Here is a 124,488-nt window from a genome sequence, read left to right on the forward strand (position 1 = left end):
CAAGACGATTTACTCCAGGAAAGCAAGGTTGTTTTCACACTTGAAAATCAGTTAGCATAATTCACCACATTAACCAAATGAAGAAGAAAAAGCATGGGATTTCAGCAGATGCAGAAAAAAAAGGTGTCATAAAATTTGACATCCATTTATAATAATTAAAAAGCACTCAGCAAACTAGGAGTTTATTTAATATGATTTATAAATAAAAATAATTTACAAGATATTAAATAAATTTATCTAGGTTAATGAGTACGAAAAATTCAAAAAAGCCATTTTTTCAGAATACCAGCAACAATAATTTAGAAAATAACCTTTATAAAATAGTACTACTCAAAATAGCATCAACAAATATCAAATAAGCATGTTTGTTCCAATTTGCTGGGTGAGGGAAAGCCTAAGGCGCCCCAGGAGAAATGAGGAGGAGGATATGGAAGTGGAGTACGGATGGCATTTAAGGCAAAGACGTGCGAGGGAGGTAAGAGCTATTTAAGGAGAAAATTCTACAGACTGACTAACCAAACAGGAGAGCAGGTGCTGCAAATATGGCAGCAGCTGTGACAGTGTCTATACTGACATTTTATGTTATATTTCAAGTACTTGAAATAAAAATGAATGCAAGTTTAGGAATCAATTTGCAAGATTAGAACACAACTGCATGTTCTACAAGATCTCCCAGATCAAAAGATTACACCAAGAAAAATTTTTTTAAATAAATTCAGGTTTATTTAGCTACAACATAAATGCAATAAAATTGACTCCCTTTGTACATGCATCTTGACAAACACATTCGGTCATGTAACCACCACCACAATTGGGATGGAGAATATTGGCATCATCCTCAAAAGCTCTGTGCCTATTTGTAGTCAGTCCTGTCCCCTCCACTCTAGCCTGTGGCAAAGATTTATGTATTTTATGTTCGTAGAGTTTTGTCTTTTATGGAATGTCATATACCTCTTTGTTTCCAGAAATATATTTTAAAAGAGTCTAGTATTTCTAAAACACTTCAAAGTTTACTCACTACAATAGCATTTTATCATAGGAATCTCTAACAACTTCATATTCTAACCACAATTCTAAGTAAAAATTCCATGCACAGTATAGTCACGTGTATTAAAGCAGACAAAATTTACACAGATGAAAAAATATAAAAATAATTTTTTTTAAAGGAATTCCTTTTTTTAAATTTATTTATTTATTTATTTATTTATGGCTGTGTTGGGTCTTCGTTTCTGTGCGAGGGCTTTCTCTAGTTGCGGCGAGCGGGGGCCACTCTTCATCGCGGTGCGCGGGCCTCTCACTACCGCGGCCTCTCTTGTTGCGAAGCACAGGCTCCAGACGCGCAGGCTCAGTAGTTGTGGCTCACGGGCCCAGTTGCCCCGCAGCGTGTGGGATCTTCCCAGACCAGGGCTCGAACCCGTGTCCCCTGCACTGGCAGGCAGACTCTCAACCACTGCGCCACCAGGGAAGCCTATAAATAATTTTAATAACACTTATATAGTCTCTTCTATGTGCCAGTTACCTTTCTAAATACTTTCACATATATTAAATCATTTCATCCCCTACTATTATAAATAATTTTACATGTAATAACTCATTTAATTCAACAAAACTATAAGGAAATTACTATGATCCTAATTTTATGGATGAAGAAATTGGGGATCAAGCAAAGTAATTTGCCCAAGGCAAAAAGCTAGTAAATGGCATAACCAGAATTAAATGCAAGCAAGTTTGTTATGTATTCATTCTTTTAAGAAAAACAGGAGAAAACAGAATATAATATTCAACCATAATAGATTGGATCATAGCAACCTGGAGATTGAGGCTGACCTAGTCATGCATCTATGTATGTACACTAATGAATTAAATTCACCAAATCATAGCACACTGCATACAGAAAGGAACTTGCAGCTCATCTTGTCAAATTCCTTTACTTTATCACTGAAGAAAATGAGTCCCAGAGAAAAACAAAAAATTTGTCCTGTATTATTAGGCTAATTTATGGCTGACTTGGCAGTAAAATACAGGTAATTTCTCCCACACTATTTCAAAATATCCCTAATCACCTTGAAGCAGATAATCTATACAAGTTATCTATCATGTACAGAGCCCTCTTCTGAAAATCCTCAAGTGCCTTCATTCTCGCAGACCCCTTCTGAACAAAAATAGACAGAATACCTTATACACAGGCTATTATGCTTTATTTCACATGACTTTGCTAGTCCAGGATCTTTGCATGACCAAAGGTGCATGTAATGTGTCTAATATAAGAGCTGTGCCCTACAGAGGTACTCTCTACTGAAGAGTGACTGGAATATCCAATCAAACCATTAACTCCCAGGCACAGTTGGCAGGTACAAACGCAGAGGGTCACAGAGAGAAAAAACAAAAGCAGAAGTCATGAAGCACTAGATTCAATATGAGTCCGTGGCTTCAAGGACTTGAGATAAAAATGAGAACTGCTATCAGAATAAGATCAAACAGGAATATGGAAGCAGAGTCGAAGGGACCAAATCACTAGCCCTAGAATGTCCTGAGGTCAACACAGTGGCTTTTATACCACTAGGTCAGGGTGCAGTAGAATCACTTGGGAACGGGTTAGAAGTGCAAATTTTCAGGCCCCACGCAGACTTACTAAGGGTAGGGCCCAGAAAACTATGTTTTTAATAAGCACCCCAGATGACTCTGATGTACCATAAAGTTCAAGAACCATGAAACTAGGCCAGCGACTGTACCCTGAACGTTGGTCAGAATGACATTCCAATTCCTTGCTTCCTTACTTAACTTTACCTAAATCCTTTAAGATAAAAGCCTAGGAGTTATCTAGGAGTAACCCTGCAGTTTCTGTTCCTTGCAGCAATCTAATTAACAATCAGCTTTAAGTGTTGGAGAACTGCATATAATCAACTTTAATGAATTGTTTGAACTTTATTCAAATTATGCTGCTCTTTTGCATATTAATTTCTTCATTCATTCAATAAATACTTATTATTCACTGTTTACCATGTGCCAGACAGTACATAGCAATGAAAATACAAAAATCCCTGCATTTGTACAACTTAGATTGTGGCGAGAGGAAAGAGACAATGAACAGTTAAATAAATAAGGTAGGATATATGTCAGATGGTGATAAGTGCTATGGGAAAAAAAATAAAGAGGCAGGGAAGGTGATAGGGAGTATAGAGGGGGCTTTGTGATTTTAAATAAGGTGGACAGAAAGGCAACTCTACTAACGTGCCATTTGAGCAAACACCTGACTGCTCTATGGGAGCAAGCCTTGTGGATACCTGGGGGAAGGGAGATCTTAGAGGATTATAGGAATGGCAAGGAGGCCAGTGTGACTAGAGCTGAAAGAATGATGGGAAGAGCCGAGCCATAGGCATAAAGTCAGAGAGACTAACAGGAAGCTAGATGGTTTAAGACTTTACAAGTGATTGTGAAGACTTGGGGGTTTATTCATTAGTTTTGTAAGTTGTGGATAATTTATTTCTCCAATCACATAAACTTTGAGATTCTTTATTTGATAGGAATAAATGGCCTAGCCTTTTAACCAACATATGAAGTACAATTGTACCATTTGATAAGGCAGCTTTATGATCATAATTCCAGGCTGGCCCTGGAGAGAGGGATACCAAGAGAGTAGTCTATACGATCTTAACCACTGTAACAGGGAGAATCAAAAAATAAATCTCTCTTCTGGTTTTCTGGAGATAGACAAATTCTTTGCAGCATTTTGAGTAAAGTGACTTTATCTGAGGTTAAAATGATTCCACAGAGAAAGCAATTCTCTTTAGAATAGAATTTATCATTGGGTTGGGAGGATGCATGAATTTCTTCTGAAACCTTTTGTTACCAAGTACGTGGAAAGTTATAGTTACATGAAAATATTCAGCTTGACACAAGTCTAAGACCTAAATCCATTAGAACAGACGTGCCTGGAGACAGAAGTGATTGTAGAGAACATATCCCTTCTTTGTACACCATCCCAGACACACTGAGTGTGGGGTGGTCTGCGGGTCTGCAATGAATGCAACAGACAACAGTCCCTGCCACGTGGAGATCACATTACAGGATAGGGATGCAGGAAACAACACCTAAACAATAAATTAGCTGATTTCACATAGTTATGAGTGGTATGAAAAGGGTAGCAGGACAAAGAGTGACCGGTAGAGTTTGTGGCTTTCTACTTGAGATTAATTGCTCAGGAAAGCCCTCTCTGAGGAGGTGACATTTAAATTAAAACCTAAATGATGAGAAGAAGCCAACCTTGCAAAGATCTGGGGGCCAAGAACAATGTAGATGGTTCAGATACACAATAACCCTTAACATTTATATTGTCATCTACAGTTTTCACTTCTGTTTCACATACATTGATTTTTTTTTTATCATCACAATAATACTGTGGAAAAAATACAGTCGACATTATTTGACCTATTTTGCAGATGAGTAACTAGGTTTCAGAGAGGTCTAAGGGCCTGCCAAAGACAGGATTGGTAGATGGGCTTTGACAGGCATTCCTTCCTGGCCCAGTTTGTTGCTATTGTGATTCCAAAGAAAATGAATATTCTCAAGTTGAGAAATACCGATGTCACATAGAGGGAAAAAAAGAAAGAAAAAAAATTGTATTTAGGTTTCAGTTATTTGTAAATGATAAAATATAATTCACCTGTAATTTTTTAACTATAGGTTTTAATTGCTCTTTATTTTTCATTTGAGTTTTAGTTTGGGCCATCTAGGTTTGAGGGGTGATATAGTGGTCTCTTCTGCTAAGTCTTGATTTGCATTTCCTTCTAATTTTAATCATAAGAGATACTTAAGGATGTAACCTACACAGATTTTTGCTACATTCTGAGCTTATACATTCCTCATATGCACAGATTTATAGAATAAATCTACGTACAACTTCCAAATCTAGGGTTACCAGGGGAAGGATACACTTGATTATCAAATGAGGTCATTAAAAGAGTTTTAAAAAGTAAATATGAACAATTTTACTCTATTATTGATATTAGTATTAAGATCTGTGCAAGGGTAAGTTTTTCTTCAATTCCTAGAGGCCTATACCACACTACATTTTTCCAAGAATGCTTTTGTTTCCTAACATTCTGACGACATTGACTATATGAATAACAAGAAATTTTTTCTACCTCTTCTGGAAATGTGTAGTTCTCTGTCATTTTACAGTAATAAATTTCAGGGAATAAATTTAAGAAATATTCATGTCATCTTTTCATGAAATGAGAAATTACTTCTTTGTCTCATGGATCTCAGAAGACTACATTAATAAGTTCAGCTACTACATCACAATTATATGAGAAATACTTCTAAAATTTACTGAAACATAATATTTTGAAATTATAGGATAAATTATTATCCTATTTAACATTAAAGTTGATTTTACACACAGTGATCTATATCAGTACCTAATAAGCCAGGATGTGTGTTCTAGGCTTTTTGAAAGTCACAGCACAAGGCAAGAAAAAAATGGACAATAGCAAGCTTTGATTGTGATAAAGTCAACAGTAAATGCAAGTTGTGGTAATAGTAGTATTTTATGGTTTCCTTTGCTGTGCAAAAGCTTTCATGTTTCATTAGGTCCCATTTGTTTATTTTTGTTTTTATTTCCATTCCTCTAGGAGGTGGGTTAAAAAGGATCTTTCTGTGATTTATGTCATAGAGTGTTCTGCCTGTTTTCCTCTGAGAGTTTTATAGTGTCTGGCCTTCCATTTAGGTCTTTAATCCATTTTGAGTTTATTTTTGTGTATGGTGTTAGGGAGTGTTCTAATTTCATTCTTTTACATGTAGCTGTCCAGTTTTCCCAGCACCACTTATTGAAGAGGCTGTCTTTTCTCCATTGTATATTCTTGCCTCCTTTATCAAAGATAATGTGACCATATATGCATGGGTTTATCTCTGGGCTTTCTGTCTTGTTCCATTGATCTATATTTCTGTTTTTGTGCCAGTACCATACTGTCTTGATTACTGTAGGTTTGTAGTATAGTCTGAAGTCTGGGAGCCTGATTCCTCCAGTTCTGTTTTTCTTTCTCAAGATTGCTTTGGCTGTTCAGGGTCTTTTGTGTTTCCATACAAATTGTGAAATTTTTTGTTCTAATTCTGTGAAAAATGGCATTGTAGTTTGATAGGGATTGCATTGAATCTGTAGATTGCTTTGGGTAGTAGAGTCATTTTTCACAGTGTTGATTCTTCCAGTCCAAGAACATGGTATATCTCTCCATCTGTTTGTATCAACTTTAAATTCTTTCATCAGTGGCTTATGGTTTTCTGCATACAGGGCTTTTGTCTCCTTAGGTAGGGGGATATATGTATATGTATAGCTGATTCACTTTGTTATAAAGCAGAAACTAACACACCATTGTAAAGCGATTATACTCCAAAAGAGATGTTAAAAAAATAGTATTTTAATAAAAAGCAGTATCTATCAGCAGTTGCAATGTGCCAGGTGCCAGGCTAAGCACTTTACTTACATTATCTTAGCCATCCTGCTCTGTACAACCTTAGTTCCCACCACTCTGCTAAATAAATCCTGCATTAAACCTATCTCCTCGCTCTACCCCAAATATGCTACACTTATTAATGCTTTATTCATTCACTAAATAAATATTTATGGAACATCTATTATATATTATGTACCATGAAATGCAACCACTGACTTCCAGTGAGAGAGACAAACAGAAAGAGCCATGCATAATGATAAGTACTCTGACAGGGGAGTACTGGGTCCAACAGCAAGTACAAGCAAACATCTAGCCCAGCTTTGAGAAAGTTTCCCAGAAGAGTTATCATCAGAACTGAATAAAGATGAGTGAATGAGCAAGGGGGGATAACTGCAAACATTGTTCCATACAAAGGCTATGTGCAAAGAAGTGAGAAAGACCATGTAGGATTGGGTACCAGCAAGTTGATCATATGGCAGTAATGTACCCTCAGGGGGCAAGTACAGAGCAATAAACTTGGACAGATAGGCTGAAGGGGAATTTTGCTGGTCCTAGCATACATTCCTAAGGAATTTGGATTTTATCCTATAGTATAGACCAGAGGTTGGCAAACCTGTTCTGTAAAGGATAAGAAAGTAAAAATTTTATGCTTTGTGGGCTATATGGTCTCTGTCACAACCATGTAATGCTGCCATTGCAGTGCACAAGCAGCCACAGACAATAGGTAAACAAATGGATGTGCTTGTGTTCCAATAAAACTGTGTTTAAAAACTGGTAGTGGGCTAGATTTAGTCCATGGACTATAGTTTGCCCTACCTGCACTCCCAGTATAGATTCTTATTTCTCAAAGTTTTATCTGAGGTCCAGCAGTAGCAGCTGAAAATTTGTTAGAAATGCAGAATCTCAGACATCACTGCAGGCCCACTGAATCTGAATCATTTAACAGTTTAATTGTGTGCACATTCAAATTTAAGAAGCACAACTGGAAAACACTGAAAAAATTTAAGCATGAGAATGACATAACAGGCTTTGTTCCAGTTACAATGTAGCTCTTTCTGAATAGCCCCCATCCAATATTTTCCATATGTGTAAACCTTCAACATTGTTCAAGCCCCAGCTTGAGTCTACCTCACCCATGGAACCATATGCCACTAACCTGAAGTGATAATTTTCTCCTCTGATATCTTAAGCACAAAAACATGTTTTATCATTTAATTGTTTCTGTGACTTTTCATAGGTCATAATATACCCAAGAATAAGAACTATCCATACATCTTTTGTATTTCCCACCTAACAAACCTAACAATGAAATACATGGAGGAAGAAATGTATTCCAAAAGATTCTGCCACTTTAGAAGTTGGTGTTGGTAATTTAGACTGGGGCTACAGAGTTCTTAACTGTGGCATTGGTATTGTCTTAGGGAGCATAGTTTCATATCCCACAGAAGCCAGCTTCCATTGGGCTGGAAAATTCTCTAAAAGTGTACCTCTAAACCATGAATACTTTTGGATGCATGAGGGCTGGGTCAGAGGAATTGCACGGCTCAAAAAGAAAAAAAAAAAACTCATCTAAAGTTTTGGGAGAAAAAACAATTCTAGGCAAGGGTATCATCTTTGGATAGTTCCTCAACTCTTGAAAGTCTGATCTTCAGAAATATCCATCAATACTTTGTTTCACCATATCAAGAGGCTTATGCTGAATAAAGATCAAGAGGCTTATGCAGTTCCAAGGCTCCAAAAGCATCGCTGGGTTAACTTGAGACATTCATGAAATTTGTTATAATCTTGTTACCATCAATTGAAGGTATCTGGCATTCCAGGGTCATCTCATTTTCTCCTAGGATGAGAGGCTACACTGACCCTGAAGGCCTTATTCACACAACCTAGGGTCTCTCTGCATAAAAACAAACATGAATTCCTAGTTCTCCAGGGATATCTAGCCTGGAATGCTCAAGAGTTAGGGCACTTACTGACTCTGTCTCTGGACAGGCAAGGGTCTGGTATAATTTACCAGAGCCAAGGTTCTAGGTGACAGGACTAGGGACTGAGTAGAACAATGCTGGTCCATGGGCTGTAGAATATAAAACCAAGGAGGAAAAACTGAAAGAGAGACTGTCTAAGGGTAAAACCAGAATCAGAAAGACTATCTAGTACACGTGATCAGGATAGTTAGGTAAGAAACTGGAACCATAAAGCAGAGCAAGCATATGACCAATGGAAAGTGGAAGGCAGAGCCAGGAGTGATTCCCAGAGGTATGGGATGACAAATACAGGACTTTATGGGGTGCCAGAGACATTTCCTGTGGGAGAAGAAGAAGTTGTTACAAACACTCCACACATTGGAACAACAGCATTTTGGTCTAAGTTAAATATATTTCATCTGGTTTTATAGGGCAAAAGATAACATCAGTCTATGTACCCCGTAGTTTCCTCTGCATAATGGACATCACAGTAGTTTTTAAAATTTTTCATGGGTGGTTTTGGGGAAATTTAGATTCATTAACTTTTAAAAAGAAACAGATTTAAATTCCCTTCCCTGGCCAACTAAGCCCTTGCCCATGCTTATCTAGAATGAGGAGTGGCACTGAAACACAGAGAAATCCCATCAGAATTGAGGCCTGGCAGCCACAGTTCAATTTAATGCCTAAATATTATCAGGTTTTCTTCAAAGAAATGCCATTAGGGAGGCATTAGAAAAGCAATGGGTTAGCATTTCAGAAGTTGTCTATGAAAATGGTACCATAAATTATAGTAATGGAATAAAATTAACTTTGATTGAGTATTTATAATACACTGGGCCTCAGCATTCTATACAGATGATCGCATTGTTTCCTCACAAAATTCTTTTAAGATAAGTGCCAATGTATTTCCCATCTTATAGGTGAGGAAGCTGGGGCACCAAGAGGCAGGTTCACACATAGCCAATCTGACCCTCTGATTTTAGCCACCACATGGATGGCAACCCACCATGCTGTGTGCTCAGCAGCCCATAGAATCCTGGCTTCTGAAGTGATCACTGTCTAATGTAAACGAACATTATCATCAATGCAAAAGATAGTTTCAGATATTCCTGTTTTATGAATGGTTTTACTAAAATACTTTTAATTACATTTACAAACTTTTCAAATATCAGTAACAGCTTTTCTCTCACAAATTCAGCCTCAGTGCTGAAAGTTACGGTGTTTCGTTTTGTTTTTATAATGCACATAAGCCTAAATGTTTCTCCAAATATAGTATTTCCATCAATCGTCTTTAGATATCTTCCTGTAAAAAGGAAACTAAAAGATCCCAGTAACACTGAATTTCATTAGCATGCAGTGATTTACAGAACATTTCAGCATTTTAGCCCACACAGTTTCTATTTGAATGTTTCAGACTGGAATGTGACAAAACCGCAATGAAAAATAAAGATGAATGTACTGAAAATATAGCAATTAATTGATTTAAACATGGTAAATAATAACAAAAGATCTTTTTGAACAGAATGAGAATATTTTTATGTCTACTTCAAGAAATCTATAAGGAAAATGGTTGAGTAAAATATATTATTCATTAAAGACAGGACTATTTTTTAAGAGTATATGTATGTTTACTATTATTTAAGTTATCCATAAGAAACATGGGAACTATGACATTCTGTACACTTATTTACAGATCTTGTTCAGAATTTTTTAAAAAAAAGTACTTTAAAACAGCTCACACGGAGGAAGGGAAAAAAGGAAAAAAGAAAAAAAGAGGAAAAAAAAAAGAAAAAAAAACAGCTCATTTTCTTATTCCTTTCAAACGCTGTTTATTTTTATAATCCATCTTTTATGAACTGTTTTGTTATTTCCATAAACTCTGAATGTAAGAGAAATACAGCTCATTTAATAAGTATTTTGACTATAAATATGTGTACAAAGTACCTGGAATATCTTAACAAGTTTTCAAGATGAATAAACTAAATTATTTAGTACTAATTATGTGATAATTACACTATTTGTCCTTTTATATATATTATCAAAGAAGCTATGGGATGTATTTTGCTATTTCCAGATGAGAAAGCTAAGTGACCCACCCAAAGTCACACAACTAGTAAATAAAAACTCAAATTACCATTTGATTCTTTTTTTAAAAAGATTTATTTTATTTTATTTTTTAAATTTAATTTATTTTTGGCTGCGTTGGGTCTTAATTGCGGCACGTAGGATCTTAGTTGAGGCATGTGGGATCTTTTGTTGTGGTTCTCGGGCTTCTCTCTAGTTGTGGCATACGGGTTTTCTCTTCTCTAGTTGTAGCGCACGGGCTCCAGGGCTCCAGGGCATGTGGGCTCTGTAGTTGTGGCAGGCAGGTTTAGTTGCCCCACGGCATACGGGATCTTAGTTCCCTGACCAGGGATCGAACCCACGGTCCCTGCATTGGAAAGCGGATTCTTTACCCCTGGACCACCAGGAAAGTCCCCACCATTTGGAGTTTCATATCCCAAATATTTCTGCATTCTGACTGACAACAAAAAGAAATCTTTGTATCAAATAGGTCTACAAGAATCTGGAGTAAAATGAGAATGAGGTCAGAATAAATGACAATGATTCTAACGATGTTGATGCTATTTAAAAGCTTACTATGTACCTGACATTATGTTAAGCATTTTATATGTATCATTTCATTTAATCTTAAGAATATCATGAAATAAGTTGTTTTACTACCTCTGTTTTATAAATAGAGAGAAAAAAGTTTAGAAACTCATCTCATTTCAAAGTTAAATATCTTAATCTCCCCAGGATTAGACACGAAAATGTGTAGAAAAATTTGTCAAATTTAACTTTAATGCATTGTGAGCCTATTAAAATTATGGTTATGAAACCTATATAATAATGGAAAATGCTTGTGATATGATAGAGTTGAAAGGAGGGTATACATATTTAAATATACTACATTATTACAACTATATAAAAACAAGCTTAATGGAAGACTAGAAGAAGAAATATAAGTGAAAGGCAGAATTCTAAAATGATCTCCAATGATCTAAACAAATGGTACAAATGAGCATATTTAGAAAACAGAAGTTGAGTCACAGATGTAGAAAACAAACTTGTGGTTACCAGGGGGAAGCTGTGGGTGAGGGATAAATTGGGAGATTGGGATTGACATATACACACTACTATATATAGAATAGGTAACTAATAAAAACCTACTGAATAGCACAGGGAACTCTATTCAATACTCTGTAATGACCTATATGGGAATAGAATCTTAAAAAGAGTGGATTTGTGTGTATGTCTAACGGACTCACTTTGCTGTACAGCAGAAACTAACAAAACATTGAAAATCAACTATCCTTCAATTTTAAAAATTAATTTAAAAAATTAAAAATGCAGGTGCAAGATGATTATGTTGCAGAGATCTCCCATACAATATCATGCCTATGGTTAACACTGTACTGTACACTTAAATTTTTTTAAGAAAGTAGATACCATGTAAAGTGTTCTTACCACAATAGAAAGTAAAAATAGTATAAAATAAAATGATCTCCAATGACCCATGCCCTTGGTGAAAACTGTGAATATGATAGAATTTCACTCCTATGATTATATTATGTTATTTTTAAAATTTTTATTGGAGTATAGTTGATTTACAATGCTGTGTTTCTGCTGTACAGCAAAGTGAATCAGATATATATATATACACACATATACGTGTGTGTGTGTGTACGTATATATATATATATATCTCCGCTCTTTTATAGATTCTTTTCCCATATAGGTCATTACACAGTACTGAGTAGAGTTCCCTGTGATATGGCAAAAGAATTTTTGCAGATATAATTAGGGTTCCTAACCAGTTGAGTTCTTCAAAAGGAAGACTATTCTAATTAATTCTAATTAGATGATTTTTTAAAAGGAGGTCTAGAGATTGAAGAGATGCTCCTGATGTCCTGGAAGAAAGCAAAAATCTGTGTTGTGAACTGCCTGTGGAAGCCACGTGGCAGGGAACTGTGGGCAACCTCCAGCAGCTGAGAATGGTCCCTGGATGACAGCTACTAAGAAGATGGGAATCTTCATCAGATAACCACAGTGACCTGAATTCTGACAACAACCTTAAAGAGCTTGGAAGAAGACCTTGAGCCCAAGATGAGAACTGCAGCCCTGGACAAAACCTTGATTGTAGCCTTCTGAGACATGAACAGAGGTGCAGCTAAGTTGCACCCAGACCCCAAACTGTGCTTCAGTTTTCTCATCTATAAAATAGGGTTCAAAAGAGTGTCTATCTCATAATGTTGTTTCAAGGATTAACGAGTTGATTCATGCTGACTGCTTGAAACAATAAGTTTTAGTTACCTATTGTTATATAAAAAATTACCCCAAAGTTTAGCATCTTAATACAACAAATATTTATTATATTGTGATTTCTGAGTCAGACATCCAGATGCAGTTATCTGTGTCTTCTAGCTCAGGGTCTCTTCACAGACTGCAAGCAAGGTGTTGGCCAGGGCTGCAGTCAAGGCTTGACTAGGGAAGAATCAGCTGTCAAGTTCATTCATGTAGTTGTCGACAAGGTTCTCAGATTGTTGAACTGAAGACCTCAGTTCAATGCTGGCTGTTGAAAGGAAGTTGCCCCTAGTTCCTTATCACATGGGACTCTCCACAGAATAGCTCGCAACACGGCAGTTTGCTTCATCAGATAGAGCAAGTGAGAGAGTGTGAGCAAGATGGAAGTCATGTTCTCTTTGTAACCTAATCTCAGAAGTGAAAGCCAATCACATTTGCTGGATTCCATTTGTTAGAAGTAGATTACTAAATCCAACCGATAGTCAAAGGGAGGGATTACACAAGGGCATGAATACCAGGAGGCAAGAATCATTAAAAGCCATTTTAGAAGGCTTCCTACCCCCAGATGCTTGAAACAATAGCTCTCAATGAATGTTAGCCACTATTGCTATGATTAAGTGCTTTTAAGAATAAGCTAAACACAAAAATAATAATAATAGCAAGATGACTTTTTGGTAGGCTTAAGAAACCAGTTTAATGAATTTTTATTGAGTACTGTGTGCCAGACAGTATCCTGTAAAGGAAGAATACAAAGATAAATGAAGCATGGTTACTTACCTTTTAAGGAGTTGATGGTCTAGTGGGGGAGAAAAATCCCAAAAATATCATTTGCTGTGATGGAAGTAGGTATACATTTTAGTGGGGCTACAAAGAAAAGAGTGAATGATCATCTTAAAAATTGAGGTGATGCTTGAGCTAAGTTCTGAACAATTGATAGGTGTTCACAAGATTGGGAAAAGAGCATTCTATGGAGAGAGAAAGCTGTGGATAAAGATAAGAACAGGCAAAAGAGCATGGCACATTTGGGGAACTACTGGTTGACCAATATGGCTGAAGAGTAACAATACATAAGTCTTCAAAGAAAGTATAGATTTCTGGATGTGAAATAATTATGGTTTAGCTTGTAATGTGAATATGAAGACTTAGAGGTAGGACATCTAGGTGTAGAAAGGCAAGTCACATACAGGTTTCTAACTGAAGGGGGATTTTTGAGTTGGAGAAGTAGACTTCAGAATCTTCAGCAATCAGATGTTAATTGAAATTCTGGGTTTAGGTTAAGTCTCCTGGTGAAAGTGTATAGAATAATTAAGGAATGGGCGTGTATAGGAACTTTAGGAAAACAATATTTAAGGGACAAGATAAAAACATAAGAAAAAGAAGGAATAGTCAAAAGGGTAGGAGTACAATCAGGAAAGCATGATGTCTTAGAAGCTGAGGGAGGAAAAATGTTCAAGAAATAGGGAGTGGTCAACAGTGCCAAAAGACAAGGAGAGATCAAGTAAAAGTGACCAAGTGAAATGTAGATGGTCAGAAGGAATCCAATTTAGTAGGCAGGAAGGAAAGTGTCAATTATCGATTCATACCACAATTGTTATGTCCGTCAGCCTTCTATGAACAGTATTATTACCCTTAGTTTCCATATGTACACACTGAACTAGTAACTTGCCAAATATCACACAGCTAGTGGATGGTGGAGCCAAGATTTGATCCCACAGGTTTCAGACCCCAAAGCTCACTCTCTAACCCTGAACATAAACTAAAGTTTGGCTAACGTTGGTATAGTGGGTTAAATGTTGCCTTCTCAAATGATATATCTACATTCTAACCTTTGGAATCTGTGAATGTGACCTTATTTGGAAAAAAGGTCTTTGTGGATGTAATTAAGTAAAGAATCTGGAGGTGAGATGTTCCTGTATTATCCAGGTGGGCTTTAAATCCAATTAAGGCCATTTTTATAGGAAATAAACAAAAGAGAGACACACAAGGAGAAGAGGAGAAGGCCATGTAAAGACAGTGGCTGAAATTAGAGTGATGCAGCCACAAGGTATCGATGCCTGGGGCCACACGAATCTGGGGGAGGCAAGGAAGGATTCTCCCCTAGAGCACTCAGGAGGAGTCTACATTATATTTCATATTTCTAGCCTCCAGAACCATGAGAATAAATTTCTGTTGTTTTAAACCACTAGGATTGTGGTAATTTGTTATGGCAGCCTTAGGAAACTACAGTTGACCTTTGAACAATGCAGGTGTTAGGAGGCGCTGCCACCTTGCTCAGCTGAAAATCCAAGTATAACTTCACAGTCTTCCCTCCATACCACAGTTCTGCATCCCTGGACTCAACCAACCACGGATTGTGCAGTGCTATAGTATTTACTGAAAAAAATCTACGTATAAGTGGATCTGTACAGTTCAAACCCGTGTTGTTCAAGGGTCAACTGGAATACAGTTGGTTTCTTAGTCAGCTTAGGCTGCTATAACAAAATGCCATAAACTGGGTACCTTACCAACAAGAGGAACTCATTTTCTCACAATTCTGGAAGGTGGAAGTCTAAGATCATGGTACCAGCATGATCAGGTTCTGGTGAGGACCCTCTTCCAAGGTCTCTCTTTTTGATTTTTTAATAAATTTATTTATTTATTTTTGTCTGCGTTGGATCTTCATGGCTGCACACGGACTTTCTCTAGTTGCGGCAAGCAGGGGCTACTCTTCATTGTGGTGCGCGGGCTTCTCGTTGCAGTGGCTTCTCTTGTTGCAGTGCACAGGCTCAAGGCACGTGGGCTTCAGTCATTGTGGCTTGCGGGCTTCAGTAGTTGTGTCACGCGGGCTCAGTCGTTGTGACTCGTGGGCTCTAGAGCTCAGGCTCAATAGTTGTGGCGCACGGGCTTTGTTGCTCTGCGGCATGTGGGATCTTCCCGGACCAGGGCTTGAACCTGTGTCCCCTGCATTGGCAGGCGGATTCTCAACCACTGTGCCACCAGGGAAGACCTCAGGGTCTCTTTTATAAGGGTGCTAATCTCATTCATGACGGTTCCACCCTCATGACCTTATCACTTTCCAAAGGCCCCACTTCCTGATACCATCACACTTGGGGTAGAATTTCAACATATGTATTTTGGGAAGACACAAACATTCAGTATATAATAATTTGTAATGGTGGGGTTTTTTTTCTTTTGTTTCGGGGGGCTTTTCGAGTGGGGAAGGGGTTGGCCACATTTTAGAAGAAAGAATCATTCCAAGGAAAAAGGAATTAGATTAATCAAATGAACGATTTTCAAATTAAAATCTTTTTGATTATTGCTATATAAAGGACCATTACTATGTACATTTTTTAGAAGATCAAAGCTGTCTTATCATTTGAACTTAATATCATTGGTATAGCAAAACCTCATAATAAACCATCAAAACAATGGCTTTCAATTAAAGCTTTTGTTTGCAATTAATAACAAATGCTTTAAAAAACATAATATATTTTCCTTTAATATTTTAGCACTTTACAGCAGTAATCAACTGTCTTTTTAAGTCATATTTAACACATTTTTTCCAGAAAATTCATTTATTCAACAACATTGAGATATTATAGCATCATGTAAAGCTGTTTTTAGCTTTACTATTAGAAAGAATGTTGGTGATCCAAATTAAGGAGTAGTAAGTGGTGATCCCCAATCAATATTTTCCCAGTGAGTCAAATTTAAGATTTCTAGCATATAAAGGGGGAAATCTCCATTTTTTAATTTTTCAAGTTTATTATAACTTCTTTTTCTATGTCAATATGTTTTCATTGGTGGATCACCAAAGATAATACATACTCTTCTCCAAAGGTAATTTAGAGACCTCACATTACTCTTTTACCAGATTTATAAAGGATAAATGATTTTTATACATGGCTTCATTCCTTTTTACTATTTGACACTGTGGCAGATCCTGATTTTAAACACCATAACTCACTCAACATAATTATGCCCTATTTTATAGCTTGCTGCATTATATTTGAAAAGCACGTTATTCATTGTGGTCTAAAAACATTCATAAGATAAGTGTGAATGTATTAATTTAGTTAACAATGTTTCAAGCAAAGTGCAGATAATATTAAAATAGATGTTTTCTTTGACTGCTAGCAACACACGCATTATAGCAAAAAAAAAAGAAATTATTTATTTTGAAGGCTAGTCATGTTATACTAGTATCTAAAAAGTAGTGAGATAAATATCAGAAACTAGATTTTTTTAACTTTTTATTTTATATTGGAGTATAGGTGATTAACAATGTTGTGTTAGTTTCAGGTGTACAGCAAAGTGATTCAGTTATACATATACATGTATCTATTCTTTTTCAAATTCTTTTCCCATTTAGGTTGTTACATAATATTGAGCAGAGTTCCCTGTGCTATACAGTAGGTCCTTGTTGGTTATCCATTTTAAATATAGCAGTGTGTAGATGTCAATCCCAAACTCCCTAACTATCCCTCCCCCTCCCACCCTTCCTCCCCGGTAACCATAAGTTCATTCTGTAAGTCTGTGAGTCTAGATTTTATTTTAATGCACCATAAAGTAAAAAGGAAAAGGAGATAGGGTTAGTTAATTAAAAATAAGTACATTTTTACCCTCTTAAGGCAATTTCCAGGTCGTGTGGTGTTAATGGAAAGACCATGAACCTTCTACTCAAAGAGATATGATTTTTAATTTCTGTTCCACTACTAATTAGTTAAGTGATACAGCACATAGTAATTAATCTCTCTGAGACTTTATTCTTACCTGCAATGGGAGAGTACCTACTAACTTCTGGGCCTCTGTGAAAATTAAATACAGTAAGTAAGTAGGGCAGTTAATAGTGACTGACAGTAAATAATCATTACATGATTGATGATGTTGTTGTTGAATCTACCTTTAGAATTTGAAGCATTGACAGGACAATTCCATGATTTGTGAGTCTTTTAGCTATGATATCATTCCTTTTCTCAACATCTCTTCTCAGATTCTGCTACCATTTCTTTGTAAATTTACCTTATTGCTTATAAATCTATTACAGAGAATTAATCACAAATTTGAGGTGTCTTATACAGCTGACTATATCATTATCATGTGGCTTCTTAATATTTTTAGGCAACCAAGCTCACTTAAGAGATATGGAATCCACAATAAATGAAGAATAATATACAGGTGACCCTTGAATAATGCAGGGGTAAGGGGCACTAACCCCTGCACAGTTGAAAATTTGCGCATGACTTTTGAATCCCCAAAAACTTAACTGCTAATAGCCTACTGTTGACTGGAAGCCTTACCGATAATATGAATCATCAATTAACACATATTTTGTGTGTTATATGTATTATATACTGTATTCTTACAATAAAGTAAGCTAGAGAAAAGAAATGTTATTAAGAAAATCATGAGGAAGAGAAAATATATACATTTACAGCACTGTACTGTAATTATGGATACCATAAATTTGTCATCTGTTTACAAGATATCATCTGTCTGTCAGTACCTACATCAATATTGTCTAACAGAATACAAAGCACTATAGATGTTAGATGTATTACTAACACTAGACATTAGAAATGAAAAGATGGTGTGATAAAGAAATTCATATTTACAGGTAAAACAATTCATACATTGATAATGAAGAAGCAGCAGTATGATGGCTTTATGGTAGCCTAGTATAACTGATACGATTGCCTCATGGTAGCCTAGCTTACACACTAATGGATGAATTGTTATAAAAATGTTATGGCGTATAATATTACAGTCATATTCATAACACAATATTGGAAAGATTGTTACTTTTTTTAAAAAACCACTTACCACTGATGATAGGCTAATAGGTAGTTTCTCCAATTATGAGAGAGAGGGGCATACTGTACAGTAATGTAATTCTTTGAAAGCAAATTATAAAACAGTAAGGAAACCTACACATTATTAAGTGTATACTAAATATCACTCACCGTATGCCTATGTAAGGATAGATTGTCCACTTCAATACAAGTCTTGCACACAGTGTTCTACACAATGAATACTTAGGCATGATCATAATGACACATTAACATCTCATACAGTTCTTGCCATGTAGTTATTACATTTTCACACTCACACACATACACAACACATAAGTTTATGAACTATACAGCATGATGATGATTTAGTGTTCATTAAGGGGAAGTGAATCATCATAAAGGTCTTCATCCTTGTCATCTTCACACTGAGTAGGCTGAGGGAGAAGAGGAAGAGGAGGGGTTGGTCTTACTGCCTCCAGGGTAGCAGAAGCAGAAGACGGAGAGGAAGTGGAAGGGAAGGCAGAAGAGGCAGGTACACTCAGTGTAACTTTATGGAAATACATCATAATTTCCATCTGAATTTTTGCTTTTTCATTTCTCTAAAAATGTTTCTATATGGTACCAATTCTTCTTCCACCATTTCCTTTGGTTTCAATGCCCATATCATAGAAGGGTCCCTGTCATAAAAGAAGTCAAAAGCAGTCTTGAATAATCAAAACCCTTCTGCCAGGTTGTCTAACATCAATTTGTTTTCTGGCACTGCTTCTTCTACATCTTCTTTCTTATCATCTGTCACTGGTTCAGAAGCACTCATCTCCATCAAGTGGTCTTCTGTTCATTTCTCTGGTGTGGTGTCTATTAGCTCTTGAATTTCTCCAAGAGCCATATCTTGAAACCTTTCACCCTCATCTTTTTTTTTTTTTTTTTTTTACCATATCCGTAATCTTTTTCATGATTTCCTTGATTGGCTCTGTCATTAATCCTGTGAAGTCATGCACAACATATGGACACAGTTTTCTCCAGCAGGAATTTATTGTTTTAGGCTTAATGGCTTTCATGGCTTTTTCTGTTACAATAATGGCATCTTCAATGGTGTAATCTTTCCAGACTTTTATGGTGTTCTCTCTGTTGAGGTTCTCTTCCATTGCATTGACAATCCCTTCCATAGTGTACCATGCGTAGTGAGCCTTAAAGGTCCTTATGATGCCCTGATCTACAGGCTAAATTTAGAGATGTTGTGTTTGGGGACAAGTAGACCACTTTGATGCCTTTGGTCTTGAACTCATGGGGTTCTGGGTGGCCAGGGTCATTGTTCAATATTGAAAGAACTTTAAAACACAGTCCCTTACTGATATGGTACTCCCTGACTTCAGAGACAAAGCATTGATAGAATAAATCCAGAAAAATGGACCTTGTTGTTCAGGCCTTCTTGTTGTAAAATCAAAAGACTGGCAGGTGGTGTTTGTCTTGTTCCTTCTAGGCTCAGGAGTTTGCAGCTTTATAGATAAATGTAGTCCTGATCATAAGCCCGATGGCATTTGCATAGGTCAGTAGAGTTAGCCTACCCCTTCCTGCCTTAAATCCTGGTGCTAGCTTCTCTTCCTTAATAATAAGTGCATTTTGTGACTTTTTTTTCCCAGAATAAGACACTTTTGTCTGCATTAAAAACCTGTTCAGGCAGGTATCCTTTCTCCTCAATAGTTTTCTTAATTGTGTCTGGGAACTCGTCTGCTGCCTCTTGGTCAGCAGAAGCTGCTGCTTCTGCTATCTTGACATTTTTAAAGCCAAACCACTTTAAAAATTATCAAACCATCCTTTGCTTGCATTAAATTCTCCAGTTTTAGATCCTTCACCTTCCTTTTCTTTTAAGTTATCATATAATGACTTCACTTTCTCTTGGATTATATTAGAGTCTACAGGTATGACTTTCTTATAGCAATCCTGCACCCACATAAAAGCTGCATTTTCAATAAGAGGTAAAAAGGTATTTCATGAAAAGTGCAAGCTTTTCATGCCTGCTGTCCTAGCAGTGACAGTTTCATGAATTTCCTTTTTTTTTTTTAAACGTGTCCTTATGCTGGATTCGTTTATCTTGGAATGGTGGGCAACCATCATTTCAGACCTCAATCTACAGTACCTATCAAACAACTGAACTGTTTTCTTGTCATGTCATGACTTTGCTTCTTCGGAGCACTTCCAGCATCACTAGAGGCACTTCGTATGGGTACCATGGTGTTATTTAAAGTTATGGTATTGTACTAAACACAATGAAAAGTACACAAGAACCTCGAGAGTTCACTGCAATATGAAATTTCTTGGACAGGTGAACTGCTCATGTGGAGAGGATTAGCATCACAAAGTGTTTTAAGCAAATACTTGCAGCACTTGTGCTCTCTGCAATAGCAACAGGAGGTGGCTACAGAATTATTACAGTAGGACAGTGTGGACTACAGTTTTATGCAGCTACGATTTAATACTGAATCTTTATGTTTGTTTACATTTCTCTCAACTGTACGGTCTGTATGCATAAGTTTTGACAAATTTTAACATTTTATAATAGAGTTGTGTATATTTTATGGTGGTAAATGGTAGAATAATATCTACATAGATTTCATGCATTCATATCATACCTTTTTCTTAATTTTTTCAGCATGTCAAGGCTACACGGTTTATCTGAGAGTATTTTCAAACTGTCACAAGTCTCCAGAATTTTTTCTGATATATTTATTGAAAAAAATCCACATATAAGTAGACCCACACAGTTCAAACCCATGTTGTTCAAGAGTCAGCCATATTTAGGAAATGATTCCACAGATGCATCTGAAGTGAGGCAATGATAAATTTTTTGTCCATCCTTGTGTACAGTAAACAAACAGTGGAATACAGTGCAAACTCTCAACAGTAGATTTAGTCACATGCAGCACCTCTTCTTTAAAAGTGGTAAATAAATCAGAGGTTTTTAAATTTAGGGTATTTCCTTCTTTTTTCTGTGTTAAAAATTACTCTTTAAAAATACCAAATTAAAGGTTTTTAGTCCAAGGTGGTATTTTTCCTTTCTCACACACACACACAAAAAAACTAGCAAAATCATGTGATAATCATCTTTTCAGGTGTACTACCTATTATTTCATAGTGTTGACAAAAGTTCCAACTCCTCTGTAAGAATAAGAGAGAACAGAAGTCTACCTAGGCTGGGGTTCTGGGAGATCAGCTTAAATGAGGAGTAAGGTAGGGCCAAGCCTACCTTGTGCAGGAAGTATCCTAGGCAGAAGTGGAGGCAGGCTTCCATGGAGGAGGGCAGTTCAAGAGCCAGATGAACTATCCTCACAGACAGTCAATCCCAAAGGGACCAAGCACAGAGATGAAAATGGTTACAAGGCACTAGGTCTGTAAATAGAGGTAAATATATGAAGAAGACAGATAAGAAGAAGAGCCTGATAAAGACCCAGTAGGTAGAACCATGGACAATTTTTTCAGTTGTCCATGGTCTTATGCATGGACGTGAATGGAGCCCTTAATGGTGTCAAATCAGTCCAAAGAATACAACCAGGAGATACTATCATTCCCTCAATAGCTGACTTTGGCAAATGTTGGTTTAAAAGAGAGCCTTCAGTTCTACCTTCATCAAATGTTCTTTGAGCACTTGTATGGCAGGATGATCTATTAAATGACTTTCCTTAGTCACTTCAAGCTGACAATAAAACTTACCTTTACTAAAAAACAATTCATTGCCAGACCCAGGGTGAAAACATACAAGATGAGTCTAGAATATTATTTCTTGCCATACCAATATGCTAGGAAACTATCAGCTACTGGAGTTGTGTCAAAAGGACTTAAGGGCCAACTTTAAGAAGCTCTCACTAGCCAAAGTTGAGAAGATTTGAGTATCAATAAAGAAAACTGCAACTAATAGAAAAACTTTTTAAATGTATACCCATAAATTCATAATAATATTTTAAAGATAATAATAATTGGTCACCTTAGGAGGATCTTAGGGTTTCAATCATTATTTTGAAAACTGGTAACAAAGGAAAAGAATCAAAAATCTGTTATGCTGTTAAAACATACTGTACCTCAGGAAAACTCAATAGTTGATGAGGGAGCTAACAAATGAAAATGAGTTGACAGAATTTCTTAGCCTCTAATGCATTAATGGATCTGGGGAATGATCATCAGTGGCTCGTGACAACACAAAAAGGGAGGCAACCAGACATTATATGTCTCCTGATGGAAGTATGCATCAACTATGCAGTATTTTTCAAAAGCAAAAAAAAAAAGTGAACCTGAGTCTTATCAAACCTCTAAATCTAACTTCCAGTTCACAGAGGACAGAGGAAACTTACAAGTTGACAGCATAGGAAACAATCTGATCTACAAAATCCAGACTGTGGAAAAACAATGCATTTCTTCAACAAACAAATTTCAAGAAAAGAAAAAGAGATTGAAGGAGAACCTATAGTTGAAGAGATACTTAAGAGACAGCAACTAATCTAAACGCTAACCTAATCTTATTTGGATCCTGATTAAACAATCTGCTAAAAAGAAAGAAAAGGGGAGAGAGAGACAGATTTGGTGGGGCTTGCGGAGAGAGAGAGAGAAAATTGGGCAAGTGGAAAAACATAAGTCCAGTCTATAAACTCGATGTGATAGGACTTTTTGCAAGTATTTTTAGGCATGCTAATGGTATTAAGGTTATGTTTAAAAGAGCAATATTTATCTTTGAGATATACATACTAAAGTATTTACAGATGGAAAGACATGATATTTGGAATTTCTTTCAAAATCATCTGGAAAGAACTGGTGGAACATAGATCAAAGAAATTTGACCATGAGTTTGTTGAAGGTGGATAATGGGGTTTCCTTATTCTATTTTCTCTACTTTTAACATATAAAAATTTCCATAAAATTAAAAAAAAACTATTGACCTTGATGACATCCTTTTTGGATGAATTTTTGTGGTTAGGATCACAATTCTAAACATGTTAAAAGTTATCAAAAGGAAAGAACGTTGCTATAACCCCTGCCTTACAGTTTTGATATGAAGTCACAGATAACACACAAAAAGTTCCTAGCCATTGTCTTGCAAATCAAAGTTGTCCAATAAATAATGGTTACTATTATTATATGTTTGACCATTGTAGCATCCAAAGTGAGTGCTGCTGAAAAGACAAAGTAGAATCTTCCTGGAAATGTGGTAAATTGAGATTATGCCAGAAGCATCATCACTGCACAAAACAGAGGAGAAGTAATTACCCAAAACGAAAGGGAAAATTGGTATGTTTCACCACAGGTAAAAGAACAGAGGCTGGGTAGCGAAAAAAACAAACATCCACCATATGGAGAAAACAGGAAACTTCTGTTTTAAGCCTAGTACTTGGCTTTATATAAACTAAGGATTCAGTACGATAGGGTAATACCGGTAACATTTAAGTTACATCCTAAATCCAAACTAAATTTTTATGAAAAGATTTAGAGTATATGTTATGGTGATTAATTTTAGTCAGATCGCACAATAATTAATATTTAGTTTTAAGTAGAGTTCTTAAAAATATACATTATTATCTTCCTTCTAATGTCAATTTGAGAATGTATCGATATCTCACAATTTATATAAACTGAGTAAAATTTCACCATCAAAGTTATAGGATAAGTTTTTGAATGATATGCCTAAAATCATAAATACATTTTTGAAAGACCACAATTTACTCTGCCATGCACATATAAAAGTGTCTGACTACAATGAAGAAAACCAAAACATAACATTTTAAATTTTGTTCATATAATGGCTTAAAATATTCTGTTCTGGAAAAAATGTTGACTTTTTTTACATGGCTAAGATTTCAAAAGCCCTTAATTTCTTTCAGAAGGCAGTCTGTATCAGAAACAGCACTAAAGTGATAATTACATTGGTAATGATTAAATATATAAATTTCCGTTTAGTTAAGGCCTCACTAAAAAAACTGTTCAAAAGATATAGGAGGAACTTGAGGTAAATTATTTGTAAGATGCAACCCAGTAACTCAGCAGATATTTATCAGATTCTTCCTTTCTCCAAGAACTGTTCGAAATCCTTCGTATACAATGATGTACAGTAAGATACCATACCATCCCCTCCTTTAGTGCACAGTGAAGAAGAGAAGACCTCTGTCTAAAGAATGACTGTATGATATAATGAATGCCATGACAGAGGCAAAAACTCAATGCTATGCAATATGGAAAAGAGGTGCTAAGATTTTCTCAGGGTCCAGGAGTAAGGAAAGTTGAGTAGAATATGAAATAAGTAGTAGCAGCACAGTTGACTGTAAAAGAGAGTCATTAGATTACATACTCCAAATTAATTCAAATTTGTAGAGTCATGGTCACATAATACACATATTTTTAGAAGGATTACTTTGGCAGCAATGGAAATGGACTGGAGTGGGTGAGGCTGGAAACAAGAACACAGGAAGAAATATTTCAAGACGGGAGAATTAGGACACAGACAGGTGAATGGAGGGGAAAGTTGTATGTGAGGATATTTAGAAGGTAGGATTCAGGAGACTTTGTGAATGAGCAAAAAGAGGGAAATGGAGTAAGAAAAGCAGTTAAGTCAGTGGTTCTTAAAGCAGAGTACCTGGAACAGCAGCAGCACCATCCCCTGGGAACTTTTAAGAAACGTAAGTTCTTTGGCCTCACTCCAGACCTTCCAAATAAACTCTGGATATGGAGCCCAGCGATCTATGTTTAAGAAGCCCTCCAGGCAATTCTGATGCATGCTACAGTTTGAAAAGCACTTGCAGCGGTTGATTCTCAAAATTACCTGCATTGGGGAATTGCCTGGGGAGCTAAGAAAAAGAAAATTCCCACCCCAGAGATTCTGGTTTCATTGGGCCAGACTGTAACCTAAACATCAGGATTTATATATATATATATTTTTTTTTTTTTAACTGAAGTATAGTTGATTTACAATGTTGTGTTAATTACTGCTGTACAACAAAGTGATTCAGTTATACATATATATACATTCTTTTTTTTATATTCTTTTCCATTATGGTTTATCGTAGGATATTGAATATAGTCCTCTGTGCTATACAGTAGGAACTTGTTGTTTATCCATTCTATATATAATAGCTTACATCTGCTAGCCTCAACCTCCCACTCCAGCCTTCTCCCCTCCCCCATCCCGTTGGCAACCACCAGTCTCTTCTCTATGTCCGTGATCCTGTTTCTGTTTCATAGATAGGTTCATTTGTGTCATATTTCAGATTCCACATATAAGTGATATCATATGGTATTCGTCTTTCTCTTTCTGACTTTCTTCACTTAGTATGATAGTCTCTAGTTTCATCCATGTTGCTGCAAATGTCATTATTTCATTCTTTTTTATGGCTGAGTAGTATTCCATTGTATATATATACCGCATCTTCTTTATCCATTCATCTGTTGATGAACATTTAGGTTGTTTCATGTCTTGGCTATTGTAAACAGTGCTTCTATGAACATTGGAGTACATGTATCTTTTTGAATTATAGTTTTGTCCGGATACATGCCCAGGAGTGGAATTGCTGGATCATATGGTATCTCCGTTTTTAGTTTTTTGAGGAACCTCCATACTGTTTTCCACAGTGGCTGCACCAACTTACATCCCCACCAGCAGTGTAGGAGGGTTCTCTTTTCTCCACGTCCTCTCCAGCATTTGTTATTTGTAGACTTTTTTTTTTTTTTTTTGTAGACTTTTTAATGGCCATTCTGACTGGTGTGAGGTGGTACCTCATTGTAGTTTTGATTTGTATTTCTATAATAATTAGTGATCATGAGCGTTTTTTTCATAGACATCAGGATTTTTTAAAGTTCCCCCAGGTGATTTCAGTGTGTGTCCATGTGTGGTAGACTGCTGGTTCTGATTGGGGAAGCTGAGTGGATAGTGCTGATACTCACCAAGGAAAGGGGGAAGGTTTAAGAGGAAATCTGATACCATTTTCCCAGGCTAACTGTTCTCTACTGAATCCCCAAAGACACACACCAGACCTTATTTAACTAGCTTTTCTATAGTTTACTATAGGCAAACAGATGAAAAAGTAATAAAAGTATCAAAACATGAGCACATTATAAGGGCATCGAAACTTTGAAAATTCTCCATAACACCCTTTTCATTCTCTGAATTTTTTGAACTAATCTCCAGAAGCTCTAATGTCCTTCTGCTCTCCTCTTCCTTTTATTACTAAATATGGAATTCATCCATGCTCACTCTTCATTTAGTCCACATTCAGTCCTTAAGGTCGTGGTTAAGCACACAGGCTACCTGTGTTCAAATCTTAGCTTTACCATTTGCTAGCTCTGTGGGCTTAGGCAGTTTACTGAACTTCTTTGTGCCTCAGTTTCCCCATCTTTAAGTGGGAATAACAATAGAACCTACCTGTTAGGACTGACTGAGGATTTAAAGCATTAATAATCATAAAGTTCTTGGAACAGTGCCTGGCACATGGTAAGTGCCATGTAAATTTTATTCAATAAAAATTTTTCAAAGTTAGCATGGAACATTTGGTGTATAAATCAAAAGGCAATTCAAGGGCTTCCTAGTACAAGGGAAGTAATTTGCACCAGGCGAGCCTCACTTGTGTCTCCAGGAGACACATACAACATGATAACTCCTGTAGCTAGACTGCCAAGTCCTTGCAGACAGGTGCCATGGCTTACTCACCTTTGTATTCCCACTTTCTAGCACAATGCCTAGCCCATGGTAATTAATAAATATTCATTGAATAAATGAACTCATGATGGATTATTCATTCCATTCATTAAGTTTTACTCTATGTAGAAAATAAGATCTCATATGGTATCTTCCAAGAGGAAATAACCAGTTTGGGGATGATGATTTAAGCCAAAGTGTCCCAAGATGAAGGTAGAAGATAAAGAGAACTGCACTACACATACTACCTCATTTAGCTCTAGCCAGGAAATCAGGTAGGTCTGGGCCTGCGGAAGGATCTATCAGAGATTCTGGGAGGGGCAGAGGCAGGGAAATGAGGTTGGGACTGACATTTGGAGTGGAGGGGGAAAAAAAAAAGACTTAGGCAACCAGAAAATCATTCTGAAGCAGTTTTCATTAGCCTAGCAGAAGAATAGGGCAATTTTATAATGTCAGAAATTCTGCCAAAGAAATTAAAGCAATATTTAAGACTTGATAGACTTGGAATCAGGGCCAACTCTGCCATTAGCAAGCTCCTGACCTTGCATGAGTCACCTAGCCTACCGAGCCTCTCTAAGCCTCTGTTTCCTCCTCTCCAAAATAAGGCATTGACTAATGATCCAGAAGGTCCTTTGCAGTTCTGTAGTTCTTTGAGTCTAACAGCAGACTGAAAATTTAAGTTCTTCCAAGGAAAAATAATATACTTTCTTTTTAATTCATGGAGCTATTGCAGGGACTCTATATCTCCTTTCTGTGTGCAATAATACTATCTACTCTTAAAATTTATTCTGTGTTTTAGACTTTCACTTGTAATGATATGGACTGACACCCAGCTTAGGATAATTACCAAAAAATAGAGCTTAATGCACTAGATCAAATTTATTTTTAACTTTGAGTCACTCATCACAGCTCTGTAACAACAATATGCTATGAAAATCATAACAGTCTCTAAAGAGTCTTTGTAAAAAATAGCTTGAAAATACTACAATACCTATTTAGTTCTTGAACAATTTATTAGTAAAACTTAAATGGCTGTACCCTTCATCTGAGTTACAGTTGCTCTTTAGGCTTACAAAAACAAAACAAAATAAAGCAAAACAAAACAAACAAACAAAACTGAACCACTAACTCTGAAGTGGGTAGGTAAGAAGAATGAGTCACAATTCTATGACTTTTATGTTTCGATGCAAATTGCACATATCACACCTAGGGATTTGTGTCAAACTCAGGTTTAAATGGTGGAAACTGATTTATCTATTTACTTGGTTCACAAAGGTTCAGAGCCTCTAGGCAATCAATCTAACTCTTTGCAAAAAGACATCAGTTATTTGAGATTTTTACCTCAAAACCTACTGTGCCCCCAGTGTGCTATCTCTGATTATTGTTAAATAAAGTCTCAGTTGGCAGAAAAGTTCACCATACTAGGGCTCTTGATAGCTTCAGAGAAATACTTCATTAAATTCTAAAGCACTCAAGCCATACCTCCAAAGCACAAGCAAACCTTTCTGAGTCTCCAGAAATTACTCACAGCCCAACTACTATTGGGGCCATAAAAGGCGTAGCATCAGAACCACAGAGCTAAGGTAGAAACCAGTTCTTTGTTCTGCTAACTCCATAAGGAATATTTTCTTGTTATCAAGATCTCTAAAGCCCCACAAAATACCATGTTCCTGTCAACATCGACTTCAGATAAACACTACAAACATGAAAGTAGTTCCCAGCAACTGTAATTCAGTTCTTGCTTTGACATATAGCTGGAGCTTGTCATTCTCAATGCAACATTTATCACATTGAGTATTTCTAAGCAATCCGGAAGGTTCATGCCACTTATCAATTTATCAATGGTTTTGCCCAGTTTGTACGTGATGAGTCTTTTGCGTAGGAGTGAGACCTTAAGCTAGTGAGTAAATCTAGCTGAACAGAAGCATCTCAAACTCTACAACAGTTTTGTTGTTATCTACTTGCCATCATAAAAAATTGTTCTTTATTAAAAATCTCCTCTGAAGGAGAGTCAAGTGCTCATGATGGTGATTAAAATGCAGAGAATCATAAGCTTCCCAAAGAGAGATACTAACCAGAAAAAATTCTATGGGGAAAATTACAATATATGCTGTAGTAAATTATTGTCGTGTACACACTGAAATTTTTGAAGTACAGCTACTGCAAATGTTAGAGGTCTGTTTTCATATGCAAAAGGAAAATGATAGTGAACACTTGTAACTATTTGTTAAATCAGCTATACTGTATTAAGAGTAAAAAAGATCACAATGTAGGTGAAATTGCTTAGTAACCTGTCAATCACTTTACAAAGAAAAAAATTAAGAGCTATGTAGAGAAAAATACTGAGGCACATCATCATTTAAGGGTGCTGGGGTGTAATAAAAGATAAAGAGACCTTTTCTGTAATTCTTCTGAGAAAACAAAAACTTCTAGTTATATGTTGCCTCTATGTCATTCATATTTCCACAAGTTCCTAAAAGGGAATTCTGTGTTTGGAAGCGCTACATGAGAAACGAAAAGAGAAAGAGACAGAGAGAGAAGTAGAGAGAGAGAGACAGAGTGAGAGGGAGAATCTAAAGGGCTAGAAGTTTCATATATTGCATGTATTCTATAATATGGGGTGATATGGATGAACCTTAAGGACATTTATGCTAAGTGAAATAAGCCAGTTAGAGATGGAGTGATTCCTTTTAATTGATTTTGATCATCTTTTGTTTTTCTCAGTTTTCAACTATTGCAAAAATATTCTTTCCTTTTGTTATCACTCCAGAAACCTTGTTCATGGTATTTGTTTTTTTAGCAGAAATTCTTAATTTTGATGTAAAAAGCTGCATCAATATTTTTGCCTTATGATTTGTATGTTTTCAGTTTTAATTAATAAGACCTTCACTTCCCTGGCTTCAAAAGAACTTAATAGTTTGCCTTTTATATTTAGGTCTTTGATCCATCTAAGATCACCTATATATATAAGATCAGGATCAATTTTTATTTTTCTCCATAAAGTTAGGTGATGATCCTTCAGGGGACCACACTTGTGATATAAGTTGTTATATAAATATATAGGCCTGTCTCTGAACTCTCTGTTCTGTTGCATTGGTAGTTTATGTGTATTTTTTGTTTGTTTGTTTGTTTTAAAACATCTTTATTAGAGTATAATTGCTTTACAATGGTGTGTCAGTTTCTGCTTTATAACAAAGTGAATCAGCTATACATATACATATGTCCCCATATCTCTTCCCTCTTGCATCTCCCTCCCTCCCACCCTCCCTATCCCACCCCTCTAGGTGGTCACAAAGCACCAAGCTGATCTCCCTGTGCTATGCGGCTGCTTCCCACTAGCGATCTGTTTTATGTTTGGTAGTGTATATATGTCCATGCCAAGCTGGGACAAAGTTTATGTGTTTTTGTACTAATCACACTACCTTTAGAACAATGGCATCATTGTATGAATTACTCCTTTTTTATGTCACTGGCTTAGCTCTTCATTGACCTCTATCCTTTCAAATAAATTTAAGTTTATTGAATTTTTCAAGAAACTCAGCTAGAATTTAATTGGGATTATATTGAATATATAGATAAATTTAGGAAGAATTTATATCATTTTAATACTAAATGTTTTATACAGAATCATGGAATATCTCTCCATTTATTTAGATCATCTTCTATGATCTTTTATTAAAGTTTTCAAGTTTTCTCTAAATAGGGCTTGAGTGTCCATGGTTAAATTAATTTCTCAGGCATTTCATGATTTTTACTGCTTCAAGGATTTAAATTATGAAAATATATATTTTATTACACTTTCTTTTTTTTAACATCTTTATTGGAGTATAATTGCTTTACAATGGTGTGTTAGTTTCTGCTTTATAGCAAAGTGAGTCAGCTATACATATACATATATCCCCATATCTACTCCCTCTTGCATCTCCCTCCCACCCTGCCTATCCCACCCCTTAAGGTGGTCACAAAGCACTGAGCTGATCTCCCTGTGCTATGCGGCTGCTTCCCACTAGCTATCTATTTTACATTTGGTAGTATATATAAGTCCATGCCACTATCTCACTTCGTCCCAGCTTACCCTTCCCCCTCCCTGTGTCCTCAAGTCCGTTCTCTACGGCTGAGTCTTTATTCCTGTCCTGCCCCTAGATTCTTCAGAACCATTTTTTTTTTTTTTTAGATTCCATATATATGTGTTAGCATACAGTATTTGTTTTTCTCTTTCTGACTTACTTCCCTCTGTATGACAGTCTCTAGTTCCATCCACCTCACCCACAAATAACTCAATTTCGTTTCTTTTTATGGCTGAGTAATATTCCATTGTATATATGTGCTACATCTTCTTTATCCATTCATCTGTCAATGGACACTTAGGTTGCTTCCATGTCCTGGCTATTGTAAATAGAGCTGCAATGAACATTTTGGTACATGACTCTCTTTGAATTATGGTTTTCTCAGGGTATATGCCCAGTAGTGGGATTGCTGGGTCATATGGTAGTTCTATTTTTAGTTTTTTGAGGAACCTTCATACTGTTCTCCATAGTGGCTGGATCAATTTACATTCCCACCAGCAGTGCAAGAGGGTTCCCTTTTCTCCACATCCTCTCCAGCTTATTACACTTTCTAGTTGGTTGTTGCTCCTATTAATTTTTAAAAATTAATCCTTTGCCCAACAATTGAATTTTCTTTTTAGTTGTAATCATTTTTCTGTGAGTTCTTTTGCTTCCTAGGTTTATGATTATATCATCTGCACATAATAATTTTCTTTCTGAACTTCCACCCAGTCCAATCTCTTGTTTGTATTTTTTCCTCATAACATTGGCTAGGACCCCCAGTAATATGTTAAATAGTAATGATAATCGTGGACATACTTGTCCTGTTTCTATTGGGAGATAATTATCCATGCATATCTTGAATCTCTGTATGTCTTGCAAGCAGAGACACTGACTGTCTTTTTATATTTTCTTTTTAGTGAAGTCTGTATCCAAAATAAAAGGCAGACTTGCTTACAGCCTTGGAAGAAAGGGATAGTGTCTCCCTCCAGAGTGAAGGGCAGGCATACTTACTGCCCATGATAAACTATTTGAGTTCCTAAGCTAGTTCAGGGTTTCTCTCCTGACACAACCTCCACTGTGTGTGCAGGTGTCACCTGGCTCTCTGCATGTGACCCTGTGGGAATTTGGGCTTGGGAAACTGGCACAAGAAGATACTGATATTCTACTGCTATTGTTGTGAATAATAAAGTCCTTTGCTTCTGAACCAGGAACCCCCTTGTTCTGCCACAAACCTGCATCAAGTTAACTTACAACCTTGCAAGTAGGGTAAAATCTACAAGTGTTTGTTTGTAATAGCCCCAAACTGACAACAACACAAATGTCCATCTATGATGGAATTGACACATAAATTGTAGGCTATTCATAAATCTGGAATTCTATATACCAAAGAAAAAGAACCGCTATATTAAAAAACATGGATGCATCTCACAAACATGACATTGAACAAAGGCAGCTAGACTCACAGCAGCACATACTTTATCTTTCCAAGGAAAATTAGTCTACAATTATAAGTTAGAAGTCAGACTCTAGTTACCCTTGGGGTGTGTTGTTGGAGGGTGGTTCAGTGGTAACTGGAAGGGACACTTGGGGGCTTCTGACATCCTGGTCATGTGTTTCCTCATCTACGTGCTGTAACACAGGTGAGCACACTTGGCGAAAATTTATTAATTTGTGTGTTTATCATTTGCACACCTTTCTGTATGCATGTTATAGAATTTATAGAAATATATATTATTTTATGGGATAAGAATCAACAGAAAATAATCTGTATAACAAAATAGAGATTCAGAAATAGACACAATTCATATAGGAAATGATTATACCTGTATCTTAAAGGTGTCATAGCAAATCAGTTGGGAAAAGACAGACTATATAAAGTTATGTTGGAGCAACTGGATACCTACTTGGGAAATAAAAATCAAGCAGAATTCTTTTCTAAATGCTTGTACCAAAATATATTTAACAGGAAAATTTTAAATGCAAAAGTGATTCCATACTAGTATTTTAAAATGACGTAATTTATTTTACACTTTTGATGTGAAGTATTTTGTGTGACACAAAGGAAACTGTCAATCAGTTTGCCTTAAAAGAAAAGCTGCTTTTAAAAATAAGCCATAAAAAGATTAACAAGTACCCTTGAGAGATTATTTCTTAGACCCTGCTTCTCCCCACTCATGAAGTCTTCAATTACCTCTTAGTTGCTCAGTGACAAAATTTGTTTTGAACAAAATGGAAGAATGACAATGTTGAACTTTATCTGAACCCTTTGCTCCCAGAAAGCAGTAATGGTTGAGAGATTCCCACCCTTTATGCTCTGGGAAATGGCTAAATCCAAAGACCCACCATATTCTGGCATTTCCCCAAATAACACCCACCTCCATCCTTATCAATAATTCCTCTGTTACTTCCCTCAGTACAAACAAGGCCCCTTCCTTTTCTTTGAGTTATTTCTCATTAATGAATGCTCTCCCAATTGCAATAGCCTGAATAAAATAATTTCCTAAAAAATTAATCAACAAAATCATAATATAATTGACAAATTCATAACAAATATCTGAACATATGAAGTTCTTATTTCCTTCACACCAAAAGACACTTATAAATCAATATTTTTTAACCTAGCAGATGGAGCAAATAAATTTAAAGCTTTCATAACGCTCAGTACTGGTGAGAATGTGGGAGAAACAGGCAGTCTTAATATATTTGGGTTTATGGTACCATTATTGGTGCAAATTTTTGGTAGGCACATAGACAAATATGTCACAATTAAAGCAACTTTGGCCCAGCAATTTCAACTTTAAGAATTTACCTTGTGTATGTACTTACAAAAAGGTGCCTTGATGTATGTACAAGGATGTTCACTCAACATTATTTTTTTAGAGCAAAACAATGGGGAAAAAACCTTACACATTCTTTCATAAGGAACTAATTAAATAAATTATAGTTCATTTATACAGCCAAATATAAAACATCTATATAAATAATAAAGAAGTGCTGGTATGAAGTGATTTCCAAAATGATTTCATCCATAAAAAAAATGTAAGTATGATTACATATGTGTATAGATTCCATTTTTGTGCACACATGAAACTGCTCCTAGTCATCACTTCTGCACAGGAAGAGCAAGGTTTTCTTCTGTAGTTTTGGATGGGGTTTTTTGCCATACCTTTACAGTTACATTTAACCCATTTTCAAGTCTGACTTACTGGCTCTCATCTCCAATCCTTTCTGGAACAAGTCAATTTTAAAATATAGAATCTGTGTCTATCAGTTTGTCTTTATCTCTTACCCTGACCTTGCTAGGCCAGCCATATTCCCTCCAACTCCAATGCCTGTCACCACGAGTACCATAATATATCAGCCCAGATACCTCCAATCTACTATATATTCATTCATTCTCATTCTCTCTCTCTCTCTGCCCCCTATCCCTGCCATCCCTCCTTTTCTCTATCCTCTCTTCATTGCACATTTTATTAATTTGAGCATCAAATTTAGAAATAGCACGATTGCTTGGTGACTTTATGGTTCTGATATGCATCAGACATGGAAGGAAAGGAAGGAGATAAATGCTCCATCACAACTGCTTCCCCTTTATTGTCATCTACCAGAGAACCCTGAGCTGGTGCTAGTGTAGTCTTTCACTTCGAAGGAAACTGCCAGTTTCAGAGATAAGTATACTAGAAACTCATCATTACTTATTCTAAACTTTTATGATGCTTTTCATCTGAGCTTTTCAAATTCTTCAGGACAGGTATTATTTTCCTGTCTATGAAGATAGAGGAACAAAGCCATAGGTGAGATGAAGTGGCTTGCTGAAGGATTCAAAGCAAGCCTGTTGAGAGTTAGCAATCATTCCGGTTGTCAAGTCCGGCTTCTCTACCACAGTGACCAGAGGATCAATATCACTTTTCACCTCTGCAGGACTACTGTTTCTAAGCCCTTACCGTGTCTCTCTTTCATGCGAGATTTTAAAAATACTTCATAAATACATAACCTTTTCATTTCAAATACACCCAAAACCTGGGGTATTTCTCACTACATAGCCCTGAGACACTGCTGCCCCTGTGAGTAGACACAAATGAGAAAAGGGAGGAAGGTAAATTTAATTTCCACCTCAGTCACTGAATTACAGCATCATCTTCAACAAGTGATTTTGCTTGTATGCTCTAACTTCTCGACTGTAGAGTTTGGATAAAACTTCACTTCTTAGGGAAGTAAGAACTACTGAGATAATTTCTTTAAAACCCTTGGAGCTCAATGATACTAAATGAAAAGAAAGAACAGGCGGCCCTCTGTATCATTATATTGCTGAGTTAGGACCTCAGAAATTTGTATTGCCTCAGGAAGTTGTCTTCCCCAGCAATCCCTCTGATTTATTAAAGCTCACAGAATGTTTGCAAAGGCAAGAAATCTAGAGAATAGGAAAGAAAAATAAACCACACACAATTTTGCCTCTATAAGCGAGGGGTGTGTCTCTGAATAACCTGAATAAAACCTAACGTCTTTGTTTACAGGCAGTGTAATTCTAGGTGGGTTATTTACTCTCTGTGCCTCAGTTCCTTTGTTTGGAAAGTGCAACTAAAACTAATACTCACATCTTAGTATTTTGAGTATTAGTTAATTAGTTAATACATATAGTTAACTTTATTAGAAGAATGTCCAACACATTATAAGAACTAAATTGTGTTAGCTGTTGCTATTATTTTTGTTATTGATATTAATTATATAATTTTTATATAAATATAATATATAATTTATTATATAATATAGTATATATTATTATATATGTTAGAACACATAAGATGTGGGTTTGTCTAAATCTCACAAATGACCCAAACATTCTATCAATTGGAGTTACTTTGCACTGAAATTGTCCTGTTTTGGATAAACCAAGAATCAACATATTTTTTTCTGTAAAGTGCCAGATAGTAAATATTTTTGGCACAGTCTCTGTCACAACTACTCAGGATTCAACTCTGTTGTTGTAGCTTGAAAGCAACCACAAAAAGACTTAAACAAATGGGTGTGGCTATGTTCCAATAAAACTTTATTTATAAAAACAAACCATAGTTTGCCAGCCCCTAAAATAAACCAAGAAATCTTTCAAAGCCATTGTTTTTACTTAGTGAAGTAAACTGGGACCTTAATAAGGAAATTACTCTTCCTGCCAAAAGACATGAGACAAAACATGTTTCCCATTACTATGCCCCAGATATCACCTCAAGGCAAGACAATGATACTCCTACAGGACAGAGTGATCAGATTAGAAAGTAAAGCCATAGCACTGAGAGAGAAGCCACTCCCACGGCAAGGAGTGGCATTCATTTTGCAAAGGACTGGAAAGAGCAATCATCTTTGAGAACATGGTTGATGAAGTTTTGGTACTTAAAGTGAACCTTGAGCCTTTATAGATGTAGAGACTGAGAAGTTTATGAAATACTAAGGAAGGCTTTATTCAAAAGGCAGCAAGGTCCCAGCACACACTGGTATGGGTCACGAACAACGTGGAGGTGGTGGTCAGGGTGGGGGGATGGTCACATAAAAATTAAGGATCATAACATGGGCCATGCAGGATGAAGAGAAATCTGGACCAGACCAGAACCAAGAGCTATTCTCATAGCTCCTTAAGAGATTTCACCAGCTCCCTAGTGAAAAGAAACAAATAATATCAGAACTGCTTCGTATATCACTTATAGTCATAGTACTGAGCTGAGGATATTATTCTATCCTCAAGATACTGAGATGTTGAAATAATTTCTTTGAAACCTTGAGCCCAAAAAATAAGGTACAGGGGCCCTCCTGTATTACTTCATTACTAATTTAAGACTTGGTCAATTTGTTGTGCATAAGGACATTCTCATCCTAAGCATTCAGTATTTATTGTGTGGACCCCCTTGGGATGAGAGATTATTTTCAGAGAGGAATTTAGGGAAGAAGATAGTATGAAAAATGACTAGACCATGAGCTTCATAAGGGCAGGAACTCTAATGTTCTGTTTACCATTAATGCACATTGTCTGAACTTTAGACACTCAAATGTTGAATGAATGAATGAATGAAAGTTTACACTGTATAATTATGGTTAGAATAACTATATATTATTTATATTTTTATTCTATGGAGTGGATTCAGTCATTCTCAATCCACTCAACGCTTCACACAGCTCTATATTAAAACTTTCCTCCAGATATAATCTTTATTATATGACTAGGTGGACCTTCAGAACTACCATGGTCAAGATCTTTGCCCAGAATGAATAAAAAGTGACCATTAACAGTAAACCTATTTCTCTCTGTAACTGTTCTACATTAACATATATACACATTCATATATATATGAAGTTAGTCTCTCTGACTTGGCGCCAAGTTAAATTGTGTCCTTATTCAAAGTTATTAGACAGTTTTAAATATTGTACATTTCTGATGAGACTTTGAAAAAGAAGAAAATAAATCACAGCATTTGGGCTCTCCTATGACACCAAATTGCTAGTGACTTTTTTTGGAAACTATCAGCTAAAGCAGAGTTTGCATATGTTTAATACAATCTGGATTTTACATATATATATTCATATATGTTATAAATTTATATGTGTATTATATATATTTATATTCATAAATTCTAGACTTTATATATTATGTATATATATGCATATGTACTGGATAATTTATGATATCTTTCGCTTGAGCTTTGATGATAAGTTAGTAAGAGTCTTAATCTGGGCCAGTCCTTCAAAATGTTTTGGTTTCATCCTATATTTTTAGAAACAAAGAAGTGTTATATCTTCATGATTAAGTTTATCTGTGATGCTTTTTTTTTAATTTTCATAAATGTTTCCATCTGATTCTCTGGTTACTTTTTTATTGCCAAAGTTCTGCATTGCTAAGGATGTTATTTAACCATATTCAGCCAGAATTTTTTATGCTGTTTCCTACTTTTTGAGGATTTTCAGATATAATGTAGACTTTTAGAAAAATGAGTTGCCTGCAGTGCTTTGCAAAGGTACAATTACATCAATGACTTCATAAACTAAAAGCCCAACGAAATTTTTTCCATGAAATTCTCTCTAGGTTGTTTTATAGTCTCGTATGCTATATGTTTCAAAGTAACCAAAGCAGCAGTGGGACAATAAATAACATCTTCACTTAAGCTGTTCTGGTATAATTATAATGTCAATTTAAATCAATTTAAATTTGCATTATTAAGTAATTTGAAGACAGGATTTTCAATAATTGAAGATATAAAGATTTATCATAAATGAGACAGAGGAACAAGGCTCATTCACAAGAACTGAGTAAATTTAAGGCACAAAGGGGCTTCTTAGAAATCTTTCTCCCCAGACTCCTAAATGTTATCCTGGTTATTTGAAAGGCATTTAGAGTGATTCTTTTTTTTTTATTTTTTAGCTCAGGAGGATATTGCAAAGAAAATGAGATTATGGCTAAGGGGAAGACTTACAACTTTCAAAAAACTCATGTATAATATACATATGTATTATATATATACACAATGTATGTATATATATTATATATATTATAAAACATAAAGCTTGGTAAAAGGTTGTTTATAAACTACAACTTTGAAACTACATTCAAGCATGCTTTCTGAGAAAGAAAAACAGAAACAAAGCTTTATAGTTGTCAGCATTCATTGGAAGTGTTCCCAGTCATGAGGTGCTAAGAGGGGGCAATTAGAAAATGTGTGTGTGTTGTGATTAAGAATGCAAAGCCAGGCTACAATTTTAAAAACTGGCTCTACCACTTACTAGCTGTTGGGGCAACTCTATACCTAACCATATTAGGATGAGCTAAGTTACCATCCAATAACAATCAACCCCCAAAACACAGTGACTTACACAACAAACTTTACTTCTTGCTCATACAAAACTTACTATAGGTTCTCACAGCCCTCCAGGGCAGCCATGATCCTTCAGTTGGCCTAACATTCCAGGCTGCTTGAATCTTATACCTTCTTCATATTGACAAGGGCCTCCATGTCATCACAGCAGGGAAAGAGATAGCATGGAGAACCCAAGCATCAGTTCAATATTGATTATTGTGAAGTAGGCAGAAAAGAAAATTAAGATAAAGTTAACCTGAACTATTTAAAAATTATATCATTCAATTTTAGAACCTGAAAGGACCTAAAAATAATCCAGTCAAGTCCCCTTATTTTACAGATGTGGAAACAGACACCCAGAGAAAGTATAAGAATTTTTGCCCAAGTTTACACAGACAGCAGTAGCACAGTTTGGAATCAAATTCAGATTTCTCTCCTAGCTCCCTGCTGGCTGCAATTCCACCACCAACCTTTGGAAATGTACTAACACTCTTGCCCCTTCTGTCATATCGTAGAGATAAGGGCAGCATGGTGGTTAGGTGTCCTGTCCCTTTTCAAAAATTATATTTAATAGAAAACCCAGAGATGATGGTAATGACAGAGGGAATGTCCCCAGGCCTCAAGTGGTATTGTGACAGCCATTATTTATTTCCACTCATTCCATTTGAACAATGTGATACATATTGTCCAACCCCACTAAAACTCCAGGGTTACATACCATATGGAAAGGTAACCCAGAGCCTTCTTAATCACACTACGCTGCAAGGTCTATTACTATCAGTAGGAAGAGCCAGAGCGCTGAGCTAGCTGTCACAGGTGGCTGAGTGAAGGGGAAATCAAATAATACGTCAAGATAAGTGAAGGGCCCACTGTTTATTGAAGGTTATGGCTGGCAATGACTAATACAATCACTTTTCCCTTGAACAGATTCAGGTTCAAAATGTAGCTTCAGTTACCTCTAAAATGAAAGGAATGTTCAGAGTTCTATTGCCACTTCCATGTACTTAGACCATTACCAAATGAATGTTCTCCTTTCCCTTTCCCTGCTTTCCTTCAGACTCCAGCACTGTGTGTGGAAAGACAGCCCTCAGGTCATGAGGCTGAGCTGAGGAGGAATACTACCCCAAAGCATCCTGGGAAATGCTGGACCAGAACTATTGCTGTCTGTTGCTTCTTTGCTAAACCACTCATCTTGCAAAACCAACGAGGTGGGAGGGAGACGCAAGAGAAGGAGATATGGGGATATATGTATATGTATAGCTGATTCACTTTGTTATAAAGCAGAAACTAACACACCATTGTAAAGCAATTATACCCCCAAAAAGATGTTAATTAATTAATTAATTAATTTAAAAAATGAGTTCAGAGACTCAATTGTTGTACAGAACATCCCAGTACTCTGGTTAAAAATGTTTTTGTGAGATAACTTCCTTTTTACTCCCTATATAATGCCATCTGACTTTAACAACTAGAAATATTATTTATTCAAATGGAAGCTTGCTTACTTTATGACACTGACATAAAATAGTTACATGGCTAAAGTTAGAATGGCTCCACCCAAAGATTCTGCAAAATCTTGTTTAGTGTAGTGAGGACCATAATGACATTCTTATTAGTAAATACAATACATATTTTAAAAACAAACAAAGCTGGTACCTCCTATTTTCTTAAAAATGGCATTGATGATATTCTTCCTCCAGTGGATTATGGAACAGAGAGGTCTAGATAAGAGTAAAAGCAGCCCCTTAGTAGAGTAGCGTGGACCTCTCAAAGCGGTTATTTGTCATTCACATCAAGCCTGAGCAAGTATTTGGGTTAGTTTTATATGTCAAAACCGAAGGGGAAAGCTTAGCAAAAACATTGTCTCTTGCTCCGAATAAGGCAGGCTGAGGAGATGTACATCATTTCGCTCACACACTGAACTCCCCTCCCTTTTGTTCCTGCTTCTCCCCTGCTTGGAGCTGACTCCTCCTTCCTGCAGCTCTGAGGATCACAGGCTGATTGAAGAACACAGCGGTTCCGATGGGGAGCTGTGCTCAGTGACTCACTCTCTCTCTCATTCTCTCTCTGTCTCTCTGTCTCTGAACCGGCAAAGCTGAAAACTACCTGATAATCTCTCTGCCTTTGAATCCAGCTCGGAACCAAGTACATCATTTTACTGCTCTTAAAAACTGCATAGAGTTTGAGTACCTCAAGCCAAAGCTGCTTTGCTCCATAAGAAGGACCCGAAAGGACCCACACATCATTGTTTTTCAATCTACTTAAGGAACTTTTGCTTTCATGCCTGAAACTTGCTGGTTTCAGGAGGGAGTTTTTGGTTTGTCTGTTTTTAATTGAAATGTTGAAAAGTTTCGTATTGCTGCTTTAAGTGGAACCCAATTTTAAAATATGGGTTGAGTCAGATCTAAAGGAGACTTGTCTGACCATCTTCTGCCGGGACTGACTGGTGAACATCTTGAGGGAAACTTGGTAGGAGATCATGAGATCTGATCTGCAACTAACCGCCATGCTCAATTTTGAGAATATTTATAGACTCACTGAAAAAGAAATTAAATATTGACCAAGGATAATGTCTGTATTTCTCAGTAACTTATCAACAAATGACTCTAGCCTGTGGAAAGAAAATCATAATTCGACAGATCTTTTAAATCCGCCAGGAACCGTGAATATCTATCTTTTTTGCCTGACATGCTTAATGACTGTCGCAGCCCTGGCAGGCAGCATTTATTCGCTAGTTTCCCTCCTGAAAACGCGGAACAGAACTGTTGTGTCCATGCTTGTGGCGTCCTGGTCTGGGGATGATCTCATGAGCGTCTTGTCGGTGACCATCTTCATGTTTTTGCAGTGGCCAAATGAGGTGGCTGACTACTTCCAGTCTCTGTGCACCACCTCTGCCTTACTATATTTATGCCAGGGCCTCTCGAGCAACCTGAAGGCGACTCTCTTAGTCTCCTACAACTTTTACACGATGCGCGGGGCTGTGGGAAGCCAGGCAGCCTCCAGGACATCCGGCCAGGTGCTCGGCGTGGCGCTGACGGTGTGGGCAGCCAGCCTGCTGCTCTCGGCGCTTCCTCTGTGCGGCTGGGGCGCCTTTGTACGCACGCCTTGGGGCTGCCTGGCCGACTGCTCCAGCTCCTACGTGCTGCTGCTTTTCGCTGTGTACACTTCGGCCTTCGGACTCCTCGCCGGCCTCTCGGTCCCCCTCACTCACCAGCTGCTGTGTTCGGAGGAGCCGCCAAGACTCCACGCCAACTACCAGGAAATTTCCCGCGGAGCTTCCACTCCAGGGACCCCTTCAACGGGGGTTGGCAGAGTGCTTTCCCTGTCCCCAGATGATGCCCCGGGCCCGGCCCTGCGGTGCTCTGGAGGATGCTCCCCGAGCTCGGACGCCGTGATTGGCCCCGGTCTGCCCGCGAGGGCAGGGCTGGGGCAGGGGCCGGGGCGCGCTGCCGCCGCTGTGGCTGGAGCCTGCAGGCGTGAGGACCGGGGGACTCTCTATGGCACCAGGAGCCTCACCGTGAGCGTAGCGCAGAAGCGCTTTTCTTTGATCTTAGCGATGACAAAAGTCACCCTTTGGCTGCCCATGATGGTAAAAGTGCGGTTGCTCACAGAGCGCGGGGCGGGGTGGGGGGGTGTGTGTGCCAGGCAGTATGAGTGCGTGTTGAGACCAGCGTCCCCGGTTTGGAGGGTCACCCAGAGACGTGCATTAAGTCCGCTTACGAATGTATCTCGCTTGGTTTTAGAGAAGCACTTGGAGGAAGGCCGTTCACGGGTAGGAGTAGCAGCCGCGAAGCCTTTGCTGCTAAGTGCTTCTCGGTTCAAAACTGGGGAGGAGGATGAGGAGCGCTTTCAGGCGCGAGAGACTTAGTTTTCCGAGATCGCTCATGGTCAAGGGTGTCCTTTTCTCTCGTAGCGATATCTGGGAGTATTCAGAAGAGAAGGGAGGTAGTAAAGAGGGTGTTTGCCCCCAGTCTTCTGTCACGCCCTTCTCTCTGCTCCATTCCTCCCTAGTAAGGACGCCGCCCATCCCCAGCAGGGAGAGAGGAGAGGCGTGATCAGAAGTAGAGACAGCAGAAAGTAGACAAAACAGGCTTTTGTTCAAGCCTCCAGGAAAGAGCCCAGCTGAGAGGTGGCGGGTGGTGCCCTAGTGTGACAAGCATAACCTGGCAGAGGTGAGGAGCCAGGGATGTGACAAAGGACATCTGGAGTACCAGGTACAGGTTTCACACACGCTTGCCTGTTTTCTGGGATAGCGTTTTCCGTATTGTGACTGTGCTTCCCTGGTGGAAACTTGAGCTGGCAGCTAGCACAGACCAGGCTCTCAAGAGTGGAAACCCTGAAAGCCTGTGCAGTCTGGAGCAGCGGGCCTCCTCCCAAGGAATCCCAGTAGTCCATCACCAAAACCGAGGATGCCAGCCCAGGAGTAGAGCTTCCGGCTCTCAGACAGGAAAGGGTCCTGGAGAAGGGAGCTGGGGCAGCATGCTTGAGGGAAAGGCTTGGCAAAATGGAAAATGTTATCCTAGGATAGGTCTGAAGCTCTCTGCTTTTGCAGATCCACATGGTGGTCCAGCACGTCGTGGGCTCTCAGAGCCTTCCCTTTGAGACGCTCAGCTTTCTGCTAACCCTCCTGGCCACCACTGTAACTCCAGTGTTTGTCTTGTCCAAACACTGGACACACTTGCCCTGTGGCTGCATCATCAACTGCAAGCAGAACACATATGCAGTGACGTCTGATGGGAAAAAACGTAAGTCCTGAACAGTGCAGAGGTTGGGAACAATATGCATATGGTCAAATACAGAAAGGTGGTCTATTGAGAGAGTTGCCTTAGTAGGGGATGAAGAGTCCAAGGACAAATGAAGTGGTAAATAAAGGGAAGAAATTATAATGTGAAACAATTATTAGCATAGTATTGGAGTAAGTTTTAAATGAGGCAAGTTTAAAACAACTCTGTGAACTGCTTGTACATTGAATAATTATTTTAGGTAAGAAAAAAAGAATTCATTCAACACAGCATGAAGTCAACAAAGGCCTTTAGGTGTTATATCTACCATAGCTCTTAGCCTAGAGTAGAAAATAACTCCCCTTCCCAAGTCTACGTATGAGAAGTCTGCATCTTTGAAAAGTTAAAAACTCATTATATTAAAGTTCATTATTGTTGAGTGGAAGAGTAAAGAAAAGCATTTTCTTTAGTTTGCTGCTTATATTCTTCCAGGGTTTTGGAAAGTTTTCAGAGTAAGCAATAGGAGTGACTAAAAACAGTTCCAAAACAAATTTTAAGTGTTTGCCTCTGCTTTTAGAAAACATACATATATACACAAAACAACCCCGCAAACACCTGTAATTTCAAAAAAGGACAAAGGTGGCAGAGTTTGTCAATGTATGTTCATGTATGAATCTAGCCATGCTAGTTATTTAAAAAAAAAAAACAAAAAAAAAAAACTATGTTCTAAAGAGTACCTCTAGACCAGGAGTGCGGTCAATTATAAAACTCACTAGAGTGTAATTGTTCCTGTTCTGAGACAGGAACAGTTGAAGAATGACCTGTATATTTTGACTCTGCCAGGAAGGAAAGGGACATTTTTTTGTCATTCCAGACAAAAGATAGGATGTTCTACCATTTAATAAATCCAAGACTACGTTAGTGTATGCTGGATTAACTGTTCCATTAATTGTCCTTTGCTCAGAATAAGCAAGTAGATTATTCTTTAATAGAGAAGAAAGAGTAAATAAAAACAGTCCATTTTAGACTATTTAGGGCTATGAAAACTGGAGACTATTAAAGAATATTCTGCAATCAATTCTTCAACAGGTTTATTTTATAAACATTAAATAGTCATGAACTGGTCATTTTCCATGTATTCATGACATTTAATGTCTAGATAATTTTCAAATGACCAGAAGATTTTTTTTAGTGTTAAGGATGCCATGAAGTTTTACTGTTAATAGATGCCAAATTCATCTATGCCCTTAAAATAAAATAACCATGGAACTTGTAATAAGTATGTGCTTTTGGATATTAATATCCAGAGCAACAGTGACACAGAAAATTAATAATAAATCTTTTTGAACCACATAGAAGAACATAGAACATATAAAAATCACTTACAAGCCTGAAAGTTCTACCATTCTATCAAACGTTAATATTTTGTCACTAAATTAATGAACTAACCCCATCTTATAGTATTTAAAATTGTGAGAGAGACAAGAAGAGTTTAGGGCAGTCATTTTTAAGAACTAAAGGGCACCTCTATCAGAGCTGAAAACAAAGCAATGCAACAGATCTATCACTATAAATGGTCTAGGAAGCACTCTATCTTATACTGCACAAAATAGAAGAAACTACAGCAGGCTAGCAGAATCAATAATCATGCTAATATCTCATGTTTGAAATTAGAACCATGCCTTTCAAGATCAAAATAATATTTTTCCTCTAAAATTATCGTTGCCCTTATTTGTATTTATTTTAAAATTTCAGGGAAGGTGTTGAAATGTGAGCTTAGAGAGGCATGGCTTTGAAAATAAAATGTTGTGAGAAATGTTAGTTTAAAATGGCTCCATTCTCTTTTTTTTCTCTTTTCTAACATCTTTATTGGAGTATAATTGCTTTACAATGGTGTGTTAGTTTCTGCTTTATAACAAAGTGAATCAGCTATACATATACATATATCCCCATATCTCCTCCCTCTTGCGTCTCCCTCCCACCCTCCCCACCCCACCCCTCTAGGTGGTCACAAAGCACCGAGCTGATCTCCCTGTGCTATGCGGCTGCTTCCCACTAGCGATCTATTTTGCGTTTGGTAGTGTATATATGTCCATGGCACTCTCTCACTTGATCCTAGGCTCTGCCACAGGAAAATTATAAGAATAAGAATGATGTACTTTCCTTGTCTGAGGACGCCCCATAAATTTTCCTATTGCTAGGATGACACAAAAACAGAATTTTGAAACTCCACAGATGGCTCATCCTCAGGTGGGCAGGTGCTTGATCAGTTATAGTACTTTGATTCTATGTAGTTATAGTACTTTGATGGCTCCAGTTTCACATTTAAGCTTTTTCTCCTTAACAAATTAATATCCCCTTTTACATTCTTTTGCTGGGAACTCCAGAAGCAAGAAAAGGAAAATATTTTTTCCTAACTCATATTTACCGTAGGTTCATTTTGGTGATGTAAGCATAATTCTACATCTCAGCTTCACTGTATGGATACTGAGAGACATGCAGCCAGAAAATGAATGTCAGTAATGGAAAATAATTTCCAGAAATAATAGTTCTCTCCTGTTTTCAACAATAATCTGTATTACTAGTGTCTCAAAACAAAAGTGGTTTAAAAAAAGATGGTTTTAACCCAGAGGTCTCAGGTGGTAGGCATATGGATTGGATATGGCTTTCAGACCCATTTGGTTTGCATGACATGATGCGTTCTTTTTTAAATTAAATAAACAGTTAAAATAAAATATTTTCTATAAAAATCAGATTTTCAGCTTCTGTTTTTTGACAAAGTCAAAGTATCTGGTGACATGTTACTCTGAAAAATTATGTATATTTATAAGCTGATATAATTACTTATGTCTAAAATTGTCATTAGTAAGATGTGATTAAAAGCAGAAGACTAGAGCTATTTCATGCCTTATCCAGGGTTTTGCTTTTCAGAGCAAATGTAACATTATACTTATTTTTCATAAGTGTACTATAGACTTCAAAAGACCCTGGCTCTATTCTGATGGTCTTTAAGTTTCTTGTAAGTTACTAGTCAAATATTGTCAACTCTGTTATGTTGTTATAACCTATTACCTTCATTGGTTAGTCAGAATTTACCTCAAGTGTTAAGGAAAAGTCAATAACAAGAAATGTTTCTATTGGTTACATTTCATAATTAATGTACTTCACTTAACTTAAAGATAGCACATCAGGGACATTCTGCTTCCATTAACAAATTTCTCTCATGGATCTGATGAGCAGTAAAGCAATTTCACATAGAGGTTAATGACTCCAATTCTGGAGTCAGCTTTAAATTAAAATCTCTTTACCAGGTAAGTAATCTTAGGTAGGTTTATTCTATCAGCCTCAGTTTTCTCAAATGCAAAATAGAACCAATATGCCTTTTATTATGTAGGGTTGTTGTTTTGTTAAATGTCATGACCTATGTGCATAACTGTCCCTGGAATGCTCTAGTTCCCCACTGTATCTTTCTCAATCACACTTCCTTCTCATAGCCTACCTCAGACTGCTTCTTGCACCCAGTGATGTGGAAGTAGATTCTCCATCGACACATTCTGCACAGTTCTTTAAAAACCTTACTCACTTTTGCTTTATATATTTCATAGTTATAATACACAGCTAATAAAATATATAGCCACAGATATCCATTTATATGATAAAATTGGGATTTTATGACAGTTTTTGTTTGCTTAATATCCTTGAATTGACCACTTGTCACTTTATAACTTTTTTTAGAGAAAAAGGAAACCCAACAATAACTAAAACGTCCTTTTAGTTCCTTCAGCTTTCACACTATTAAAGTAAATTTAAAATTCTAATTTAATTTTACTGGACTATATTACTAGAAAAAGTTAAGTAGTACTATAAATGAAATAGTGTATAATGTTAACATCTGTTGCTACTTTTCCATTTTCTTTGAATAGAAATTTGTGTTTGTATCCTGGCTCAATGAATGTTTTGGCTCAAATAATGAATGATACCTATTAATTCTCTTTCAGTCAGCAGAATTGGTTTGTAAATCTTCAGTTCTGAGACAGTTTCAGTAATAGAATCAGCATATGAATGACATGAGGTTGTATTGTAAAATGAGTCAAATTTTACCTGTTGTTCTCATAGAAATTTTATAGTTTTTAATAAATTTTTCCACTAAGGATAGCTAAATGTGTGCTATAAAACACAGAACTATCCAAGTAGAAAAAAGTTTTGAAATGAGCCATGTTTGAAAGATGAAAATCAAAACATTACATTGCATTTTGTCTACCATCTTGATTTAGCTTCATTCTTAATACACAAAAAGTATCTAGTATTTAATGACGTTCACATACAACAATTGTATCACTTCTGTCACATTCTCATGTGTTATTCTGCTAAGACTTTATACAGTATTCACCAAATAGTAGTGCTATATGTAAGATACCATCATATTTCACCTGATTTAAACCATGGAAAGTTTTGTGTTCCTGCTAAACTCATCTTGTAGTTAATCAGGTATAGACATGTTGTAAAGTGCTTCAGTTCACAGAAATATGTCTATATACTCTTCTTTACAATTCATTTCAAATTTATTCAGAAATGTACATATTATTTTTAAAAGTTTAAAAACTGTATTGTAGCATTATCTAATTTTTACTGTATGCATTTATAAACATATAAATGTCAGGAATGATATACATCAAAATATTTAAAGCAGTTATATCTGTTGTTGGTATTGCCAGCAGAATAGCTCAAGTAATATTAAGAGCTTTTTAATAATTAAGTTGTAGCAAAATAAAATTTATAAACAATGTATTTTATCCCCAAATAAAGAAATGTACAGATAATTGGTAGACTGATAGAGCTAAAACTAAAACTGAGTGGATATGAGACTATTCTAAATTATGGATAAATTTTTTACATAAAATTTCTTTAAAGACTTCAGTGTTCTGGGGTTGTATGTATTTCAAGCCTTCCATTGTGTCAGTGAGAACAGTTAGGCCCAGAGTGATAAGATGGTTGAATTTGTGAGGCACAATTGCTTTGCATAATTGACAAGAAGTAAACGAAGATAATTCAACGAATCAGGTTGAATTCACTTTCCTATTTTTATTCATTTTGTATATCCAAGCACTGTTTATATCTGTCTTCCTAATCATGTAATTTTGTTTTTGTTTTTACATAGCCAAGAGGAGATGCATTGAATTCAATCTATCATTTCAACGAAGTTATGGAATTTATAAAATAGCACATGAAGATTACTATGATGATGATGAAAATTCAATATCCTATCACAATCTCATGAACTATGAGTGCAAAACTACAAAAAACTCTCAGAGAGACTCTCATAATATATTCAGTGCCATAAAGGTGGAAATCAGCACCACACCCTCTCTGGACAGCTCCACACTAAAAGGCATCAACAAATGCACAAACACTGATATTATAGATGCTAAACAGGATTCCCACAATGAAAAAGGTGTTGATCCACTGCTCTCTGAAAAAACAGAAGGTGATATTAAATATGACGAAAGCACCCTTTTGGAAGGGCCAGAAAGAAGACTTTCTCATGAGGAGAGTCAGAAACCAGACCTTTCAGACTGGGAATGGTGTAGGAGTAAATCAGAAAGAACCCCTCGTCAGGTACAGTAAAGGTTGTTATTCCTCTTAAATTAAAAGTGAGACCAAATACGACAGCATGCAAAGAAATTATCCGTTGCTTATTTCATTCATCCGACTCCAAGGTTATCTTCACTTAACTCAATTAATTTCCATAATACTAAATTTTATTTCAAAGTGTCTTTTAAAATTTTTTTAATTAGTTCTGCATTTTCAGTCAAATTCTATGTATTTTGGAATTGGCAGAGCTAAACAGGATCTTTGAGACGAACCTCTATTTTAACCTCAAGTAATCTGTGTAAATTCAGACTAGACTCTCAAAACTTATTTCAAATTAGTAAACTTGTAGGTTTTATATTTTTTCTTCACCTGAAAAGTTTACACAAGTGTCCAAAAGAGGTTTTGGGGCAAATGTTTATACAGCTACCGGTAAACAGGTAGTCCTTTTGCAACTCTACTATTCACATAGCTTGCCTATTAGTCTTTTTTTTCTTTTGAATTTTATTTCTTTATTTTTTTATACAGCAGGTTCTTTTTTTTAAACATCTTTATTAGAATATAATTGCTTTACAATGGAGTCTTAGTTTGTGCTGTATAGCAAAGTGAATTAGCTATACATATACATACATCTCCATATCACCTCCCTCTTGCATCTCCCTCCCATCCTCCCAATCACACCCTGCTAGGTGGACACAAAGCACCGAGCTGATCTCCCTGTGCTATGCAACTGCTTCCCACTAGCTATCTATTTTACATTTGTTAGTGAATATATGTCCATGCCACTGTCTCACTTCATCCCAGCTTACCCTTCCCCCTCCCCATGTCCTGCAGTCCATTCTCTATGTCTGCATCTTGATTCCTGTCCTGCCCCTAGGCTCTTCAGAATCTTTTTTTTTTTTTAGATTCCATATAGATGTGTTAGTGTACAGAATTTGTTTTTCTCTATCTGACTTACTTTACTCTGTATGACAGTCTCTAGATCCATCCACCTCACTACAAATAACTCAATTTCATTTCGTTTTATGGCTGAGTAATATTCCATTATATATATGTGCCACAACTTCTTTATCCATTTGTCTGTCAGTGGACACTTACGTTGCTTCCATGTCCTGGCTATTGTAAATAGAGCTGCAATGAACACTGTGGTACATGACCCTTTTGAATTATGGTTTTCTCAGGGTATATGCCAGGAGTAGGATTGCTGGGTGGTATGATAGTTCTATTTTTAGATTTTAAGGAATCTCCATACTGGCTGAATCAATTTACATTCGCATCAACACTGCAAGAGGGCTCCCTTTTCTCCACATCCTCTCCAGCATTTACTATTTGTAGATTTTTTGATGATGGCCATTCTGACTGTTGTGAGGTGATACCTCATTGTAGTTTTGATTTGCATTTGTCTAATGATTAGTGATGTTGAGCATTCTTTCATATGTCTGTTGGTGATCTGTATATATTCTTTGGAGAAATGTCTATTTAGGTCTTCCGCCCATTTTTGGATTGGGTCCTTTGTTTTTTTGATACTGAGCTGCATGAGCTGCTTCTATATTTTGGAGATTAATCCTTTGTCAGTTGCTTCGTTTCCAAATATTACTCCCATTCTGAGGGTAGTCTTTTCACCTTGTTTAAGGTTTCCTTAGCTGTGCAAAAGCTTTTAAGTTTCATTAGGTCCCATTTGTTTATTTTTGTTTTTATTTCCATTTCTCTAGGAGATGGGTCAAAAAGGATCTTTCTGAGATTGATCTCATGGAGTGTTCTGCCTATGTCTTCCTATAAGAGTTTTATAGTGTCTGGCCTTCCATTTAGTCTTTAATCCATTTTGAGTTTATTTTTATGTGTGGTGTTAAGGAGTGTTCTAATTTCATTCTTTTACATGTAGCTGTCCAGTTTACCCAGCACCACTTCTTGAAGAAGCTGTCCATTCTCCATTGTATATTCTTGCCTCCTTTATCAAAGATAAGGTGACCATATGTGCGTGGGTTTATCTCTGGGCTTTCTGTCCTGTTCCATTGATCTATATTTCTGGTTTATTGCCAGTACCACACTGTCTTGATTACTGTAGCTTTGTAGTATAGTCTGAAGTCAGGGAGCCTGATTCCTCCAGCTCCATTTTTCTTTCTCAAGGTTGCTTTGGCTATTTGGGGTCTTTTGTGTTTCTATACAAATTGTGAAGTTTTTTGTTCTAGTCCTGTGAAAAATGCCATTGGTAGTTTGATAAGGATTGCATTGAATCTGTAGATTGCTTTGGGTAGTAGAGTCATTTTCACAATGTTGACTCTTCCAATCCAAGAACATGGTATATCTCTCCATCTATTTGTATCATCTTTTTTTTTTAAATTAATTAATTAATTAATTTATTTATTTATGGCTGTGTGTTGGGTCTTCGTTTCTGTGCAAGGGCCCTCTCTAGTTGCAGCGAGTGGGGGCCACTCTTCATCGCGGTGCACAGGCCTCCCACCATCGCGGCCTCTCCTGCTGCAGAGCAGAGGCTCCAGACACGCAGGCTCAGCAATTGTGGCCCACGGGCCTAGCCGCTCCGCGGCATGCGGGATCCTCCCAGACCAGGGCTTGAACCCGTGTCCCCTGCATTGGCAGGCAGACTCTCAACCACTGTGCCACTAGGGAAGCCCCTATTTGTATCATCTTTAACTTCTTTCACCAGTGTCTTATAGTTTTCTGCATACAGGTCTTTTGTCTCCTTAGGTAGGTTTATTACTAGGTATTTTATTCTTCTTGTTGCAATGGTAAATGGGAGTGTTTCCTTAATTTCTCTTTCAGATTTTTCATCATTAGTGTATAGGAATGCAAGAGATTTCTGTGCATTAATTTTGTATCCTGCTACTTTACCAAATTCATCGATTAGCACTAGTAGTTTTCTGGTGGCATCTTTAGGGTTCTCTATGTATAGTATCATGTCATCTGCAAACAGTGACAATTTACGTCTTCTTTTTTAATTTGGAACTCTTTTATTTCTTTTTCTTCTATTATTGCTGTGGCTAAAACTTCCAAAACTATGTTGAATAATAGTGGTGAGAGTGGGCAACCTTGTCTTGTTCCTGATCTCAGTGGAAATGGTTTCAGTTTTTCACCATTGAGAATGATGTTGGCTGTGGGTTTGTCATCTATGGCCTTTATTATATTGAGGTAAGTTCACTCTATGCCTACTTTTTGGAGGGTTTTTATCATAAACTGGTGTTGAATTTTCTCAAAAGCTTTTTCTACATCTTCTGAGATGATCATATGGATTTTCTCCTTCAATTTGTTAATATGGTTTATCATATTGATTGATTTGCGTATATTGAAGAATCCTTGCACTCCTGGGATAAACCCCACTTGCTCATGGTGTATGATCCTTTTAATGTGCTGTTGGATTCTGTTTGCTAGTATTTTATTGAGGATTTTTGCATGTTCATCAGTGATACTGGCCTGTAGTTTTCTTTTTTTGTGGCATCTTTGTCTGGTTTTGGTATCAGGGTGATGGTGGCCTTGTAGAATGAGTTTGGGAGTGTTCCTCCCTCTGCTATATTTTGGAAGAGTTTGAGAAGGATAGGTGTTAGCTCTTCTCTAAATGTTTGATAGAATTCACCTGTGAAGCCATCTGTCCTGGCCTTTTGTTTGTTGGAAGATTTTTAATCACAGTTTCAATTTCAGTGCTTGTGATTGGTCTGTTTTTATTTTCTATTTCCTCCTGGTTCAGTCTCAGATGGCTGTGCTTTTCTAAGAATTTGTCCATTTCTTCCAGGTTGTCCATTTTATTGGCATATAGTTGCTTGTAGCAATCTCTCATGGTTCTTTGTATTTCTGCAGTGTCAGTTGTTACTTCTCCTTTTCATTTCTAATTCTATTTATTTGGGTCTTCTCCCTTCTTTTTCATGATGAGTCTGGCTAATGGTTTATCAATTTTGTTTATCTTCTCAAAGAAACAGCTTTTAGTTTTATTGATCTTTGCTCTCGTTTCCTTCATTCTTTTTCATTTATTTCTGATCTGATCTTTATGATTTCTTTCCTTCTGCTAACTTTGGGGTTTTTTTGTCCTTCTTTCTCTAATTGCTTTAGGTATAAGGTTAGGTTGTTTATTTGAGATATTTCTTGTTTCTTGAGGTAGGATTGTATTGCTATAAACTTCCCTCTTAGAACTGCTTTTGCTGCATCCCATAGGTTTTGGGTCGTCGTGATTTCATTGGCATTTGTTTCTAGGTATTTTTTTATTTCTTTTTTGATTTATTCAGTGATCTCTTGGTTATTTAGTAGTGTATTGTTAAGCCTCCATGTGTTTGTATTTTTTACAGATTTTTTCCTGTAATTGATATCTAGTCTCATAGCGTTGTGGTCGGAAAAGCTATTTGATACAATTTCAATTTTCTTAAATTTACCAAGGCTTGATTTGTGACCCAAGATATGATCTATCCGGGAGAATGTTCCATGAGCACTTGAGAAGAAAGTGTAATCTGCTGTTTTTGGATGCAATGTCCTATAAATATCAATTGAGTCCATCTTGTTTAATGTGTCATTTAAAGCTTGTGTTTCTTTTTTTATTTTCATTTTAGATAAACTATCCATTGGTGAAAATGGGGTGTTAAAGTCCCCTACTATGATTGTGTTACTGTCGATTTCCCCTTTTATGGCTGTTAGCATTTGCCTTATGTATTGAGGTGCTCCTATGTTGGGTGCATAAATATTTACAATTGTTATATCTTCTTCTTGGATTGATCCCTTGATCATTATGTAGTGTCCTTTGTCTCTTGTAATAGTCTTTATTTTAAAGTCTATTTTGTCTGATATGAGAATTGCTACTCCAGCTTTCTTTTGATTTCCATTTGCATGGAATATCTTTTTCCATCCCCTCCCTTTCAGTCTGTATGTGTTCCTAGGTCTGAAGTGGATCTCTTGTAGACAGCATATGTACGGGTCTTGTTTTTGTATCCATTCAGCCAGTCTGCGTCTTTGGGTTGGAGTGTTTAATCCATTTACATTCAAAGTAATTATCAATATGTATGTTCCTATTACCATTTTCTTAATTGTTTTGGGTTTGTTATTGTAAGTCTTTTCCTTCTCTTGTGTTTCCTACCTAGAGAAGTTCCGTTAGCATTTGTTGTAGAGCTGGTTTGGTGGTGCTGAATTCTCTCAGCTTTTTCTTATCTGTAAAGGTTTTAATTTCTCCATCAAATCTGAATGAGATCCTTGTTGGGTAGAGTCATCTTGGTTGTAGGCTTTTCCCTTTCATCACTTTAAATATGTCCTGCCACTCCCTTCTGGCTTGCAGAGTTTCTGCTGAAAGATCAGCTGTTAACCTTATGGGGATTCCCTTGTTTGTTATTTGTTGCTTTTCCCTTGTTGTTTTTACTATTTTTTCTTTGTATTTATTTTCTGATAGTTTGATTAATATGTGTCTTGGAGTGTTTCTCCTTGGATTTATTCTGTATGGGACTCTCTGCGCTTTCTGGACCTGATTGACTATTTCCTTACCCATATTTGGGAAGTTTTCAACTGTAATCTCTTCAAATATTTTCTCAGTCCCTTTTTTTCTCTTCGTCCTTTGGGACCCCTATAATTCGAATGTTGGTGCATTTAATGTTGCCCAGAGACCTCTGAGATTGTCCTCAATTCTTTTCATTCTTTTTTCTTTATTCTTCTCTGTGGTAGTTATTTCCACTATTTTATCTTCCAGGTCACTTATCCATTCTTCTGCCTCAGTTATTCTGCTATTGATTCCTTCTAGAGAATGTTTAATTTCATTTATTGTATTGTTCATCATTGTTTGTTTGCTCTTTAGTTCTTCTAGATCCTTGTTAAATATTTCTTGTATTTTCTCCATTCTATTTCCAAGATTTTCCATCATCTTTTCTATCATTACTCTGAATTCTTTTTTAGGTAGCCTGCCTATTTCCTCTTTTTTTTTTGATCTGGTGGGGTTTTACCTTGCTCCTTCCTCTGCTGTGTATTTCTCTGTCTTCTCATATTGCTTAACTTACTGTGTTTGGGTTCTCCTTTTCACAAGCTGCAGGTCCGTAGTTCCCGTTGTTTTTGGTGTCTGCTCCCAGTGGGTAAGGTTGGTTCAGTGGGTTGTCTAGGCTTCCTGGTGGAAGGGACTGGTGCCTGTGGTCTGGTGTATGAGGCTGGATCTTGTCTTTTTGGTGGGCAGGACCACAATCGGTGGTGTGTTTTGGGGTGTCTATGGCCTTATGATTTTAGTCAGCCTCTCTGCTAATGGATGGGTTTGTGTTCCTGTCTTACTAGTTGTTTGGCATAGGGTATCCATCAGTGTAGCTTGCTGGTCGTTGAGCAGAGCTGGGTCTTAGCGTTGAGATGGAGATCTCTGGGAGAGCTTTCACCATTTAATATTACATGGGGCCAGGAGGTCTCTGGTGGGCCAATGTCCTGAACTCGGCTCTCCCACCTCAGAGGCTCAGGCCTGACCCCCAGCCAGAGCACCAAGACCCTCTCAGCCACACGGCTCAGAAGAAAAGGGAGATAAAAAAAGAAAGAAAAAAGAAAGAAAGAAAATAAAGTTATTAAAATAGAAAAAAATATTAAAAATAAAAAAGTAATAAAAAAAAAGAAAGAGAGAAAGGAAGAAGAGAGCAACCAAACCAAAAATCAAATTCACCAATGATAACAAGCACTAAAACACTATACTAAAAAAAAAAGGACAGTCAGAACCCTAGGACAAATGGCAAAAGCAAAGCTATACAGACAAAATCACACAAAGAAGCATACACATACACACTCACAAAAAGAGAAAAAGGAAAAAAAATATATATATATAAAAAATGTAAAAAGGAAGAGAGCAACCAAATCAATAAACAAATCTACCAATGATAATAAGTTCTAAATACTAAACTAAGATAAACATAAAACCAGAAACAAATTAGATGCAGAAAGCAAACCCCAAGTCCACAGTTGCTCCCAAAGTCCACCGCCTCAGTTTTGGGGTGATTTGTTGTCTATTCAGGTATTCCACAAATGCAGGTACATCAAGTTGATTGTGGAGATTTAATCCGCTGCTCCTGAGGCGGCTGGGAGAGATTTCCCTTTCTCTTCTTTGTCCGCACAGCTCCTGGGGTTCAGCTTTGGATTTGGCCCCACCTCTGCCTGTAGGTCTCCTGAGGGTGTCTGTTCCCCACCCAGATAGGACAGGGTTAAAGGAGCGGCTGATAAGGGGGCTCTGGCTCACTCAGTCCAGGGGGAGGGAGGGGTACAGAATGGGGGCGAGCCTGCGGCGTCAGAGGCCAGCATGACGTTGCAACAGGCTGAGGCACGCCATGTGTTCTCCCGGGGAAGTTGTCCCTGGATCACGGGACCCTGGCAGTGGCGGGCTGCACAGGCTCCTGGGAGGGGAAGTGTGGCTAGTGACCTTTGCTTGCACACAGGCTTCTTGTTGGCTGCAGTAGCAGCCTTAGCGTTTCATGCCTGTCTCTGCGATCCGCGCCGATAGCCTCGGCTCACCCCCATCTCTGGAGCTCGTTTAGGCGGTGCTCTGAATCCCCTCTCCTCGCACACCCTGAAACAATGGTCTCTTGCCTCTTAGGCAGGTACAGAGTTTTTCCCAGATTCCCTCCTGGCTAGCTGTGGTGCGCTAGCCCCCTTCAGGCTGTGGTCACGCAGCCACCTGCAGTCCTCTCCCTGGGATCTGAACTCCGGAGCCCGAGCCTCAGCTCCCAGCCCCCACCTGCCCCGGCGGGTGAGCAGACAAGCCTCTCAGGCTGGTGAGTGCTGGTCAGCACTGATCCTCTGTGTGGGAATCTCTCCGCTTTGCCCTCTGCACCCCTGTTGCTGCGCTCTCCTCCGTGGCTCCGAAGCCTCCCCCACTGACCACCCCCCGTCCCTGCCAGTGAATGAGCTTCCTAGTGTGTGGAAACTTTTCCTCCTTCACAGCTCTCTCCGAGAAGTGCAGGTCCCATCCCTATTCTTTTGTCCCTGTTTTTCCTTTTTTCTTTTGCCCTACCCAGGTACGTGGGGAGTTTCTTGCCTTTTGGGAAGTCTCAGGTCTTCTGCCAGCATTCAGTAGGTGTTCTGTAGGAGTTGTTCCACTTGTAGATGTAGTTTTGATGTATTTGTGGGGAGGAAGGTGATCACCACGTCTTGCTCCTCTGCCGTCTTGAAGGCGCCCCCCTACAGCAGGTTCTTATTAGTTACCTATTTTTTACACATTAGTGTATGTATGTCAGTCCCAATCTCCCAATTCATCACACCACCACAGCCACCCCCTGTTTCCCCTCTTGGTGTCTATACGTTTGTTCTCTACATCTGTGTTTCTATTTCTGCCCTGCAAGCCAGTTCATCTGTATCATTTTTCTAGGTTCCACATATATGCGTTAATATACGATATTTGTTTCTCTCTTTCTGACTTACTTCACTCTGTATGACAGTATCTAGGTCCATCCACGTCTCTACAAATGACCCAATTTCGTTCCTTTTTATGGCTGAGTAATATTACATTGTATATATGTACCACATCGTCTTTATCCATTTTGCCTATTAGTCTTGCTGGAATTAGTCCCTCTAATACTCAGCAAGGAAAAAAAGATCTATTCCAGAATAGACCCAAGTCAATCTTTACAAAAACCCTGCTAAATGTTCCATCCTTTTAAGGATTGAAGAATAGTTATATAATTTTTTAAATTTTTTATTTATTTATTTATTTATTTTGGCTGCATTGGTTCTTCATTGTTGTGTACAGGCTTCTGATTGCTGTAGCTTCTCTTGTTGCAGAGCATGGGCTCTAGGCACATGGGCTTCAGTAGTTGCAGCATGTGGGCTCCATAGTTGTAGCTCACGGGCTCTAGAGCACAGGCTCAGTAGTTGTGGCACACGGGCTTAGTTGCTCTGTGGCATGTGGGACTCTTCCTGGACCAGGTATCAAATCCGTGTCCCCTGCATTGGCAGGCGGATTCTTAACCACTGCGCCACCAGGGAAGTCCCTATATGATGTTTTATAATGAAAGAATTTGTACCTTAAGCTCATCCCATTCTTTCCTAGATTTAAGCCTGCCTAGAATGATGAGGGGTACTTCTTATTTTATTGAAATTGTAGTGTGATATTGATATAAGATTGTTCTTCCCTCCAAACGCTCATACCTGATAATTAAAGTTGCTCTTGTGTTCCACACAATTGATTTACTAGGAAAAGATATCTTTTTCTACATGACTTAATGTAAATCAAAGTCCACTTGCCCCTAATCTCTGGAATGAAAACTATAGTTTTTCAAATATCTGCTAGTAATAGTGCAGTCATTGTTCACAAGTATGACCATCTAACACCAACTGTGAATATGAACAGCATAATCTGAGATTTCCTTTATTCTCCTTGATTAATTAAAGCTACTAGTTTTTCTTTGATATCACCAGTTTTAAAAGTTGGATAATAAAACAAAATGTACAAAATATATGATTAAAAATAATTATTCATAGTGTTTAGTGATTAGGTATCACAAAAAAATCTAAATATTTGCTGTAAATTGCAAAATACAGTGAAAATTGTATTACTGACAGGATACACTGCTCAGTATCTTTAGAACAATATGATACCCCAGCTAAGAGGGGAATCCCTAGAATATCATCATCAATTTGTTCCTAAATAATCTAAACCTCCTGGTTTTCTTGCACTTAAAAATTAAGTAATATTATGAAGCATGTATGTGTGTGTATATCTCAGTAACTTGCAACTACAGTACCCTGTGTGCCACTCCCCTATTCCACCCTCATGCTCACCCCTTAGGGGTTTCAGCTGTCTTGAATCTTGCTCATGCTTTTTTGTTTTACCGTTTTAAGACAAATGAATGTATTTCTAACACAATATATTCCTTAGTTTGCTTATTTTGAGCTTTCTAAAGATGGTATCATTTCTGGGGCTTCCTTTTTTTCCACTCAACATTGCTTTAAATGACTTCATTTTCTAATGTATTTTGTCAAAGCAGTGAGAAATGCCATCTGAGCTATCACAACGTACAGCCCTCATTTAAAAGTCTGAGTTATATTTTGCAGAATATAATCAATTAAACACATCTAGAAATATGTGAAAAGATCAGATACTGTTTACACATAAGCATATTGTCTTATGAGAATGGTGAAGCACAACTTACACACCTCTGTAAAACAAACAAACAAAAATGCTACATGGAAAGCACAAAATGTTTATCAATCCAGGTATCTTTCAACTACAAAGATTTGCTTATTAAGTATTAATATTTTAACATTTATGAAGGGCAAGTAGTTCAGGCAACTGATTTAAAATGATACTTGTAAAAAATGTTTAGTGGTTAAATAGATAATACGATATTCAGGAAAGGTAAAATTTATATTTTAAGAAACTAAAATTAAATAAAATACTATCATAAATTTAAAACAACAGTAAGAAGTCCTTATGCCACAGGCTGATGTTATTGGTATGACTTTCCCTTAGCAAAATCACCTATGGACCTAAAGATTAACATTATAACAAAAATACATTTAGAGTTGAAAAGCTTATGACAACTTTTCTTCTGACCAAAGACTGGTTTTAACTCTTACCCTATTCTTCACCAACAGATATTTCATGGGAGTAGGTGGTGACTTAGAAAGCACTTTCTTTTCATCCTTTTCTTCCAAGTTCCTTCTTTGTTCTGAAAGCAAAGTTAGCTTATGTATCTTACAGTGATATAGTAAACTGATAGAGACTGTAGTAACTCTCTGAAAACACTCTTTATTTTCTATGGTTGTACTTTCAAATATTTAGGCTCAGTTTATCAGTTCATATCTAATGGTACTACATTGAATTGCGTATGTTCTTTGTTTTTAGGCTATAAAAAAAAGCAGGTTTGATTTAAAATGTATTTAATGAGCCTTACTATATTTTTACAATACACATTGCTTAATTTTTTTTAGAGTTTATGTGAGTAAACAAATTCTCAGTATATCTTGTTGGAAATCCTGGTAGAAGTGAGAGTGTCAGATCAAGGTTAAGATATAAAGGAAATGGGAGTAGAATGGCTTCAGTAGGTTTAAGTGTGATCCAATAAAATGTATCACAGGTGAGAGTTTTTGTAAGACTAAAATTGTGTTACACTTAGCCACACAATCACTTCTTTTTGGACCCCTAGTAGGTAGAGTCCTAAGCAGTTTACTGTTTAAAAATTCAGAAAAAATAATCAGAAATGCCAGAGTTCTTCGGTTACAAAGTTTTAATGTGGTCGCCATGGTATGACTGTTCCTCAAGTGAAATAATGATTTTCCACAACCCCAAAGTTTTGTCATCTATGAATAAATAAAATTGTACTTATAAAATAATTTAGTAACTTATGGGAGATCACTCTAATTTTCTCTTTTAATACTAAGCTCATCAAGTTATCCATGGATCCCATTTTCTTTTGTTTTAATGTGTTGTCTTAGAGCTCTAGAAACTCATTTATTACTGTAAATCAGAAGCAAAGACATGCTGTCACTATGTCACTTAGTCCCACTAATAATTCTGTATCATCATAGTATTTGAAAGATGAAAGGTCCTTCACTATGCCAGTAGAATATAGACAACCAGATTCTGAAAAAATCCTTCTCAAATGAGAGTCAAATGGGGGAAGTGATTGCTTTTGAATTAGCTACACACAAACCATTTAGTATAAGGATGAATAAACCAACAGAACTAACTTTACAGTCACTGGGGAATCAAAGAAATTTAATTTTTCTTTTAAGGAAAATGTTTTAACTATCTAAAATTAACTATCTAAAAATAGTTTTACAAATTAAAGTTTTGTTTGCTCACAGAGTTCAGGGGCAATATTGGTTTCTGTAATCTTTTTTTAATATTATTATTTCTTTAAATCCTTTTCGTAGAAAACTATAGAAAGCAAATGCCTATCTAGATGATTTTGGGTTCTTTAGATCAGAGCTTCTCAAACTTTAATGTGCAAATAAGTCAAATGGGGATCTTGTTAAAATGTAGATTATGATTGAGTAGATCTGAGGTAGGGTCTGAGATTCTGCATTTCTGACAAACCCCCAGGTGACTGGTGCAAAATCAAAGTCCCATCCCAGACCTACAGAATCAGTAATGTGCATCTGAACCAACCCCAGTTTAAGTACTTAATTTAAGTACTTCTTTCTAAAATTTAAGAAGTACAGTTTTAATATCTAATCACTAGGAGATGGATACTAGTTTAAAGAGTGGGGCAAAATCAATCCTCTTCATTTAACATATGCCCCATAAAGTGAAATAAGACTTGAAGAAAATACCCCAGTACACATATCTCTTTCCTCTCCCTAAAAAAAGTGCATCTTCTCTTTTCATTTTAAAAAATAAATTGTTTTCCTGTGACACTGTCAGCATGATAATTGCAAATGCTGAAACTTGTTCTCTGAGTAATTTTTGACATTTTTAACTGAAGTGACAATAGGAGAAAAACTTACTTATCACCTCCTATTTGTAGCCTCAAGGCAAAGATGTAGCCTCACCTAACACAAAATGAGTGTTTGGAATATAGATATTTTATATTTAGCTACATCCATTTGTTTGGAGTGGTTAGTTCCACTCACTGTTCAGAGACCTGAAAAATTGTTATACTGCTTTCTTTTTTCAAAACATTTATAATCTTTATTTTTTATGGTTATAAGGTAATATAATTATTGTAGAAAATTTAGAAATTGCTGATAAGCAAAGAAAAACACCCACTTCTAACCACCCAGAGTTAATCACTGTTTACATTTTATCACATAAAACTTTAGGCTCTTTCCTAAGCATGTATTTTCACTTTTGACAAAAATGGGATCATATTGCATGTACTGTTTTGGAATCTGCTTTGTCCACTTAAGAGTATAATTTTCACCTGATTTAAATTGTTTGAGTCATTTGTGTGATTATCTGGTATAGTTTAGAATGGCTATTTAGAGTGTGGTTTAAAACTCATTCACAAATGTAAATTTGTTCTCAAGTATTTAAAGTCTTGAAAGTTGAAACTAAGGGAATGTCATTGTAAACTAATTTGAATATTTCATAACACATTTTGTGATCCTCACAGCATGTATCATTTGCTGAAATGAAGTAAAATTGAGCTAACTGTTCACTTTCTATGGATTCAAGGGGATTAGCATTGGATCAAAGCTTGTGTAGAATCCTATAATTCACTTTTTAAGCTAAGGATTCTGTTAATATCCTCAAAAAAGCCTCATGGTTTAAGGAGGCCTTACAGGCTATGTGTTGGAACCACCCAGTTATGGCTTGAATATCTTCTACAACTGCTGTTGAGTGTTATCCCTTATTTGAACTCAAATGGCTGGAAACACTACATTTTTAAAACATTTTATTATGAACTAGTTTTAGAGTTACAAAACAGTTTTTAAAATAACATGAGAGTTCTAATATATCCTTCATCCAGCTTCTATTAATGTTAACATGTTACATGAGAATAATGTAATTATTAGGGAATTAATAACCAATTTATAGACCTTATTTCAGTTTTGCCAGCTGTCCTGCTGATGTCCTCTTTCTGGTCCAGAAGCTGATCCTCAGTTCCTTACTGCATTTGCTGTCATGTCTCCTCAGATTCTTCAATCTATAGCAGTTCCACAGTCTTTCTGTGTCTTACATGATTTTGACAGTTTTGAAGACAACCAGCCAGTTTGTTTTGTTTTGGTTTATTTCTGGCATATCCTTCAGTTTGTAATTAACATATGCTTATTAGTCAATTGAGCTTATGCATTTTTGACAAGAATAACACAGAAGTGATGTTTGCCCTTCCCAACACACCATATCAAGAGGTACATGATGTTGATATGTCTTATGACGGTGATGTAAACTTTGATCACTTAGTAAAGGTGAGGTCTGCCAGATTTCTCCATGTAAAGTTACTATTTTTCCCTTTGTAATTTATAAGTATCTTGTAGGGAGATATTTTGAGGCTATGCAAATATTCTGTTTCCTATCATACTTTTGCCCACTAATTTTAGCATTAATTGATGAATCTTGCCTGTAACAATTATTATGTGAAGGTGATTTTCTATTTTTATAATTTCTTCTATATTTATTATTGGAATTCTCCTGTAAGAAAAAGTTGTCTCTTCTCCTCTGTTTACTTATTTGTATCAGTATGAGATCATAGGTATTTATTTTAATCTATAGGTTATTAGCCATACTATCATTTATTTTATTACTCCAATTATCCTAAATTTGGCCATTGGGAGCTTCTTCAAGTTGATGCCTTTATCCTCAACATGCCATTCTCATCTTTTTGAGCACTTCCTTACTTTCTAGCAACACAAGATATTCCAGCCTCATTTTGTATTTTCCCTGACCCATCCCTAAAATCAACCATTTTGCCAAGGAGTTCTAGTCACTTTTGTTAGAAAATGGGATTTAGGAACCAACATCTGAGTATGCTTATTGTTACAGAGGTGTCTTGCTTCTAGACCCTATCATTGGACAGATCTAAGAAATACATATATATGTGCTCATGTAGAAATCTATATTTCTATATCAGTTTCTCTGTATAAATCATTTAAAACCATGAGTTTACACTGATAGTTCCAAGTCCAATCAAAAATCACAGAATTCATTCACACCTTTCCCTTTTCTTACTTATTACTTCTTTTTCTGACAGTGAGGAAACTGGTTCTCATTCTCTACAAATTTCTTTACTTATCTGCTCAATCCTGGTATACACATAAAGTAGTTTTAGAATTGCTAACCCACACCACTGTGGGAAAAAATATTAACTAGAGTATAATAGTTGTGTATAGTTCTTTTTATCTTTAACCTTACAGTTTATCGTCACAATACAATCTTCCACATTTATTAGGTTAGTTATTTTCATTTCCATTCCCTTCATTTTATATTACATTTTGAGTTCTTTTGATTTATTTTGATTCTTTTTGATTTTGATTATTTATGTTTAAGTATGTGAATTTATTACCATGTTTCCAAGAGTCGGAACTATAGAAAAGGTATACCATCCTCCCTCATTCCTTTTTCCCTGTTCTTGTTTTCCCATTCTTACCACCCTGTTCCCACCTATCCCCTGTAAGTAACCAATATCATACTTTCTAGTTTAATCTTCCTGTATGTCTTTTTGCACAATGAACAGATACATGCATATCTTCTTATATCTTCTTCTTCCTTACATATACTCTTTCTCACTTTGCTTTTTTCACTAAATAATATATCCTAGAAGTCATTCCATATCAGTTCATAGAGATTTTCCTCATTCTTTTTATAGCTGCATGATAATCCATAGTGTGGATACACCATAGTTATTTCAACTACTCTCTTATATGGACCTTAGATTCTTATATTTTGCAATTAAAAATAATATCACAGTGAATAACCTCATGCAAATGTATTTTCATATTGTTGGAAGTGTATCTTTAGGATAAATTCCTAGAATTAGAATTTCTGGGTCAAAAGTTAAGTGTAATTTTGTTAGAAATAGTTATAAAAGTTTGCACTGCCACCAGCAATGTATAACAGAAGACCCTTTTCCCTACCACCTCAGTAATAGCATATATTATCATGCTTTTTAATTTTTGCCAGTCTGATAGTAGAGAAATGCTATCTCAGGGTTGTTTTAAATTATATTTATATAATTATAACTGAGTTTAAATAGTTTTCATTTGTTTAAGAGCCTTTTTTATCTTTTTATTTTTTGTGAACTGTTTTTATCTTTTTCCCATTTTTCTATTGGAGTTTCGTCCCTTTATCCTTCAATTTTTAAAAATTCTTTATATATTAGGGACATTAGTTCTTTGTGATATATATTGCAAATATTTTTTCCTAGTTCGTCGTTTGTATTTTAACTTTACTTATGATGTTTTTTAGCACGCACAATTTTAAAATTTGTTTATAGTAAAAACTATCAATTTTTTATTTACTTGCATCTGGATTTTGTCATAGTTAGAAAGCCAGTTTTATTTTTTATTTTATTTTTTTAAATTTTATTTTATTGAGGTGTAGTTGATTTACAATGTCATGTTAGTTTCAGGTGTACAGCACAGTGATTCAATTTAAAGAAGTTAACAATAAAGTTTGTCCAGATGATTCTGATGAGCACCCATCACCCTCGGCCTCTCATGTGCCCTGCTTCTGCCTCTTGGGCCCACTCAGAACCATGCTGTTACCTCTCCCACTTGCTGTTAAGTTAATGAAATATGCTTATCCATTTCTTCACATTGCTGTCCTTTCTCATTTATGCTAACTAAATATTGTTACTTTCCTCAGCCTTTTTCGTGATAAATTCACTTACAGTAGCCCATAGGCTTTAATTATGTAAAACCTAGAATCAAACAGAATGTTCAAGCTGTCTTTTCTTCTTCACTCTGTGAGCTACACTTCTCTTAATGCATCTTAAGGTCACATTCACTTATTCGGCAGCCATATCACACTGCTGGTGTGTTTAACATCAGCTGACACCCTTAAGCCCTTTTGCTCATGCTGCTGCTTAGACTACCTTTGTAGTCTATTGTTTAGACTCAATCTTATCTCTGTTCAATTTCATCTAGTTCCACTTAGTTAACTCTTCCATTATTTTCAATAACCTTTTCTAATGCCATCAAAACGCTTTCAGATGCTGATTCTAAGACCTGACTTCTATGCTGTAATTCCCAAATTTGTTATCACCCATGGATTTAATAAATCACCCTTCATATTTTTATATAAACTGTTGACTAAAAATGTGGGGCAAGACAGGGCCAAAGAAAGAGGCCTGCTGTACACCACCAGGAGCAAGTCCCTCCTTTAGTTTGGTTTATTTAAAAACACCTTTAGTATTGTGGTTCCAATAGTTATTAATCTCTTTACTTACCCTTGCAATCAATATATTTTTACTCCCTCTTGTTCACATGGATGTAATTAGTATATTATGCGATGCTTTAATGAAACACTAATATAAAATTTTCTAACACATCTCTTTTATCTGCCATTAATTAGTTTATTTATTCAATAAATATTATTAATAAAAACACTATGGATATAAAGATATAAGCTTCCTGCCTTCAAGTTAGGAAGTAGACTTTCAAGCAAATAGCTGAGCCTCAGTGAGAAAAGAGTGGACAGAATACAGACAATGCATTTTTAGACCATGGAGGATGGAGTGATTATGTCCAGCAACCGTGAGGAAGAAAGGAATTGGTCTATTAAGACATGGTTTTAGTAAACTAATACTGTGCCATCATCTTAAATCTTCTTCTTCTCTTGGCACGCAAACTCCAACTTTTCATCAAGTAAATCTTAGAAATGTCCCAGGAATTGATGTAAATATCACTTGTCTAGTTTGTTGATTTCATTTCTTTCCATTTGAAAAAGGAGAAACATTTGCACATTTCCAGTGTTCGATTTCCCGTCTGCATAAAGGTCATCAACCGTGTTTATATACAACTTTTCCTAGTAACTTTGAACATGATTCTTTTGAGGGATTAATCTTCCACTCTTGCAGTAGCAAGGTTCTCCCCTATTATTTCTTTTCTCTTTTTTTTCATATTTCTTTTTTCTCACATCTTCATTGGAGTATAAATGCTTTACAATGTTGTGTTCGTTTCTACTGTACAACAAAGTGAATCAGTTATATGTATACATATATCCCCATATCCCCTCCCTCTTGAGCCTCCCACCCACCCTCCCTATCCCATCCATCTAGGTCGCCACAAACCACCGAACTGATCTCCATGTACTATGCAGCAGCTTCCCACTAGCCATCCATTTTACATTTGGTAGTGTATATATGTCAGTGCTACTCTCTCACTTCATCCCAGTTTCCCCTTCCCCCCCGTGCCCTCAAGTCCATTCTGTACATCTACGTCTTTATTCCTGCCCTGCCACTAGGTTCATCAGTACTGCTTTTTTAAGTTCCATATATATGCATTAGCATACATTATTTGTTTTTCTCCTTCTGACTTACTTCACTCTGTATGACAGTCTCTAGTTCCATCCACCTCACTACAAATAACTCAAGATTCGTTCCTCTTTATGGCTGAGTAATATTCCATTGTATATATATGCCACATCTTCTTTATCCAATCATTTGTTGATGGACACTTAGGTTGCTTCCATGTCCTGGCTATTGTAAAAAGAGCTGCAATGAACATTGTGGTACATGACTCTTATTGAATTATGGTTTTCTCAGGGTATATGCCCAGTAGTGGCATTGCTAGGTAATATGGTAGTTCTAGTTTTAGTTTTTTAAGGAACCGCCATACTGTTCTCCATAGTGGCTGTATCAATTTACATTCCCACCAACAATGCAAGAGGGTTCCCTTTTCTCCACACCCTCTCCAGCATTTATTGTTTGTAGATTTTTTTGATGATGGCCATTCTGACTGGTGTGAGGTGGTACCACATTGTGGTTTTGATTTGCATTTCTCTAATGATTAGTGATGTTGAGCATCTTTTCATGTATTTGTTGGCCATCTGTATGTCTTCTTTAGAGAAATGTTTATTTAGGTCTTCTACCCATTTTTAGATTGGGTTTTTTGTTTTTTTGATATTGAGCTGCATGAGCTGCTTGTATATTTTGGAGAATAATCCTTTTTCAGTTGCTTCATTTGCAAATATTTTCTCCCATTCTGAGGGTTGTCTTTTTGTCTTGTTTATGGTTTCCTTTGCTGTGCAAAAGCTTTTAAGTTTCATTAGGTCCCATTTGTTTATTTTTGTTTGTTTTTATGTCCATTTCTCTAGGAGGTGGGTCAAAAAGGATCTTGATGTGATTTATGTCATAGAGTGTTCTGCCTATGTTTTCGTCTAAGAGTTTTATAGTGTCTGGTCTTACATTAAGGTCTTTAATCCATTTCGAGTGTATTTTTGTGTATGGTGTCAGGGTGTGTTCTAATTTCATTCTTTTACCTGTAGCTGTCCAGTTTTCCCATCACTTATTGAAGAGGCTGTCTTTTCTACATTGTATATTCTTGCTTCCTTTATCAAAGATAAGTTGACCATATGTGCGTGGGTTTATCTCTAGGCTTTCTATCCTGTTCCATTGATCTATATTTCTATTTTTGTGCCAGTACCATACTGTCTTGATTACTATAGCTTTGTAGTATAGTCTGAAGTCAGGGAGCCTGATTCCTCCAGCTCCATTTTTCTTTCTTAAGATTGCTTTGGCTATTCGGGGTCTGTTGTGTTCCAATACAGATTGTAAAATTTCTTGTTCTAGTTCTGTGAAAAATGCCATTGGTAATTTGATAGGGATTGCATTGAACCTGTAGATTGCTTTGGGTAGTATAGTTATTTTCCCAATATTGATTCTTCTAAAACACGAACATGGTATATCTCTCCATCTGTTTATGTTATCTTTGATTTCTTTCATCAGTGTTTTATAGTTTTCTGAGTACAGGCCTTTTGCCTCCTTAGGTAGGTTTATTCCTAGGTATTTTATTCTTTTTGTTACGATGGTAAATGGGATTGTTTCCTTAATTTCTCTTTCTGATATTTTGTTGTTAGTGTATAGGAATGCCAGAAATTTCTGTGCATTAATTTTGTATCCTGCAACCTTACCAAATTCATTGATTAGTTCTAGTAGTTTTCTGGTGGCATCTTTAGGATTTTCTATGTATAGTGTCATGTCATCGGCAAACAGTGACAGTTTTACTTCTTCTTTTCCAATTTGTATTCCTTTTCTTTTTCTTCTCTGATTGCTATGGGTAGGACTACAATACTATGTTGAATAATAGTGGTGAGAGTGGACATCCTTGTGTTGTTCCTGATCTTAGAGGAAATGGTTTCAGTTTTTCACCATTGAGAGTGATGTTTGCTGTGGGCTTGTCGTGTATGGCTTTTATTATGTTGAGGTAGGTTCCTCCTCTGCCCACTTTCTGGAGAGTTTTTATGATAAATGGGTGCTGAATTTTGTCAAAAGCTTTTTCTGCATCTATTGAGATGATCATATGGTTTTTATTTTTTAATTTGTTAATATGGTGTATCACATTGATTGTTTTGCATATATTGAAGAATCCTTGCATCCCTAGGATAAATCCCACTTGACCATGGTGTATGATCCTTTTAATATGTTGTTGGATTCTGTTTGCTAGTATTTTGTTGAGGAGTTTTGCATCTATATCAGTGATATTGGTCTATAATTTTCTTTTTTGTGATATCTTTGTCTGGTTTTGGTATCAGGGTGATGGTGGCCTCGTAGAACTAGTTTGGGAATGCTCTGCCCTCTGCAACTTTTTGGAAGAGTTTGAGAAGGATAGGTGTTAACTCTTCTCTAAATGTTTTGATAGAACTCACCTGTGAAGCCATCTGGTCCTGGACTTATGTTTGTTGGAAGATTTTTAATCACAGTTTCAATTTCATTACCTGTGATTGTCTGTTTATATTTTCTAATTCTTCCTGGTTCAATCTTGGAAGGTGGTACTTTTTCAAGAATTTTTCCATTTCTTCCAGGTTGTTCATTTTATTGGCATATAGTTGCTTGCAGTAGTCTCTTATGATCTTTTGTATTTCTGTAGTGTCAGTTGTAATCTCTCCTTTTTCATTTCTAATTTTATTGATTTGAATTCTCTCCCTTTTTTTCTTAAAGAGTCTGGCTAAAGGTTTATCAATTTTGTTTATCTTCTCAAAGAACCAGCTTTTAGTTTTATTGATCTTTGCTACTGTTTTCTTTGTTTCTATTTCATTTATTTCTGCTCTGATCTTTATGATTTCTTTCCTTCTACTAACTTTGGGTTTTCTTTGTTCTTCTTTTTCTAGTTGCTTTAGGTGTAAGGTTAGATTGTTTATTTGAGATTTTTCTCGTTTCTTGAGGTGAGCTTGAATTGCTAGGAATTTCCCTCTTAGAACTGCTTTTGCCGTGTCCCATAGGTTTTGGATCATTGTGTTTTCATTGTCATTTGTTTCTAGGTATTTTTTGATTTCCTCTTTGATTTCTTAAGTGATCTCCTGGTTATTTAGCAATGCACTGTTTAGCCTCCATGTATTTGTGTTCTTTACTGTTTTTTTCCTGTAATTGATTTCTAATCTCATAGCGTTGTGGTCAGAAAAGATGCTTGATACGATTACAATTTTCTTAAATTTTCCAAGGCTTGATTTGTGACCCAAGATGTGATCTATTCTGGAGAATGTTCTATGTGCAGTTGAGAAGAAAGCGTATTCTTCCACTTTCAGGTGGAATGTTCTAAAAATATCAATTAAGTCTATCTGGTCTATTGTGTCATTTAAATCTTGTGTTTCCTTATTTATTTTCTGTCTGGATGATCTGTCTATTGCTGTAAATCGGGTGTTAAAGTACCCCACTCTTATTGTGTTACTGTCAATTTCCCCTTTTATGGCTGTTAGCATTTGCCTTATGTATTGAGGTGCTTCTATGTTAGGTACATAAATATTTATAACTGTTATGCTTTCTTCTTGGGTTGATCCCTTGATCATTATGTAGTGTCCTTCCTTATCTCTTGTAACTGTCTTTATTTTAAAGTCTATTTTATCTGATATGAGTATTGCTACTCCAGCGTTCTTGTGATTTCCATTTGCATGGAATATCTTTTTCCATCCCCTCACTTTCAGTCTGTATGTGTCCCTAGGTCTGAAGCAGGTTTCTTGTAGACAGCATATATAAGTGTCTTGTTTTTGTATCCATTCAGCCAGTCTGTGTCTTTTGGTTGGAGCATTTAATCCATTTACATTCAAGGTGATTATTGACATGTATGTTCCTATTACCATTTTCTTAATTGATTTGCATTTGTTTTTGTGGGTCTTTTTCTTCTCTTGTGTTTCCCGCTTAGAGAAGTTCCTTTAGCATTTGTTGTAAAGCTGGTTTGGTGGTAGCTTTTGCTTGTCTGTAAAGCTTTTCATTTCTCCATTGAATCTGAATGAGATCCTTGTTGGGTAGAGTAATCTTGGTTGTAGGTTTTCCCCTTTCATCATTTTAAATATGTCCTGCCACTCCCTTCTGGCTTGCAGAGTTTCTGCTGAAAGATCAGGTGTTAACGTTATGGGGATTCCCTTGTATGTTTTTTGTTGCTTTTCCCTGACTGCTTTTATATTTTTTCTTTGTATTTAAGTTTTGATAGTCTGATTAATATGTGTCTCAGCGTGTTTCTCTTTGTATTTTTCCTGTATGGGACTCTCTGTGCTTCCTGGACTTCACTGACTATTTCCTTTCCCATGTTAGGGAAGTTTTCAACTATAATCTCTTCAAATATTTTCTCAGACCCTTTCTTTTTCTCTTCTTCTTCTGGGACCCCTATAATTCAAATGTTGGTGCGTTTAATGTTGTCCCAGAGGTCTCTGAGACTGTCCTCAATTCTTTTCATTCTTTTTTCTTTATTCTGCTCCCTGGCAGTTATTTCCATCATTTTATCTCCCAGCTCACTTATCCATTCTTCTGCCTCCGTTATTCTGCTATTGATTCCTTCTAGAGAATTTTTAATTTCAGTTATTGTGTTGTTCCTCACTGTTTGTTTGCTTTTTAGTTCTTCTAGATCCTTGTTAAATGTTTCTTGTATTTTCTCAATTCTGTTTCCAAGATTTTGGATCATCTTTGCTATCATTACTCTGAATTTTTTTCAGGTAGGTTGCCTATTTCATCTTCACTTATTTGGTCTTGTAGGTTTTTACCTTGCTTCTTCGTCTGTAACATACTTTTTTGTCGTTTCATTTTTTTTTTTTTTGATGGGTGGAGCCATATTCCTGCCTTACTGGTTATTTGGCCTGAGGCATCCAGCTTGGAGTTTGCAGGCAGTTGGATAGAGCTAGGTCTTGGTGCTGAGATGAGGACCTCTAGGAGGCCTCACTCTGATTAATATTCCCTAGGATCTGAGGTTCTCTGTTAGTCCAGTGGTTTGGACTCGGAGCTCCCATGACTGGAGCTCAGGCCCAACCTCCAGCCTGGGAACCAAGATCCCGCAAGCCACGTGGTGAGGAAAAAAAGAAAAAGAAAAAAAGGAGCAGTACAGTAACCAAGAATAAAAAGCAAAATAAAATTAGAAATTTAAAACATATATTAGGAAAAATAAAAATATAATTGAAACAATTGCAACAAGGTAAAAGAAAACCACAACAGAAAAAAAAAAAAAGGGAACAGCCAAAAGGAGCAGAACAATAACAAAGTATAAAGAATAAAATAAAATTAGAAAAATAAAAGATTTATTAGAAAAAATAAAAATATAAATGAATCAACAATAATGAATCAACAACAAGGTAATACAAAACCCTAATCTAAAAGAGGAGAAAAGAAAACAAAAAAAAAAAGCCTTGGCTATGGGGGGCAGAGTTTAGGCAGAGGTGGAACTTAGTCAGGGGTGAGGGTTAGGGTGGGGTGCCACCTAGGTGGGGGCCTGGTGATGTTTGAGCATGGGGCAGGGCCAATGCCTAGGACCTGCGCAGAAGGGGAGAGGCAGCACGTCCAAAGGAGGGCTTCTGGAGTGTAGAATTCTGGAGTTTGGAGGTAGGGCCCTGGGTGAGGGTGTATGGGTGGGGTTTAGGCCCTGCGCAGTTGGAGGGGCTCTCAGAGGGGGTCTCCGAGTGTAGAGGTAGGACCCTGGGTGGGAGTGTGGGGGCAGGGCTTGGGCTCTGCACAGCAGGAGGGAGGCTCCGAGGGCAGAGGCTTAGGCCCAGGAGCCCAAGAGGCTCCCTGGTGCCTAAGTGGACAGGGAAAGCACTGGCCACCTACCCTTCTGTTCCTCCACACCCTGCCCCCATCTCCCCCAGAGTCTCCCCCATCGCCGCTGGACCCCTAACCGTGGGTGGGTCCTGCTGGATGTAGGAACTCCTCCCCTCCCCCAGCCACCCCTCAGGGGTGCCAGTCTCAGAGGTCCGGCCTTTACTTTTGCTCCCCCTTCCCTCCCTCCCACTCCTTCAGGATCCTCTATTATTTCTTGTTTTAAATCGTTCTTCCTTTATTCTCACAAGTGTTTTCTTTATGTTTTAAAATTCCTTTACAAAGGATACATAAGCAAATTATGATCTGAGGATATCTGCTGTTCCTCCATCATCCTTCACTCATGGCATTGGCTGCAAGCAGTGGCCTACCCCTTTCTTTGATCTTCTGATCTGAACATGTTTCCAAAGACCTTTTTTGTTGCCCTTAGTATTTTCACAAGCCAAAGATCATTTTCTTCATTTGTCCTTCTGAATACCAATCTTCCCATCTTTGGTGATGAGTCATTTATTCTATAGTTCCCCTTAAGCCTGACCTGACCTGCACTGAAATTTTAATATACAATCTTCTTTTCTTCCTCAGCCGGATCACTTATGATTACATAGCCAGAATTGTAATCTTGATGCTCATACCACTTTTGTTTTTCTTTTTTTTTTCAAATTTGGCTTAAAGTTTAAAGGTACACAGATTACTATGTCTGAACTTCCCTCCCAGATAGCACATATTCTAGGAATAAACATTTTTCTCCTTATATGTCCAACTCTTCCAATTTTGCCAGTCATTTCCCCTTATTGGTCAGAGTCTAAGAAACTGTACCCTATTACCTCCTATACTCTCTGTGAGGTGAAACTATCAGCAAAGCAAGGCAAAAGTATGCTAGATGATCTGCTTTATATTTAAAAATACCTTTAAGCAGAATCATTGGAAAACACTGCCTTGCCTCTGGGCAAACAGATGCTCTGCTTTCATGAATATCTCTCTGTTCAAGAGCCACTTTCCTATATCTTTAGCTATGATCTAGAAATCTATATTCAGTTCACTGGCATTATCTGCAAAGCCAGAACAGTTTTGAAACAACCACTAAATTAATACCACTTACTATCAAGTCACCAATTTATGATAGCGATTTTAAGCAGTTATAGGAATAAAAGGGGAAAAAAGCTTTTAAGAATTTTAGAAAATAACTAATTTCTTTTTGAATTTCATCCTTCAAAGAAAGATAACTTTTGAACCAGTCCCCTCATCCCATGAATCATATAGCTACAAATGGTCAAACAAGGGCTCAAACATGTGGGTCATCCTGTGAAACAACAAATTCAATAGTATTTTAGTGTAAAAGTCCAGTAAGTATGTTACTGACATCCATTCTTTTTGGAGCAAACATTACTTTAAACAAAATGATATTTAATACACTTTGATGAATTATATAATCATGAATTATAATGCATTTCCACTCTGGTAGTGGCTAGTCTCTGCTGGAATGTTGCAGGTAGAGCATGAGCTTTGGAAATAGGCAGGCCTGAGTTGTCTTGCCTCCACCTCCCTGTACTCTGTCCCCCTAGATAATAATATAAGCAAATAAAAAACCGATGTTGTGAACTTAAATAAGATAATGCATATCAAATAGTTATTTCAGTGTATAATTCATAATAATATAGAAATAATGTTTGATACTATTATGTTATTTATTCCTTCCTTCCTTCATTCATTCATTCAGCAGCTGTTCAATGAATGCATACTAGGTGCCAGGCACTACACTTGGTGCTGGTGATAGATAGAGCAGTTAACAAAACTGACATCCTCTCTGTCATCGTGCAGTTAATTACTAACATAAAAGAGAAAAATTAAATAAATGAGTATTTAATAAATAGAGGGTATAACAAGAGTGTCTAACTGAAAACCTAGGATAGACTTGCCAGAATATAAGGAATTTATTTAAACAGAGACCTGAATGACAAGCAGGATTTAGCCACGCCAAATGGGAGAGAACACAACCAGGAAAAGATCCGTCAAACTCCAAAGTTTATCTTCCTTGTAGATTTCCCTCATCTCTACAACCTTATAATAAATGAAAGAGGATGATAGACATTCTAGATACATTTCCCCAAATCTATTGAATTGCTTTAAATTTCCCTCAAAGATATTCAAGGGTACCTATAAAATGCTTATCAATTGAGTATAACTTAATTCCAAGAACTTAGGAAAGTGGTTTTACATCTTCTGTTTCATTGCAGTATAAATGAGAGAGGAATCACTCAGAAATGATGTCACCTAATTCAATAGAATATAGTATTGTATCACCATGGGAGGCTCCAGGATTTTTATATAGATACAGCATCAAAATGACAATCTTGTAGAAGGGACTTATGTTAAAGTGGTGTTTAACTCACTGGTTATGTAAAGTGGTGGTAAACTCACTGTTTTCCATCGGAAAGCAAATTTGTTGAAGTGGCTTTGGGAGCATCAATGAAGAATATTGGGGAGGATATGAAGACCTTCCCCTAGATTGTTCATTGGCACAACCACTATATATTACAAGAAATATTGTATAAGACAAGTAATGTAACCTCTCTGGCCCTTAGTAAGCTCATAGGACCATTATGAGGATTTAATATTGTAGTATAAATGATTTCAAATACATGAAACCATTTACACATGTATATGATTATAATAATATAGAAGCATCAAGCAGAGAAACCTTTGGATATGTATGTATGTCATATAGTAGGGACTCTAATATATTGTCGAATTAATGGACAAATGTCAGTGAAAGAAATTTTGTGTTTCAAGCCGGATTGTGGAGGTGACTTAGGTGTTTATAATAGAGTTATTTTCCTGCTCTCTGGTAAAGAGAACTCAGGGTGTCAAATGGCAAGGACTCCTTAATAATAGTGCCACAAAGATACTTCAGGTGATACCTTCAAATACTTCTAACAGTCCTGCCTGGGTAAACGGACCATCTATCTCTGGGCCAGAGGAAAACTGCCAGCAACTCTGGAAACACTCTATGGGAATTTTTATTCCAATGTGGCAAGTCAAGTTCCAGGAGGGATTTGAGTTAAAGATAGGATCCGTAATGAATAGAAGGGAGGAGTCCAGGGGCTTCCCTGGTGGCGCAGTGGTTAAGAATCCACCTGACAATGCAGGGGACATGGGTTCAAGCCCTGGTCCGGGAAGATCCCACATGGCCCGGAGCAACTAAGCTCATGCATCACAACTACTGATCCTGTGCTCTAGATCCTGCGAGCCACAGCTACTGAGCCCACACACCTAGAGCTCGTGCTCTGCAACAAGAGAAGCCACCGCAATGAGAAGCCCACGCACCACAACGAAGAGTAGCCCCTGCTTGCCACAACTAGAGAAAGCCCGTGCACAGCAATGAAGACCCAACACAGCCAAAAATAAATAAATATTAAAAAAAAGAAAAAAAAGAAAGGAGGAGTCCAAAACTAGTCTAAGGATAAAGATGATATTTGTTACACAAAATAATAATTGACAATTTTTAAACATTTATGGGAAAAGATAGGTTACAACTTGCTTTTCTTATCCTCAAAATATTAACTTTATAGTAGCATTTATTCACTTTTTAATGTTGCTTAAGCTCAACTTTTACATGAGAATTTTAGTTTTGTATAAAGGTGGGAAATTATAGCCTGAATATTTGATAAGATAGTCACATTATGAATACAAGCTTTGATTTATGTTTAATGAGCCTAATCTCTGGAGAAGTACTAATAAAGAAAAACACCCTAAATCCAGCCAGTGGTTCTCAACTCCATCTGAACATTAAAATTATATGAAGTGCTTTGAGAAATACCAATACTCAGGCCCCACTTCAAACCAACCAAATGAGGATCTCAGCTGGTTGGTTCTAGTATTCAATATTTTTTAAACTATTGCTTCCAATAAGCAGCTTAGGTTGAGCACCACTAGTCTGTACTTTATAAACCAAAGTTATAAAATAATGAGAAAAACTGCCCCAGTTGTAACTAATCGTGTCCTCCACCTCTTATTTTTACTGGAATTACGTTCAGCTCTATGAATGGGATGAGACATCATTTCATGCCTTGGTGAAAACGAAACAGGGTTGACTTGATGTAGTCATTCTTCAGCTGGCCAAGTAAATCAAATGCTAGTAACTGTATCACTGAACAACTGACATTGCTTCCTCTGAGTCAGTTCCTACATTCATAAGCTGAATCATGGACACTTTTAATTATTGTGAGATCCAAGATCATATATGAAAATGTTGGGCCTCAGAACTTGTCATTTCAGCCAAATTTCAATTTTAGTAACTATATTCTGCTTACCTCACTTCCCCGTGATATTTCAAGGTTATTGTTTCTTTCTTTCTTTCTTCTTTCTTCCTGTCTTCTTTTTTTAAATTACACCCAAAACTTCCTGTTCTCATTTGTGTATATTGGGAAACTATAATGGTTTCAATTCAGGTACAAATAGAAATAACCATTCTAAATGGTCTAATTTTTAATTTAGGACAAAAGACCATAAAAATAAGCAAGAAAAATAACAGACATGGATAAAATTGACAAAACTTTACTTAACCCCATAAAGCAACTTTCTTCCCCAGTGAGTCTTTATTTCATAGAGTAAAGATTCTTTCCTTTTAAAGCCTTTGTGAAAATCCGGATGAAAAGAAAAAAGGGTGCTTTAACTTCCCTAATCATAATCTTAATTGGAATTTGTATAGCACTTCACAATGTATAAAGAACTTTCACATATATTGCCTAATTTTATCTTCCCCCTAGACAGTCACAGATGTTTTCATCTGCTTTGAGGGATAAGTAAATTGAAATGAGATTAATATTCCAATGGTGTGAATATATACCTAGGTATGTAAGTACATAAGATTATTATAAATTTTACTGATATAAAGAATATGGAGCACACAATCCTTTTACAAATAATATTAAAAAGATACTACTCTTTATTGTAAATTCCATATAGTTCCTTGCTTATCACAAAATGCTTTCACTGATTTTTGCCAAAATTTCAAATCCACAGCCAAGTTGCAATTGGCAAATAGATGTATTTCTAATATGAATGTTGGTTAACATTCTCATACGTTAATGAGTAAGATGAAAGTGAAACAACAAAGGCATATTGACTTTTGTTTGCCAATGATATAAGAAAACCTTTATTGAATCAGATAATAGTTTTCAATTTTCTGTGCTCTTCGTATGTAATGACTATGAACAAGACACACTTTAATTCTAATAGTATTATTAATATTTTCTCCACTACTTTCTTAAGTCTAGGCAATTAATAAAACAAAAAAAAAATCAAGCACTAATTTGTAGCATTTGCTAACTTCCATGGTATAAATACTCCCACCATGGCTGATTTCAAATTACCAAAGTAATATCACTGAATGCAGAGTTAGGAAGAAATGTACAGCTGCATATTATATAGTACTTCCAATGTACAGATACAATAGATGTAAATAATCTCAAGAGCATATATAATGACAAAATGTAATAAGATAAATAGGAAGGGTGAATTTTGAGTATTCATTATCTTTGTTTTAAATATAATATAGCTTATTATAAGTTTATATAATTTAATTTTTAGCAACTGACTCTCAAGATTGCTGAAAATTTCACATCAATACAAAGTCAGCTCAAGCACACCACTGGCATACTCCATTCTTTAGGAAGACTCAACATAAAACACGTGCAGTAACACCCAGTGTCAGATTACATGAGCCACAGTCCCTCCAAGTTGGCTGTCCTGGACCCCTTCTTCCCTGCCTGCCTTCTCTTGGCATGAGTGTTTCTGACTCTATCTCTCCTTAGAATCTGATTCTTTCTCTGTTTTCCCATGGTTCTGTCCTTTACCAGGCACCTCACCCCAGAACCGGTTTAGGCACTTGGTCTTCCTAACATGACTCTCAACTTTTCCTGAATAATAGGAATTGGATTTGCTTCCATTTCAGATGTGATCTCTAATTCATGAACACTTACTCCCCTCCCTCCCCCCACCACTCCCAATGGATCTACAGAACAATGGGAAGGATTCAAATATCCAAGTTACAAGGCTAACATTGACACTTCAAACTCAAGGCCATATCTTCTGGTTCAATATTTAGACATCTTTTTAAAAACTATATTCTTTAAAATAAGAAGGAACTAATGGACAGAAGAAACCATTCTCATTTTTTTTTTACCTCTTTCCCTCCCTATCTCAGTCTGGTGGAAATGATCGAAAAAGGGTTAACAAGACAAGGGGAAGAGAGAAAAGATCTCTAACTGCAACAAAGTCCTTATATACATAATATAAATCTTAATATTTATATTCCTAAAAATATTTTATTGATGTCAAGTTTTATTTGAAATTCTGTTTTTAGAATCATGATATTTTGTTCACCTTCAGATATAATTTATATTTTTAAACCCTCTGAGTAAGACACCCTCTCAAATTATATAATATTTACTTTAGATGGATAGCTCCTATACTGAGTCATAAGAAGTTTTAGATTTAGGGAAACTTTGAAGCAAAAGAAGAGTAATAAAGTCAACTCATTACAAACAGAAAAGTTTTTAAGCCTCCCATTATAGTAAGTTAAAAGTCACAAAATAAAAGAATATGTATATATATATATACACACACATATATATACATTTGAGCATATATATTTATAATTAAGAATACTGTTTCTTTAGATATGTCATAAAAATATAAATTCCTTAATAACAGAAACCAATAACATGTGAGCTCCACTATTTCTTGACAATTAATTAGGTGCTTGGCTTTATTTCTTAGTGTCATTTTTATAAGTTACCTGACTTATAAAAATGACAATAGCTACATTGGTCTCTCACTAAACAAAGATTGCCTTATAAGAAATGGAAGTTGATCTGAGTAAAATATTTAAATGTAATTTATAAGTTTAAGCTCATCTAGGCAACATTTTAAAAATACCTGCTTGGAATGAAATGTTCCAGTGAGAATCTTACAGATTTCCAACCACCTAAGTACTCTAGATTTAGATTCAAAACCAGACACACATTAGCATGTTTATAATTCTTAATAGTTGCTGCCCCTATATGAGTCTAAGGAATCAGGAAAAGTACTAATAGTCAAGAAACATACAACTTTCAAATATTAAATAAATATTTTGAAACCCCTGTCTGTGTTTTCATATCAATAAATTACTCTTACATGATTTCCTGCTTTCCCATATGTGATTTTTTCTTTTCTTTTTTTTTTTTTTTTTTTTGCTGTATTCATCGAGGTTTGGAAAACATTATATTTACTTGACAGAGTGTATGATTTTTTAGGTATCCATGGTTTTAGTCTTGCTCTAGAAATTACTGAACAACCTGATTTTAAATATATTTCCCCAAATCTACTTCCTAAGCTTTCTGTTCACCTCCCAAGAATAAGTCAGTTCTTTAAGAGTATTATTTATTTGCTTTTTTAGGTCAGTATCTTCAAGTCTGATTTAGTTTCCTAGCAGGTTAATATCCCAGCACTCACTTTTCCTCTAAAATATTCCAACTTTTAAAATTTCTTCCCCATTATAGCTTTTCACATATATGAATTATAGACTTACTGATCTAAAACAATATATTTCAGATGTGCAATCTGTAAGAAAGTACTTACTCTTTTTGTAAAGCCAAAAGGGAGGAATCAGCTTGAATGATAACTAGGAGACAGAAACTACTTATTGGAGAGCTGGAATGCTAGTTAGAAGGCAATTATCATAAGGTCTCTGGCAGCTGATTGGTTAATGTTAATCAATGAACATCTGCATATCTATATAGTTGGAATGTTTAAAACATTCAGGTTTGGGTAGAAGCCTTGTAGTATCTAACACTTTATTCCAGTTGTATTCTAGAGTAAGTCATACTTGTTAATTTAGTTGTTAATCTAAATTGGACTTTTCATCTCAGTTTTCTGGGACCAGGTCTTCTATGCTCTGAAGATGCACTGTCTAGTAATGTAGCCACTAGCCAAATGTAGCTAAACTTTAGCTTACATTAATTAAAATTAGATAAAATTTAAAAATCACTTTCTCAGTATCACTAGTCACATTCCAAGTGCTCAGTACTGCATGTGTCTAGTGGCTACTTCATTGGAGAGTGAAGTCAACATTTCTGTCATTGCAAAAAGTTCTATTGGATGGAACTGCTCTATAGCTTCTGTGTATTAAAACTTATTTAAATAGCTGAAGTGCATTTTTTCCTCATCTGTTACTGCCAAAATCAGTTTATTATAAAGAAGAAATCAGAGGATTTCAGACCTCAAATTTCATCCTACCCATTTTCAATCCAACATTAGTGCCAATCCAAACTCAGGAGGCTTCAGTCTGCACTAAAACGCCTACAGAACATTTGATTTCATATATACTAATCCCAGAAGACCCATGTTTCCCTTGCTCGTCTCTGATCTGGAAGACTCATAAGAGATAAGGTCATTTCCAAAGATGATTTGGACCCATTTCCCAGGTGACTTCAGTAAGTTTTGATGGACTGTGTCCCCAGCATAGGTGATTGTTCTTTCCTCTGTGCCTTTTTAAATGTATCTACCCTGTCTTTCATCATGCGTTTTTGTAATTATGTGTCTGCCATCTCCACTAGATTGCGATTGAATCTTTGGGTCTCCTGGAGTCTTATATGGTGCCTGGTGTGAGCTTACTACTCCATAATGATGAATAAATGAATTAATAAATGATATGGGGCTCAACCACTCCCAGATTTTCCTACAAGTGGTTACCTTTTTCTTGAAACCCTGAGGTAATCCTTTTGTTCTTCCTCTTCTCCTTTGTTAATTCCGACTCACACTCACTAGGAAGTGCCCTCATACAAAGTGGTTTCTTCACTTTATTTGAATACGTATTTATATTTGTGAAGTGTTTAGCTTAACAGTGGTCCTGGTTTTCCTGACAGTGGCCAATTCATGAGGTAAAATTCTGCTCTCCCTCTGTCTGTGCCATGAATGATACGGTTCTGTGATAGTATAGTCAACCTGCAGGTCATGTGGATTGGAGTCAAGTTAGGGCAATAGAGTAAGTAATGAATCATGGCCTGCCTGCCCTGTTTCTGCCTGTCAACTCCACAGGCCTTGCTATGGTTATGTTTTCTGAATGCCACTTCCAAGGTACCAGAAAGTCATTCCTTAGTCAGTCCTCAGGTAAGAGCATATACTTAGAAGCCCAAGTATTTATAGACTCAGAAAACTCAGAAATAAAAGCATAGAGTACATTGGGAAAATGGGGAGAAAAAAGAGAGACAGGGACAAAAACAGAGAGAAGTTGTTTGAAATTGTCCTGATAAAACACAGGAAAAACAAAAGGAAAATTGGATTCCAAATTGGTACTTTTCCCACAAATTACAGTTCATAAGAGTCCATAGATTTTGGAATGTTGCTATTTTCTACAACTCATTTTATAGAAGAGGAAAACTAAATGTAAATGTACCTAAAATGTAAGGTAACATAGATCATTGGGATTTTCTAAATAAGTTATTAACTGAAACATAAGTTTTCAAAACAACCTGAAAAACCAGTGGCATTTTTAAAAGTGCATGTTATTAGAAACTGTGTATGGTTCACACATCAGTGTGCTTTCCTCCAACTCAAAATAGGCAAAACAATATTATTTCTTTATTTTAAAAGCCTCTGCCTCTTGAGGCAAGTTATAAAAAATCATTGGTCCTCCACAAAACTAATGCTCAGGCTTATTTTTTTCACTCTTTGTCTTATTTTTTGCTTCATTTTTTCTAGAGTCATACCACAGGAGTTCACAGGATGTGTACTATTTAATAATAGAAAGCACAGGTATAGTGAAAATGTTTCCAGGTTGTTTTTTCTTCTCGGGGTAAATTTTTCAGCACTCTGGAGAGTGCCGGAAACTTGCTTGATGTGACAATAATAATGTACTCTCTAATAAGAAACTCTGGTTCTCTAGATGTCGTCTTATTTATTTTCCACCATTCCCATGTTGGAGAAGGTATAGCTTTTTGAAGTTTAATAAGACATCCAGAGATAGTAGATGATTGAACTAAGGAAATAATTTAGGCTCACTGACTCCTATTCTACCAAAATTAAAGAAGACATGAGATCTGATGTATGCTTGGGTTCTCTCAGGTTTGAGTTTATGTCAGGTCACTGCATCTTGACCTTATGGGGAGAATATCAAGGTACTTCCGACTGGGTCTAGATTATTCACTCAAAAAATATTCATTGAGCCCAGGGCTTAGGTATTAATATTCAAAGGCAATAAGATAGAGCCCTTGCTCTCAAGTAACTCAGGGATCAGGAAGGGAGGAAGGCACAGATAATGACAATATTTCAAGATAATTGATTACTGCGGTTTGGGCAAAAATGCTACAGGCACACTTAATTCTGCTGAAGGGAGAACTAAAATAATCACAGCTTTCATTGTGAGCTTTGAAAGGAATAATAGTTCATCCTGCAGAAAGAGTGGGAGGAAGAGAGCACATTTCAACCCACAGAGGCATGAAAAGTCCAGGAACTTTCCACATTTTTTTTTGGTACAAAATTTCTATTCAAAAATTGCAGTGATAGGTATTGTTTATATATATTCAGTTATGCATTTTAAAATTTAACATCTAGTGAGCATAATCCTGAGAGTCTCTTGGATATTTCTTTTAAAGGGCAAAAGAGAAGAAAAATACACTTCAACCCTTCTTCCAAAAGAGAAAAGCTGAATTTATCCTGGATGAACAGAAAGAAAATACACAGATTATTATAATATTTTTAAAATATCGACTCTCCTATTTAGACATTCCTAACTTTATTATAAATGTCTTTGCAAGAAAAATATAAATTAATGTTTTTTAGATGACCAAATCTTAGTGTCAGCTCTATAAGGATTAAAACTGAAGTGGTTATGTTTCTTTTTTGTCCCTAATCTTGTGTTTTCTTCAGCAACATCTTTCACAGGGACATTTTGCCCATTCAGAATGCACAGTCTCTCTAAGGCAAGTCCCTGGGTGGAATCAAAGAGTGAGAGGTGGTCTCTTCTGAAGATATGATGAATGTTGCCTTAAACAACTGGATTACACTACAAAGGGCTTCCTGTTCAGTTAGGGAGATGGATACAGGCTCCACTGTGGAAATCTGATCTCTTTTAAAACATCCGTACAAACAGCCCTTTCCTGTGATCACAGAGTCACACCATGAGACAGCATCATCTTCCTCCCTCAAAAGAGTATTCTCTTGAGGTCAGGTTTGAGTCTTTTTGGGGGGTACTTGTCAGGCTGATCCTATACTGGTGCAAACAAAAGCAGAGGGGCACTCTTGGGTCTTAAGAAGCGACGTCTAGTTCTTTGCAGTTGTGTAAGTTGTAATTGTGATCTCAGGAGCTCGAAGCTGGCACCTTCTAGTTCTGATTTATGACCATTCTTCAACCTCTGTTTGACCCTCAATTCCCTCAACTGTGAAGGGAGATAAAAATATTCACCTCACAGCATATTGAGGTGAAACAAGCTAAGAGTATGAAGCATCTTTCAAATACTAGGTGTTTAATGTTGATTAAATATGTATTAATTCATGTATTCATTTAACTAACATTTGTTATGAGCCATTAGTCATTCCCTTTATCTGTACCAAAGAGTCAGATGGTTACAGAAATTTGTGAAAATTACCACATTGGAGAGCTTTGGATTTATGCCTGTCCCTGAACCAGTTCTTAAGGGTATATAGTCCATGTGTAGACTCGATGGTAAACAAACAAACCAAAAAGGAGCTCCCCTAAAATCACATAGCTGGTGAGCACCTGGTCAAGATTATACTCAGAATGTCAGACTCCAGGGTTCTCGTTTACCTCTCTTCTTGTCCTACTCACTCCCCGCCAGCAGCTATGAGAGGACTAGGCAGTCACTCACAAGGGGTGAGTGTCATGCCTGTGGTCAGGGTGTCATGCCTATGGTAAGAGTTCCTCTTGTGAGTTTTAAGCTTCTTAGTACTCACCACCAGTACAAAAAATATATGAGTTCCTACTCTGGATTTTCCATCTCCAAAGGATCCCCAGGGATTGGGAATGAAAACCAGGTCAGATAACCTCCAAACTCATCATCCTTGCCTGCCCTATAGCAGGCATACTCCAAGTTTCTTTTCAGCAAATAACTTCTCTACCTAACAATATCTAAACACCAAGACCTCAGACATAGACTGACTCATATTCAACCCATAAACTTAGATATGCACTACACACTCGTATCATTTAAGAAATAGTATTTCTCGAAACACAGGCATCCGCACAACCATACTCACAAAACAAATAATATGCATTCAAGGCTGTAGCTTACTTACATGTCCATTTAGGGGAAGTCCATAAGAGAAGCTGGTAGGAGAGAAGAGGTGAAGAAGAATCAACAATGTCTCATACATCATCCTATTCTGCCTAGGAGAAGTGCTAATAACTATTCTATAGTTATTCTATAGCCAGAAAGAATAGCCATACTGATGATGGAATTCCAACCATGAACCCCAAGTTAGCTCTACCCTGACACACAGTAGTTATACATAAAGGCACACAAGCCCAGGATCTTGGTTGGCTATCTTGTTGCTGGACAGAATTTGGACTCTGTCTGGCTCAGGGACTGATTATGTGACACTGGGCAAGCTCTTTGCCATTTTTTCTCACCTGAAAAATGAGACATTTGAGAAAAATGAAAAGATTGGAACTAGGTAACCTCAGGTCTTTTCCAGCTCTAGAATGCTATGGTCTATAATTCTTTCATACATTGCACTGTACCCACATTTCACTTCAAAAAGCTTCTCTCCAGTGTAGTAGGGTTTTCTCTATCCCAGTTATATAAGCCCAAATTTTAGGCTTCCATGGCAACCATGTAATCACCTCGATTGGTATTTCTTATTGAAGATGTTTGTATCTACTACTGAGCTGTATACCTTGAGGTAGTTACTGATGAGGCAAACAGACTTTGGTTTTGAATAAGTCTTTTTAGGTTTGAGCTGTTCCTAGTTACTTTATATAATTAAAGAGTCTGGAAATGTTTCTACATGAGAAAATGGCTAGACCTTTACTAGTAATAGCTATTTATAACTTTGCTTCTTTGAAGTTTAGTTTACTAGAAATAAAATCTCACCTGAGATTTCAGGAAGATGCCTCAAGCTTTTAAATCATCACAATTTTCTAAACCTCCTCTGAACTTTCAAGTGCAGAGGGCTTGGTTTCAATTCAGTATCTGTATGTAACTTTCTTCCTCAAAGGTCAAGGTACAACTGTAGCACCTCTGTGTTTCAAGCATATGCCTGTGAAATATGATATTCTCATTCCTGGGGAATTTGCCATACAAAGCATAAATTAGAATTTGTCATGAGAAAGGCCATAAATGATTTGACGTGAGTCTTCAAGAGTCCAGATATAACTATATCAAGTCAACGAGCATTTTTTAACCTATTTTGGGTGTGCCCAGTACTGTGCTCCATATTCACTGCCAGGGACTGAAACAAAATAAGAATTGAAAATACTGCTTCCTTTCAAGGAGAGAAATCTGTAGAGAAGTAGGTGCCTGCAGCCTCAGCCAAACCCTACTTAAATTGTCTCCTCTCTTGGGACGCCCCATGACTTAAAGGAAGCAGAGATGACTTTGTGGTCTGAGATGGTTTAAATGTGGCCTGCTCAGTAAAGCTTCTCAGTCCCAAGCCTGTTTTCTGAGTTTCCTCTTGCCCCAGTTCTTCCACAGCTGGGTCAACTAATTTCATCTTCTGCAGATCCAGCCTTTTTTTTTTCAGAGCAACCTGAGGCTATAAATAAGTAGCCTCTGGTCCAATGCCTCCATTCATCCAGGCTTATTATAGCAGCCCTTTTCCAGATATGGGGCATAGGCACTGTGTCCTGGGTTACCCTCATGACGATCTATACTAGAGCCATTTTCTACTCTTTCCAGACTTTGACACCCCCATCTCAGCCCTAATCCTCCCCCAATCCAGCCCACAGAGCAATTCACCAAAAATCAATTCCCTGAAAGAGCAATTTTTGGAATGACTGATTCACTGAATTTAATAAATTTATCAACATACTCACAATTTGTTTTAGGGAACATTCTTTTTGAAAATGTTAAATGAATTTGTATATATTCTTATTGAGAATATATTTGAAAATATATTTTACTTGAATATGATCAAGAATATATTCTTGAATATATTAAATATGGATATTCACCTTATAAAATTATTCTTCATGAACATACTCATAAGAAAAGTTAATGATCCTATGACCCTCAGCATTTAATAAATTGAATATTATTTAAAGTATAACTAGAGTAAAACACATTAATATATTCAAGAAAACTGTTTCTCCGTCCGAGCTTTTGATAATTGGTAAATTTGATTAAATGGTCATTTCACAAATTGACCTTTTAGTAAGTTGGCTTTCTGCAAATTGATTTCTGGTAAAGGGATCTAGATTCACCAGGGTGCTGCATCCATGCTTCCATGGGCAGTCTCCTATACCTTCCTGGATTTCTGAGTATTTCCTTCACCACCCACCCCTGGCTGAACTCTGCTACATCTGGCACCAGGTGTCGATGGGAAAATGAATGTCACTTCCTGAATAGGTGGGATTTACCCATATGTATGAAATGTTTTTTCTGGCTATTTTGTCTCACCAGTGGACTCAGCTCCTTCTCTCCTCACTCCCTCCTGCTCAGCCTCACTGTCAAATTTCAAGATATAACAGATCCAAAGGCCTGTCCTCTTTTTCTTTCAAACAAGCAGTTTTTAAATGTTTCCTATTCTCTCATAGTAATGCCAGAGTTATAAGAAACCTTGAAGCCCACAGGGAAATATTAACTCCCTATGTTGAAAAAAAATTTTCTGACTTTTAGCAGAATAACGTCTGTTGGAAGATGTCTTATTGTTTGGAGACGATAGAAGTAGCTGGGTAGCAAAATAGGTAATTTTAGCATCAGTTGGACTCATTTAGGTTGAGAATATTACCTCTTACTCTCTTCTAAAGACAAATGCATATTTCTAAGAAACTTGTGCTAGAAAGTAATCACATCTTTTAAAAATTAGTGCATATCACCAATTCAATTTTGAGTGCTATGACTTAACAACATATGACTTCCATGCTCTTGCATAAGAGGATTTCAAATCATTACCTTTATTTCTCCAGTTAGATCTTAGCTGTTAGTTCCACATCAAATATCTTAAAGTCTGTTTTAATCTTGAAGCTTCTCACTCCCGCCACCACCAAAATAATGACTTTATATTAAAACTATTAAAGCAACTAAACATTTCTGGTATGGTAGGGAACATTTAAAAATAATGATTATACAAACAACGAAACCCTAAATATTTGGAGACCAACAGAACTGAATTAATTTAAAAATACAACAATTCAAACAGTAAAACCTTATTTTCTTGGCACTCTTGAAAAATGCTACCTGAAAAATCTTGATTTCTCAAATCAAAATGATGTAGTGATTGTTGATCTGCAGCATTTATAATATACAGTTATCTGACAAGCAAGTATACGATGAGGAACAAGAACACCAATTCTTCAGATTACTTTCTGTCAGTGGCAACATGAATGGAAGAGACAAGCTCACATGAATAGCAAAAGTCTTTGAGGTCTAGTGAATGCACCTTGATAGTCTGCAGTGACCGTCTCCCAAGGGCATCCATGTTGTTTTCAATATATTTTAACCAGGAAAAAAAATCTCACTTGCATCCGTCATGATGTCGCACTTAGCTGCCTTTTTGAGGTTTTGTTTAGAACAGTGATTCTGAAACCTGAGTGCACATTAGAATTACCTAATGATGCCCAGTCCCCACCTAGACTAATTAAATAAAAATTTCTGAGTGTGGATTCCTGGTATTTGTATCTTTTTTAATTTTCCTGAAGAAATGCTGACGACTATGTAGACTTGGGAACCACTGGTTTAGAGCATAATATCTGCTAGATACAAAAAGTAAAATAGCTGTAGGAATTTTCCTCCTGTTTTTTCTGCCCCTGGGGCTTGGCTATTAGCTTTCATGTTCCTACTTTTAAAATCCTGTATCTGACATTGGCTTAGCTCAGTATATGGTGGGCTTGGGTTTGCTTGGCATTTATTTGGACACACGGCCTAATGGCAGGTAGTTAAGCTAACAGGCTTTTTTTGTTTTAACTCTGTATGAATAATCTAACCCTTAAGTGCTTTTACAGAATTGGATATTGGCAGTTTGGATTTAATTTACTTAGGTACAACAATTTTGACCTTGAAATAATTAGTGTTAATTAATAGTTTAAATATTAAATTTGAAACATAGTCATTTCTAAAAAAAGGATGGGAAAGAGAGAAATTAATCTGGGGAGGTTTAAAGGGCTATTTGCAGAATAATAGAGCTTATTTGAAGAAGCACCTGATGAAGGAATGACTTCTATTTTTCTCAGCCATAATAAGACCCAATGATTCCCATCAGTGTAAATGTTTATCACTAATGAGCAATTGTCTCTACATTTTAGTTAAATTAGGTACAAAGAGAATCACAAAATGCTTTCAGAAGATTCAGAAAATGGATTTGTCATGATTCCTTGGACACACCTGTTAATAATGAAGTCAGGCATCTAGATAATAAAATCACTATCTTTATGAGTTATCTTTTGAGTTAGTCATGCTTTAATATTTCCATCCTGTGAGAGCAGTACTATGCTCATGTGTGATCCCATGACAGGAAACTGAGCACAGCACTGTATGTAGACGCAACTCTGGGATGAGGGGTGGAGAGCACAATAGTTAAGTCAAAGGATGTGTCATAATAATCTCCATTTTTCATGTAAAAGGGAGTTTAAATGGGGCCTTAGATGGAATAATATCAGTTTATATCTATAAATCATGTAAATAAATAATTTAATGTAATCACATAAATGTAGGAATAAATAGTGTAGAAGCAATTCTCTTGCAAAAAGGACAACTTTCCTGCTTACTTAATTTTATTTTGTTTTGTTCCCTATTTGTGTTAAATGACTGTGGCAACAGCAGGGGCTTGGGGAAATGGGCATCAGTTCAAATGGTAGAAAAATCTTTCCACCAAACAATAATTTTGCAATAATTATTTGGGTTTCTCTCGTACAAAATAATGCATGCAGTTAACTCCCTGGAAGTAGACTTTCAGAATAAAAGTTCAGTTTCATAAGGAACTGCACGTCATTGATGCTTACAAGTTTAACCAATAGGAAAACACACTCTTTAACAGAGGTGTTAATGAACAAGGACTAGCTAATGTAAAAACTGTGTGCCAAAATAAAAACGTTTATATTCATTTACCATACAATCCTAAACCTTTGATTTTCTAGAATATATAAGAAGGGTGGGGGTATTTTGTTGTTTTTTTGTTTGAGTGTTTCGACCAAAAAAGATGAACAGAAAACACACACACATACCCCAACATTTACATCTTCTATTTTTTTAAATGTAAAGGATGCTATGATAGCAGCACAAAAGGAAGAACAACAGAGTTGTAGGTCATATACTACCTGATTTCAAAACTTCCTATAAAGGCACAGTAATCAATACAGTGTGGTACCAGCATAAGGATAAAAATATAGACAAATGAAACAGAATTGAGAGTCCAGAAAAAAAATCTTTACATTAATGGGCAATTGATTTTTGACAAAGAAACCAAACAATTCAATGGGTAAAAGGTAGACTTTTTAACAAATTGTGCTGACAATTGGATATCAATATGTTAAAAAAAGAAAAAGAACTTAGACCCTTACTTTACACCATATACAAAAGTTAACTCAAAATAGGTCAAAGATATAAATGCAAGAACTTGAACTACAAAACTTGTGAAGGAAAACACAGGGAAAAAAATCCTTATAACCTTGGATTAGGCAAAGAATTCTTAGATATGACATCAAAGGCATAATTCATTAAAGAACAAACTGATAAAGTTGAACATGAAAATAAATAAATAAATAGCTTTAATTTATAAAAGAAAGTAAATAATTAACTGTGTGCTCCAAAAGACAAGATTAAGAAAATTAATAAAACAGCCACAGACTGGGAGAAAATACTTGCAAATTATACTTCTGATAAAGAAATGTTTATCTATGATATATAAAGAACTCTTACAAGCAATTATAAGAAGAAAAACAACTCGGTTTTTAAAATGAGCATATTTGAAAAGATACCTAACCAAAGGAGATACAAAATGATTAATAAGCAATGATCCTTAATATCATAGAGAAATGCAAATTAAAGGCACAATCAGATACCACTACACACTCTCTAAAATGGCTGCAGTTTTAAAAATACAGTAATAAATGTTGGCAAGGATGTAAAGAAACTGGAACCTTCCACATTGCTGGTAGGAATGTAAAATTGTATACCCACTTTGGAAAAAAGTTTGGTGGTTCCAAAAAATGGTAAACATAAACTTATACAATCCAGCACTCCTAGGATTATACACAAGAGAAATGAAAACATATGCCCAAAGACATGTACTTGAATGTTTATAGCAGCACTATTTATAATAGCCCCAAACTGCAAGCAATCCAAATGTCCATCAAGTAGAGAATGGATAAAAGGTGTGGTATTATACCCCTACAAAACAGGGATTCTATTCAGCAATGAAAAGGAATCAACTACCAATACATACTACCACATGAAACCAATTCAAAAACAGTATGCAAAGTGAGAGAAGCCAGACCCGAAAGACTATATATTGTATGATTCCATTTATATGGAATGCCCATGAGATTTAAATCTATGTACACAGAAAGCAGATTGGTGGTTTCCAGGGGCTGAAAGCCAGAATAGGGATTACCTGCAAATGGGCATGAGGAAAGATTTTTGGGGTGGAGTGATGGAAATGTTCTAAAACTAAACTGTGGTGATGGTTGCACAACTCAATTTACTAGAAATCATTGCATGGTACATTTACAATGGGTGAGTTTAGCGGTATGTAAATTATACCTTAATAAAGAATGTTTGAAAAAAAATAATGATTGCAGAGTAAGAAGATGTTCTAGCCCAGAGCACACTGCTCATATTGGCTTACACAGATATGCTTTATAGATTTAAAACGAAAACATCCTTTGCCTAAAATCTTTCTTTTCTTTTAAGGCTTTATTCTTGCTCAAGGGCCATACTATTGAATATTCATTAAGTAATGATACAACATATTCTCTTCCCACTCACTTTAAAATTATGTTCCACTGCCAATTTACATCTTTTTACTTTCTAAATTCCTGCCACAATTTACCACCCCCATTTACCCTGTGTATTTTATTATTATCTTCTGTTTGAAAATTCAGGAGTACTGGTGCTTAGGGCTTACAATAATAAACATTTCTTGAAACATACCCTCTTCTACAATACTTTACACATCTATTTTATTTACTTCTCACCTTACTTCATTTATTTTCTCAAAATAGCCCTATGAAGTAAGCATTATTATAATCCCTGTAATATGTTAAAGGAGACGGAGGCACAGGAAGTCCATATCTAAAGTGGTAGAGCCGAGATATGACTCCCAAGCCCAACCTCTTAACCACTGAGCTGAAAAGTCTCTCTAGAGCATTGACAGAGAGGGAATGTTTTGCAGTTATCTTCCATTTCTATTACAATGGCCTTGTTGCCTTGCATATCTTTACATAAAGCTCTCTAAAACAGGAATGCTCTAAGTGTATATGCTGTTTTCCTCCTGGTTCCTTAAGACAAACCATGAAATGTGTGGGCACATTATATGAATTTGTTATCCACTCCTCCAAAATAGCATGTGTTTCATATTAGTAATTGGGGAAAAGTATAAAGATACATACATACAATGTGAATACACACATATTGGTTATTTGACTTCCTGGTAGAACTTTGAATTTAACCCCAATAACTAATCTCTTTATACACATTGCTTCATCCTGACATGTATAACGTATATAAGGAGGAACAACTTGAACAGGAAGAATTGGTTTGTGAAAGAACAAAGCTACTATAGACGCATTTTTAGAAACTTTAGTTGTAGCGGAGGAAATGAGTCTTTTTAAGAAAATCGAAGGCCTGACTCTAAGACTTCTTTGTAAACAATGAGATGGGCATTGTGAAAAATGCCTCTTCCAGCAACTAAAGTTTGCATAATTAAGGAGCAAATGATAAAAAATAAGGAAATTGTTTTATACTTTTCATAATCAGGGATATGAACATACACCCAACTTCAGTATAACTCCTTTTATGACTTTTTAGACTGCTACTATGGATTATGAGTTATGAGAAAATATAATTAGATTCATAACTTTCAGTATTAGGATCTATTCAGCATGTTAAAAATTAACATTCTGGCACATCTAGTCCTCTGGTGAAAATAGTGTTCTAGTTTCAAGTTGACAAAATAGGCTAAAGGTATTTTGGACAGGAATTTATACAGATTTAATACCAACAAAGATGCCCTGTGGTAAGCTTTGATGATGGTATTGAAGAGAGTTCACTGGGGAGAAAAAAACTTTTAAAAAGATGAAAGTCATTTGAAAAAGTACAATATTTACACAATGTAATATTTTGGCATGGAACTGTTGAGGACAAAATGTTCTCAAACCATTTTAAATTTTTTAAGGTAATGTTTCCTACTTAACACAAATAAAATTGCATATTAGGTAGTGTACCTCTACCAGGAAAAGAAAAGGAAGAAAGCAATATTAAAAAGTGGCTCTTGGGTGAATAATTGGATTAAAATTTCATATTGAATATTTCCTAAGGAGCATAGGATATTAGAATTTTCAGAAACAAACCTCTGTCAAAAGCTGCTATAGAGCTAGTCCTAAATAGTTCTCTTTGTTCAAACTCTACCACATCATGTAAGACTTGAGAGGCTAACCAGAGAGAACAAGTCTATTAAGCAACTCTGCAGTAGCATTCTGTTAGAAAGGATGGTGGGTTGTTGGAAATGCTGGTAAGTTTGCTTAGCCCATTTCAAGAGTTTCTCTAAGGACCAAGGTCTGCATCTCCAATGATGCTATCAAAAAAGCAAGAGATGGGCCAACAGTCAACTGCTTTCCAATCTTTCCTTGCTTCCTAAGATTTGCCAAGAATGGTTTCTTCTACTAAAACATGACCCCTGAGCTATATACACTAACCCAGATTTGGCATATCTGTGTGCCTCCCCTTTGCTACTAAAAATATTGGGATATTCATTTTTGGGCATTTTGACCAAGCCTGGTTTGAGTCTGGAACACCCCTTTATTCCTGGATATTGTGACAGACTAGAGCCCTTGCCCTCAACCACTTGCCGTTTGGGGGCTCTTGGAGAATGTTAAGACTTGTGTGAGCCACTTTAGATATGCAGTCTAGCTCTCAAAGAGTTCATAATTTTTTAAAAAACTGGTCAGACAAACAACTCTAAGCACCCAAAAGATATTTTCTGTAGCAGTTCTTTTCCCCACTTTTCTATTAGTCATAAAGATTAAAATTGCTTCCTACAATTTCCTTTCATTCATTTGATACATATTTATTTAGGGCCTATTATGTGCTAGGCACTGAGAATGTAGCAATGAATAGTCATCTACTTCTCTTTGCAGCATGTTTTTGTTACCTAAAATCCCACGCATCATACTGGTGCAGAAAAGTTGACATGTAGATTCTTGAAAAAAGAGTCCTGAGGGAAGCAGGAAAGGTTCAGAATTCTGGAACCAAACTGTGTGCCTTCTCTTTAGGCTTTCAGTATACAAGAAGGTGGAAAGCAGGATAAACTGCATCTCTTTTTCTCATTATGTCTATTCCTAAAAATATACAGTGACCATATTTCCTTCAACAACCAACAAAAAAAATCTGACTACAAATTCTGACTAATATAAACACATATGACAAGAATGGATTTTATAAACTGGAACTGTCAGACAATTAGTGATGAAGTTTCATGGACTTCCTTTAAAATTTCCCAAGGGCTTCTCAACTTGGGTTTCATCAACCACTGTCCCCATGTTGGGCCCTGAGAGAAAAGAGTATATATGTGCATCTTTGCATTGACCCCATTTGTGGTAGCTTGATTCTCCATCTCGTATTCCCTACCTGTCCAGGGATCAATGGACTTTTCAGTCTTTATCCTACCTGACATCTCAGTAGCATTTGACACTGTTGTTATCTTTCTTCTACTCTTTCCTTGGATTCCATTGCATTTTACTTTTCTGATTATTCTCCTATCTCTTTTGCCTACTCCTTCATGGACCCCTTTATGATCTCCCCTATCTCTGCCCATTCCTTAAATGTTTGTGTTCTTCAGGATCCTCTTCTCATTTCACACACTCTCCTGATTCAATTTCATCTCAAATACATATACAAATATATACACAAATGTATATTTCAGATCGAATCTCTCCCAAACCCCAGTCCCAATATCCAACCTCCTGCTGAGTTTCTCCATTTGGACACCCATCAGTCATCTCAATTCCAGCTTTCCAACACTGAACTCTTAATCTTCTCCTGACCCCTCTATCCCATGGCTCCAAACTTGCTTCTCCTCTGTGTTCCCTTTCTCTGGCAGTCACACTACCACCCATCCAGTTGCCTAAGCCAGATACTTGGTCAACCTCCTTGATTTCTTTCTCTGTCACAACTCACATCAAATCAGTCACCAATCCTACATCTTAAATATATCTTGCTATTCCCATGACTCACCATAGCCATTGTTTCTCTCCTAATTTAAATCACCATTCTTTCTCTCTCAATTGCCTCTTTGCTGGTCCTCCTGCCTCTCAGCGTGAACCCTTCCAGTCTATTTTACAGACCACAGTCCAGAATAAATTTGCAAAAATGCAATTTTCATCATATCAACCCCTTGTTTAGAACACTTTGTGGTTCCTTTATCATACAGGACAGGGCTGAAAGTTTTTAATGCGGCTTAAGTGATTGGTTCCTGTGGTTTCATCTCTCCTCAATCTCCTCTTAAACTCTTTGCTCCAGTTTTTCTAACTATTAATAATTTTACTTCTTGAATATGTCATGCTTTTTCTTTCCACCAGAACTTTGAAGCCTCTAGTCAAGGAGGCCCTCTAAGAATCCCTCTCAGAGGATTCTTCAAAGATTACCTAGTACTGTATACTCTTATGTGATCTCACGTCTCATGCTTCACCAGTGGTGTGTCTCTAGATAAGCCTGATAGTCATACTATGATTTCTTACTACTGACCCTTAAGACAGGTATGTATACAGGTTATGTGGAAATTGAACATTACATCTTTGGGGGAGATATCTTTTTCTTAAAAGTATACAAATCATCAGAAATCCCCTGGCGGTCCAGTGGTTAGGACTCTTCAGTTCCAGTGCAGGTTCGATCCCTGGTCGGGGAACTAAGATCCTGCATGCCACGCGGTGCGGCCAAGGAAAAAAAAGTAAAATTAAAAAATAAATAAATAAAGTATACAAATCATGAATACAAAATAAGGTATGAAAATGAATATTTATTTAGAACAAGAGAAGAAATCATAACAAATGTATTGGTGCCCTGGAGATTCAAGTATCTTTTTTCTGAGATCTTGTTAGGCCATTTCCCAGGTACACTTACCTAGAAATGCTTTCTGGTTGTAACCTCGTTTCCCCTCCCCACTCAGGACGCTACAGCTTCCAACAGTAATCAGTTTTCAGAGTAGCCCATGCTTGTGAGTGGCTCTGAAACTTTAAATTTATGATAAATCTGTCTCCTCCTTAATAGTTTTTACATGTCCCAGCCAATGCAAATGCCCATTTGCTTTTTTATTTGTCATTCTGACTAAAGCTTGGAAATCAGAGAATAGGGGCTTGTAGCAAGATATTTCTTAATGTCCTTTTCTGAAGTGTACAGTAAATTAACCAGGAAATTATTTACTCTGCGTGACATCACAGCTCTACCTTCATTTTCTTGTATCTTCTACGTTAGTGGGTCCCAACCCTGGCTATATGTAGGAATCATTTGGAGAGCTCTTTACAAATATAAATTCTTGGTTCCGGTTACAAACCTACTGAGTTAGGCTCTCCCACAGTGAGGCCAAAAATCTGTATCCTTAACAGACTCTGCTGGTGATTCTTATGGAGTCAGTTCAGCACCGATCTAAGAATGGCATTTGGAAACAACTGGTCTAAAGAATTGAAGAAGCCAGGTCAAAGGCCCGACTCATTGAAGAACAAATAGTCTCAAGCAGTGGATTAAATTTTCTTCAAACACTTTTATAATACAGAGAATCACTGGTTCTAAGAACCTAGATGGTCTATTGCAGATTTCTAGGACTGCCACATTAGGATAGCCAACTTATTCTGAAACCTTAACTGATAGGGAAGAGAGAGGAAACACTATGCATTGGCCCAAATTTTTAAAAAAAGACTGGAGCATCACCAATTTTCACCCTGTGAAGTTAAAAACATGCATTTGTGCATATGGTTGTCCTATCATCTACTACACAAATAATTTACATGAATTAAAACCAAAATACAGGAAAAGTTTAAATTTAAGTATCTGAGTAATTCCATCAATTAAAAATGCACTATCAGGCACGTTACAAACACATAGATTTTATTAGGACAAAGACTTTAATCTATTCCTAATGTTGTTTTATATGTGTATATTATTCTCTTCCCAGAAATAAAAAGACTAGTCAGATATGTCATTTTCACTTTCACAGGGCTCATTTCCTCTGAAGGCAAGTGGTTAATTTCTGAAGAGTGTTCACATGGGTGATGTATAACTGTATCATTAGCATTCTCCTTCTTTGAGATCAAATAATATCACTAAGACTTTTAGTTAATTTTTTCTAAAGAAACTTTGTAATGTTTTTAAAAAGAATTGCTTTAGTATTTGTTGTGTGGGATGGAAAGATTTTGGAGACCTTGACTTCTAAATCAGTCTGAGAAAACAATTTCCACATGTCATGTTCTTTTGCTTTGTATGTAGTGAGAAGAAAGAACGAAGCAGTCTTTTCATACTCCTTTGAGTTTAAGATTTGAAAATTTACTTTCTATTTCCTTCAAAAGAGAAACGAGTCACATTAGGTTTTATCTTAAGAATAATGACTTTATTGTTTTAATAAAAATAACATATGCTCACTATTTTAAAAATTCAAGCAATACAGAAAAGTACAAAGAAGAGAGAAATTAACCTGAAATTATACCACCCAGGAAGAACCATAGCTCTCTATGCACATATACAGAGAGAAAGATGGATGGATGATGGATGGATGGATGGATGGATGGATGGATGGATGGAAAATCATTTCATACCCCCAGTCCCTGGAATAGTATCTGGCTTATAGTAGGTACTCAATAAAAATACAGTAAATGAATGAATTGGATCGAATAATTGATTAAAATAAGTGATTTTTTTTTTCTGGAACAATACTGCCCAAATTGGAATCTCATTTCTACCACTTAATATGTGTTTGACCTTGAAAAAGACACTTAACATCTCTGCAACTCAGTTAACTCATCTGTAAAATGGGGATAATAATACTACTCACCTTCATCAATGACATTCTTAAGTGAAATTGGAGTGAGTGTGTGTGTGTGCGTGTGTGTGTGCACGCATGCACATGCATGTACAGTGGTGGAAGATACAATGCCTACTAGCAGATTTGGTGTCGACGGCCATGAAACATGTTAAAGTGCCAGCAGTTTTACCTACCATTGCTTTTGCACCAGCAGTGAACATGCCAACACAGTGAAAATGGCAAATAAAGCTTTCGTATCATTATGAAAATAGTTTTGACTATACAGACCCCCTCATTTTGAGAACCACTTTTCAAACCACTTCTTACCAAAATAAAATTTATAGCCAGAATTACCAGGATATTAAGTCATCTTCTTTCTGTACAACTGCTTTTGGAAGTGGGTGACTCCTTTGTTTCTTTTTGTAGCCACTACTGTACATGAGGCTGAGCCCTTTATTTCGTTGTTGCTTGAACCCGTGGTTGTTATTTTTCTTCATGTTATTAGTGGATGAGAGAGATTCTGTGATTGGACTACATTCCAACACCTTCATCCATGAGCATAGTTGGGTTTTTGACTTAATTAAAAATAATCTTATTTTTTTACTATTAAGGTTGGGGTTTCTCTTCCATTGAATAGGATTTTGGTCAGTTAAGGTTTAGTCAGGGAAGCAAAAGCACTATGTTATGGGATAAGAGACTTATTTAGAATTGTGGTAAATCTAGGGAAGAGAAGAGTCTAGAAGAGAAGTTGGAGGGCCAGAGGTGGAGTTACCAATTAGTCAATTTAAGAAGCCACATATGTCTAGTCCCAAAGTAGGAACACGAAGGGGGAATCTGTGTAGAGGTCTAGGAAAAACTGTTGCCTGCGAATAAACCACCACCTCTGTGGATCCATAGCCAAGCACCTAAGGGTGGATCTGAGTCTCTGTTGGCCAACACTGCCAGGAGTCAGTAAGCAAAGCTAGATGTGGAGCAGGAGAGTGAGATGACATGGTGGCACCTGCCACGTATCTCTTCTTCTGTCTCTATACCTGCCTGTGAAAATAGTTCCAGGTGGTTATGACCACTACCTTGTTCCTACCTTCCAAATATTGAGCAAGCCCTGTCTTGGCCAATTCTAACCTGGAAGCATACAAGGAAGGGAATTCTGGAGAATGGAGTCTGATGGCATGTACTGTCTCTTTTTTAAGGTATAAATATTAGATTTAGCAAATGATTTTCTAGACAAGAAGTATAAAAAAAGTTTCCAGAGAATTTCACCACTGTTTTGCAAAAAAAAAAATTTTGCAAAAATTAGGAGAAAATCCCATTAATTTAGATAACTCAAGCTATCCACATAGGCTGTATAGAGTTGAATGATTCTTTTTTCAAAAGGATTAAAATTCTTAAAACTATAGTCACATGGAAGTCATCCTTAATTTGCTATAACCTAAGGACTGTTTGGTCCATATTCTTCAGATATTATTGTAATTGCAAAAACTTACAGTAATATATTATTTTTATCATCAGGAAAAAGTTAACTATGAATTATTATACACACATATATAATACACACATACACAAACCCCATATATACTCATATATGCAGGGTTCTACATGGTCTTTTAACTATATCTAGTGTTCAATAAATATTTCCTATGATTGAAGATTTAAATTAGAACTATATAAGCGTCATGAAACTCTCCTTACAGGTTTCTTTCTAAACAATGGTTTATAATCTTCTTCACTTTCTTTCTTGCTATTTTATTTTCCCACCACAGACATTTTCATTGTACAGAATGCATGGTGGCTTAGGTTTAATATATTTTGAAAGCATAAAAAATGTTCCATCAGCAACAATGTCCTATTGGTAAAAAAGGGGAGGGGTCTTTGAAGGGGCTTGGATGCATAATTTTGGGAGCAAGTTTTTAAAGGAAGTTTTTTTTTTTTTTAATTTTATTTATTTATTTATTTATGGCTGTGTTTGGTCCTCGTTTCCATGCGAGGGCTTTCTCCAGTTGTGGCAAGTGGGAGCCACTCTTCATTGTGGTGTGCGGGCCTCTCACTATTGCAGCCTCTCCCGTTGCAGAGCACAGGCTCCAGACGCGCAGGCTCAGCAATTGTGGCTCACGGGCCTAGTTGCTCCGCGGCATGTGGGATCTTCCCAGACCAGGGCTCGAACCCGTGTCCCCTGCATTAGCAGGCAGACTCCCAACCACTGTGCCACCAGGGAAGCCCTAAAGGAAATTTTTATATTTCAATTTCTTTCAGAAGAGCATCCCTGCTTAGATATTTTTCAAGGAACAAAGCACTTTCTTTGAGGCTAACTTTGCCAAAATAGAGTCAAAGAATATTGAAATGGAAGAAATGAGAGATACTTTGCGGGTCATCTGCCTGACCCCCTCTTTATATAGATAATGAAATAAATGTCTAGAGTGAATACACTACTTGTCTAGAGTCACATGGCTATTTATTTAGTGGCAGAACAAGTGCTGTATTTCAGGGTCTCCTGAATATCAGTCAAATGTTCTTTAAAAAAAAACTTTATTGAGGAATATTTTACATATTATATAATTCTCTCATTTCAAGTGTACAATTTAATGATTTCTAGTAAATCTGTTTTAGAACATTTTCATCACACCAATTAGATCCCATGTGCCCATTTACTCTTTTTTTTTAAATTATTTTAAAATTTGTATTTATTTGGCTGTGCCAAGTCTTAGTTGTGGCAGGCGGGATCTTTGTTGCCGTGTGTGGGATCTTTTAGTTGTGGCATGCAGGATCCAGTTCCCCAACCAGGGATCGAACCCTGGCCCCCTGCACTGGGAGCGTGGAGTCTTAACCACTGGGCCACCAGGGAAGTCCCTGCCCATTTACTCTTAATCCATCACCATCCCCTGTCCCAGGATACCCCTAAACTACTATCTCCATAGATTTGTGTTTTTTTGATTTTATCTTTTTCTTATATTATGCTGTCTAATAAAAACATTTTGTCTTCTGTACTTTTATAAATACCATCCACATGAATTTTAACACCTTTTCTGAAGTATAGTGATCTTACCAAAAACATTGTATTTATCCTTTGAAACTGTCTTACAAATGAAAATACACATTCATTCCCGAGCTAATTCAGGTTCATGAAGTATGAGAAAAAATATTTGTGCAACAATTTTTAGTAGTGTATCTCTAACTGATACAACACCCAATTGAATGGGTGTTTATCATTTAGAGGAGAAAAACTATTTCATTTCTTAGGATTCATTTATTCCTGATAAAATTGTATATTCCAAATAGAATCAATGCATGCTTTCTTTCAAGTTACAGTTTATTCTCTATTTTGTTAGAAAAACAGAAAGAATTGGTTTCTTCTGGAAATAAAGAAGACATTTATTTATTCTTTATTTCTATTTATTTCACATGGAAATAAATTTGGATACATATCAGATCTAAACTGAAATGTCATTGTTAGAGTTATAAGAGATTTAGTTTAGGAAAACCTATCCAGTAATCCCAAGAGCTACAAGTTTACACAATTAAATTCAAAATTCCCACAGGGGACTTCCTGGTGGCGCAGTAGTTAAGAATCCGCCTGCCAATGTAGGGGACACGGGTTCAAGCCCTGGTCCGGGAATATGCCACATGCCCCGGAGCAACTAAGCCCGTGAGCCACAACTGCTGAGCCTGCATGCCACAACTACTGAAGCCCACGTGCCTAGAGCCCGTGCTCCGCAACAAGAGAAGCCACTGCAATGAGAAGCCAGCGCACCGCAACGAAGAGTAACCCCCACTCACTGCAACTAGAAAAAGCCCGCACAACGAAGACCCAACGCAGCCAAAAATAAATAAATTTAAAAAAAAATTCCCACAGGATTTCTTATAGCCTGTGATGATTGTGCTCATAGGCTCAGATAAAGCCCAAAAGTATGAATTGAAAATATGAGAATACCAATTTCCATAAATAAAAACTAGAGCAATTTAAATGCAATGATATATTCATTTCAGAAGCTTATGTTTTGGTCGTAAGATCAATGTAAAATGAAGAGTCATGCTGAAACTTGATCATTTTTCATCAGGATGGTTCATCATTTGAAATATGTGTCATTTGAATAAAATATTAGAATATATTAAAGGCATGTGAAAAGATATTAGTTTGTTTCTCATCCTATTCAGCTATAAATTAGCTTTGGAGGGGCTTTCTATTATTCTGTCAACTGAAATTGAATTCTCTCTACTTTTCTAAACTGCTAACACTATAAAATAACAAAATCCATTCACCTGTGAAATCATGTGATTTTAGAACTGTAAGGAGCCTTACCAATTGTATGTCCTTTACTACTTAATGTGTGGTCCATGGGCCAGCAGCCTCAGTATCATCTGAGAAATTTTATTAAGTGCAGAATCTCAGACTACCACAGACCTACTGAATCGGAATCTGCACTTGCACAGAGCAAAAGTTTTTAATTTTGATGAAGTCTAATTTATTAATTTTCCTATTATGAATCATGCTTTTGGTACCAAGTCTAAGAACTCTTTGCCTAGCCTTAGGTCTCAAAGATTTTCACCTATGTTTTTACTAAAATTTTTATAGTTTTACATCTTACATTTAAGTCTGTGATCCATATTGAGTCAATTTTTGAATAAAGTATGAAACTTAGTTCTAGGTTAATATTTTTGCCTATGGATGTCAATTGCTCCTGCATCATTTGCTGAAAAGCCTATTGAATTGGTTTTGCACCTTTATCAAAAAGCAGCTGGGCATATTTGTGTGGGTCTACTACTTCCGGGTTCTCTATTCTATTCCACTGACCTATGTGTATATCCCTCCACCAATAACACAGTCTTGATTTTTGTAGCTATACTGAAGTCAGATAGATTGATTACTCCCACTATATTCATTTTTTTCAAAACAACTTCACAATTCTGTTCGTCTTTTCATATTAATTTTAGAATAAACATGTCTGTATCTGCAAAAAAATCTTGATGGAATTTTATTGGGAAGTGCATTAAATCTATATATCTATTTGGGGAAAACTGACATTTTTTACTATAATGAGTCTTTCAGTCCATGTACATGTTATGTCTCTCCATTTATTTAGAACTTCTTTGTTTTCTTTCATGAGTCATGTAGTTTCCAGCATGTAAGTTCTACATAGGTTTTGTTAGACTAACATGTATTTCACTTTTTTGAGCAATTGTAAATAGTACTGTAATTTTCAATTTTCACGTCCATACATTCATTTGCTAGTATATAGAAATACAAATGACTTTGTATGTTTAACTTGCAGGCAACCTTGATTAGCTCATTTATTAGTTCTAGGAGTTTCTGTAGATTCCTTGGGGTTTTCTGCTTAAACCAATGTAATCTAAGTACTGACAGTTTTAGTTCTTCCTTTTCTTGACTTATTGCACTGACTGGAACTTCCAGCACTATGTTGAGCAGAAGTGGTAAGAACTGACATCCTTGCCTTATCCCTGCTCATAAGAGAAAGAAGTCTCTTACCATTAAGTGTAACGTTAGCTATAGGGTTTTTTTTTTTTTTCTTTTTTCAGTTTTTTTTTTTTTTTAAGTATTAGTTGTTTTGTTTATTTGTTTTTTTATACTGCAGGTTCTTATTAGTCATCAATTTTATACAAATCAGTGTATACATGTCAATCCCAATCGCCCAATTCAGCACACCACCATCCCCACCCCACCGCAGTTTTCCCCCCTTGGTGTCCATATGTCTGTTCTCTACATCTGTGTCTCAACTTCTGCCCTGCAAACCGGCTCATCTGTACCATTTTTCTAGGTTCCACATACATGCGTTAATATACGATATTTGTTTTTCTCTTTCTGACTTACTTCACTCTGTATGACAGTCTCTAGATCCCTCCATGTCTCAACAAATGACTCAATTTTGTTCCTTTTTATGGCTGAGAAATATTCCATTGTATATATGGACCACTCTTTTTTATCCATTCGTCTGTTGATGGGCATTTAGGTTGCTTCCATGACCTGGCTATGGTAAATAGTGCTGCAATGAACATTGGGGTGCATGCGTCTTTTTGAATTACGGTTTTCTCTGGGTATATGCCCAGTAGTGGGATTGCTGGGTCATATGGTAATTCTATTTTTAGTTTTTTAAGGAACCTCCATATTGTTCTCCATAGTGGCTGTATCAATTTACATTCCCACCAACAGTGCAAGAGGGTTCCCTTTTCTCCACACCCTCTCCAGCATTTGTTGTTTGTAGATTTTCTGATGATGGCCATTCTAACCAGTGTGAGGTGATACCTCATTGTAGTTTTGATTGACATTTCTCTAATAATTAGTGATGTTGAGCATATTTTCATGTGCTTCTTGGCCATCTGTATGTCTCCTTTGGAGAAATGTCTATTTAGGTCTTCTGCCCATTTTTGGATTGGGGTGTTTGTTTCTTTAATATTGAGATGAATGAGCTGTTTATATATTTTGGAGATTAATCCTTTGTCCGTTGATTCGTTTGCAAATATTTTCTCCCATTCTGAGGGTTGTCTTTTCCTCTTGTTTATGGTTTCCTTTGCTGTACAAAAGCTTTGACGTTTCATTAGGTCCCATTTGTTTATTTTTGTTTTTATTTCCATTACTCTAGGAGGTGGATCAAAAAAGATCTTGCTGTGATTTATGTCAAATAGTGTTCTTCCTATGTTTTCCTCTAAGAGTTTTATAGTGTCTGGACTTACATTTAGGTCTCGAATCCATTTTGAGTTCATTTTTGTGTATGGTGTTAGGGAGTGTTCTAATTTCATTCTTTTACATGTAGCTGTCCAGTTTTCCCAGCACCACTTATTGAAGAGACTGTCTTTTCTCCACTGTATATCTTTGCCTCCTTTGTCATAGATTAGTTGACCATAGGTGCGTGGGTTTATCTCTGGGCTTTCTATCTTGTTCCATTGATCTATGTTTCTGTTTTTGTGCCAGTACCATATTGTCTTGATTACTGTAGCTTTGTAATATAGTCTGAAGTCAGGGAGTCTGATTCCTCCAGCTCCGTTTTTTTCCCACAAGACTGCTTTGGCTATTCGGGGTCTTTTGTGTCTCCATACAAATTTTAAGATGATTTGTTCTAGTTCTGTAAAAAATGCCATTGGTAATTTGATAGGGATTGCATTGAATCTGTAGATTGCTTTGGGTAGTATTGTCATTTTCAAAATATTGATTCTTCCAATCCAAGAACATGGTATGTCTCTCCACCTGTTGGTATCATCTTTAATTTCTTTCATCAGTGTCTTACAGTTTTCTGCATACAGGTCTTTTGTCTCCCTAGGTAGGTTTATTCCTAGGTATTTTATTCTTTTTGTTGCAATGGTAAATGGGAGTGTTTCCATAATTTCTCTTTCAGATTTTTCATCATTAGTGTATAGGAATGCAAGAGATTTCTGTGCATTAATTTTGTATCCTGCAACTTTACCAAATTCATTGATTAGCTCTAGTAGTTTTCTGGTGGCATCTTTAGGATTCCCTATGTATAATATCATGTCATTTGCAAACAGTGACAGTTTTACTTCTTCTTTTCCAATTTGTATTCCTTTTATTTCTTTTACTTCTCTGATTGCTGTGGCTAGGACTTCCAAAACTATGTTGAATAATAGTGGTGAGAGTGGACATCCTTGTCTCGTTCCTGATCTTAGAGGAAATGCTTCCAGTTTTTCACCATTGAGAATGATGTTTGCTGTGGGTTTGTCATATATGGCCTTTATTATATTGAGGTAGGTTCCCTCTATGCCCACTCTCTGGAGAGTTTTTATCATAAATAGGTTTTGAATTCTGTCAAAAGCTTTTTCTGCATCTATTGAGATGATCATATGGTTTTTATTCTTCAATTTGTTAATATGGTGTATCACATTGATTGATTTGCGTATATTGAAGAATCCTTGCATCCCTGGGATAAATCCCACTTGATCGTGTTGTATGATCCTTTTAATGTGTTGTTGGATTCTGTTTGCTAGTATTTTGTTGAGGATTTTTGCATCTATGTTCATCAGTGATATTGGTCTGTAATTTTCTTTTTTTGTAGTGTCTTTGTCTGGTTTTGGTATCAGGGTGATGGTGGCCTCATAGAATGAGTTTGGGAGTGCTCCTTCCTCTGCAATTTTTTGGAAGAGTTTGAGAAGGATGGGTGTTAGCTCTTCTCTAAATGTTTGATAGAATTCACCTGTGAAGCCATCTGGACCTGGACTTCTGTTTGTTGGAAGATTTTTAATCACAGTTTCAATTTCATTACTTATGAATGGTCTGTTCATATTTTCTGTTTCTTCCTGGTTCAGTCTTGGAAGGTTATACCTTTCTAAGAATTTGTCCATTTCTTCCAGGTTGTCCATTTTATTGGCATAGAGTTGCTTGTAGTAGTCTCTTAGGATGCTTTGTATTTCTGCAGTGTCTGTTGTAACTTCTCCTTTTTCATTTCTAATTTTATTGATTTGAGTCCTCTCCCTGTTTTTCTTGATGAGTCTGGCTAATGGCTTATCAATTTTGTTTATCTTCTCAAAGAACCAGCTTTTAGTTTTATTGATCTTTGCTATCGTTTTCTTTGTTTCGATTTCATTTATTTCCGCTCTGATCTTTATGATTTCTTTCCTTCTGCTAACTTTGGGTGTTGTTTGTTCTTCTTTCTCTAGTTCCTTTAGGTGTAAGGTTAGATTGTTTACTTGAGATTTTTCTTGTTTCTTTAGGTAGGCTTGTATAGCTATAAACTTCCCTCTTAAGACTGCTTTTGCTGCATCCCATAGGTTTTGGATCATCGTGTTTTCATTGTCATTTGTCTCTAGGTATTTTTTGATTTCCTCTTTGATTTCTTCAGTGATCTCTTGGTTATTTAGTAACGTATTGTTTAGCCTCCATGTGTTTGTGTTTTTTACGTTTTTTTCCCTGTAATTCATTTCTAATCTCATAGCGTTGTGGTCAGAAAAGATGCTTGATATGATTTCAATTTTCTTAAATTTACTGAGGGTTGATTTGTGACCCAAGATGTGATCTAGCCTGGAGAATGTTCCGTGCACACTTGAGAAGAACGTGTAATCTGCTGTTTTTGGATGGAATGTCCTATAAATATCAATTAAATCTATCTGGTCTATTGTGTCATTTAAAGCTTCTGTTTCCTTATTTATTTTCATTTAGGATGATCTGTCCATTGGTGTAAGTGAGGTGTTAAAGTCCCCCACTATTATTGTGTTACTGTTGATTTCCTCTTTTATAGCTGTTAGCAGTTGCCTTATGTATTGAGGTGCTCCTATGTTGGGTGCCTATATATTTATAATTGTTATATCTTCTTCTTGGATTGATCCCTTGATCATTATGTAGTGTCCTTCCTTGTCTCTTGTAAACTTCTTTATTTTAAAGTCTATTTTATCTGATATGAGTATAGCTACTCCAGCTTTCTTTTGATTTCCATTTGCATGGAATATCTTTTTCCATCCCCTCACTTTCAGTCTGTATGTGTCCCTAGGTCTAAAGTGGGTCTCTTGTAGACAGCATATATATGGGTCTTGTTTTTGTATCCATTCAGCCAGCCTGTGTCTTTTGCTTGGAGCATTTAATCCATTCACGTTTAAGGTGATTGTCGATATGTATGTTCCTATGATCATTTTCTTAATTGTTTTGGGTTTGTTTTTGTAGGTCCTTTTCTTCTCTTGTGTTTCCCACTTAGAGAAGCTCCTTTAGCATTTGTTGTAGAGCTGGTTTGGTGGTGCTGAATTCTCTTAGCTTTTGCTTGTCTGTAAAGCTTTTGATTTCTCCATCAAATCTGAATGAGATTCTTGCCGGGTAGAGTAATCTTGGTTGTAGGTTCTTCCCTTTCGTCACTTTAAGTATATCATGCCACTCCCTTCTGGCTTGTAGAGTTTCTGCTGAGAAATCAGCTGTTAACCTTATGGGAGTTCCCTTGTATGTTATTTGTCATTTTTCCCTTGCTGCTTTCAATAATTTTTCTTTGTCTTTAATTTTTACCAATTTGATTACTATGTGTCTCGGCGTGTTTCTCCTTGGGTTTATCCTGTATGGGACTCACTGTACTTCCTGGACTTGGGTGGCTATTTCCTTTCCCATGTTAGGGAAGTTTTCGACTATAATCTCTTCAAATATTTTCTCTGGTCCTTTCTCTCTCTCTTCTCCTTCTGGGACCCCTATAATGTGAATGTTGTTGCGTTTAATGTTGTCCCAGAGGTCTCTTAGGCTGTCTTCTTTTCTTTTCATTCTCTTTTCTTTATTCTGTTCTGCAGCAGTGAATTCCACCATTCTGTCTTCCAGGTCACTTATCCGTTCTTCTGCCTCAGTTATTCTATTCTCTCAGCTATTGATTCCTTCTAGTGTAGTTTTCATTTCAGTTATTGTATTGTTCATCTCTGTTTGTTTGTTCTTTAATTCTTCTAGGTCTTTGTTAATCATTTCTTGCATCTTCTCGATCTTTGTCTCCATTCTTATTCCGAGGTCCTGGATCATCTTCACTGTCATTATTCTGAATTCTTTTTCTGGAAGGTTGCCTATCTCCATTTCATTTAGTTGTTTTTCTGGGGTTTTATCTTGTTCCTTCATCTGGTATTTAGCCCTCTGCCTTTTCATCTTGTCTGTCTTTCTGTGAATGTGGTTTTTGTTCCACAGGCTGCAGGATTATAGTTTTTCTTGCTTCTGCTGTCTGCCCTCTGGTGGTTGAGGCTATCTAAGAGGCTTGATGGGAGGCTCTGGTGGTGGGTAGAGCTGACTGTTGCTGTGGTGGTCAGAGCTCAGTAAAACTTTAATCCACTTGACTGCTGATGGGTGGGGCTGGGTTCCCTCCCTGTTGGTTGTTTGGCCTGAGGCAACCCAACACTGGAGCCTACCTGGGCTCTTTGGTGGGGCTAATAACAGACTCTGGGAGGGCTCACGCCAAGGAGTACTTCCCAGAACTTCCCCCCGCCAGTGTCCTTATCCCCACGGTGAAACAGAGCCACCCCCCACCTCTGCAGGAGACCCTCCAACACCAGCAGGTAGGTCTGGTTCAGTCTCCCCCAGGGTCACTGCTCCTTCCCCTGGGTCCCGATGCACACACTATTTTGTGTGCGCCCTCCAAGAGTGGGGCCTGTTTCCCCCAGTCCTGTCAAAGTCCAGCAATCAATTCCCACTAGGCTTCAAAGTCTGATTCTCTATGAATTCCTCCTCCCATTGTCGGACCCCCAGGTTGGGAAGCCTGATGTGGGGCTCAGAACCTTCACTCCAGTGGGTGGACTTCTGTGGTGTAAGTGTTCGCCAGTCTGTGAGTCACCCACCCACCAGTTATGGGATTTGATTTTACTCTGATTGCGCCCCTCCTACCGTCTCATTGTGGCTTCTCCCTTGTCATTCGATGTGGGGTATCTTTTTTGGTGAGTTCCAGCGTCCTCCTGTCGATGATTGTCCAGCAGCTAGTTGTGATTCTGGTTTTCTTGCCAGAGGGAGTGAGAGCACGTCCTTCTACTCTGCCATCTTGTCCTAATCTCAGCTATAGAGTTTTTATAGATGCTCTTTATCAAGGAAAGGAACTTACTCTTGATCTTACTTTTCTTTTATCATGAATGGATGTTGAATTTTGTCAAATAGTTTTTCTGCATCAATTCATATAATCATGTGATTTTTCTTCTTTAGCCTATTAATATGGTGGGTCACATCAACCTATTCCTGAATATTGAAACTAGCCTTGCATTTGGAATAAACCCCACTTAGTCATGAAGTTTAATTCTTTTTATTGACTGCTTAATGCCACTTGCTAATATTTGTTAAGAATGTTTGCATTTATATTAATGAGTTATAGCTCTCTGTAGTTTTCTTTTTTGGATTATCTCTGTTTAGTTTTAGTATCAGGGCAAAATTTTTAAATCATTATAAAATGACTAGGAGATGAAAATTGTTAAAGTAGCATTAAATTATCAACATCCTCCTAAGCTCCTTATCTCAACTACTAGTACTAGACACTAGCAGTAGAATCTCAAAAACATCATGGTTTCCTGTCTCTTACTCACCTCCCAAAAATAGCTAATAGTTATGGGCACTTACTTTGTGTGAGGCACTCAGCTAATCATTTTACATTCATTAACTCATTTATTCTTCATATTTTGCAAATGAGACAACTGAGGCTTAGAGAGGTAAGGATTACAAAGACAGTGACTCGACCGAGTTCAAAGACAGGTATATGTGACTCCATAGCTGTATTTCACCAGGACCCTCCACAATCTCAAGAGTTTTGCTAATGCAATTCCCCTATAGTCCGTCCCACATATGTGTTTCTACTACCAGTACTGAAGTTCAGATTCCCTTTTCTTTTGTACACAATGATTTAAAAAACTACCTAATTGGTCTCCCTACCACCACACTCTTCTTCCCCAATCTGTATTTCACAGGCTACCCAATTATCATGTTAGACCAGAAGAGGCATAGCAGAAAGCATATGGAATCTGAGATGAGTATATATCACGATTCAAAACTTAACTTCCTATGTAACCTAAGCAAGTTAATTAACCTCTTCACACCTCAATTTACTTATCTATAAAATGAAAATAATTTTACCTTCCTTATGGAGTATTATATTAAATTAGATTTCACATGTAAAGTGCCAAGATGAAGCACCTGTACATAGTAGACCTTCCATATATCTTAATTTCCTTCCTTTCGAGAAACAAAAATAGGTGGTTCCTGCTTGCCTATGGGATACAATCAGAACTTGTTATCCTGGTGGAGGGCTCTTGGCCCTGGGCCCAAACTCTGTTTTCAGTCTCATTTCCCTCTACTATGTCATTTCCCCAAAATTCCAATTGCCTTTGTTCTTACTGTTCCCCAATCCTGGATTACATTTTTCCTACTTTGCTGCCAACTGAAGTTATCTTTTAGGACCCTATTTAGAAACCATTTTCTTTTTTTCTTTTTCTTTTTTTTTCAGTTTGGAATATGGCATTTGACTTTATTCTTGACAACGTTCAGGTGGTTCTACAACAATCTTGTGGAAGCACATTAAAGTTACATAAATATTACCAGGGAGCCTGGTGCTCTTCACTTGCTGTGCCATAAGTGCTTGTGAGGTATTCGCAAAGTGCATAATAGTAATGCTCTGAGTTTTCTAATTTTAAATTTCTTTTTTAGCCAAGTGTTTTATACATATATTTTCAGTAAGTGCCCAATATGTCAGTATTGCATGTAAATAATTGTGGTGGGTTTTGTTTTGTTTTGTTTGTTTGTTTGTTTGTTTGGCTGCACCGAGTGGCTTGCAGGATCTTAGTTCCCCAACCAGGGATTGAGTCTGGGCCCACAGCAGTGAAAACACCGAGTCCTAACCACTTGACCACCAGGGAATTCCCTTTTTTTTTTCTTCTTCTAATTATGTTAATTCTTTCACTGTAGCATAGATTCTATTTACAAAATGTTTGTTTATAACGTTTTATGGATTTTTACAGTCAAGTGTAGAAACCCTTTTCTTAAAGATCTTCCCTAAATACTCCTTTCACTTCCTAAAGTGAATAAATCCCCCTTCTCCCTTGTTCCCACATGACATCGCAGGTTCCAGCTGGATTAGGAGAGTGAGGTGTTATTCATGTTTTATTCCCTAACACTATGCCTTGAAGTAGCAAAACGGCTAAAAACGGAGGGCTTGAGACAGATAATCCTGGATTTGGATTTGACTATGCCATTTACTAACTGGAGTTACCTCCCTATGACTCAATTATGTCCTCTATAAAATTGGGGTGATGAATGTCTCTATTTAATAAGGTTGATGTGAAAATTAAATAAGAAAATGTATATAAAGTGCTTTAGTAAGAAGTCTGATACATGGGCTGTGTTCAGCAGATCAGTAAATATTTGTTATGATGAATATCAATCCTAAATCTGTCACTCAGTTGTGAGACTTTTCATCACTAACAAGGCAAATCTTAATTTATAGCTCGAAGGTCTTTGAGAATTAAATGGGAAATGTGTTAAAATACCTAACACTTCCCATGCCACATAATAGGACCTTTATAGAGGCCCTTATTTTCTCACTCTTTTCTTTAAGCACGTCATGTGTGTTCTTCTTTTTGGTTTACTAAAGATTTAAATGAAGGCGACAGGATGACACAAGGAATATTTGGGGACTTGAATATATGAAAATATAGTAGTCACACAGTTTTAAATAAAATTCCAGAAGTAAATTATTAAAAGTCTAGTTTATTGTTTTTCTTACAAAGTTCTCACTCTCCCTGCTATTTTTTTGTTTCCCTATCTCTTCTCCTCCAAGATCTCTTAGATGGTCTGCTTGACTTAATTCCTCAATGTCTGTACTTTTTGATTCCTGAAAGTCACCTAAATCATCTATATGATTTTAATTTAGATTAAAATTGTCAGTCACTTGGATTATTCATGAGTTAGTGATAGAATTCTAGCTTCCTGGGCAGAAAACCCTTGATCCACCATCCCTGGCTAAGCAGATTTCTTTCAAAGTAACAACATAGTGCAGTGGGAAGAGCCTTTAACTGGGAGTTATGACACCTGAGTCCTGGTGCCAGTCCTACTACTATTACCTGTGTGACCCTGGGCAGGTAGTTTCACCTCTCTGGCTGTCAGTTCTCCCTTTATAAAATGGTCTCTGGTGAGTCCTATGATCCTACATGCTGTAATACATCTTTCATAAATTGAATGATTCAGATAATCAACAGAAACTTCACCTGTTAGGAGAGATATTTTGGAGCAACTCTTTTATATTATAATTTCACCCTGATTTCACTTAGAGGCTTATAGTGAAGAAATAAAAAGTTCATTATGCTCAAGGTCAGTTAGTCTGAATCAATTATCACAGCAGATTATTTGTGCTAATGTGTTTACATGGCATGATCTCTCCTTCTGAAGCATTTCTGAGGTTTTGAAAACCGCTTTTCATTTTCAAATAAAAAAGCTCCCAGCCACCTACACTCAGGAATACAGCAATAATGGATTGGCACTATTCCTGACAGCATATGCTAATTCATAGGCTTTTAAATGGAAAGAAAGCAGAGACTACGAAATGAGTAGTTTTATGTTCTCTGAATCTACCATTTTTTATAATGCAATAAACTTTCACATACAATTCAGTCCCTCAATATCCTATTTTATTTTCAAAAAAGAATATGTTCCAATATGACCTTCTGGTGCACTTGTAACTATCATCAGTTATTATATAGGGCTGTTAAAATAAAAATAGATAAATTTTAAACAACAATGCAGGTGTTCGCTGCTTTTCGAAAATTCACTTTTATTCCGCTTCGCTTTTACGAAAGACCTACATTAGTACCAGTTTTCGCTAACTGAAAGAAATCCAAAGAGGATTTTTGCCTTAAATAAGAAAGGCAAAAAGTGAAAATAACATTCAGTTTTTGTTTTGCAACAAGCCTTTATAGAAGCAGAGCACACCCAGAGCTGCGAGAATCGCAGCGCTCATCTCCTTCTCTGAAAAATATACTCAGCATCTCGGCATCAAGCCGCCATAGCTTTGAACTGTGTCTATGAGCATCTGTGCTTTATCTCAATTAATTTTGTGCATCTATTGGCAAGATGTGTCCTAGGGTAATTGCTTCTTCACTTTACGCCATTTCAAGTTATGTAAATTTTCACCTGAACGCTCTACTTTCATATATCAAGGGAAACCTGTAGTTTTAAAAATTGATCTTACGCTTTGTGCTTTAGAAAGTTAAGATAAATAAGGTCCTATTGTATAGCACTGGGAACTATATTCAATATCCTGTGATAAACCATAATGGAAAAGAATTTTTAAAAGAATGTATATATATGTATAACTGAATCACTTTGCTGTACAGCAGAAATTAACACAACATTGTAAATCAACTATACTTCAAAAAAAAAAAAGTTAAGATATGGAATCTAAAATCCTTACAAAGTCAATGCTGCAGATTCATTCATTCATGCACACATTTATTCACTCAACAAATATTTTTTGAGGGGCTGTGATGTGCCAGCCACTGTTAGAGATAGCAGTAGCAGAAAAAATAAAGATCAACAAGGAAATGTTCCCTTCCCTTGAGGAGATTACATTCTACGTGGATTTGACAGAAATGCCACATAGTTCCAGTCTCCACAGGAAAACAGGCAGTCCTACGACTTTGCAAAACATGTATATGCATATGTATTTTTGTGCCTCTTTGCATAAAACATTGTATTAGTTTCCTAGGGCAGCTGTAACAAGTTGGATAGCTTAAACAACAGAAATCTATTGACTCACATTTCTGGAGGCCAGAAATCCAAAATCAAGGTGTCAGCAGGACCATGTTCCTCTGAGGCTCTAGAGGAGGATTCTATCCTGGTTCATGACAGCATAACTCCAAATGCTGTCTCCTTCTTCACATGTCCATCTTCCCTATATTAGTCTATGTCCAAATTTCTCTTTTCTTAAAAGGACACCAGTTATTGGGATTAAGGCTCACTCTAATCCAGTATGACTTCATCCTAATTCGAGTACATCTGCAAAGATGTTATTTCCAAATAAGGTCATATTCACAGGTCATGGGTGGATATGAATTTTGGAGGGGACGCTATTCAACCCAGTACAAAAATCAAGAAAAATTAAACCAAATATTAACAGTCTTTTGTATTATCTCCTTCTTACAATTAATTTTCTCTTAGGATTTTATTGCTTTTTATTTTAGTCCCTTTTTGAAATTGTTCTTGAACTTTTAGAATGGTTTGTAAACCTGTGGGCTGAACTGTAGTTTGTGACTCAAGATCTATAGTATTTCTTTGTTTGTTTGTTTGTTTTTCTGAAGTGGAATTCTTTGTTTATTTGAACTCATTGTTTACATTGACATCTTGTTGGACTCAAATGTTTATAGTAGTTTTTCCAGTAAAATTAATGAGGAGAATCTGACTCATTACAGACCCTGGCCACTTTGAGAGTGCTATAAATTTGTGCCTGCCTAGGATCAGAGGATCCTTTTCCTTTCTAATAATTAAAAATTTTTATTTTTCTTATTGTAAGTGCCATTGTCTACACTTTTAAAATGTGAATGGAAAATAAGCTGTACCCCAATGGGGACTCTCATTCTAACCAACCAAACTGTTAGGGCAAAATTTTGAGACAGTACCCTTCATCCAGCTTGTCTCCTCTCTCCTGACCTAAAAATAGCATAAACCCCCAATGCAACACAAACCCCAAATGTAGCACAAACCCCCAAAGCAGCACAAACCCCAATCTGACTACCTAATTGAACCCTGAGGCTGATTACTATCATAGGCATCACCCTACCCTTGTATTCTAGATTTCCTTCTAGTGATATTTTCCACTCTCTGCCTCTTCTACTACCTAATCAACTTCCATGAGCAAAATCATCAAATAATTTAAAAATATAAAACTCAAAATCCTCCCTCCAGGGCTTCCCTGGTTGTGCAGTGGTTAAGAATCTGCCTGCCAATGCAGGGGACACGGGTTCGAGCCCTGGTCTGGGAAGATCCCACATGCCGCGGAGCAACTAAGCCCGTGTGCCACAACTACTGAGCCCATGCGCCACAACTACTGAAGCCTGTGTGCCTAGAGCCCGCGCACCGCAACGAAGAGTAGCCCCCACTCACCGCAACTAAAAGAAAGCCTGCGTGCAGCAACGAGAACCCAATGCAGCCAAAAATTAAAAAAAAAAAAAATCCTCCCTCCCATCCACTTACAGAGAAAAGAATTGTTTGGTATGTAGCCTTTCAAACCTTTTTCTATGCCTATAGTATACAGGTGTGTTTGTGTCTGTGTATTTTTTATTCCTATACATGTGTAATTTTCTGGGTTGATTTGTGGTGTTTTTCTGAGTGTTTTTCTGCAAGAAAACTAGATTATACCATACATATTACTTTGTAATTTGCTTTTGTAACTTAAAATGTATTGAAATTATTTAACCCAGGCACAACTCATAGTTTTACCTCATTCTTTCAAGAGAGTTTTCTAGTATATTACTGTACCATAATTCATTCAACTATTTTCTGAATGATGGACATTTAGGGTATTTCTACTTTACAACAGTGCTGAAATAGACATTACTATGGGTTGAATATCTGGTGGTGGAATTGACTTACAGAAATAGGATTGCTGGTAAGTATATGTAGTTTTTATTTTATAGTCAAATACAATCAAAATACACTTGAAAGATGGCATCTTTTTTTTCTTTTTCTTGATTTTTTATTTTTTTTGATGGAGGGCAATCTGAGATGCTAAAAATGATCAAGTGTTTTTACTTACACCTTTTTTTGATTATCAGTGAAATTGCATATCTTTTCATATGTTTATTCTCTATTTATATTTCTTCCTTTAATTGCTTTACTCACTTCCTATTTTCACTTTCCAACTGGGATGTTTATCTTATTGATTTGGGAGAAAGTCTCCATATTATGGCTATTAAACTTTGTTTTATGCACACTACAAATATTGTCTCCCAGGCTGCCATTTGTCTTGTACCATTGCTTTCAGCATATATTTCTACACAGATATTTTTAGTTTTTCTGCAATCAAATCTGTCCATCTTGTACTTTGTCATTTCTGATTTTCATTCCTGATTTGGAAAGGTCTTCTTCACTCAGGATATTAAAAGAATTATTAAGACTCAAGAAATCATTTTTGCATATAACATGAAAAGGGGTCTAACTTAATTTTGTAATGAATAGCCAATAATATGTAAAAGCTCACTTGAATCCTTATTTTGAAATGCTATATTCATGATATACTATGTCTGGTTTCTTGACTCTGCGTGATTGATCAAATCTTGCCATTAACACCCTGTCTTAATTACGTAGCTTCATATTATATTTGCAAAGTCTGTCTTAATTACGTAGCTTCATATTATATTTGCAAAGTCACCTCATTAGTCTGTTTCCACATTCTTGGTTATCCATAAGCATTTACTCTTGCAAGTAAATCTTAGAAGAAACTTTCCAAGTTCTAAAATAAAATTCCATTGGAATTTTTATTAAAATTGTATTAAACCAATAAAGTAAAAGAAAATTGCCATATTTACAATATAGAGTTTTCCATGTGGAAACATTGTTTCTTTTGTCTCCTATTTATTTCTAACTTTTTTTTTCAGACCTCCTTTTCCCTCACTCCACCTAGGTTAGAAAACCCTGGGCAGAAAACCCATGATCCACCATCCCTGGCTAAAGCAGATTTCTTTCAAAGTGACAGAAACCATATTCTCCATATTCTTCCATATTTTCCATATTCTCACAATACTCCAGCCTGGGTCTATTGTAGCACAAATCACAGGGAGATGCAATTGTTTACAAGCTTCAGTATTTCTGCATTCTATGGGCTCTTATGATATGAGAGTCTGTTCATTCCATTGCTATAGACCTACCAGCTAATCAAGTCCTAGTATATAACAGTGGTTCAATTCGTCTGTTCTCCTAGCTTCTAATCTCTCTCCATTTTAGTCCTCCTTCCATATCCTAAAAGAGGAGGAAAATCCTGTTGGTTTTACTCAAATTCTGTCAGTTCCCTCCCTGAATCTCTATTACTGCTCCGTTAGTTCAAGCTCCATTTTCCCTCACCTAGAGCAGTGTTTCTCTAACTTAAATAATAGACAAAAAAGAAAAAATTATATAAACCTCATTGTCAAATCAAATTTTATGATTTTGCTTAAAGACATACAAAATTTGGTGTAAACACCTTACACTTGTACTTCTTAAACAAATCTAAAACCAAAATAACTTATACATTAAATACTTTCATAACCAGTAAAATTAAAATAACTGAATTAGCTTAAAATTACAGTACCGTTTTCCTGAAACTAACCTTCCAATTTTGAATTAAGAGTATAAAGTGTGCTCAGATCTATTTCTATATAATCTGTTTCTGTGTTTTTACTTCTATGACTCTCAATCATAGTCTTTTGAATGTTTCACAAAATAATTTTGATAACTCAGCACTCTGTGTTTTATTTCAGAATAATCAGACTTCATACTTAGCTAAACTATGGCACTATACAGCTCTCAGATGCCAATTTTAATGAGCTGTCATTTGATAACTCAGTAAAGCTTGTTTTTTCATTTGAAGATGAGGTTAGCATGGGGGAGCTATTGAAATCTGCAATATTTGGATGTATAAAATCAGATGCAAAAAAAATCACATTTGCTTTTGCTTTTATATTAACTGCTCATCAGTGATGCAAGTTGGTACATATAAAAATATGGTTATGCTGTTGATCCTACAGTGAAAGTTCTTTTAAAAAAATATGCCAATACTGCTGGGTGCTGATAACTTAGTTCTCTCATCTCATCTTTTTTAAACTAGCACACTCCATAGGGCTTTGTTTATATAGCGTACCATGCCAAAGAGAAAACTTATGAACAATTTTTAAAGTACTGATTAGGGATGTTTTTTCTCCTTGCAATAAAGTATAATGTAAGGAGGTCAGCTTTCAGGTTAACTAGCTCTCAGAATAAAGACGGCTGTACTTAAAATTCACATTATTAAACTACAGTCAAATTTTCTGATTAAATAATGTCTTGGTAAATTTTGTTTTAAAAAAGAAACAGAAGTTTCTGACTTTTTCTCAGGAGGGAAAGTTTTTAGGTTCGCCCTTAAACTCATGATTTATTACTCAGAAAGCAAGGCTTTAAAACTGTTGATCTTGATTCTTAAGATCAATTTCAAATGCCACCCCTACATGAAATCTCTCTATCAATCAGAGGTGGTAATTCCTTGAACACCTTTCAGCTTGGTTCCTAGCTCTTTTACTATAGTTAGAGATGAAATTTTTACTTTCTTACATGTCTTTCCCACCCAACCATCTGTGAGGTCTTTGAATGCATCCAGTGCAAGCTTAGAAACTTGCAGATAATATTCAGAAAATGTTTAATGAATGATGAATAAAAAATAAATGAAGGCACTCCTCCTTTACCAAAAGCACTCAAACAATGGTCCCGTACAGTAATGAACTTAAGTATTTTCCCTCTGTCTCTTTTGCTTCAGTCAACTTCACACAAGTGAAGTTGGTTAAGTTCTGCCTCAGCAGAAGGGCAAACTGATCTTTATGGTCTAAGTTTTCAAAGTTTATGGCCCTTTAGGGTGCAAGGCCCTAAATTTAGGTCCCCAGGTCCCTTTATGGATAAACAGAATTGAAGCCTACTCCATAGGGAATAACTGGGAAAGACTAGTGCAATGTCTCACACATCCTAGACTATATTTTTCTTGGTCCCAAAATTCAATGGGTGTGGCATGAAGCCACCTGAATGAAGCTCATGATGTATCCTCCCTTAAAATTTCCCTAAGTAGATGAGAATACAAACTGTTCTTTAATGTGGGACCCTGGTCCTAGGCTTTCTCTAGCTACTCTTAGGTCCAGATACAAAATGCCCATGGAAGATAGGGTAACCAACCATCCTGGTTTCCCTGGGACTGAGAGGCTTCCTGGGATGCAGGAATTTCAGTGCTAAGACTGGGACAGTCACAGGCAAACTGGGAAGGGTGATCATCCTAAATTGACAAAACATTAAGAGCCCTCACGCCCATTCCCCTGGTGGAAAGACATATTTAAGCCAATCCAGTGAGTAATTCCAGGCTTTACAGATGGTGGGCACACGTATAAAAAGAGTCTGTTAACCACCCCTCCTCTCACCTTCTCTTTCTGGGCTACAGCATTTCTTTAGAAATCTTTACATCCATTCTTTACAGCAATGGATCTTGAATCTCACCACACAACAGAATCATCTAGAGGGCTTGTTAAGATACAGGCTGCTGAACCCCACCCCTAGCATTTCTAATTCAGTAGGCCTGGGGTAGGACTCAAAAATCGCATTTCTTATAAGTTACCAGGTGATGCAGATAATGCTGGTCTGGGGATCTAGCTTTTAGCACCACTGCTCTAAGGTTGGCACATTACTGTCTTCTTCTGAAACTAACATGTAATCAAAAAGAGTCAACTGAAAGTATGAAGGCATGAATCAACAATATAAGGTACAGACTATCATAAGAATTAGTCTTCATTTCTTAAGCCGTTCTCAGTGGTGAGTACAATTTAAAAACAAAATTTTAATACTTTTAAATATAAAAGTTTTGCAGGGATGTGAGGGCATTCTCTATTACTGGGTTTACTTTAATGACTCATTTCTCTGTGGAAAAGTAAGCACACTGTACCACACACTTCTGGTGACATTTGGTTCCTCTTCTGTGTGCTCAAACCTACAGTCGAAATATTCTTTGTATTTAATTTGGACCATAGTTTCACAGGTGTCACTCTCTCTGGCATACTAAACAGGAAAAAAAAGTGCATTTTGATAACACAGTCTGCATTTCTTTCAACCTATAAAAGCTTTTTAATGTAACTGAACATGTTACAAAAATATAAAAGCAATTCCAGAGTGTAAATATGCATTCGATTTTATGCCCATATTCTGCCCATCTCCTGCTGGCCACAGTACACAAATTTTGCCTTAAACTGTGGAAATACGTCCCTTTATCCTCAAAGATAGGTTTCTGACTGCCCTCATTTAGATGTAGTATTTGACCTAGGAGAAACTAAGCTACAGAGCTTTGATGACAGAATTTCAATCTCATACCTATAAAAGGTTTCCATGGAATTGGATTTGAAATAGAAAAACTTTACCATTTTGATGAATAAAATGAATTACTAAATGGTCCAATCTCAGACACCAGTTTTCAATAATAACCATTTTGTTTTTGTCCCCAGCGTTCCGGTGGTGCCCTGGCCATTCCCCTGTGTGCATTCCAGGGGACCGTGTCTCTCCAAGCCCCAACCGGGAAAACCCTATCTCTTTCTACCTATGAGGTGAGCACAGAAGGACAAAAAATAACCCCAGCCTCTAAGAAAATAGAAGTCTATCGATCCAAAAGTGTTGGCCATGAACCAAACTCAGAAGATTCTCCCTCCACATTTGCGGACACCAGCGTGAAAATACACTTGGAGGTCCTTGAAATTTGTGATAATGAAGAGGCCTTGGACACGGTGTCAATTATTAGCAACATCAGCCAGTCCTCCACACAGGTCAGATCTCCTTCCCTACGCTACTCACGGAAAGAAAACAGATTTGTTTCGTGTGATTTAGGGGAAACAGCCTCATATTCTCTCTTTTTACCCACAAGTAATCCCGATGGTGATATCAACATCTCCATTCCAGACACTGTTGAAGCACACAGGCAGAACAGTAAAAGGCAGAGCCAAGAGAGGGATGGCTACCAGGAGGAAATCCAGCTGTTAAATAAAGCTTATAGGAAAAGAGAAGAAGAAAGCAAGGATAACTAGTGATCATTTGGCCTAATAAAGGCAAGAATGGCTCTGCAACTTCAAACTACTAAACTAACACCTTTGTTCTGAGGCTATTTGATTTCCTTTTTTATTTGTTGGTTTACATAAGCTTTACAGACTTAATTATTTTTAGTGCAAACAGCTGGAACTAGTGCAAACACTTGAGTGCTTTTGATGTGTGTTACTTATAGATCACACACTGTGGCAATTATAAGATTCTGTTTCTTATCTGATTTCTAAAAACCTTTTCTAAATCAAACCTTGGTCTTGTTTACTAATGTTTTCGCCTATGTTTGTCAACCTCAGAGTAAACAGAAAATTGTATAAGCTCAATGAATATACTGTTCTCATGCATGGGTTTCTACACATAAAGTTGGCCTTTACAGCAAGGGGAAAAATATTTTGGGAATGGAAGAAATGTAGCAAAACTCTGAGTTGTATTTGAAGAGGCTTGCCTAAATGTGGCTAGCAATGCAAGCTTATTATTACAGTTACTGCTTTAGCTTTACACTGATGTCTAGGAAATATACTCCTGTATAAAATGGCAAATTAGCTTCCAACTTTGAAACATGCATGTCCCTAGTCTGTAAATAGTTGTTCCCTTCATTTCTATAAAATACAAATTGTTTACTGAATTTTTTTTTCTTTCTCTTAAATACGAGGGTTTTCCTTTCACCTTTTCAGTAAGTTGACTGCTCTTAAAACAGATATGTTGTATGTTAGAAGTAGAATTGGAAGTAGCTCTTAAACATATTGGAAAAGTTTGTAGATGTATACTTATCATTTCTAGAATTCTTTTGTTTATTTGAACAGAAACTAGGGAAAAACACTGTAAGATTAAGTTCTGTGAGGTGCACCCAAGTAGACTAAAAAACTTCTGGGCAGAGCAGAGGAAAAATCCTCTAAGTCCAAACAAAAGTATCTGTTTCTAAAGAGGCAGATATGGCAAACCTTCTTCGCCACTCTTGAAGCACAGAAAATTTTAGTTCACATATTATTCTAAGTTTAGGTGCTTTTTCATTTCCTTCCCAAAGATATGTGTATCTCAAGCAAAGAAACAATTCAATATACTTTATTAAGTGATTGTGTGGTATACATATCAAGATTAATTTTAAATATGTTACATTGCAAAAATGCAGATATCACCTTGTCAGAATATTAGTAATGTATATTTCAAAAAAAAAAAAAAAATTAGGAAGTGACTTTTCCTCAAATTGCTTTATTCTGATCTTTCTGTAAACATATATTGAATGTATTACCTAAATGTTTATTTTCCAAAGTTATTGAGTTGACATTTTACAGTTTTAAACTTTGTACACTCTCAACTCACATATCTTAGTTATTATTTACAGACTGAGTGAATCATTTTTTAAATGATTTATTCTGGTTTCTATTTCATTATATTGAATCAGAATTCTAAATAACTTGACATGGGCTTTCAGACTGTTTTATATTCAGATGATTATTTTGCTACCAAGAAGTTATTTTCAAAATAATTATCTCAATGGACTTTCCCTATCTTTCACCTAACTTCTCAATATATCATTATCTAAACTTGGGAAGCAAATGTAATGCCACTAGTCATGTTTGTAAAGAAAGCCTTAAATAATGCATAACATATAAATTCAAATTCAGATGTATTCTCATTACAAATACATCTAACTTAAGATAATACTTTTTAATCTCCAAACTTGAGGGTTAATCTAACATAACGACAAATGGCCAGATCAATCTGATGTTATAAATCAACAGCATTAAATGTCTGTTATAAAAGCAAAAGTTGAATTGAATATTCTAATAATGCTTTGTAAAAGGTAGGTTTTGATACATTAAATTTAGATGTATAATTTTATAAAAGAGAAAAGTGATTTTGCTGCTTAAAGTATAATTTCTGGCAGCAAGGAAATTAGAAACAGAATCATAATAAAACTGAAGAAAATCAGAAAGACAAATCCTTTATAACTGCACAGTACTTTGAGTGGAGAGGAGAAGATGATGACAAACAAGATTTAAAGAATGCAAGAATTGGATTGGAAGACAGTAATACCCATTTTCTCTCCTGTGTTCCATTTTCTTTCCACTGGACTTGGTCCTGTGCTGGGGGAATTGAAAAACAAACAAACAAACAAAAAACCTAGGATATTGTATCCCCATTTAACTGTCCTTTGTTGTTGAATTAACTGTATAATTGATACGCTTAAAAGTTCAGACGTATTCATACAATACCAGGATTACTTACCGCAAAGCCACAGACTTTGGCATCACATTACTAACCTGTAACACTTCAAACTTCAAGGCAACAGTAGTGGATCTACGAGAAAAATCTACAGGGGGCTATGCCTAAGCATGAACAGCTCCTACCAATCCCTGTTAAGAGAGGGATGGTTCAGCTACACCAGTATAAAGTCTACTTTCTCTTTAATGTGATTACAATTGTAAAAATGCATTCTGGTATGGGACATACCCTTATAGATAGTTTGTGCTATATTTAAATATCTTACCTTTGCATTGTTATATTGTTCTTATTATTAATAAATGCTCTATTTCGTATAATTTATCTGTTTTCTCTATAAATTGATGTACCTGAAAACAAAAACTATTTACCTAATAAAAATATCACCATCTGGTGGTGACTCTTATAAACTGAAAAGATATAATCCCTAAGAGTTCCCAAAATATAAACACGTATTACATAATCCCAAAGACTTCCAAGAATTATGACTGACAGAGGCAACCATTTTGAAGACAGCGAATATCACAGTATTACTTAGAATATAATAAAAAAAAAAAAAAGGCTTGGTTATGCATTACTTGGAAGCTTTTTCTCAACATAGTTCTGTAGTATTGGATTTCATAAATAGATTTCCTCTTAATTTCTTATACTATTCAGCTACTTTCATTCATGTAGTCACCATAATATTTAATGAATGCCTATTTCATGCTAAAAATAGTTCTAGCTAC

The 124,488-nt window shown here is 36.4% G+C and overlaps 1 protein-coding gene across 1 annotated transcript; it reads left to right on the plus strand.

Annotated features, from left to right (window-relative positions):
* The first annotated feature begins 41,652 nt into the window (after positions 1-41,652).
* GPR149 (G protein-coupled receptor 149) lies at positions 41,653-121,524 on the plus strand. The gene is made up of 4 exons (XM_059921851.1): positions 41,653-42,672; positions 43,636-43,828; positions 48,963-49,420; positions 120,952-121,524. The coding sequence occupies exons 1-4, from the start codon at positions 41,653-41,655 to the stop codon at positions 121,522-121,524; spliced, it is 2,244 nt and encodes a 747-aa protein (XP_059777834.1).
* Positions 121,525-124,488: the final 2,964 nt, after the last annotated feature.

The sequence above is a fragment of the Balaenoptera ricei genome, chromosome 4, assembly GCF_028023285.1.
Source record: "Balaenoptera ricei isolate mBalRic1 chromosome 4, mBalRic1.hap2, whole genome shotgun sequence".
NCBI classification, from domain to species: Eukaryota; Metazoa; Chordata; class Mammalia; order Artiodactyla; family Balaenopteridae; genus Balaenoptera; species Balaenoptera ricei.

What these genes read in the sequence shown, in the direction of transcription:
- GPR149 (XM_059921851.1), top strand. Translation starts at nt 41,653, where the DNA reads ATGTCTGTATTTCTCAGTAACTTATCAACAAATGACTCTAGCCTGTGG. An exon ending in CCCTTTGGCTGCCCATGATG is followed by an intron (nt 42,673 to 43,635) that starts GTAAAAGTGCGG and finishes CTGCTTTTGCAG; the next exon opens with ATCCACATGGTGGTCCAGCA. An exon ending in GACGTCTGATGGGAAAAAAC is followed by an intron (nt 43,829 to 48,962) that starts GTAAGTCCTGAA and finishes GTTTTTACATAG; the next exon opens with CCAAGAGGAGATGCATTGAA.